General features: G+C 38.9%; 2 protein-coding genes and 1 long non-coding RNA gene across 3 annotated transcripts in view; 2 read left to right on the top strand and 1 right to left on the bottom strand.

The window, feature by feature from the left end:
• The first annotated feature begins 4418 nt into the window (after positions 1-4418).
• LOC142055433 (uncharacterized) lies at positions 4419-8964 on the top strand. Its single transcript, XR_012659926.1, has 4 exons — positions 4419-4689; positions 4873-4950; positions 5141-5251; positions 7619-8964. It is a non-coding gene; the product is annotated as an uncharacterized LOC142055433 (long non-coding RNA).
• Positions 8965-14572: 5608 nt separating this feature from the next.
• On the bottom strand, positions 14573-92089 carry WDR64 (WD repeat domain 64). Its single transcript, XM_075089805.1, has 28 exons — positions 91939-92089; positions 91114-91244; positions 83164-83266; positions 82605-82708; positions 78966-78995; positions 70691-70798; positions 68853-69067; positions 68168-68302; positions 65426-65505; positions 57795-57934; positions 41597-41723; positions 39208-39356; positions 37112-37235; positions 35651-35820; positions 33981-34157; positions 32959-33089; positions 31559-31651; positions 29771-29864; positions 27456-27498; positions 26050-26183; positions 24599-24704; positions 21747-21808; positions 21237-21346; positions 20256-20441; positions 17844-17943; positions 15614-15694; positions 15281-15433; positions 14573-14653 (listed from the first exon to the last, which is right to left on the bottom strand). The coding sequence occupies exons 1-28, from the start codon at positions 92087-92089 to the stop codon at positions 14573-14575; spliced, it is 3318 nt and encodes a 1105-aa protein (XP_074945906.1).
• Positions 92090-103582: 11493 nt separating this feature from the next.
• Positions 103583-103717, top strand: part of OPN3 (opsin 3) — a 25210-nt gene continuing 25075 nt past the window's right edge. The window contains exon 1 of the mRNA XM_075089895.1: positions 103583-103717. This exon is cut by the window's right edge and continues 270 nt beyond it. Coding sequence (XP_074945996.1) covers positions 103639-103717 — 79 coding nt within the window. The 5' untranslated portion in view covers positions 103583-103638.

Here is a 103717-nt window from a genome sequence, read left to right on the forward strand (position 1 = left end):
GAATGCTGTGGGAGACAGTGAATAGAATAGAATAGAATAGAATAGAATAGAATAGAATAGAATAGAATAGAATAGAATAGAATAGAATAGAATAATTTCAGTTGGAAGGGACCTACAACGATTGTCTAGTCCAACTGCCTGACCAATTCAGGGGTGACCAAGTTAGAGCATGTTAATGAGGGCATTGTCCAAATGCCTCTTAAACACTGACAGGCTTGGGGCATTAACCACCTCTCCAGGAAGCCTGTTCCAGTGTTTGACCACCCTCTCAGTAAAGAAATGCTTCCTAATGTCCAGTCTAAACCTCCTCTGGTGCAGCTTTGAATAATTCGCATGCATCCTATCACTGGATCCCAGGAAGAAGAGACCAACACCTCCCTCTCGGCATCCCCTCCTCAGGAAGCTGCAGAGGGCAATGAGGTCACCCCTCAGCCTCCTCCTCTCCAAACTAGACAAGCCCAAATTCCTCAGCCACTCCTCACAGGACATTCCTTGCATCTCTTTCCCCAGCTTTGTCGCCCTCCTCTGGACACATCCAAGGACCTTCTCATCCTTCTGAAATTGTGGGGCCCAGAACTGCACGCAGTACTCCAGGTGAGGCTGCACCAACACTGAATGCAGCGGACCATCACCTCTTTCGACCGGCTGGTGACGCTGTTTGATGCACCCCAGGATGCGGTTTGCCCCCTTGGCTGCCGGGGCACACGGCTGACGCATGCTGAGCCTGCTGTCGGCCAGCACCCCCAGACCCCTTTCTGCAGGGCTGCTCTCCAGCCACTCCTCTCCCAATTTATACTTGTTTCTAGCATTACTCTGTAGCAGCGTACAGAGCTTAACCTTGGTCCATGCTACGGAGTGCCCTAGGGTCTTGCTGCCCTGACCATACAGACATACAGACCACGATTTACAAATCACGATCAGTGCAGGCTTTCCTTTGCATGAAACCTGCAGAAAAGGGTGAGCCTGGGGCACTTTCTGGTCTCCTCTAGATGTGAAGTTGCCGTGTGGGCAAGGAATATACCTAGACCTGGAAAACGAGCTTTTTGGAAGTAGATTGTTGTCTATCTTTTCCGTACTAAAGGGAATGGATTCCCTCATCTGGAAATCAGGAAGATCGAGAGAGGGGGGCAGGAAATGAGGCTTCATTAACTCTGTTGCTAACAGAACTATTTTTCTCCTGCCCTTACTTGCCTGTTACATAAGCTCATTTTTCCCTCCAGTGGTACTTTGTCTACAGCTGCCACCTGTGATTAAATCAAACTGTGCCCAGTAAAGAACAGCCTTGGAGACCTCTAATGGAAACTCAGGTGTCTTTGGATGAAGCATGGGTGGCTCAGTAAGTGGCAGACCTTCCACCTGCTTATTAATCAATGAACACATAGTCTGAATTAAGAGAATAATGTTCTCATATCCAGGTAACAGGGTTTTTTTAAAGGTGAAGCATTAGCCTGAGCAGATTCCAAGTGGAATAATGGTGCTGTGACTAGTTACACCTTACTTAGTGATTTTCTTTTCGGAGGAAATAACATATAAGTGGTGGCAAGAAAAGAGGTTGTAAAATAATGTACTTCTATCTTGCACCTAATGAGTTTATTTTCAATAATCGTAAAGGCTATTTTCAGATGTTTCTGGTAATACATGTCATCTCTCCCTATAGGGCTACAAAGAGGCCTTTGAGCTACAGACCTGGGAGTCCGCAAGTTACCATTTAACTTGCCATGCTTAGCAGTTTGCTGCTTTTGCACAGGCTCCACAAATTCACAAATTTTCCACTTAGGGAGTAGTTTTACCCATTTATAAACAGATACTAATGACAGGATGTAGGTTTGGCAAAAGATTTGTATTACCTGGATTCATAAGTGGTTCCATGAGAAATATGCTGATGCATAAGAATGATGATAGCTAACAGAGTTAATTGCTGTCAGTTATTGAAAGTCTTTGTGAAGCTCGGCTTTATTAGCTGTATTTATCTGACAGTGTATACTGAGCGTGTTCCTTCTTCCTTACTAATCTGTAGCTTACAAAAACTCAGGTAGTCTAAACAGGGATCATACATTATGTCAAAGTTAAAGCAGATGACCAACTGTAACAGAATGAGACCAGCCATGGAAGCTCCAAATCAATACTGCAGATCACCACAATTATTCAGTAGCCAGTCGACCTTCCAGAGTGCTCAGGTGTATGTAACACATCCTTTTAGTTCTTGTTATTAACTAGCAGCTGGTTCACCAGCCACATTGTTCTCCTTCAGAGAACAATTTCCAGAAAAGCAGAAAAGCAAATGGCTGAGGCAGTCACTGCTTCAGCCATCTCAGTTGAGTGTATTGCTATGTTTGTCAGCAGCCTCAGATCCTCACACGAGCCCACTACAGTGCCTTGTCTAAATAGCTTGTGCTCTGTTATGGATGTACTGAAAACAGGGAAAAATCCAGTTTTCCTTGGTCTTCACAATACAGAAGAGGCATAAAGGAGTTATAGTTCAGATTGCTTTTTGCCTTTATAGAAAACTTCTCTTGTACACATTGTCAGTATGCAGATATACGAGCCACAGACATAACGCCCAGGCACGGCCTGTCTCTCTGAAACTTGAAATGTTTCTCTAGTCACCTAGCACTGACTGCATTCGAGTATCCATAAGAATCTGTCTTCTTATGTCTAGGAAAGTCTTCCTATGTTTAAGAGTATGGACATAACATTTGTATAATGCACTAATGCTGTGAAAGCTTCCCTGGCAGTCGTGTTACTCATCAAAGGTTCGTCGGTGCTCAGGTAGGGATGTACAGGAGAATTAAGCCAAGGAGGGGTGTTATTTGTAGAACAATCCCAAATCCAAGCAAAGCACCACTGAAGTTTGTGAGACTCTTGTCAAAGAAGACCAAGTAGCTCAGGGCCTAGTGGCAATTTCTGCTTCTTTTTTCAAAGCTCATCACATCTGTATCATCAACAAGCCTTTTCTTCAGTTCATATGCAAAGATCCAGGTATGTGTATTTGCAGCAACGGTTTGCAACTACAGCAACTGTATGACGACAAGTGGGTATGTGCATGCAGGAGTATTACCTGTAACATAGAATCCTGAAGGTTCAGTATGTTTCTAGAGGTACTAGAATGCTAACCCCTGTGTCTGCATGTAAGGTCCCAACAATTTTCCTGTTGGGGGTTTGTGTAAATGTTTTAATTTTTAGAAGGAATTTCCATTTACAAAAAACACATAGAAGTAATTATTTTTAATATTTTGCATAACTATCTGTAGAAGCTTAGTATGAACCTGGTTCATGATTTACTCTACGACAAGAAGCCTGAAAGAAAACATGGAAAAGAGGTGCATTTTTTAAATCAGCTGAATCAGTTTACAGTGATTAATCTACCCGTACATTACCTATTTGATCTTCAAGAAAATATTGAAAAGGTCAGACAGTACATCCGATTATCACAGCCAATAGATAATGAGTTAGGTGCCTGTTGTTCTGCCCTCTTTACTAAAAATAATGTGAAGTGATACATAATGAGAAGCAGAATGGGATCCTGTCAGTCACCAACATGTAACTGTGAGCTGCTGCACATCAGTACCAAAGTGAGACCACCAGGAAAAGAGGTCATGCTGTGCTGGGTCATGGACGCAAAACTGAATAAGCATCATGGAAGACCATGGATAGTGTTTGAATCTTGCATTTACCTCTACTTGGTTGATTCACTGGGAAAAAAACCCCAGTAGTCCGCCCCATCTTTTTCTACCTTTCTTTCATGCCTCTGTGCCTTCTTATTAGAAATTGCCATATTTCCTCCATTCTTCATGTTGAGATTCTTCACCTCCTTCCTGTATTCCAAAGGGCACCCCCATCCTGACCCTGCCAATCTGTCCTTTTGTCTTTATTTTTCAACTCAGAGGTCTTTCAGGCTGCCATCTCCAGTTGTTTCAGTCTTTTTCTCTGCCAGGCATATACCTTGGAGTGATTCTGAGGTGAGAGAGTGTATTTTCTCAGCCAGGAAGAGATAATGTAAGGCTTCAAATTCATAGATGAGTGTGCACACAAACAGATGTATCCTATCACCTTTCCTAGAATGAAGTCTCAGAAAAATTCCCAGACTTCCCCACACGACCCCAAAAACCAAAACTGGAATTAGGGCACTGATTTTTGCCATTAAACTACAAAACTCTCTGCATTACCAGTTTTGCTGCCTTTACTGGTTATATTAACTATTCTGAGCTTACCTTTGGTGCGGCTGTGCTGCTTGTGGCAAGTTTTTGATCTCTAGAAACATGTCAGTATAGAGAACAAAAGCATACTAAGCTTCTAGTATACAATGCATAGTTTTTTCCCTTTTTGTGATCCTTCGTTGTGCAATGATACAGGTGCAGATGAGTCTTCTGTGCCACGTAGCTGCATGGCTCAGCCTGGCCTCTAGAGGCCTCTGGGACAGAGGGAGCCCCAGCTGAAGCCAAATGCAATGGTCAGTTCAGTTTCACTTTCTTCAAAAGAGACAGGAACAACTCTCTCTCTCTTTCTTTATAGGTAAATCTTCAAACTAGTCCTGCAGCGATTACTACCAGCTTAAAATATTATGGATTTTTTTTTTTTCAACCTCAAAATACTGCAATTTTACCTATGATCAACAGAGAACTCGGGGCCTGTTACAGTTATTTTGTTCCTTATACACGTGGACCCCACACTTGTGCTGAAGACAAAGAGGTAAATACTCTAACATATTCCTCCCTAGCTGTAGGTGCTTCTGTGCTTCTCTGAACACCATCCCTTTGAGTTAAAATCCTTTGGAGAGGTGTGTGTTTTGCTATGATGTAGTCCATAATAGCAGTTCTAGCCTGTATTACTGTGACTTACCATTTTCCTCTGCATGCCCTGTATTTTTTCCAGAAAACTCTTTAAACCAGTCTGGGGTCATGAAGTTCCTCTAGACTCTCCAAGTCTGCCCAGAGCCTGAACTGTGCCGAGGTGACTTTCTTCCAGTTTGGGAATTACACAGAGCTCTCTCTCCATATAACTTTAAGGCATGATCTAGTAGGCTTACCAGCTTGATTCAATCATTAACAAGAAATTGTGAAAAGACAAGCAAACCATGGCAGATGACAAAAAGCAGTTTGGCAGGGGGTGGGAAAGGAACAACTGTGTCATTGTATTTAAGGTGAGACCCTGAGGCAAAGAAAACCTGAGTCCTTCTGAGGCAGGTGAGCTGCACCTGGGAGTTGTTGCTGTTGATTTATTTAACTTGGTGCTGGGCAACACTGCACCTGAGGTAAGATATTCCTCGACTTACATGCTCTGTATGTGCAGTGTATTTTTCTGAGAAAAGGGATTTTGAATAATACTTGAAAATATTCCTTTCCCCCATATTTCTGGTAATGCAGTGAACTAACAGGTGAAGGCTGGTGACTCAGGGAAATCTAGGGAAGCATGAACTATACATGGACTTGGATAAAAGCTTGTTTTAAGCCAGTAGCTCAAGTAAAAGGACCTTTTAACGGAAAGGTTAGAAAGAAACTAAAAAAGCTGTTAACCATGCTCTGCAGGAAAACTGTAGATTAGATTCTCAGGGTTCTGATTCTAGCTCACAGACTTCTATCGGACTTTCAGCCCAGAAAGAAGAGAGGAAGATAGGTGCTTGCTTTTCACATACAGGCTCCTCAGTGTGGACCAGCTCAGTAGGCAGTGGAGGTTTTCTCTAAAAAGCCAGCAGGATTTGCTCATAGTGGGAAGAGAATATTTACTGCATTATTTGGATGAAATTGCCTCCTCCTCACCTGGCATGCTGTGTGCAGTTCTGGTCCCCACTATACAAAAAGGATGTGGACAGGCTGGAAGGGGTCCAGAGAAGGGCCACCAAGATGATCAAAGCACTGGGAAGCTGCCATACGAGGATAGGCTGGGAGAGCTGGGTTTGTTCAGCCTTGGGAAAAGGAGGCTCAGAGAGGATCTCATCACCATGTACCAGTACTTAAAGGGTTGCTATAAAGAAGATGGAGACTCCCTTTTTACACGGAGTCCCATGGAGAGGACAAGGGGGAACGGACACAAGTTGCTCTTGGGGAGATTCCACTGGGACATGAGAGGGAAATTTTTCACAGTGAGGACAGTCAACCATTGGAATGATCTCCCCAGGGAAGTGGTTGACTCGGCCACATTGGACAGTTTCAAGAGTCGCCTGGACAGGGTGCTGGGCCCTCTTGTCTAGACTGTGCTCTTCCCAGAAAGGTTAGACTAGATGATCCCTGAGGTCCCTTCCAACCTGGGATTCTGGGATTCTGTGATCTCTGGAAAGATCAGAGTCTTGAGTGTAACTGTGTTGGAGGGGTGTAAAATGAGTGAGTAAAGTCAGTGAAGAGTGGAATAAAAAATTACTTTTCACTTCCGTGAATAAAAACCCCCTGGATACAGGCCAGATGAGGAGCATGTAAAAGGATGCATTTGCCGATGAGGCAGGCTGCCCTGTTGTCTGTCTTGCCCCTATCATTATGTCACCTGCGAAATGCAGAGGATAACAGGAACAGACAAAGGAGAGTAAGAAAGATGATCTGCAAGAGTCTGTCCACAACATCTGACCTGAAAAAATGTATGAGAGCAGCCAGTAATACTAAGAGGGCAGGGTGCAGTATGGAAGCACCTTCCCATCAGCCACCCAAGCGCTGAGTAGAGTGGGATAATGACTTCTTTCTCTCTGCTGGCGATGCCCTTTTTGATGCAACCCAGCATCCTGTTGGCCTTCTTGGCCGCAGCAGCACACTGTTCGCTCATGTCGAGCTTTCTGTCCACCAGGACCCCCAGGTCCCTTTCCACAGAGCTGCTCTCCAGCCAGGTGGATCCCAGTCTGTGCTGCACTCCCAGATTATGTTTTTCCCAGGTGCCTTCAAACACTGGGAAACACTGACAGCATCTTGCTCATTTCCAGCTTTCCAAAAAATGGCAGAGTTAGTGAGGGCTTAAAAATGACCTTAGATCCCTTGAAGAGAATGGACGCTTGAAAACTAAAGAGAATAGAGTCACTCCTTAATGCACTCACTGGTACCTATCTATAATGCTATCAAATTAACTCAGCCTGGAGCATAGCTAGAGATGGAGCTCAGTAGCACTTAATTTTTATCAGTCTGCTTATTTTAGGCAAGGCCAGTGCTAGTCTGAGCTGAAATAGCCTCTAGTTCCTCTAACCATGTGGATAACAGAAAGATATTTCACACAGGTCAATGAGATATAGAAGTTCTATCAAATTTTGTTATTCTCCTCTTACATTTCAGAGGTGAAAAAAGGGGAGGCTTTGGTGGGAAAAAAAATATTTCAAATATTTTGCTGGTGATTCCCTGGGATCAGATAGGATGATGACATAGTGTTTGTGCTTTCTGGGGAAACGAAGGAGGCCCAGTAACCTACCATTTCACTTGCCCCATTATTCTGGGAGAATCCTCTCTTTTGAAAACACTGCATCTGTTACATCTAGCCACATTAAGAGTCCTGTTCATTTTCGTTTCTCACATAAGTACTCTTCTTTGTGCTACGTGGAATAAAATTAAAATAGGTTAATCAGTAACTAACTATTCAAGCAGCAGCTGAACAGTCTCTCATGTGTTCCCAGCTGTAAGTAATCTAAAATCTGTCTTTTGCTTTCATGTAGGTACTGGTCTATTCCGTATTGCTGAGTGTTCCAGCAGCAAATGAAGAATATGTATCTGTTCCTCCTTTCCATTTTATATTTGCTTTTGAAAGCCACTGGCACCAAAGAGGTTATATTTGGTCATAATCATTTCACAGAATATCAAGTGGGCAACATGAACCTGATTCTTTCTGTCCCACATGGTGGGTCAATGGAACCCAAAGACATCCCTGATCGAGAGGCTGGCTGTTGGGATGCAAAGACATCCTCTTGTATTTTCTCTCATCAGTGTCCTCTGGGAAGCAATCAAAATTCTAAGAAATGCAAAGTGTCTATGAACCAAGACAGGTATACTATAGAGGTGGCTCAAGCTCTTGCTGAAGAAATCAACAGAAGTACCGATGGCTTCATCCCACATATCATTATAAATCACCTACAGAGGTTCAAGATGGATGCTAACAGGGAAAAGGAAGAAGCCTCCTTTGGAATTCCCCAAGCAGAACAGGCCTGGGAGGAGTATATGGGATTTCTGACCACTGCAAAATCACAGATGACAGGGGGCCTGATTCTGGATATCCATGGACAAGCGCATCCTGAACAGTGGATAGAACTAGGTTACACCCTTTCAAAAACTTCCCTTAACTCAGGTGTCTTTTCTGCATCAAGTTCCTCAATTAGCCATCTGGCCAGTCAGCTAGTCAATGTGTCTTCTGAGACTCTGGTTGCAGGGAACAGAAGTTTAGGTAAATATATTGAAGAACAAAATAACAGTTATGTTTCTGTGCCTTCTCCATCCAATCCTAGCCCAAATAATGGGAGCTATTACAGTGGTGGATACATAACAAAGACTTTTGGTTCCCGTAGTTCTGGCACTGTTGATGCCATTCAGCTTGAACTACCCCAGTGGGTGAGGGCAGCTGATGAACGTCCCAGATTTTGTAAAGCACTGGCAAGGGCTGTAATGAAATTCTGGCAAACTAACTACTGCAGCCAGTACAACCACAAATTTCTGCCATGCCGTAAGAGGCTGTCTTGTTAAGATAACTTTCCTTAATACATTAATGACTTGCAACAACAGAACAACTGATACACCTGGAACATTTAAGCCTGCAAAGTAATTGTGGATGATGGTGGAAAGAAACTAACCTGCAAAAGAATACAGAGACATCAACATAGAGAAAATCCACAGCTAATACCAATGAGTCTGTCAACACACAGCTTGGTACTAGATCCAGCATTGAAAAGACCGCTTGAATCTGAGTGGGTATATTTGGAAGTATCACTTGCCTGATATGCTTTTCTGTGCTTAATTTCTTTCTAGTAGCATCGTCTGATGTCTAGCACACAATAAACTACTATTCTTCTAATGAATCCTGTGCAGTGCATTAATAGATTATATTTGCAAAGAAATGAAGTGTCTCTGCTTTTCTTGTGGAACTTAAGAAAGATAATTGAATGATGTAACTGTAAAATATTTGGCTCTGGGACCAGTTTCCATTTGGTGTTTATAAAGTCTAAGAGCTGGAACTCTTCAGGTAAACAGTAACGCTGAGCAGTGACACGCAGTCTGAACTACTTCAGGTTTTGTTAATTTAATGAATTATGGGAAAAAAAAACTCTGAGAGCATTATGGCACTGTAATTTTGTCACAGTTTAAATAGCACACCAGTAAGGTAGTAATTGGATGGAAGGCTGCTAAAGATAACACATACATATCATCCTTTTTTTGACAGTTTTCCTTACAGCATGGTTCCATCCTGAGAGCTGGTCCATTGATTTCATTCAGCATAGTACTAAATGCTTGATTGTTACTGGGAATAGTATTACATTATGGGTGGGCTCTTCTGCACAGTGGAGAATATAGTGGCATGAATAGACATGAGTATAAATCAGCTCTTGGAAAACACGGGCAATTAATAAGGAAAGCCAAAGGGAGCTGGCAGCAAGGCTGAAAAGAGTAAAATTAAAAAATTAAGAACCTATGAAATCCTAGCAGTGCTAAAGGTTTGGTAAAAAGAAAAGAATGAGTAAATAATCAGTTCTGAGGAAGTAAATAGTCAGTTAATAAACTGAAGAGAAGTGGGATACCTGCATCTTGCAACCACAGTAAAAAATTTTAGATCTAACTATACATGGGGACAATACCAAAGATAAAATCTTACACAATTATTAAACATATTACATAAGAGCATCAAAAGAAATGCGTAATGAGCTCTCTGAATCTGAACTGTTAATTTTTAGTAATCTTTGAAGACTAGGCCATTTTCAAATAACTGGAAGACAACCGATGCAGCTTTCTTGCAAAGGCAAATAGTAAATGGCAGATTACACTTTATCTGGTGCCACTCAGTTTGTCAGACAAGCTTGATTTTAGTTTTAATTACAAGGCTGGTTAATGTGGTTGGTTGACCCTGGCAGACACTAAGCACCCACCCAGTTGCTTGCTTACTTCTCCCAATGAGATGGGGGAGAGATTTAGAAGAGCAAAAGCGAGAAAACTCATGGGTCAAGATAAAGACAGTTTAATAGGTGAAGCAAAGCTGCATGTGCAAGCAGAGCAAAACAAGGAATTCGTCCACTATTTCCCATCAGCAGGCAGATGTTTAGCCACTTCCTGGGAAGCAGGGCCTCAACATGCATAATGGTTACTTGGGAAGACAAACACCATAAGCTTGAACATCATGCTTTCCTCCCCCATTCCATGAGCTCTTATTGCTAAGCAGGGCATTATATGGTATGGAATATCTCTGGTCAGTTCAGGTCAGCTGTCCTGCCTGTGTCCCCTCCCAGCTTCTTCGCACCCCCAGGCTACTTGGCGAGGTTGGGAAAAAACCACCTTGATGCTGCACAGGCATTGCTCAGCAGTAGCCAAAACACTGGTGTGTTACCAACACTGTTTTAGTCACAAATCCAGAACACAGCACCATACAGGCTGCTATGAAGAAAATTAGGTTTATCCAATCAGACCCAGTACAGGGTCTGGCTCATAATATATTTAAATATACTCCCACAAGGTATTTTGCGGGGTGGGGGGTGGAAATAAAGGAAAAAAGCAAAAAACAAAAGCAGCATTACCCCAAAATCCATCATAGCCCTATAACAAGATGACAGGGAAATAATTGCAAGTCATTGTATATTCAGCTCATCAAACACCGTTCACAGAATCCCAGAATCCCAGGTGGGAAGGAACCTCAGGGATCATCTAGTCCAACTTTCTGGGAAGAGCACAGTCTAGACAAGAGGGCCCAGCACCCTGTCCAGACGACTCTTGAAAGCGTCCAACGTGGCTAAGTCAACCACTTCCCAGGGGAGATCATTCCAATGGTTGACTGTTTCCACTGTGAAAAAATCCCCTCTCATGTCCCAGTGGAATCTCCCCAAGAGCAACTTGTGTCCGTTCCCCCTTGTCCTCTCCATGGGACTCCGTGTAAAAAGGGAGCCTCCATCTTCTTTGTAGCTACCCCTTAAGTACTGGTACACGGTGATGAGATCCCCTCTGAGCCTCCTTTTCCCAAGGCTGAACAAACCCAGCTCTCCCAGCCTATCCTCGTATGGCAGCTTCCCATTGCTTTGATCATCTTGGTGGCCCTTCTCTGGACCCCTTCCAGCCTGTCCACATCCTTTTTGTATAGTGGGGACCAGAACTGCACACAGCACTCCAGGAGTGGCCTGACAAGCACTGAGTAGTTCATTGCCACTAATATGGAAAACCCACTATTTTCCCCAAATTAGTAGGTAATAATGGTATTACTTACATGGATTGTCCTAAGTACTCACTAAGGTGACACACTCGACAAAGATTTGTAACTTTAGCCAGACAAAGCGTGATAGAATATGTATTCTGTGACCTGTGGCATGTCCTGACACTGTCCTGGAATGTTGAAATGTCAGGAAGGATTCACGGAATCATGACAGATAATTAACTGAATATGAGCTCAGCGTGGACTCCTCTGGCTTAGAGGGTGAACATGCTCTTTGAAAGCATAAGCAAAGAACTAACAGGCAGAAACAGCAAAACATATTAACTTATTGTTGCGTATCTGATGCTCCTAAGATTGAGAGTATAAAATGGAGTTCTGAGGCAGACACTTAAAAAAGAAGAGAGAAAAGGGCTACAGAAATCTGCCTTGTAATGAGAGACTCGCAAAGCTCAAATTATAGTTAACTTTGCTATCGAGAGTAATTGGGAGGCTGATAGAACCTGGGTACAGAAGAACACCATTTGTGTTTTGCTTATGCCGTCAGAACAGTTCACAGAGCATAAGGTGTAATTTCTCTGTATCACACTCCCCTGAGTTTCTGTTCCATAGGGCCTTTTTGGGAGAACAGAACCAGAGGCCCTGGGGGGTATCTGCAGGGATATTGGACCAGACCTATGCAGGACCTATTGGAGCTGCCAGGGCTTGTTAGTTCAAACCAAATGCCATGTTAGTGTAACATACTGCTTCCAGACCTGAGCTGGCTCCTGAAGCTGCAGTGCACTGCCCCTCAGCTAAAATGCCCAGCCTGCTCCTTAGTCTCAGCTTGGACGAGTTGAGTGAATCATGGAGAGCAGACACTGACTTCTTTGATTAAGAAGAATCACCTCTGGAAAGGATTTTTGATGGCTGATGAAACTTAATCTGGCAGAAAAAAAGGCAGCGTAATCTCCAATATAGGAAAGTCCAAACTGGACAAATTTGAAGCAGAGAGGAAACCTGTGGTTTTGACATGGAGAATAACTGGCAGCAAATGTACATTAAGAACCCTAGGATGCTCCCTTTAATTGGAAATGAAAATAGGAACACAGACAGGCATTCGGCCACAGAAGGTATTCATGGCAGGTTCTCTGCCTTGTGCCACCCAGAAGGTTAGACTGGCTGAACAGCCAATCTCCTTTGGCACTAAAATTCATACATCTTTCTGTCAGAGTGTGAAACCAATTATATCCATTCCTGATTCTTGAAATTCCTGCAGCATCTTCCCTAAGGAGGCAGATGTCTAATGTGAGATCTCAGGCAAAGGCATTTTACGTAATATATACTACACTGGTCCTAGTTAAGATCTTTGTCTCAGGGCCATAATTAATTCTTAGATGCTGAATGGGCTATCCACTGATTGCAACAGGAATGATTTTTACATAAATCCAACTTCCCTTCCCTTTTTGCCGTGTGCTTTCCCAAGCAGAAGGGCAGCTCATTATGCAGCACAGGATGAAAGATGCTATTCAATATCATGCTGTTGTTACCTGTGGTAGTTAAAGATCTGGATTGCCTATTTAGATGAAAATAGAGAATAAAGCATGAGGAAAGCAAAGCTTTCTGACATTACTGTGCCACGGAAGAAGATGCAAACCTAGGTATTGGTTTCTTAAATGCTGGTGAGGAGATCAGTTTCCAACATTTTCCAGTTCTTTTCCAGTGCTATCCGAAGGTTCAGTTTTAGATTAAGGGTTCAGGGTCCTATCATAAAAATAGAGAAGATGTTAAGTAGGTTTTAGCATGTCCTAGAGGGGAATAGTTTAAGACTTTCAATTAACACAAAATCCACCAGAATGACCTTGTTACTAGCCTCTCATTAAGTAAACAGCCACTGGAACTGTTGAAAAGGAGTATGATTTCTGATCACCCTAAAATATGCTGAGTAACTTTTAAAAATTTTGGTCTTGTTTACAATAATTCAGTGTAAGGAGTTGATATTGAATCACAATAATGATAAAATAATGCTGTTATACTTTCACCTTCATTACACCCTGAATCATACATTGACCTTCCTTTAAACATACCTACCATGCCCTAGGCTTAGTTTGTACTATGCAATAAAAATTATGAAAATAATTAGGGTCAGTTGAGTTGTCCTATAATGATTTTAACTATTTTAAACCTGCATAACTAAGATTTAAACTGGTGCAACAAGGAATCAGGATTTTGCCCATAAACCTGAGCTGACAGGCAGTAAATTGATCAGAAAAAATAATTTAAAAAAATAATTTAATAAAATAATTTAAAAAATAATTAAAACCCCCCAGATTATTTAAAGCAGATAATTAAAAAAACCCAGATTTTCCCTACTGTGACACTTTAGTGCGTTTCTAAAACAAAAGTAGCATAAACCAGAAGGAATCTGAGCTGCTGAAAATTTTTTTTTTGGGTAATACGGCCATTTCATTTGGTTAACAGTTCTGGTCAAGGCATCTTCTGAACAAACGAAAATATTGGCACTAAAAGGTATTAGAATTATAGTTCTGAAGTCTTGTCTGCATAGCATTAACAAAACAATTGCAAGGAGCTTTGCTTTGTTTTTGCTTTTTCTGTTTCTGTAATTATGGTTAATTAATATAAAGTTAGCTCAGCTGAAAATAGTGCCATTAAAGATGGCATGTTCTATGATGCTGTGACCTAGTTCCAGGTATTTTTAAATAGGGCTGCTTCTCATTATTTGAACCTAGTTCATAGTCTTCCTTCTGTCTCACCGCAAACATGGTGAGGCACATGATTAACAGGAAATCTAAATGTTTCTGGAAGAAGACATTTGACTAGGATACTGAGGCATATGTATGCTACCCATGGAACATCCCATCAGCTCTGCCTATCCAAGGACACTAAATCTCCTTAAATGTGAGAGAAAGGTTAGAGCAGTACCTCTGGAATAACATTTCTTGGTCTTCAGAGAAGTCTGTATAGCTAGCAAAGAAGAAGTTTTGAAGATTTATGTCTCTGAATCTTTAAGCAGTTAATCATAGTAAGGTGCTTTTCCTTCTTAACCATCAAAAAAAGTGGAGTGAGATGGGTTTTTCTGTGAGTATCTTGTTATAATCATACACTGGCTTTATTAGAATCTTTTCTCTGCATGCGTGACTGGAATAAAAGTAAAGATTTTATTTCTAGATGTTCCACTTAATAATGAAATGTATTTTAAATAGAACAGAAAAAAAAAAAGAGTAAAAAAATTGAAATAAGGAACCTGTTAATCACTTTCCTGAGATGGACGCTGTGTTTATTTGTCTTGATCCTGTTCTCCGCGGAAACCTGTCTCCATTTTCCATCCAGTGGAACTGGACTTCTCAGCTTTGTTCCACTGAAGATGTTTAAAAACTAAATAGCAAAATTTCAAGAACTGATTAATATATTTAGGTGAACAGACCACTTTGACAGTGTTTTGTAACAGCACAGACAAAAAATTATTTGTTGTGCATGTAGCTCACAGACAAAGTCTCATCTCATTTTATTTTAAAGCCATTGCAGTGCCATTGGCTTCAGTGTAGTTGCTCCTAACTTGCCAAGGCACAAGACCCCTGTATTTTATTTTCTTCTTCCATAAGAAAACAAAGCATAGATTTCCAAAGTCAGAAGAATAGCATACGTGCCAACTATTTGAACATTGTGCTCCCAAGTTTTCTGTTTTCTGAGATACTCTGTAATGTGGCATGCATAAGCATTAAGTCATATGTATTTGAATGCAGAGTACCCTCTTCATCCCACCTAACTAGACATCTAGACGTTAGGAAACTCATCCAAGCTAGTTCTGTAGGTATCCTCTGTAGAAAAGAGGTCAGCACCTCTGCTAGGGGTGATTCTTTCCATCCTATGACATGTGGGATAGAAAAGGCTGTGGACATTCTGGTCTTTCTCCACAGTAGGAAGCCTTGTTAGACAGCTTGCAATAAATCAAATCAATAGTACCCATAAACCAGTATTAACTTACAGTAGCCAAAGCTTTGTGCCAATAAGAATCAATAGTTTCTGGGCTGGCTAACAGAGTTGAGTCTGAGCAGACAGTTAACGACATGAAGTTGAAGAGAAGTAAATGTCTGGAATACTCACTTTGCAGCATGCTCTCTTCATCTGGCTTCTCAAGCTTCCATCAGATGGAGAATGGAGTTGGACAGGTAGCAATGGAAACCATGTTAGAAAATTAAATCAAGAAGCAGACAGTTAACAATAGAACATCAGAGTACGTGATTATAATAATTTACTAGTGCAAATGACTTCTTCTCTATGAATGCCACCACAAGAGGCAGAAAACACTTGTGCTTACCTCATATATAGGAAGACACCCAATTACTGCACCAGCCTCTCTGTTCCCAGACTCAAAACTTTCCAAAGGTTTTCTATGGATCTGACCAAGAGAAGCCAAAGTCAGTGCATTACTAGCTGAAGAAGAAAGGTAATGAAAACATTACTGCTGTTATTGAATTGCATGGTAATATTCATGTTATCTGAAGAATGTTATCATTACCATGTAGAGACATTATGGTTTATGCACAGATTTTCTTTGTACCATGTAAAGGCTGCCTTGAACTTTTTTTTTATATCAGGAGAGGATCATTCTTCTACTATAGAAAATGCATAACCAGCAAAATTCCAGCTTCCCAAGGGAGACAGAATCAAGACAGGTAACAGCAGAATGCCTTTTATCATCTAAGTTAAAGTTAGTTTAAAACTCATACTTAGTTCTCTTGCATATTAACACCTTGGATAAGCTCAGTAAAGGAATAATTTTCAGGGTACTTATCACATTTGGTGGATGCATGCTGTCAGAGGACAGTGGCAGTCTAGCCAAGGGTTAATGGAGTAACAACTCCCTCCCATATGACAGCTTCATCACAGGGCTGCCAGTCTGGCTATCCTGTTGGGCTTTGCAAATCACAAACACTTCAGCAGCCAGTTGGGAAAGATGCAGATGAACAAGACATTTCTGCTGTTAACTGTTGAAAGCTTTGGATTTGTGAAAATACCTCATGTACCTTGACAGTTCATCCACACTCACATGAATCCCGACACTTGATATAGCCATGATTTCACCCTAGGAGGCCAATTTATGGTCCTCCAGAAAAGAATATAAATGCAGCTACAGCTTGAAATACTGCCAAGAACACTTGTTTCCATCAAATTTGAAAACAGGAGTTTATTTTGAAACGGTACGTTTTACAGAGATTTTCTGCTTACATTTTTTATGGTGTTACTAATACATTGCTGAGTGTGCTGCTGTAGTAATAGTTGAAGAGATATTACATCTTCAAAAATGTAACACATTCCTAAAGGAGTCGGTTCCAGTGTCTGTCCATTCTAAGCATTACTCATGTGCTTTAATTACTAGGCATCACCCATTTCAGAAAGACAGGACAACTGAATTATGGTGAGCTAATCATACAGTCTAGGTGTTTGCACAGCCACTGACTAATATGCCGCTAGTCTGAAGTGCAAACTGAAGTCCACTGGTTTGTTTTGCTCTAAGGCAAACAATAAGAAATCGACCCTTTTTCTCATCAAAAGCTCAGTCAGAAGGGGACTCCAGTGCTAACATGTATCAAGTATCTTCTGCTATGAGACCTCCAGTGAATCCTCTTTTCAAATGACTAGGTAAAACCCAAAGGTCCCATCCAACCCAAACTATTGTATGATTCTACGATTCTACGAACTGGCTGGCAAAGCAGGGCAATAAACAGCGGAGAAGCGTGTTCGACACAACTTGTCATCCTTTTACCCAAGGTACACAGAGAACATGGGGTAATGTTGTCTTTTACTGGCTACTGTTTGGACCTTAGCTGGCCATATTAGGATATCGGCTGTGGTACATAGGAGACTCACAGTACCAGAAATTTTAGGAGAGGATGTTAAGAGTTCATAACCCTCACTAGCTGTTGGCCACTAACCTTTGGGGAAGAGTGATCAGAAAGGTGTTAATGGAAGCTTTTTTGGCAAGTGGCGATAGGATTTGTATCTTTTTTCTTTTCTACTGCAGCTTGCAAGAGAAGTTTTATCTGTTCCCATGACTTTCAAGGGCTAGGCCAGGTGTAGATGGAGGAGCTCCACCATCATTCAATTAGAGTTGCAGGAAGTATTTGTAACGATATCTAAACTAACTCAGAACTCTCCTGGTTTCTGACTGCATGGGAATTCTGAAGGAACTATTGTGTATAAGCAGGGCTTCACTGTTGTTCTAGTATTTTCACACTTCCTTCAAGTAGAATTAAAACGTTTAGGATTTCAGTTGGAGCATGTGAAAATTCTAGGGTTTTTTAATGCTATTAAACCAAACAAGTGAATCAGTGTGCTCTACCTTCTAATTTGGAAGTGTGAAACAACAAGAATGAAAACCTGAGAGGTTTCTTCGATCCCTCTGTTTATGCATTTTAGTTCTAGCTTTTCCATTGAATGGGAAGGATATGTAGGATTATTTATGGCTAATTCCTAAATAAGAAATAGAATTCCATTTCCTATATGTTGCACAGAACAGAAACAAATTTGTCATATACATTAGCTACCTTTGGAGAAGCCAAAGCTTCGAAAAACTTCAAGTCTTGAATTATGTCCACATGTTTAGGCTTTTTTAAAACTGAAGGTGGTCTGGTCAGTGACTTCCACCTGTACAAAAAAGACAGAAGAAATCTGATGCTTCTATCAAAATGACAGTTTTGAATGCAACATTCTTAGCTGGCTCCAAAATAAAATTAATTTGAAGTATAAATTATTCCATGTATCTGAAATATAATTTATATTTGGACCTTCATAGGTGTCATGAAGTGCTTCACTAACACTTTGTCAATCCAGATACTGGCTTGTCATCTTTAGAAGGCTGGAAATATTAATGTAAAAACCACTAGTTACCACAACAGGGTGCTAACTTGCTGTCTGATAATGGCTTATCAGCATTTTTGTCAGTTCTGGCTACAGGTCTTATAAGCCACTTTCATAACAAAGAAGGTGTCCTCTGCTCATATATCTGGTTTCCAAGGTTAATCGTAGGAAGAAATGACCTAGTACAGAGTGTCCGTTAGTGTAGATTAACAGAGTTTCATTTATACTCAGAAAAAAATTAAGTCAGATCACACAAGCTGAGCAATTATAAACTACAGAGAGAAACAGACTATTCTTCTACCTGGGTGTCTCTACCTGCTGACATTTTTCAACAGATCACCTGAACCACTTGTTGGGTTTGTACCTTTTCAGGTACATGCATATTTGGAGGATATCTGTTAATATAATTTATAACTTGATTTGTTAGTTGAAATTCTAAAATATTTTCTTAGTGACATATATTTCGAGTTCTAAAATATGACTTAGTGACTTATATATCCAATAAGCATATTGTAGTAGCATCATGACTGTATCCGGTAAAGAACAAAACCTAGCATCCATAAGTAACACAGCCTTTTGGCTGGCAGTTGGCTAGCTATCCATTACATTATTTGGTACAACTAATCCAGAGGAATCGAGTTACTCTTCAGGTGACAGCATACAGCGTATATAGAATGATAAGACTGAAACTTTCTATTGCACAGTGTGCAATCATACAGCCATCTTTTAAGCAGGCTTCTCATTTGTTTCCAGTCTGTTTAATTAATGTGTTTTAAATACATAATAGCCATTCTCCTTTACTGAAGTATTTGAAAGGTCCTCAAAAAGTAGTCACTGTTTGACACAGGCATGTCATTTATGGAAAGTTTCTTTAGTTAGCTGGCTTAATTTTAGTTTCTTTGATTCCAGAGGTTTCAAACTAGCTTCTGAGTATTCAAAAGGACTACAGGGGTTAGTCCTTCAAACACAGCCAAGCACTGCTCTATGCTGATGAGTTACTGTTCTGACTTCAGTGGAGCTACTTACACTAGTAAGAACTCTGTGGAATAATAAGTATTAGCAGGATACTGACCTAGATGGGGTAACAGTAAAGCACCTTAAGAGATTTCCCACTGTCCCAAAGTGCTTTGGTTAAAAGGCAGCCTAAGAATGCACATGGTATATGAAAACTTACCACTAAAGCATGCATGGCTTTTTGAGCCCTGAAGTAATTTTTCCCGGATTTGGGCTGCTTTGTCCAAATGCACTAAAGGCGATGTGCGTGTTGTCTGTTGTCAGTATTTATGTTCATTTGGTTAACCCACCAATTTATGAACCAGGGAGCTCCAGGACTAGAAATATGACTTAAGCTAGAGAGCCAAAGCTCTCTGGCTTGACTTGTAACTAACCCATATCCTTTGAGGACTCTGTCTCGAAGGAGAGAGGTCCAACACCGCTGTTGAACCCACAACATTTATGCCAGTGTCAGAACGTTGTGATCAGAGGTATGCGAATGTATCCATAACATCCCAGCAAATTTCAGAAGAAAATTTTTTAAGCTGAAGGATTAAGTTGGGTTTATTCTTACAGAAAGATTTGGGTTGGGGTTGCAACTATTCACATTAAGCTTTTTCAATAGATTTTTGGGGATCATAGAATCATAGAGTGGTTTGTGTTGGAAGGGGCCTTTAGAGGTCATCTAGTCGAACCCCCTGCAGTGAGCAGGGACATCTTTAACTAGATCAGGTTGCTCAGAACCTGATCCAGATCCCAGAAGTATATCAGCTTGTGGACTGGAAAGGAAGCAGGCTGCTAGCCTGAACAGTGTGTGTAACATACAGACTCTAATTAGGCTAAAATCTGAGACAATTATCTACTCCTCACTATTACTGAATCCAGATCCTGAGCATCACCTAATCCTGACTGTCACCTACTCATAACAATTAAGAGATTTATCCATGCTGTGTAAAAACATTTTTAAAAGGGCTTTTTATAAATAACTCATATAGGAAATACTAATATTCTTTCTGACATTCAGGTGAAAGGTGCTTTTAAAAAATATTTTCAGAACTGTTTCCCCAATCATACATATATGTAAATGTAAATGTATGAGATCTTACTTGTCCCTGTCCAGTGTTAGAGGATATTCAAACTTCTTCTTTTCCATATGCTTGCTTTCCTCTTTAATTATAGTAGGAAAGTTATGAACATCACAAGGCAAAATCAACCGACTGGTATCTGATAATTCAAACTTCCTAGGTTGTCCGAAGTAACCAAGATAGTATCCGTTCATGGCATGCCAGAGCCTACAGACATAGTAGAAGCAGTGCCAAAGGACAGAAAGGAAAAATGGATACTTTTAGAAGTGGAACAAAAGTGACAAAATATCTGTCTACATTATCAAGTTCTGCAGCACTATTCTAGAGTTCAGTATTATAACCATTAAAAAAAAAAATCAATGAGATTGAAGTTGACTGTTTATAATGTAAGTAACTTGACTGTAAAAAAATCTCAGAAGTATGCTGCAAAAATTGGAAAACAGTTCATCTTTATAATTATGAAACTGAAGATTAAAGGCATCAATATGCCGGATTGCTCCTACAGTAAGGTGCTGCCACCATACCGGGATCTACACAAAATTTCCTCATTGATTCCCCACAAAACCCAAAAGAAACCCCTTCAAATGTACTTGTTAGCCAAGAAGGAATTACAATTGTCTATAAAGCATCCTCAGACTGCAATGGTTTAATTGCATAAGCGTCGGTTAGATGTAACGCTTAGGAACCATGTCAATTTAACAAGTATTGAAAGCTAAAACATGATTAGAACAGAAGGCTGTTTCTAAGATGGTGGGGCCATTACCTATGCATTCAAGGCCACCTTGCTGAAAGAATAGGACAGTCCGCAAAAGCTCTGAGTTCCTGAGAAAACTGAAAGTGTTACATTAAAAAATTAGTTCTTTCAGTTGCAGAACAGAAAATCTACCCAATGTTGTATTTTATTTAAGTTCTAGCCTATATACAACTCCAGCAAGAAGAGGAACTTTGGAGACAGTTCAACTGATTTGCCATAGCAGTAAGAAGTATTAATCATTTCTGTACCTGACTGAACCATCAATGGATGCTGTCACTACCACATTTTTCTCCTCTTCATGAAATAAGTCAACCACTTCATTAGAGTGTGCCCTCCAGAAGAGCTCCTCCTTTATTTGCTGAGGGAGAAAACCAACATAACCACATTTCAGTCAGTTCTGCAGGCCACCATGTTTGCTAGCTTAGTGGATTTATCAGCATGGGTTTCTGAAAATTAAGAGGTGAAAAAGTAATCCCTCCATGAAACAGCCTGCAAATGGCATATGGTAGACACATCACTCAGGGGACATGGATAAAATCCCTCCTAATGTAGCCTCTTTGAACACAATGGAATAATGCTAACAGCATTTTCTTACATTTTTCTTATTTTTCACAGCACCAAGTTATTATTTCAAGCAAAAGACATGACCTTTATGTACAGGAAACATTTTTAGTCCCCATAGAGCTCTGAATCAATTTTTCTTTGTCTTATCTTGATATACTGTTCAAGGCAAGAAAATCTGAAAGATTTTTTCTTACATTTTTACTACTTGGTGGATCTTCTAAGAATGAGGCAATGCTCCAGCACATGATATGTCCGTCTGTTTAAGAAAGGAAAAAGAAAAACATCAATGAATTTCATTAGTGCTACACATTCACTAGTTGCTACCATATACTCTTGGTAAAGACTGGGCAGAATGAAGCAGAGATCGCAGGTCAGTGAAAGTTATTTTAAGGTGAATGTCATTATCTCATTATCAAGCACAGAGTAGAAAATAATGGACCATTCATTCATATGCAAAGAATATTCTTTGTATACTCTTTGTGAGCAGCGTGTCATTAACTGGATAGGTTTGAAATGGAAAGAACAGAAAGTTTTTTCTCTAAATGACATGACGTTAAAAAAAAAGAGTCAGTGGACAGTGAAGTGGATTGATAACTGGCTCAACAACAGAGCTCAGAGGGTCGTGATCAATGGGGCAGAGTCTGGTTGGAGGCCTGTCACTAGTGGTGTTCCCCAGGGGTCTGTGCTGGGTCCAGTCCTGTTCAACATATTCATCAGTGACCTGGATGATGGGATAGAGCGTAACCTCAGCAAGTTCGCTGGTGATACCAAGCTGGGAGGGGTGGCTGATACACCAGAAGGCTGGGCTGCCATCCAGCGAGACCTGGACAGGCTGGAGAGCTGGGCCGAGGGGAACCTCATGAAATACAACAAGAGCAAGTTCAAGGTCCTGCCCCTGGGGAGGAACAACCTCATGCACCAGTACAGGCTGGGGGCTGAACTACTGGAAAGCAGCTCTGTTGAGAAGGACCTGGGAGTGCTGGTGGACAGCAAGGTGACCCTGAGCCAGCAATGTGCCCTTGTGGCCAAGAAGGCCAACGGTATCCTGGGATGCATTAAAAGGAGTGTGGCCAACAGATCAGAGATGTTATCCTGCCCCTGTCCTCTGCCCTAGTGAGACCATATTTGGAGTGCTGTGTCCAGTTTTGGGCCCCCCAGTTTAAGAAGGACAGGGAACTCCTTGAGCAAGTCCATCGGAGAGCTACGAAGATGATCAGGGGACTGGAGCATCTCCCTTATGAAGAAGGGCTGAGAGACTTGGGTTTGTTCAGCCTGGAGAAGAGAAGACTGAGGTGGATTTCATCGATACCTATAAATATCTAAAGGGTGGGTGTCAGGACGATGGGACCGGGCTCTTTTCAGTGGTGCCCAATGACAGGACTGGGGGCAATGGACACAAATTGGAACACAGGAAGTTCCACCCGAATATGAGACAAATCATCTTTCCTGTGCGGGTGCCAGAGCAGGGGCACAGGCTGCCCAGGGAGGCTGTGGAGTCCCTTCCCTGGAGACATTCACACCCCGCCTGGACGCGTTCCTGTGCCCCTGCTCTGGGTGTGCCTGCTCAAGCAGGGGGGTTGGACGAGATGATCTCAGAGGTCCCTTCCAACTCCTACCATTCTGTGATACTGTGATTCTTACCAAGGCAGTGATCTATTGTACAAACTAGGTATGAGAGCTTCCTGGGGATTAAACTGTTTTTCAATCCTGATAAAATGGACAATTTTTGATAAATTGTGTACATAATGAAGGCTTAATAAATAAATAAATAATGAATAATAAAAAGGTTTTACAACCTTTTAGTGCACTCGTGAATCTAGAATAAAAGAATAATTTTCCTTATGACCCACAACTGCTCAGATTCCTGCTTAGGCTTCCTCTTCCCTGAAGAAGTTGCCTCTTATCTCTTGTTTCTACTCCTAGACAGAGGAATCTTCTGTGTAATTCCAGCCTTCGTCCTGGTCACATCTGGTTTACAGGACTGTACATTTGCAAGTAAGCAAGGAGGCTGACAGAGAAGTTGACCTTTTATTAGCAAGAAAAACTCTGTAATGAGAACAAGAAAATGGTAGTAGCACTGCAGGTGAGAGAAGGGTGCGGAAAGGATGAAAAGCAAATACCCAGTGGCACAAACACAAAAGTACAAAGGGAGAGTATCAGATGAATAAGTAATAGGGTGGATACTTTTCTGCAACTAATTAAAATCCTCTTCAGTGCACGCTGCCTTCCTGAACTCATTTACTGATTTGAATCAATTTTGAGTGGAAACTCCTCTTAATTTTCAGAATTAACATCAAGCTACTGCTCAGTTTTGAAACAAATGGGAAAAAAAGCTTGCTCCATCCAACTTCTGACAGCATAAGAGCGGGAAGCTGGCAGGAAACAGTTCTAATCGCTATTTTAGAAGAAAAGTGACACATTAAAGAACAAAAATCTCATATGACAGATGCAGAAGAGGAAAATTGCCAGGGTGATTCTGAAGGTCTAGAGGAGAATCAGACAGCAGATAAACTCTTGGACTTTCTACCAAGTGAAAGCCAGATTTGCTGTGAAATTAACTCTAACAAGAGGTGCTAGCAGAGACCACAAGTACTTTCTTTCCTTACATAGCAGTGTACTCCTGAAGCCATTACTGTGCACTCCATCAGTGCCTGAGTCATTGCTTTTTGTACAGCCACAGCTGTGTTTTTTTATTTAGTTTTATTACCATGCATGTGAAATTTTTGCTTGCTTTTAGCAGTGATCTTTGCCCTTGGTATTAATACAGTAATTCGGATGAAAAGTTTATGTAGGGCTTGTGAATAAAGAAAACTGTAATGTCTTTTATGAAAACAATTCTACTGATATACTATTAATGCAATGCTAATCTTTAATCTACTATCCTTTCACACTAGAGAATACCTTTTTCAATTATTTAATTATAGCTTTGATGGAGAAAGTCTGGCAGCATTTGAACCTTCATTTCCACATTTCTGGCACATTTACAACATGATATTTTGTGGTCCTACAAACTGTCCTGAACAGAAAGACTAACATGTTTACTCACCCTTACTGCCTGCCGAAAGCATTTTCGTGGAGAAGTCTGTACATAGTGCTGTCAGAGGAACTGAAGGATATTTTGAAAATGGCAAAATTTCTTTCACCAAGTTTCCCTAAAATAAATAAACAAACACACACACACATATATTCATTTATAATTTCTAAATGAAAAATAAAAGTCAACGCGTCAGAAGTTGAGTGCCATTGATTTGATCTATTCAGCATTACTCAGCTCATATCTATTCAGAAGGCAGCTAAAAAGCTAGTTTCCTAATCTACTGAATGAGCAAGATAGATGGGATGTGTTCTTCTGGTTGCCATCTCTTCTACATCAAAAGGCAAAGCTATTTCACTCTTCATGCAATTCATAGTCTATCTGTACCTATCTCTACTTTACTATTTATCTCTCATTTGCTGTGGAATATCATCAGTATGCATCTCATTTGCTACTGAAATATCACTACTTGTTGTAAATGGACCCATGATGTCTCCTTCACCAACTTGTTATATTTTTCAAGCATTAGTAGACTTGCTCCCTTACTGTCTCTTCAGGTCTGGGAGGAGGTGAGGGAGAAAGTCTTGCTGATAAGTAGATTCTTGACTGTGACATCACCATCATCTGAACTTGGAGATTCCTACAGGAATCTAAGCACACTAATATATCAACCACGAAGACAACAAAACCCAAGAAAGACCACACCTACTGTACCTGGGGACATTAATATCATATTCTATTTTTGTGTAAAAAATCTGCAAAGATACTTCACCTTTCTGAAAAATCGTCACTATGACTTGCCTTGGCTAAGATTCCTGTTAAAGCTTTACATGGCTGATGTACTGTGATCACTGTCTGACAGAATGACCAATATTAGCCATTCGTATCACGGTACTCCCCCTTCTTTCTGCATTTACTTTTTATCGTCTGTTTAGAGTAACATGTTTTCTGGAATAGAGCCTCATAGGTCTGAGGGGCTATGACCACTAGGCCATTGGCATTCTGTTGTATGACTGGCTTTACAAGCTGATTATAGCTGTAGACACTATGTATTAGGATACTATTCTCTCCTGATTTGTAACCCTTCTAGTGCTAGCTGGCTTGTGCAATGTTCCAGACACATTTCTCCTCTTCTGAGAGTAGGACACACTGCCTTGCCTATCATCCTTACTTAGAAGGTAAATGATGTGGGTAACAGATCAACTTCTAGACTTTCACATAAATTTACAGTCAGTTTTTGTTATAATTATTTCAAATCATGTTTCTTCATTTTCCACTTGCCATGACTCTCTGCTACAGTCATTAAAGCAGAACTAATTTGTTCCCGTGGAAGAAACTATTAACCAAAAAGTGCAATAATACCTCTGCTGCTGCAACTGCTAGTTAAAAAGCATGCTTCCAAAGATTAGTCGAATTACCTTCTCAATGGTCCAGTCCCATCCCAAAGAAATCCAGATAGCTACCTGAATACTCCATAGGCAGATACAGCCATTTTCATGAGCAGAAGCTAGTATTGGTGAGTGTCCTGCTACAGCTTTGGATAACTGTACATTCATCTTCAAATATTGGATATTCTTAGACCTTGTTGTTTCTTCTGCTTTGGAACACAAATGATCATATATTTACTCAACAATTTTTAGTATTTCTTTTGAATGTACAATAATTACATTGCACTAGGAGAAAAGTAAATTTGAAAATAAACTCCATCATCAAGATGGCATTACTCTGAAAACATTTCAGATATGGATAAAAGAAAACTGAAACAAAATTAGAACAACCGTCATGATCTTATCTAAATCAGCCAGAACTATTGCTCCATGATATGGGGAACTTTATTTAGAGCACAGCAACTGATTTCACAGAAACTGCAAGCACAAGTGAGAGTGGAGGAGGAGTGCAAGACAGTGGTCATCAGAACAGCTGAGAGGCAGTTCTGCAGCCTCTGCATGAGGCTTCTAGAGATTACTATCAATTCAGCAATGAAATGAAGTTTAATATCTAAATGACACTTAATCCTGGAATCACAGATTTCTATACTTCTCAAGTTCAACACTTCTGCTAAATGCAAGGTGGTGGCCAGAGAACCTTTTTTGAGTTCCATCTCCAGAGCTGGAGATGCTGGGTGGTTCCATGAAGGTCCTCAGTGAAAAGGACATTCAGTGGATGCAGAACCTAACATGAGGTCTATTTCAGCAGCTACAAGGCTTAGGGATATTCTCATTTCAGGGCATGTTTTCTTTGCACAATAAATTCAGCTTAAGTCCACATTTTCAGATGATAAAATTTCTTGTTATTGGAAAGTCTGCTTCCCAGCAGAGGATGTCTAAAGGATTCAGAAGATTCGAGAGGATTTACTTCCTGCAAATTCACCAGTTCCATTTGTGCAGCTTTAACTCTTAAGCACTTGGCTGTCTCTTGTTTCTGTTGTTTTAAGGGTATATACTACAGGGAAGATTTTTCCTTCTAAAATTCTGTGTGCCTTTGAAGATTTTCTCTGTGAAGCCATTCACTCATACTTGAATCCAGTGGGCTCTTGCTATACCATTTCAATAATTCATTGCTTGAATATTTGTGTGGAAGAGAAGTGTGTATAGTTGACATTCCCAAATTCTGCAAGGTTTTCAGCATCACTTCTATTTAGAAAAATCAACAATTAAGCCCTTGCATATCCTGCATCCTGGCTTGGCTTTTGGGAAATAACTGCAAATCAGTGGTGAGCGAAAGACATTGAGATGTGTCATACACATGCCAATGGTATCCCAAATATTCTAAACAGTTTGCCAGACAAACTGGCAATCTCAGTTTCTGTGGTTATCTGGGCAGAACTTTTGGATCAACAACAAAGACAATGAGAAACATTTTTCCATACCTGTTGTTATTTGAGTTTTACTTTCATTACTTCTTATATTTTCCTAAAAGCAAAGAATAAAATGTAACAGAATTAGAAAATGGAACATGGGTATAACTACAGAACAGTTGTCTAGTTGAAATTATTTTAAGGACTTAATTTTTATAATTGAAGGATTCAAATATTACCCCAATTTGTATTCAATATGGGACAGTGCTGGGTGAGAACAAGAAATATTTGATCTGAAGAGAATCAAACTCAGTAAGTTTGCAGATGACACCAAGCTGGGTGGAAGCGTCGATCTGCTGGAGGGCAGGAAGGCCCTACAGAGGGACCTGGACAGGCTGGTTCGTTGGGCCGGAGCCAACGGTATGAGATTCAACAAGGCCAAGTGCCAGGTCCTGCACTTGGGTCACAACAACCCCATGCAACGCTACAGGCTGGGGGAGGAGTGGCTGGAGAGCTGCCTGGAGGAAAAGGACCTGGGGGTGTTGGTTGACAGCTGGCTGAACATGAGCCAGCATGTGCCCAGGCGGCCAAGAAGGCCAATGGCATCCTGGCTTGTACCAGGACTAGTGTGGCCAGCAGGAGCAGGGCAGGGATGGTGCCCCTGTGCTCGGCCCTGGTGAGGCCACACCTCGAGTACTGTGTGCAGTTTTGGGCCCTCACTACAAGGAGGACACTGAGGTGCTGGAGCGTGTCCAGAGAAGGGCAATGAGGTTGGTGAAGGGTCTAGAGAACAAGTGTTATGAGGAGGGGCTGAGGGAGCTGGGGTTGTTTAGCCTGGAGAAGAGGAGGCTGAGGGGAGACCTTATCGCTCTCTACAACTACCTGAAAGGAGGTTGCAGCGAGGCGGGGGTCGGTCTCTTCTCCCTAGTAACAAGTGATAGGATGAGAGGAAATGGCCTCAAGCTGCACCAGGGGAAGTTTAGGTTGGATATTAGGAAAAACTTCTTCACCGAAAGGGTTGTCAGGCATTGGAACAGGCTGCCCAGGGAGGAGGTTGAGTCTCCATCCCTGGAGGTATTTAAAAGAAGGGTAGACGTGGTGCTTGAGGATATGGTTTAGTGGTGGACTTGGCAGTGGTAGGTTAGCGGTTGGACTCGATGATCTTAAGGGTCTTTTCCAACCTTAACAATTCTACGATTCTATGAAAATCACAGATGAAGAAATCCCAGATGAAATTAATTGGAATTTAGGAGAAAGCTAAAGGTAAATTTGGCTGAATGGCATTAATTTCTTAGGACAAGCAAAGTCAATCACTTACAGTCATGTGAATGTAACCTAGACTTCTTACTTACAGAGTTTAATTCAGAACATGCATTTAGTCTTGTTACTGCCTTGAGCAAAGATGAACAAAGTGCATAAATAGCAGTAACATCTTCAGTATGAGAATTGTCACAGTCCTTCAAATGTGCCTTACTATAGGCTTCTGAGGATCCCCAAGGCTGACAGTAATCAGTATACTGGCCTCAAAAATTGCCAAGTCAAATAAGGCAGGAAAAACTATGCAGCCCTGAGTGTTTGAGGTATCTTAGAAGAGGAAAAACCACTTAAATCCCATTCTCCCTATTGATCTGTAATGCTTGATGTGTTGGGCTTTTAGGAATCTTTTTAAGAGCTGCAAATGACTGTCCATTTTCTTATATTAATGACTATATAGCACAAGATATTGTATACTTCTCTTTGTGGATGACAGTTAGGTCTGCTTGGGAAACTATGAAAGTGCCATGCTCTGCTGAAACAATATGCTGGAAAGAAAGGTAGCAGGATTTTCCTCTTTTTGCCTACTTGCTGTTTGTTGCTCTGCAGATATGGCATGTTCTTCTGGCATAAAAGGACAAAAAGTGTCATGAAAATCATAATGCTATCCTTAGCAAAAATACACAGATTGAGACACTGACATCTTGATGGTGAATTAAAAAAGTTTTCATACTGTCATTTGAAAGCAATGTATCCAAGCAAGTGTGTCCTCAATGTAGATGTAGTTCCACTTTTATTCAAGTACTTCATTTGTCTATTTTACCTTCCCCTTTGAGTTCCTGTATACCCCTGTTTGTAAGTCAGAATTGCTAGCGATAAGCATCTATCAAACACTGTGATAGTCAGCTATCCATATATATCTCAGAGCTAGCTGCCTGACAGAATGTATTCTTAATTCCCCACTTCATTCAGCTTAGGTGAGCAAAGTTCATTTTTCTGTAATTCTTGATATTTAGTTTTGTACATAGCTTTGTGGAGGGATTTTAGTAAGCTACAGGATTTTAAACCAAAACAAAAATGAAAACAGAAATTTGTTTTGAGTGCTATTGAATCCATGAAGCCTCTGTACATACCTCATGTAGGTTCAAAGAACTGCTCTTGTGCTCTGGAATGGCACTGACATCACTCCTCTCAGTAGCAGTAGTAGAGGGCAGGGAACTAATTTTTCTGTGTGAAAGAAATTATTGGAGATCACTGACATTCTTGAAGATACTGTTTGCTATTTGAAAATAAACATCACCCAGTGTAATAAAGAATAATAAAATAGTGCCTGAAGTGATTACGCTGATTAGACTAAGGGTTGCTGGTGTTTTAGAAATTTATCCAAGTAACTAGGCAATATTTGCATATTACACAGCCAGTCTCTGTTGCCAGGAGTTTTGAGCAAATGAAATCCATAGTAAATAAAAAATAGCACTGCTGTTCATCTTCAAGAAGTGAAGGGGAAAAATTCAGTGCATGCCAATGGCTTGTTCCCTTTCCTTTCGTACAGTGCTTTGTTCTGTAAATAGTTTTCAATTAATTTTAGAAGCTTATTTTTAATCTATTAAGATAATGATCAGAAATGGGATTCTGTGCAAGAAACTCCAGAAAAAAATTTGGAGGTGGTCTTCTGAGAAGTTCTGACTGTGCTAATGAGAGGTTCTGGCTACATAACTTACACCAATGTCACACTGCTTTGTTTTTTACAACAGTATCTGAATAACTGGGATAATGTAAAACACACATACAATGTGTGCAGCTGGGGTAGTCCCCTTAAATTTGGACAGGTGGTTATGGATTTGTAATTTTTCAGTGTTTGATTTTTTCAGACTTGCTACCATTCTTGAACATTGTGTGTGTCTATATTTTACCGCAGGCAAATTCATCCAGGTACCTTCCCAGTACGTACCAAACACCCTAAGCCTATATGGTTCAAAGACATTGTAGGATCTGCCTGCTTAAGCATAATTAGAACTTTTATTGATTTATACAAATTTCTATTTGTGAATTGTAATCACCATATTTTAATTTAGCTAGGATTTATTAAATTAATAATTAAACTATAACGTCAAAAAGCAAATTTATGTTCAATTAAGTGGCACTGGTACATTTTGGGGTGTAGTAAATGCATAAGCTACTTGGAGGTTTTAAAGCAACATAATAAACGATATCTATGATTCAGGTGAACAAAGAAGCTGCCTAATTGCTTAAGACCTTAAAGCCACATAAGTATTTAAATCATACTGAGTCCTTTTGGTGACCACTGCCTTTGCATATCCATTGGAAGACACGCACTTCTGAAGTTAGGTACATGTGAAATGCCTTTCTCTCAAAATGAGCATATTTGGCTAACGTTTTGTTTTCCATCCAACACTACCGACCTACGCCAGATTCTAGTTTGTTTTAAGATGAAACTTGAGACTGTACACTTCAATGAGCTTGCCTCTCTCTTTGTTTGCTGAGAGTATCTAATACCGTGATGATTGTATCAGGTTTGAAATAAAGTAAAAGCCTGCTGCCACACAGACTTATCTCACAGAGATAAGAATCAAAGACAGTACAGTACACAAGAGAACTAATACCTGACAAAAGCTGACTTCTGCTGAATTCTTCAAAAGAATTGAGACTTACGAAGTCATTTAGAGGACAAAAGGATAGCTTAGTGGACTGGTAAAAAAAGAACATATAATATGGATTGATAAGCATTACTTAAGTTTAAGGATGGGAAAACTAATTAACTGTTTGAACTTTAATTGATTAAATGCAAATAAAATCTCAATTTAAATCAGCTGCTTTGGACAAACATTACATCAGTTGACTACAACAAAATTCCAAGTAACTGTGCCTGCCCTGGGGAAAGATAACATGCACACAGTTACCTGGAGGAGAAAGCACTATGTACAAGGAATAACATGGCGTTGACTCCAGATGCTTGAAGAACTGAAGCCTGGCTGTCTTCATTAATTTTACACCTGAAAATAAAGACGTTCTTACAGGATGTGTCAGATAGGTTGCGTATTGTTCCCAGAAAAAGTTGCAGACATTTTTGTAATCTAAAAAATTTAACATTTCATTTCCCGGAGTCTGTGTCTCCTGAAAGTTTTAGGCACACTTTTTCACAATCAGTTAATCAGTTATGATGGACTAATGCCAGTGAAGAGTAGGTACAGAATGTGCCTGTGCCAGGAAAAACAGGAACCTGATGGAATGATGAACATTTCATTCAGCCAAGTATTTCCTTGAAAATTAGTATTTAAGAGAAAAGTAAAGTAACTTATGTTGAAGTTAGCTAGCTAAGTTAATGGTAGAAAAGTACCTGTTCCTGGCATTCAAACCAGTTATGTGAACCCTGGGTAAAATACTCTAGTTGCAAAGCATTGACTTTCCTATCTTCCATGCATCCACATGAATTGGGTCTTTCATATATGGGGAGGCAAAAGCAAAGGAAGAGCCAGAGCCAGAACTGTAGTTAAGTTTTGATTATTTCCTGTGGCACAGAAAAACTGAGCTCACTTTCTCACAAACATGGCAATTTTACACATGAACGATGCCGTGAAACTATTGGGTAGGAGAGTTAAATATTGACTTTGTATGGTCTTAAAAGGCATGTATTCCATCACCAACACAAAAGTACTGCCATGCTGCTCCACTCAGTCTAACCAGACTTGTTGTCATTGTTCACTTTCCTGATGTAGCAGCTTAATCCGCATGAGAATATCTGGAACCATCTGTTGCTCACTTTTTGTCACTTTCTGTGAAAGATTTTTACTCCCAAACCTCAAAAATCACTTAATATATCTCCGTGTTGAATGTGACTTCTAGTCTTCTAGGTGTAGACAATGGTACTGATACTGACAATATAGAACATCTGCCATTATCATCTGAAGTAGCATTATTTCCAGATGTCCTTCCAGACACAAAATTTCCAAAATAAATAAGTTTCTACAGCTCAGTAGCAGCCAATGACAAAGAGACTTAAATAGTGAGAGTTTCCTTCAGTGGTAGAGCTGAGTTATGTTAAAACATTTTTCTTAATTACATCATCCCTTCCCCACATGACTCTGTCTCTTGATCATTTCTCCTACCTGCAATGTCAGGATTAGCTAGCAAAGTAATTTGAAGTGGGAGGGAGGGGAGCCCACATAAATTGCTACTTTATCTCCTGCTTGTCCATCATGCTTTATAGTTGGGTACTTGGAATTGGAATTTCCAGTATGCCATTGGAAAAGTTTGTATGAAATACTGGAGATCAAAATACCTCCATGAAAGCAATACTTACAGGCATCTCACAGAGGCAGATTCAAAATCCCACAAAATTATTTCACCATTTGTACTTCCTGTAGCTATCAAACTGCATCCTTCTACGTTTAAAACATCAAAACACTTCATTTCCACAGAAGGTACAAAATTCTACAAAGAACATTAAAAAAAAATTTGAGTAGGAACCATGTGGACACTAGAGAGTGAAACGTTTTGACTGTTAATTTAACAGGATGCGTAAATTGACAGTGTCTACAACAACTGCATATTCAATGCTATGCTACTACTGTTATATTTGAGCTACACAGAAGCACCAGAAGAAAGCAGGGAATGAGAGTACTGATAATACTGCTGCAGAGGACAGCAGCCTCCATTTGCCAACCTGACCTGCCATCTACCACCAGTTGCAATTAGAGCATGTAAAAACAGCTGTAAGAACAGCAGTAGGTATCTACGGAGATTCTCTAATCAGATTAAAGGAATAAGTCAATGAACAAAGATATAATGACCTTTCCGTAAACATCATCCAGACCTGTTATGGAGTTAGTGAAATTATACAAAACAAAACTTAAGCTTCATGGACTATTCAAATTAAATTGGTCAACAGTTGAAACATAAACCTGACATCTTATTTTACCAAAGAATAATAAGAAAAAATGGAATAATTTTAACACCCAGCTTGATCTTTATGTGCCACTATTACTGAAGGTCAGTCTAGCTATAGTAATGAATGGCATTTCATTCCTAGAAGACCTTATACAAGAACCTCAGCTTACTGTTTTGTACAGGAATGTGAAGTGTATGTTCAGGGCAGCTGCTTAATCATGGCAATAACAATGTAATAGATTATTAGGCAGATATAGCCCTTAGAAAAAAATCACTTTCTTACATGATTTGTTTTAGACCTTCAATGTACTGAGAAGTTTGGAATACCTATTTGATTCTTATTCTGTTGCTAAAACATGAAATCCTTGAGGGCAGAGTAAACATTTTACTTTCTAATCTTATGTAAAAGATGTGGAACTTTGAAGTGTTTCTCACCTCTGTATCTTTCCTCAGAGAATTGGTGTCAGACAGCAGCTGAATATCCGGAAAAAAATAATTTGTTTGTAAAGTGTCAGGCTTCAGTGTCAGAGACACAACTGGATTTCTCCGTGGAAACGACACTGCTTCAGGAAGCACCCATGTGACATATAGACAGGTTTGAACCGAGTTACCCTATTAAAAAAACTGACTTAATGAAAAAGGAAGGAAAGGATTTCTCTAGTCATGAGAAAATTATCAGCAGGGCTGTGTCAAAAGATTGTTTTCTGTGCTAAATTGCAAAAACAATTACAGGTATCACCTAGCACATGCCTACACTGCAAACCAAAGCACAAGCCAGAGATATTCCAGCTTTAAATTACCTGCTGTTGTACCACTGTCCAGCTGTGCAGTTCAGAGCTTTTTATTTTATTCAGTTTAACTACCTACCCCCTTAAAGTAAGTTGTCTTTTCAGTTATAGCTGCTCGTTTTATTAACATTGCTAGGCTCCAGTTCATATTTACCATATTAAGAAAACTGGTGGTTCTTCCAGTTGTGTGAGAACAAGCCATTGTTCAGACGTGGCCTCAAGTCATTGATTCGTCCCCATTGTGCCTCGAGGCTACTGGGAGTTACCTTGATATTTTTTCCGACTATTACAAATTCACTTTAGTATCTAGTTTCTGCTTTAACTTTGCTATTTCTGTCCATTCTGGGAAGTGTTACTGAAATCAGCTCCTTAGGTTTTCTACTGTTTTCATAGATGTCTTGAACTCCGGAATGAAAAAATGATTAAGATTTTAGTAAATCTTACGATATTAAGTGTATCAAATAAGAAATACCTTGGGGGAAGGACTAAAAATTGAGAGATCTATAGAAGACTCCTGCAAAAGATGAACTGGTTCTGGGTGCTATTCAAGTTTACTTTGCTAACTGCTATATTCAGAGCCTCATAAAAGCTAATAATACTAACAACAACCTGTATTTCTCATTATCACTGAAGCATTTGTATAAAAAAAGTAGTTCTGCAATTATGTGAAACACTATTAATGTATTTAGATACATAAAGACTTGGAAGAGATTCAGCTCCTCACCAACCTGTTTGTCAAGGGATACATTTATGTTGCATGAATGATTTAACAATTTCAGTAATAACACTGGGGGGCAATTGGTGTGATATAGTATTTCAGAAAAATCTGAATATCGAAAGCAAACCCTGAATAAAACAGCTTTTTATTAGCAAGAGGTTCAAAAGTAATAAATTATTTACCAAGATCAGAGCTTGTGTGCTTTTTTCCCCTATATGTATCATCTGTCTAGTAAAAATGCTTCTTTGCATAACCTTTGTTCCCTTGCACATAGTGGATTTAAAGTTTGGGAAGGAGAATTTTGACCCAAGTAAAACATTCCAATTTGAGGAAGAAAATTCTACAGAAACATGGTTTGTCTGAGAAATTAAACCGCACTTATTTTGAGCTCCAATTGCATCCTGTTAATTTTAGCTGAAGGGAAAACAGCTTTTGAGAGAAGACTCTCTAAATCAAGCCAAGCAAGTCAGTCTGATTTATTACTGTCTTGTTTCTTTGTAAAGCAGCCGCTGTCTTAATCTGGTAATTTTAGACAACAACAGCAAAAATTCCTTTAGCCAAAGTCTTCCCCAATATTGAGGTTTTTTGTAGGATAATACCTGAACGATTTTCATCTTCCCATTCTGCTCCAAAACAAGAAGTGCATGATGACTCTCATTAGCCTTCAGATAAACTATCTTCAGCAGGTGACACTCATCTTTGTTGCGCTGGACAAAAGGCAAGGCTTTAACTTCCTTCCCACTTTCAAACTCCCAGATTTTCACTGTTCCTACATGTGGATGAGAAAGGTATACACAAGGGAGTGAACTTTCAGCAATAACCTGTGCTTCTAAGTCAGAAACTTGAACTGGGTCAAACAGGGAAAGGGAGAAGATAAAAGGAATCCAGCTGAAGTTTCAGAGCTAGGTCACTAGTCTTCCAAAAGCTGTAGCACTGTGTATTTCTTAGGAAAGCACTCTTAGGGACACAAAACTTACCAGGAACCATCTTCACCACAAGCCCCACCATTTTTCCATCTTTTTTCCATGTCTGTTTTATGCTGCAGCCCAAGATAAAAACCACCGCCTATCTTATTTCTGTTTCTGGACTAACATCATCAGAGAGCAAGTAGAGTGTGGGCTGTCAGGCAGACTTCAGGTTCTGAGCTACAGCAAGGAGCAGAGGGAGCCGGTTGCTGGATTTGTCCCACAGAGCTAGTGGGGAAAAGGAGTTACATCATTATCTTAAGTGAAGCAGTTATTACATACAACTTCACCTTTGTAAGACTTGGTAGCATTCACCTTCTGTCATGCTCTTAAGATCCATAAAGGGTGCAGTCTCTGCTCCCAAGTACAAAAAAGAAACATTAGCCAGTATGCTGTGTGCAAAAGGCCACCTCCTCTTTATGTGAGGTACCTTTCATATATTTAATGTATTTTAATACTTCGGGTGTGTAGTCTTGAACATTTGAATGTGAGAAGAAGTATTCCGTCATGTTAACAGATTATAAAATTACTAAAGTTTGCTGCAGAATTCAGTGTAACACTTGTTTTTTGGAGAGGTCTTGTCACATTACCTAAAACTGATGCACACTAAATAACACATGAAAAATTCAGGAAACATGTAGATACATAAATTCTAGTGTTCAGTGTCTGCAGACAATATAAAATTGAGCTTGAATACTATAAAATTGGAAAACTACCTTTCTCCATCTGCAGCCATTTAGTTACAGATCTAGGTCCTAAGTCTTATGAGGAAACATCTTTTCAGACCAAGAGCTTGGAAGACAGTCTTACAGACAGCAATAGGCTAGCAAAGTACCAAACCCCAAGCAGCCAAAAATCACCTTTCTATGAATCACCTATCAAATAACACCCAGCCAAGACACTCCCCCCCTGCCCCTTTTCCCCAGACCAATAGCTGTGCTTTCTTTTCTGTGCATAATTCTTCACACCTTGGAAGAAAGCCAAAATTCATTCTCCTGTCATTGAGACAGTAAAGGCAAAGAGTTCTGTCTGCTCATATAATATGTCTTTTTAGATAAAAGTAATAAAACTATGGTAATAATTTAATTGCTTTACCATCACATGCCCCAGTAGCAAGATAAAACCCATTTATTTCAATGGCTGCACAGGTCACTTCAATATTCAGCCCATGCGCATCTTCAATCTGATATATTTGATATCCTGTTTCTAGGTCCCAGACCTGAAAAAAAATTATATGGTAATTATTTGCACTACATCCTCTAAAACTCATCACACAATGTGTTCTAATGTAATTGGAGAAAGACACATACTTCCAGGATCAAATTTTCACATCCCGTGAAATAGGTTCTCTGTCACAATAGCAGACTACCATGTTCTTTTACTGAAATACTGGTGTAATTGCCCTGAAAATGTCCCTGTCCCCAGAGGAGCTATTCTGGCAAGGGGAGGCTCTATTCAGTACACTATAAGAAAGACCCTTGTTAAGTCAGAGAGACTATTGTTAAATATAATGAGTTTTTACAGTGCAAAACCAAATAAATCGATCAAGAAAGAATGGTTTGAGCTATAATTTCTATGATGAACATTAAAATGAGGCTTTTCATAAACATTTGGTCCAAAAATGTAGGAACAACTGTATCTGATCATTATCTAATCCTTTTGGGAATTTAAGCAATGCCTTATAATGAAGTAGCAGTACAAAGTTTGGTCACCGTAGTGGGATAGCTCAGATTCAACTGGATATAGGAAGTAGCCACTCATGTCATATGCACTGTCTGGATCTGATTTTCTGTAGCACCAAGTGCCCAAAACTATCTTGTAATTGTAATGGTGTAGCCATCGTGGTTTAAGGACGGTAGGGTTTACAGTGAGAAATAACATCTTTACCAAATGTATAAAATGAACAGACCTTTACACAAAGAAGCCTTTCTCCACACGAATGGCATGCATCACCAGCAGGCCCAATAAGAGGTGCTACCTCTCCCTACAAATCTTGCTATCTTACCCACCAACAGCTGATGAAAACTGCAGGTCTTCAGTACCTCTGATGATTATTGTCACATTGTTAATTACACCAGTAAAGATTCATTTTATTAATCTGTGGGTTTTCTGATACTTGTATGGCAACTATTTTTAGTGGTTCAAATGCAAATGGTAAAGATAATAAGCAAGTTTAATCTTTTCATTACTGTTTCAACAGAAACAGAGCTGTGATAAAAAGTGATAAAAGTAATCTCCATCACTTTATTTTCTTGTTAAATGGTTATTATATTCAACACTTCTCCCTCACTGTATGACTTGAAATCCTTAAGGCTCAGAACAACATGTTCTAGGAAACTACTTGAATGAGAAAAGGATCTACAGGTCAGCAAACTGGCTCCAGAATTGCCAGCCAAATAGAAGAAGGTCAGACAAAAGAATAAAAGCAAAATAGGAGGATAAAAAGTCAGGTTTTATAGTTTAGTCACATTGTATGTGTCAATGAAACTTCTCAATTTTAGTGAAGGAATCTTTTTGTCTGAGGGCAGCATCTTTTACAGTCCTGTTTTTACGAAGTGACTTTTTTCATGTTTTATACCGATCCATGGAATGTCTAATGTACACATTTCTATTGCACTAAGCTGACTGGAATTTGAGGACTTCCTAAACTTTAAACAGAAGTTTATCAGATATGCTTTCTGAATCGAATAATAATGTGTATTTGTGCTTGCATGAATTGTTGGTTGAATGCACAGTTTGACATCATGGCAGTTAAAATTTTCCTTTGTAGCTACTAAACAGCCAACAGACTTTCACTGCTGTGGCTATACTTGCAAAAATCCATTGCAGGAACAGGTGAAGTGTACCTGTTCAGCCAAAGTAAATAAAATTACAGCTAAATTGAGTACCTCCTAAGCCTTGCTCAATTTGCCTGGTCCTTGCAGTGCAATTATGTCAGGGAAGGTCAGTGCAGGTGCTTGCAGTACAGGTCAGGGAAGTGGTTATCTGAGAAAGGTAATGCTGCTGAACCTAAATAGTTTATTCATATGGCTACCACTTCCCTGGAGAATTTGAGCACAAAAATAGCCACAAAACCAACACTTTGAATAATAAACACTAATCACTTATCTAATTGCCTAGTAACTTATTTGTAATAAAAAAAACACTGGGACTTTTCTTTTTCCATTTAAATGGTGACAACTTACACTCACCTTCAGTATTGACTCAGAGCAGATAGTGAGAATCTGGTGAAAAGCTCTGTTGTAAACCAGAACATTGATGCGTTTCTCATGTGTCTGTGGCACTTGTCTTGTATCTTGTATCATATGAGTTAGGGGGTAAATATCAATGGCAGCTGAACCTGCACAGGGATAGAGGAGTGAGAATATTTGCATTTTGTGTATAGTACCAGATACTTTCCCTGGATATAAAAAGATTTTATGTAAACCACAGGGTTCGAGTTCTGATAATGAATATTGTCTGTTTCTTGATAATATTTGTTCTCTAAACCAGACAACACTCCCATATGCTCTCCAAAAGCACCAGTTAAACAATGGCTGAGTATTTACCTGCCTTAAACAATCACCTGCCCACCTTTGATGAGATTGATACCCTAACTCCAAATCATTAGGATCCATAAGTCCCCCAGTCCTGGAGCAGGTTGGCATGGAATAGAATGAACTCAAATAAATAAAACTCTAATTGGTGGATATATCACTAAAATAAATTCTGGTATCCGCTTTCTTAGAGATAAAGCTATTCTATCTGTAGGCAATGATGATGTCTTTCCAGTACCTTCCTTTACACGGCACTGCAGGTCTGAATGGTGTTTTCCAGAAACCTTCCAGTGCTCTCGGATCAGAAGGGTTGCAAAGACCTCTAGAGAGGTAGATGGGGATGACAAGACAAAAAGTACAAGGTTTTTACAACACAAGCTCACAAGCCGGACTACGCTCGCGGCCTCCTGTTGCAGCTCCAGCGTTACTACAGTTCTACCAGCAGGGGAGCAGCAGTCACCAGTGAGTATGCAGCAAAGGACGAAATTGCCTAATACTTGGCATAAGTCCAGGCAGAGAGGCCAGCAGCTTGGAAAAAGGCAGAGAAGGAAAGCAACGGCAATATTCAAATGAAGCGTGAAGGTGAGCCATGATTTATGGATGTTAGTGAACTAATAACTGAAAATCTCCTCTGTAAAGCCAGGTACATAGCAATGAGAATTAATTCACCGACATATAGCCTCAGTCTCTTGCCCTCTTCAGGGGCAAGGAGACATTCACTTAGCCTTTTAATGGAATCATTAACAGAGTCCATGACCAGATTTTTACAAATATTTAGGCACTGCTGCAATCATTGTTTATAAGGGCAAAGTTACTTCATTTTGTCAAGGATTTATCCATGTAAAAACCCTACCCACATTAATAAGCCTTGAAAATTTCACTAACTTAAATTTGAACTGAAGATCATATCTGTATCCTTTAGTGAGTACAAATCTTTAAAAACTAGACTGATTAATATTCTGGGCATTTTTTATATAAGACTTAGAAGGTAAAATTTCTTGAGCTTTGCAATGCTTACCAAATGCCGAAATACATATAACAATTTGCGGACCCTAGTCCAATGTGTATATTTAGGCATCTAAAACAAGTTTATTGGCACAAAGATTCAGCAGAAACTACCAGGTCACTGAAAACAAAATGTTTCGCATTTATCTTTTCAGGTTTGACAAGCTTTGCAAGCTTTGTGCTTTGCTCCTAATCCAAGGACAGAAAAAACTGTCTCCAAAGACAATGACCTTACTTGCCTGGTATGTCTCAGGCCTTTATAGCCCCAGAACAGGTTCAAAGCTTGTTTTTTTCAGTGACTATGTCTCTGAACACTGCTGGTTTCCAGAGTCTCTGCCTTGGATACAGAAGGCTACCATCCTTCATGACACCTACAAAACTCTGGTCCTCGGAGGTTCCAGGCTCCCTGCTACAGAGTCAGGAAATAGAACTCAGAAATCTTGGGATGTGTTCCCACAAAATTTCATTGACACCACAGATTATGAGGCTCTCTGTAGCTACGGATATAAATAAGAAATTTGAATATAGTTGTGAGGGCTCCACAGAGACTATATTTTGCTGCTTTGTTTTCCAAATGGGAGGAGGGTGCTAGAGGAATAGTTAGGGGAAGATCAGCAGCTTAGTAGCTTTCAAGAAATGACAAGGCTATAGAACAATATCTGAAGTTTAATTTTTCTGAGGAAGGCTCACCTTGCCTTCAGAGAAGCCTTTCTCATTTCCTCTGGTTCCTGCTGTTAATGCCCATGCTGCATATTTTCATGCATATTTCTATATTGAAATTAGCACCATGTATAACAAGACCTACTTTCATAGAATCATAGAATCATAGAATGTTTTGGGTTGGAAGGGACCTTAAAGATCATCTAGTTGCAACGCCCTGGTTTAAAATGGTCTTAATGTGCAAATACCCTTCCCTCCCAGTATTCTGTACATCTCATATACCTTATTGCTATACTCAACTTCAGTTGTATGTAATTATAAAGGAAATCGCATTCTAGGAGAAGGGGGATGCCCTCACATATCAATTGCAGTAACATACCGGTGATAAGTGTGCCATGAACATCGTCAAATACCATGGCAAAGGTGTCCATCTCTCCAGGACTCCCTTGATTATCATGGAAGACTTGCAGCAGTGAAAGGGTCTGTATATCCCACACTCTAAAAATCTAGAGGGGGAGAGATAGGAGAAAATCTAGTGCTGTATCAGGATTGGATTTTCAACCACTTTTTGTTTCTATGACAGCAATATTATAGCCTCTGAAGAAAAACACATTGTTAAGCACGGTACATCCCAAAATAAGCAAGACAAATATCAAAAGTATGTTTATAACCATTTTACTAAGGGCAAAAGGCACAGAAAGGCTGAGTTTTGTAATCTTGACCTGACAGATCTCCTGAGAACTGGTTCTACTCCTTAATGACAAGATGACTCCATTGTGTCATGCTTTTCAGTCATGTACGGCTAAATGCCAATAGTTTAAAAGCTTGTATTTGGACTGAAATATCAAGCACTGTGCAACAGTACAACGATAAATTTCAGAAGGTTCCAGGTAAAGGAATTCCTGAAATCTTTGACTGACAGCAGATGTTGGAGCAAACCAAGATCAGGACAGTACTAGAGGCTACTGTCTGATGCGTAACTCAAATTCAACACAGTCAGGATGCTACTGACCTAGAAATGTGGTGACTGGTAGAAGATGGGTTAAATTATCTTTAAAGGCATTAAAGACATTTGATTTGTAAAGTAATTGCTTTTAGCTCATCTTGCCTAACACCAAGCTAGAAATCCAACAGGAAGAACTCTGAGGAAAAAACAAGAACATGACATCTGTTAACCTCATAAATAAAACAGCTACAATCAAATTCACTGCTGAAAACTCAGAAAATTCAGTTCCATAATGTCACTCACCTTTTAATACAAAGATCTTTGAAAACCTGAAAGAGCCATGAGAAATACTTTCTCTGCAAATTTGGGATTAGGTATTTTTACTCCTGCAGTGTACCACTTGTATCTGACCATTTGATCACATAAAAGCTTAATTTTTTAAAAATATAACTACTTCAGGAAAAATTTTTATTTTACACCTATGAACAGAGAAGGTAAGTGGTTTTCCAAAAGACACACAGCAAATCATAGTCTGAAACATAACTCACAAGTGTTGACTACTTCAGCTTTCCTCACTATAGCCTATTCCCTTCTGCATTTTGAAACCTATTTATTTTTCTGTTGAACAGAGCATATGCCCATTATAATTCATAGGCAGTATGTCATGTCCTTAAAAATGATTTTGGTAATGAGGAAGACTTCACTTGTCCATATGTTCATGTTATGAAAAGTTCATTGCAATTGCCAGGAATTATTTCTTCCAAAGACACACACTGTACAATTGAGAATGAATGTTACTCTGGATGTTATAAAATGTTGAAGTATCTCTCTTTTTTTCACTTAAAAGAGGATCTCAGCATAGAAAAAAATACCATTGCTAAAACCAAACCCAAACCAAACCCAAACCCAAATCAACAAAAAACCCAATCAAAACCCAAACAAATAGGAGACTGTTCACTGTTTGCAAAATAAAAATAAGGGAGACAGTAATGGATGGAAGTCAGTCAGGTAGATACACAGATTTTGAGATTTTTGGAACTTCTATCCGTAACCTGATTTTAAAGGAAGTTACAGAGGATCCAGCAAAATTCGGAAAAGGAAGGGAAGAAAAGAAACAGATACATCAATCAGTGTTTCAACAGTTCACCTTTGGCACCAGGGGGAAGTTCATACATTAGTATTTCAGAATTTGAAGTAGAAAGAAAATTTCTCCTGAATATTTTGTTTGTTTTCAGAAAAATCAAAAGGAGAAGGCTCTAACGAACTTCTTACTGAGATTAAATTTTCTCTGAGACAGTACTGAGTCAGAAGAACCATGTCCACCATATTCCTCTGATAGACTTCTGATTACATTTCAGGAGTTTACCTAGACGTGCAATTTCTAAAGCATGCAAAAAGAGCTTTAGAGAGAAATAGGCAGCGAGAAGGCTTGAAAAAGGAAATCCAGTTGAATAGAAAAGATGATGATACTGTTCATCCAGCTGACAGTAGACCAGCAAAAGTAGAAAGAAGAATTGGTGATGGAAGTTAGGCCAATGTTGCAGGTTGATTTCCAAGCTCAATTCTGGCGCAGTCACAATTGGAGCATGTGAAAACAGCTGTAAGAACTGAAGATGAATCAGAAGTAGGTATCTATGAAATACTCTAGTCAGGTGAAAGGAATGTCATTGAATAGAGATATAATGACCTTTCCGTAAACATCACCCAGATCTGTTACAAAGCTAGTAAAATTATACAAAACAAAACAGAAGAGAGACGATTCCAATAATCTCATGGACTATGCAGATTAAATCGGTCAACAATTGAAACATAAATTTGACAGCTTATTTTATCAAAGCAATAAGAAAAGAAGATGATTTTACAGCTCAAGCGAATATGAGTAAGAGCCTCTTGCACTATTTCTTGCTGCTTTTTCAGCTGTTAACGCCAGTACCACATTAAAAAAATGCAGTCACTTAAAGTGACAGCAAAAACGTGGACACATCACAGCATTCATAAATCTCTTCCCTTCCTTCTGGCCTTCTTCCTTTCCCAGCCCTGGGCAGGGATGGGGAGATTACATAAACCCCTCTCCCACATCAGTAACTCCCACCCAAGGCATCACCAGCGTGGCCATGAGATGTAATGTTACTGCTGTTCATCTGCATCAGCACACACGACTGTGCATGAATGCATGCACAAAGAGCAGCAACGAAAGGCATGCTTATTTGGAAATTAGGAAGTGACATGGGGGAGTTGCCTTAGGATCATTTTGTTAATAGTAACTTTACTGTTTTGCTTATTTATTGAAGAACTTCCCACAGCAGCCTGACAAATACCAGGAACCCATGAAGCCCTCTGAAAACATATTCTTTAAGGCAAAATGCTTCTAGCCTATGTCTTCTGAAACCACAGAATACAGGCTATATTCAAGCAAACAAAACACAACGTTAGGCAGGAGGAGTTGCTTGCAGAGAAGGAGCTTCAACACTTTTTGGAAACATCTTCTTTTCTTTCTTCCTGCTGTTTCCGCCTTACAGGAAAAGCTGAGCTATACTAACAGCAACATTATATCTACAGAACTGGCTCACATTAAATGTGTATATTTGCATAAATAAACACTTTTCTGTCAAGCACCACCTTCCTTCAAGCCCTAAAACTCAGAATGTAGGAAAAAGCCTGAACTGTCTTTTCTGTCTGGTCTAAAGTCTATGTTTTATGAGCATGTAAAACCAGCAACACCCCTGGCTTCTCTTTTTCTTGACACACACAGAGAGACAGACAAAGAGCAAAGGATTCATCATGCCAACTAAAATGGGAACAGCAGAGGAAGAGAGAAGATAGAAAATAGGGCAAGACAAAATTGGGAAATAAATATTTTACATGCTCTCAATAGAGTAAAGTTCAGGCTCTGGAACACTTATCTCCTGCTGGGTTGTTATGAGGAGGATAATGTGGAAACATGCTTTGACTTTGGAAGATGTGAATCTTCCTGTCTGTAATTAAAGTCCAGGATTTTCTGACACCTCCCCCTGCCTCTACCCACCACTCTCCCCCGCCAAAAGACAATCCCTTCAAATTGCTGCTAGTTAAGAATAAGAAAGCGACCTTAAAACAGTGCCCTAAAGAAAATATCTCAAAAGCTCTCAAAAGAAGACAGTAACTTCCTTTTACTGCTTCCAAATTTTCACAACGGGCTGGTACATTTTGTAAGTGAAGGGAAATCTGTTTTTTGAAAAAGAGAGACAAGTTTCCTCATTTTTAGAGAATGGTGATGCTGCAAGTCTTTAAAACAACTTATGAAAAAACAGTTGTTCAGGAAAATCCAAAACCCAACCACTCTTGGGTCAGAAAGAATTTGCACTAGTCACAGCATTCACTGTAGGCGTAGACAGGAAGAGTAAGCAACAATTAGAGCTGATTTCCTGTTGAAATGTTTATTTTATCTGCCCCTATTTGCTACACTGTTCAACTATTTCAGGGGATCATTGAAGGTCCAAGTGAAAAAATTTACAAATTCATAAAGAACATCTAAACCCTCAAAGACAACAATCACCAGGCATGAAGCAGAGGTCGAACTACAGTTCTGCTTACTGTGTCATTTAATAAAGTTATCTGCACAGAGTGCAGTTGTGTGTCTTGTGATCCCTGAAGGTGATCCTGCAAAGTGCTACAACTCCCTGTAGTTATTAGAAGACTTAGGAACAAATGGATGTCAATAGGATTACTTATGAGGCTAAGGCAAGGAGGATTTAGCTCTAAGCACATTAATGCAATGTGGTGCAGCAGATGGTACTGGAACTAGTGCCTTATTGAGACAATAATTTGGTGAAGTTCAAAATCATGAACATTTCAAATCACTTCCTCAAATAGTATCATTAACCTGGTAATATATAAGGTTGCTTTCCCTTTCCCAAACATGGAGGAGTGCTGGAAAGAAATCAAACTGGGTTATAGGCAATAGTGACTTTAATTCTATAGTAATGAGCCTGCAGGACATTTACTGAGTGCTATGCAATGATTGAGAGTGTGTAAAGCCTCTGTATGTCTGTCTCTGTGCTCAGTGTGCTGACAATAGATCTACCTGACCCCTAATGCAAAGATGAAATAATCTTCAAAGCTTCTGGAGAACAGTTTCAGTGGACATTTAGATGGTGTGTGGGTCAGAAACAGGAAGTTAGAGGTGTAGGACAGAGGTGACTGCCATGAACACCTAGATCAGAAGAGCTCAAAAACCAGTCAGGTTCCTCCCGTCAATCTTGCCAATGTTAGAATGATGCTCTCACCTTAGACATAGTGTTTGAAGTAATATTCAGGTATGCGACACTCCGTTTACATTATGAAGATATCCTTTTTCTTCATTCCCCCACAGAAAAATAAGCAACCAGAAAAGTACAGGTCTGGAAATTTATTTTTAATATAGCTTAAACCCTAGGTCTCAATTTTCTGGTAGAAGAACTATAGAAATCAGCACACCCTCAATAAAGATCTCGCTTTGTTTCCATTTGCAGCAAATAAATATTATTTAACATTATAACCATCAAATATTTGCTCAGAAACAGAACATCTAATGCATCGTTTCCTTCAAGTATGCTGAGAACACATTAGGACAATCCATTAATGAAGAAAATATGTGCATTCTCAGATATACTGAGAAACAAAACATCATATTGCAAAGATACAACCATAGCCAGGACAGATATTTCCCTCAAACAGTCCAGCTGCATACTGCTGTAAGCGTGCATGTATGTTGTACACTATGTAAGTCTAAGAAATGGAGAAGGGAAATGTAGGTGTGACCCCAAAAAGTACATTTAAAATTAGTTCTAATCCCTTTTACTTTTTCACAGAATCACAGAATGGTTGTGGTTGGAAGTGACCTCTGGAGGTCATCTGCCTAACCCCATTGCTGAAGTGGGGCCACCCAGAGCCAGTTGCCCAGGGCCATGTCCAAATGGATTTTGAATATCTCCAAGGAGGGAGACTCCACAACCTCTTTGGGTACCCTGTGCCAGTGCTCGGTCTCCCTCACAGTAAAAGAAGTGTTTCCTGATGTTCAGAGGGAACCTCCTGTCTTTTAGTTTTCATTGCCTCTGGTCCTGTCACTGGGCACCACTGAAAAAAGCCTGGCTCCAGCTTCTTTACACCCTCCCTTCCAGTATTTATACACAATGATGAGATGTCCCTTGAGCCTTTTCTTCTGTAAGCTAATTTTGTAGGGTTTTTTTGCAGACTACCCAATAAACAAAGTAATGTGAATAATGGAAAATAGGACAGGAAATAACAGAAAATTGGGTAAGTTGTATGAAAAGTCCGAAGAAGACTATTCAGTTTTCTTGAAGGATTATTCAATATAAGAGAGGAATAAAATCCTTAATATCTGGGAGGAGCAAATATAATGAAGCGAAAAAAAGACAGCAGCAAGGGAAGGATTAACTTTGACTTTCAAAGCAGTATATGGAAAATGTATCTGATATAGATGCAGCCATATAATTTCTGTGAAGGATGACTGGAGCAGATTTCCCAAATGTCTCTTTTTCAAATTATTGAGATTACATTTAATACTGTTGATATACAGTACATTTCAGTAACAGCCGCAATCCACAATGGTTTGACATAAATTAAACATTGTGCTTCCAGCTCAGCTGCTCTCATTTTTAAGGAACACAAATGACTGTATTATAAATATATCCTTAAAACAATGTAATGTGCTTTCAAAATAGGTTAGATAAGCATCCACACTAACCTACACAGGCATTGATACAATCACCTGCTGAGTTCCAGACAGGCAAAAGACATGACTTCCCACTAGGATATCGCACAGCTAGTTTGCCATTAAGCAGATCTGGAGAGAGAGGACTGGAGACTGATAGCATTAAGGTTTGGGTAAATTTGCAAAAGTCAGAAAATACAAAAATTAATACCATATCTTACCTGTCTTTAGCCTTCCTCAAATACTAGAAATCTGCCCTTGGGTTCTGTAAGACTAAAACTAACATATATGGAAAGAGTTAATTTAGTGTGGGCAAATTTCAGCAAGGAAGTGTTTATGTGCCTGCAACAAGTTGGCTGCATCAGATTTTGAAGAAATTATGAATGGAATGAAACTGTGCATCTGAATGGAGATGTGATAAATCACCTTGTTTATTGCACTACTCTCCTGCCACATGTGAATATGTGCATTGTTCTTTCGGTCTTAGCTGCCGAAAATGGTTACTTTTAAAGCGAAAAAGACCAAAGAACCTTCGCTTCACTGATGTAAAACAAAGGTTTTGTGTTGATTACAGATGACACTAAAGGCTGGGAATGCACTCCTTACCCTAGCTCTACTGATCATCATACAAAACTGAGATTGTTTTTACACACTGAAGCCTGTAGGCTCAAATCTTGTTCACCTGACTCACGTAAGTGGTCTAATTCAACCAAACCCATCACTGGAGGTGTTCTTGTAAAATCAATAGAACAACTGCTGTAGCAAATTTTGGCTTACTGACTTCCATTGGCAACTCAAGTAAGCAAGACATGAAGTTGTAGCCTCCACTGTTCTAGTTGTGAATCCCCACTCTGCACTAAGTGAGAGAGAGTGGCTGTCACTGCTTCACAGCCTTTCAGTGCAATGGCTATGCAGTCTGGTCCCGTCTCTGCCATTGGCCTTAATCTTCTTGTTTCCAGAGTGTTATGAGTGTAAGGTCATCTTTCAGATAACAACCCGCTTCCTGCCACATCTCCAGGTTTAATAGCCCCTGCCCTATGAGTGGTTTTTTTTCCTCAATGCTTCCTGAATGCATTCAAAGAGTTCTGTAATATGAAAAAACAAAGCAGCAAATGCTTCAGTCTGCAGGATGAGAATAACAATGGGCAAACTAACTATAGAGAAGAAGGGGCTATGAAGGGCTGAATGACATGAAGGAGAGGAAAAAAATAAACACCACATAGATTTCCTATGCAACATTCTTCTATCTAGGCTGGAGTGTCATGTCAGTTTTCCATTATTTCTCTGCCCCACAGGTTGCTCTCATATTACCATACACTCTGTAGAACTAATTCTTCAGCTGACTGGGCCCATTTGAAAAAAAAAAAGGCTAGCAATCCCTATTAAGTTACAGTATTGATATTTGTAGACAAATGCTGTAGCACCAATGTAGTAATCAGGCAGATCAAGTACCCTTATCCAGTACAGTTTTGCCTTGCCTGACTTGAAACATCCAACTCATCTTATGGTTTGTTGTCTCTCTAGTGTATCCTGAAGCATCCGAGGATGCTGCTTAGCTGTAATTCCAAGTCCAAAGACAGCACTTTTTAAAGGACTTACATATTCTACCAGCATTTCTCTTCAATAAAAAAGATACTGCTTCAGTGCTTGAATAAGCCATATTATTTTACTTTCTGCTCCCTCAGACCTACAAGAAAAGGTGTAAAATTGTTGTAACAATGGGAAATACATTGCTCATTCCTCTTTTTATAACTCCCAAATGACATGTATCAATGAAATTACAGCCATAAATCAAGAGAATAGGCTGTTGCAGCCATTTTGGAAAAAATCTTCCTGAAAACTGAGTTAGTGGCTTCTGCAGAACAATTCCAATCGAAGAGTTACATGCATTTGTATTTACAGTGAAATACATACCCTTTCACTTTCATGCCAATAACCTAATCTATGACTGCAATATGGTGACACTTCAGCAAAGAGCCCATGTATTATGTGAAATCCTGAGCCTGTATTTTGGTGCAATGACACAAAGGACAAATTAATACCTTCAGACAAATTTAACAGTATTTCCTTTTTGGAAGTATTTTCAACCAAAACATAAGAAGTCAAGACAGACACGCTGTAGATGTAGTTGTGATGAGTGTGGTTCCTGTTGGCTTGTGATACATAATTTATCATAGAGAATAGCTTGTGTTTGTGGGAAATCTCAGCACAAGATTTGGAACATGTTCCTATGATTAGCAACAAATAGATCACATCGGTATTTCAGATCTCCTAGTAAATTCACTTTGCGTAACAGCTGAAGAAAAAGACATGGCTGTGGACTACAACTGTAATTGCACCTATGCACACTGTTACCTTTAAGGTCTTCACAACCTGGGAGATCAGGAACAAATATATTTCCAGGAATATTATTTTCTGAAGCAAGTCCAGCAGCACAGAATTACGAGAATCCCTGCTTGTGCCCTCCCCTCTTCCTCAGTGTTATTACTATAGAAATACTAATTCATATGACTATACATATGACATACAGAAACTATTCACAAATCTATGGCTCTGCCTAATTTGTAGGTATTCTTATGTTATAAAACCAAGAAAGTAAGTTTAACTTTTGTGGTAAGAGAATTCGACATATACATAATTGTTTAATAGCTGCCTGACAGCAGTTTACTAATAATTTGTTCCATCAAGAAATCCTTATAGTATTGGAGCAAAGAAGTGCTTATAGGCTGGACTAGTTTAAGGAATCTTAATTTTCTTAAATGGAACCATTATTTGAATTCAAATTCCAAAATAGTTTCTTAATTGTTGTCATAATAATAAGTTTGTTTTATTATTAGTGGCTCAAGGCAATCTGTTTTCAGTTAAATGAAATATCACAGAAGGTTTCTTCAATGTTTTCCAGAAAGCTGTATTGCACACTAGCCAAAATGCCCCGGTGTAAATAAAGAAGTCTGCTCAAAACAGTTCACATGAATTCCAGTCATAGAATAGAATCATAGACTCACAGGATCATTAAGGTTGGAAAAGACCCCTAAGATCATCAAGTCCAACACCACCATGTCTCCTAAACCATGTCCTGAATTGTCATGTCTACATGTTTTTTGAACCAAGTTTCAGTGCAATGTGTCCTGGGCTCATCTGCCACCAATACAGTACTGATTTTTGACACCCAAATAAGTGTGCTCTGTGCAGATCTATTGATGTCTACCACAAAAACCCTGAAGTGCTGCAAGAAGACAGCACTGCTCAGATACCAGGTGTTTCCCATGCTGACAAGCAGAACTGATCTAGGGAAGAATAAGGGAAACCTTTGATATTATTTTTCTTTCACTGGATATATTTGACTGGTGCTCATTTTACATCATCTCATGGTTCTAGAAAGGTGTGAGAGCTAGTGACTAATTCAGCACTGGCAGTGATTATTTTTCTCCTTGCAAACCAAGAAGCCATGCATATACATTTCAGATTTTGGCACCAGCTCGCCTTTTAGAAGAGAGTGTAGAAAGATCCAGACTTGTCTCCAGCTGTCTATGCATTAGATTGCAAAACACCACTTTGACTGGTTAAGAATGAAGGAGGGCCAAAGTGATCTTGTTTGTTGCTTCTTGAAGAATATCTATGTCAAGATCATCCAGATTAATTTTATGATAGTATAGCTGTACTTCTGATTTTTATACTTAATTTACAACACTACATAAATAGTTAGTATTTCCTTTAAGATTACCTTATATACAGGGGGACTGACAGAAACAAGACTACTTGATTTCAAACGTGTGAGCCTCTGATTTTTTTTGTTTTACCACAGGCGGTGCTGAGAGCACCGTGTCTATAGCTGATCTTGACCAGAGTACTAAGGTCAAGTGCCACAATGGTACACATAGATATTACCATTACATCTGAACTGTACAGTACACTGAAACAATAGTGTGTCGCAATTCATCCCAGAGTGTTTGCTCCCTGGTAATCTGTACAGGAACCCAGACAAACAGTGCTGGCAAACTCTGTTCTGTTCACGCCTAGGTTTATTTCAGTGGAAATAACTGTGCTGGGAAGTAGGGTGCAAGAGAATGGTGTGCACATTGGTCCTAACGCTAATGCTAAGTGGGGATGCAGCCAAGTTTTGCACCAGGAGGAGAGAGCTGGACAGAACTCTTGAAATTCAGTTTAGACACAACCTGAAATTCTGAGCTATCATAATGAAGACTGGTGCATAAGCATCTGATTTAAGGAAAATAATCCACATAGTGCTCACATTTTACTTTTCAGCAAAGTAATGTCAATGCACAGCGTAGCGAGGCCTATGTTAAAACAATTGCCAGTCAAATTCTCTGGTTCATTCAGGAGGTGGATTGCACATTTATCATAATAAATAAAAGCTGAACTATACTCTGCTGTCTGAATGTAACTCATGCAGTTTCTGCTGTACTTTTAATCCTTGTTGATGTGACTACTAGTTTACAGAATGAGAGACTTTCACCTTGTGTATCATTTAGTGGGATTGCGCGAGGGTTCACTGCAAATAGAGATTAGTTTTCTACTTAGAAAGGTGGGGTTTTTAAGTAGACTGCCTGAGACAGTAAGCCTCTTTATACTGGAGATCTGCATTTACTAAGGGCTAAACCTATAACACCCAATGCTTTCAGAGCTCTGCTTCACCCTTTTCCTCCCTCCCCCTGTCCCTCCCTCCCCTGCGACGCGAACATGGGACTTCCCTGTAGACACGAGTGTCCTGCTGAGTAGTCTGTACTTTTGGAAGCATCTGCCTAACTCACAAGGTTAAGACATGTGAACAGACTTGGGCAGTGTCAGAAGAGGTTGACTGAAATCCGGTCAGGCCATCCAGCAACAAATGAAAAACAAGCAGAACAGTCCTCTAAAATAAAGCACATGCATCTTAAAAATAACTTGAATAGAACAAGCATTGTGTAGGTCTAACTGACCCTTGGCTTATTCAACAATTGGACTTGCAGATAATCAGACTGCTTTTTTTTTTTTTTTAAATATTGCAAGTCATCACAAATCAAAGAAGTTGAACTGTTGTGTAGTCGTATTTCATAATGAAAAGACTAACTCCTGGAATTGTAATTGAAAGCAGACCTCAGAAGCAAATATTCCAGCTGCAGAAAACACCTGAAATACTTGCAGCGATCAAACCAATTGCTTGCACACAGTGCAAACAAAACATATGCTAAAAGGTCTTACACCAAAAAGACAACAATGTACTTCCTCATTTAAGTTTTGTCACTGGGACAATCTCCCTCAATGCATAATAGTGACCCTTGTGTTAAAAACCTTTCACTTATTTCTATTTACAATTTTTGACATATGGTTAAAGAGAAGGTCTTAAAAATGAGCATGATATAAAATAGTTTATTTATGTCTGCTTTCCTAAACTTCTTGGATAACTTCAATATTGCCTTTAATCTAGTATGCAGTTACAAGTAACTTACCAGTTCTGAAGAATGCTTGCACTTCAGAAACAAAGACAACCTTTTTACTTAACGGAGTTTTAGGTTTTGATTTTGGGTCTGCACGATCAGGCTGTTCTCTTCACAGAGATATTTGTTTTGTATCTAGGCCATTGTGTTGCATGTTTCTTTTGATACTTCCTTAACACACTGATGCCTCCCTCCCCTTCTGGGCTCCGGTCTTTGTTTTCAATGCTCTCGGATGCTAAGACTGTTAGAGCTAATAATCTTGTAAACTAGCTCTTCCACTCTAATACAAATCCGCTGTGATTTCTGGTTTTTTGCACTAGTGCTGTGAAACCATGGTTCATTGTTACATTTCTCTATAAACTATGGCATACATTAGTGTTCTGTAGTATGCAGCTAAGGCTAATACCATCAACTGAATCCCCCAGTACTCTTGTAAAAATGTGTAACATTTTTGGTATCTTTAAAACCATTCACTGGAGTTTTTGAGTCCCCTAACTCAGCCATTACTTTTTCAGACTGCAAACCTTTGCTGCAGCACAAGTCTGCAACTAAAAGACAATGTGATCCCTTACTTTTGACCTCTGTAGTATAAATCAATTAGATATGGGCTGTGGAGATATTCTTGTGAGTACATTTGTGTATGGCTTTTCAGTCTTAAAAATCCTTTGAGGTCATATGAGGGCAAACAAGGTAGTAAAATTATTTGTTTGAATTCTGGTTTCAAAACTTTTACATTTTGTTACTATATGAAGTTAAAACTATGTACAAAGCATACCAAAGAAAACTGACTACCAAAAGACTGACTATTTGATTTTCTGAAATACAGTCAGGGAGAATATGCTTTGTAGCTTTCTACCTCTATTGATATTGATCCCTGGGAATATAGCTCACATAATATCTTAAAAGCCATCTATCCAACATTAACTTTTATTGATCTTCATAAAGTAATACGTAACAGATCATACAAAATTACATGTTACAATTCTAGGGAGTGAAAGCCAGAGGTAAAGTGCAATATATGCAATCTAACAAACAAGAAAACGGTCTGGGAATTTTTTTGCTCTAAAAGGTTCCTAAATCCCCTGTCACTGATCCCCTATTCCCACTGTCCAGCCCATCCCATTGTCTGACCCATAACAAAGGCAAGGACATTTAACATATTACCCTAATCTCATAATATTTTGAGAATTTATTTTAACAGATATAATCTACCTCTTTAGCAATTAAAGTCTCTGCTTGCAGCAGAAAAGATGTGGGATGGCCACAGGATCCACTGAGCCCACAGTACTGAACATCATCGGCATGTGTCTGCTTACAAGAGGAGTGATGGAGCTAGAGAAGGACAGATACAAAATAGTTTCTTAATTCTGACATGCATATTATTACACAAAAATATAGTAGTGTCTTATGCCCAGGACAGGTCTCATGAGTACAATGTGCAAATGTAGTGAAAGTTTAATAAAGCATTTGCATATCATCTATTTCTCAAGTCCTTCAAAGAAAACTAAAAATAATAAGAAGTTTATCTATTGTAACATGTAAGTTTTTTGTATTCTTGTATGATGTATAAAAATTTCCCATCTTTCTTTGACTTCCCCTGGTTGTCTGATAGAAGCTATGATTGTCCACCTGTGAAAACATACCTTTCTCACAGCAGAGACTACAGTCTCACTATGTCAGAAAATAAGGACTATCTATGCCTGGCGAGAATTAAGAAACTCAACTCGACTGGGAAGATGATGCTGTTGTCATTCTCATCTCACTCCCCCAAGGAAATGGGTGCACAGAATATACAGAAGTTTACTGCATTTCTGATAGAGGCCTTGACTGTATAAAGAACACCCCAGTCTGTGAATACACATAAACATAGAGTTTAACCCAACAGTGACAGGAGAAATACTACAATCTTCTTTCAGGTTCTGTCATCAGAGGAAAATATTTCCCTAATGCATTAAATTTAGTTTACTTTTATGATGCTGTTTTGAAGCTCTGTAGTTTATATAGCATAAAAACATCTTTACAGTGAGACAAGAAAATTTTCAGTATACTTCAAGAAAAATAGCCATAAAGTAAAAAATCTATCTGAGCCTTCAAATATGGTAATGTAACAATTACAAATCTTAATTTTAAAAAATCCCTACTTTTTATCCTGTTCTGTATTTTTAGCTGAAAAATGGCATGATAACAATGACATGGTTTAGGTTGAATTGAATTTTGGGAATGTCCAGAAAAAGTATTAATTTGATTTTCCTAAGCTTTTCCCTAGTTCTGCTATTCTGTCAAACAGCTAATGTAAACTCTATTGAATATAAAGATATTTTGTTTCCCTTGGTTACAATGCTTCCATAAGAACATTGATATCTCTCTAACTTATTTTTCAGTGCCGATATGTAGGTTCTCCTTGTTTTGCTTCAGCAAAACCTATATCACCATCACTGAAAGATGAAAATAGAGAAAACTATTTTGATTTTTCTTATGCTAAGCAGATAGAAAAAAACCTGGTCTTTGTTGTTTTTTTTTTTTTTTTTTTGTGGAAACAAATTATGTGTTTAATGTAACATTAGAAGTTCCCTGGGAAGTTGCACACTTTTTTATAATACCTGGTTCTTGTCTATACAAACAAAAATGTGCTTTAAATGGGTTGGAAGCAATCCTGTTATGGATGACCTTCCTCTGCTATTGTGTATACCATGTATCATCTACAGGTCGTAAATTCTTTGAGGCACAGAGTGATTGTTACTTTATTTGTAAAGTCCTTTAGACTTCTCTTTGATGTAGTTCTCAACTATGACCACAAGATTTACCTTACTTTTGAAAGTCTAGGAATTTATCTCAGTTTCTTTTTAGTTTTGAGAAGTGTAATTTCTGCCTTATAATTTACAGTGCTGTTTTAAGACACAGAGCTTTTAATTAAAACATACTTTCACATATTCGTTTTCATGTACAAGTGATCTTACTGATGTCATTGGCACAACTCAGCTACATTTAGTTAAGTTCAGGTGTCCACATACTTGGAGACTTGTAAAATAGATTTTGCTTCCCTCTAAGTCATCATACTGAATCACAGAAAGGCCCACAAGGGAACTCAAGAGATCTTCTAGTCATTGACTGCCCCGGGGGCTTCATTCTTAGTTGCTTTTCAACAAATATCTTCACATACATTCATTCCCCTTGTCACGTTTTATGTCATATTCCATTTTTCCTACATGTGTAGCTTGCAGGCTATCTGTCAAAGCCCTCCTTAATTCGGCAGTAATGTATGCCTGTAGTAAATGTACAGAGTTACCTATAGAACAGCCAAGTAAAGATTTATAGAAGTGAGGAGGGGGAATGGTTATTGTGCCAGGATTATGTGAAGATGGGAGATTTCTGACAACTTATTTTCAGCTAATACTTTTAGAAGAGTGTGGGTTATTTTAAGAATAGGATTAAAAACATTAAAACGTGGTATTTATTGGCACCTCAATGAGCACTGGTGAGCAATTATGGCAGAGGAGCATCACAGACGGAATAAATAGCTCAGTAATATTTCCTACATAACCCAACAAAAAGCTGGAAACCTTTGAGGTAGATGGATATCTCAGTAGACTATTTTAGGTCCCCATTGCTTTATAGGAGGTATTTTCTACAGATCATACCTTCAATTTTAATGACCATTCTGGAATGTAATAATTCTGCCCAGGGCCTGCAGCCTTAACCTGTTGGGGGCAACTGATTAATTTAGTATGTATGCTCCCTATTCCATCATTGCAGATGTTAATGAAAATATTGCATAGGATAGCTCTTGAAAGAGCTCCATAGCTATTCATAACTACTCTTTCATGGGCTTCTCATTTATTTTTGCACATATTTTTAGATTTTTTATTCTGTCCTGAACAGTCTTATTTTGGCAAATGAGATAAAATACTGATGCCATGATTCCAATAACTTAAAGGAAACCTATCTATTTTCAGTAGAATCTTGCAGTATTTGGTTGAAAAAGTTTTATTATTGATTCTATTAGTATTCCTGTCCACAGACAATGTTTTGGATCAGTAAGCTTTGTAGAATACACTGTCCAGAAGGAGGTCAGTAGCTGAACACAAGGTATAGAGTCACCAGTGTAAGAAAAACTCCATTTATGGATTTAGTAGGCCGACAGGAGAGAGAAGGGTAAATGAAGCTGTAGGAAGTTTTTGCAGGTGGTCACTACTGAACGAAGCATTCAGGTACAGGTTATGTTATAATTCTCTCAGATGCCAAATACAGAAATTACCAGAATGTTAATATCTACTGTTACAACAGTATTCTTTTGTCACATTCAGAAAGAAAACGTGCCAAATAGTTCCATTTTGGTCTTCTCAATATAAAATAATTCGGAATTTTTAAGCTAAAACTCCACTTTTTAATTAAAACAAATGAACAGATAAGCAATGAGATTAGGACTAGATACTATCAGAAGCACTTACTCAAAAACAGATTCCTACTTGCATGTATAGCATTGATTTCTATTACGTTTTACCTTTGCAGAGGAAAGGCTGATGACATGTTGATCTTTTTCATTTGTCACAATTTCCACAACACTATGTTGGTGTCCTGATAGCTTCCCTGAAGGCCTGCTATTAACAGCGGGATGCCACAAACGAAGCAGTTTGTCATGACCTGAAAGAAAAAAAGATATATAGTCAGAAATACTGAATAGTCGCTGGTATTACAAATAAGCTTGTAATGGAGAGCTTGGTGTTGATAAGTCTCTGCTTTCACCATGTTGGCAACTCCCACATAAGGATGTGAATTTTTCATTTTAAGGGCTGGATTCCAGCTTGTCCCCAGACCTGTATTAAAACCACATAACTGATTTGCCTTTGAAAGCCTTTTCATTTTGCTAGAGGAATGTCAGGGACGCTGGATGTGACTACATGCATTAGTCCTGTAGGAGCAGAATACTTTGTTAGAAAAAAGAACTGGGGCTTACACTTTTTTTCTTCAAAGATCTAATGTACAAAAATGTCAAAACAATACTTGTGTCCACTTTGCCAGGAAATGAGGGGATGACCACCTCTATGAAGGAGGGTGGGCATGCAGAACAGGAAAGGGAGTAGACACGAAAGCTGAAGGCACATAGGAAATGATAAATGCTGTTGAGTGATTTTGTGTCTTAAAGTAAATGAGTATTATGTCTTTCATTATGTCTGTTCAAACATTAAATTTGCCTACAGTTTAGGGAATAATCCTTGATTGCATTATAGATTATATTTTTGGTACTATTTTCAGAATAGTTTAGATAAATATTTCAAAACAAAAAGATATTAAAAATGTATTACTAAACTGAGTTTACATACTGATGTAAACGCAACTGTACCGAGGCTCTGAAAGATGCCATACTTTTCATGAGTTTCAAGAGAATATGAGCCCAGTTTAAATTTGACATTAATTAATTTATATTTTAACTTTAATTTCCTGGCAAATATTGCAATTGCATTAATTGTGTGCCATTATCTGAACACTCTATTTTGACACACAATAAATGAAACAGTCACATTTTATCGACTTCAGTTTGAGTTTTAGTTTTCTCTCGGTTTAAAGTAAGTGCAGAAAGCCACAGAAACATAGACTAGGAAGTACACACCCCAAAAGAACGTTCACGAAACCTCAAGACTGTGAAGGTCGGCTCAGTTTTGTTAACAAAGAGAAGAGCTAAAGGTCAGCTCTTGCAGTCTGCTCTGCAGGGATCTTCCTTAGGCTTGTTCATCATACTGTCATTGGTCAGTCCCTCTGTCTCTCTACAGAGGTCTATTCCTTTCCTTCTTAATACAGCAATGTGTGATTCATTTAGGAGCACCCCACCTTCCTTTTCCTCCAGTAAACATTATTGTCCTCTCAAATAAATTGCTCGCATTGTTTATGTAGCCTCTTTAAATGAGAGAGGCTCATTGGAGAAATGATCTACTCTTAAAATAGCTACAGCAGAAAGTAATTTTGTTTTATGCCAGATCGTTTAGCAAGTGTGACTGAGAATGCAACCATGCAAACGGCTGTTCCGGCACAATGGAGGCATAACTGCTGCGTAGGAAAGGGGAGCCATGGATAAGTAGCTGACCAGCAGTACAGACACTGCTGACCAGCAGTGGGAACCAGTTTCTTTTCAGAGGCACTTTCAGGCAAAATTATTCTAGATTAGCTGTCTATGCTGTAAGCATGCCAGGAAGCAGCTTAAAAAGGCTGTCATTGCACAAGAGGTTTGTGAAGAGGTTTCCCCTTTTGGATGGGGAAAGTGCAGAATATGCTGTGCCTCTGCTCGCTTCCCCGGGTGGTGTGTCAGGCTGTTGTAGGCATGTCCGGTAAGTTAGCAGAGTCTTTGTGACCAGGCCAGCATACGTTACTGAGAAACAAGACCATGGGAGTAAAACTCAGCTTGCAGACCTTCCATGAGGTCAACAGGATGACACAAAATATGGTAGACAGGAGCCGTCAGTGACACTGATGAGATCAGTTACAATCAGAGGGAACAGACACTGCTTCAACAACACGCCCTTTTAGCTGCCCCGAATGGAAACTGTCATGTCTTAAAATGACAGTGAAGTAGGTAGAAGCTGCTGATAGTGTCTGACCGACTCAACTATCTATTTGCTGTGTTTTTGAGGAACAGGACCTTTCTTAGCCTTCCTAATTACTCAGTTCTGTATATTCCTGAGATGACTGCAGGTAAATAGAGGGGAGGATAGTGCCCTTTAATTGTAGCACAGAGACATTTTTTTAAGAATAGAATCGCTAATACATGTTCTTTACTGAAGATATTAACAGGAAGAACACGAGACATTAGGAAAGAAAACCTTTCCCTATATTAAGAATGCTGTTTGCTTCTTAAGTGAAATAGTGGATTACCTTTTGTCCCTTTTACTGATGTTGAGATAATGGTGGATTTGGTTATAATAGACATGTTCTCTCCTCTCTTTCTGGTCTAATGCCAGATTGGCCCTAGCATTCACTGCTTCACTTCTTCACTGGAACATTTGCTGGAACATTTATTCTCTCTGTGCTCCAAATATGCCTCCAGGATTCAGAGTCCTGACACAGAAGGCACGGGTACTAAACACATTCAACAAAAGATTGAAGAAGATGAATTATCTGTCTGCGTATCAGACAGCAAAGTTTTAAGATTCTGTGAAATCAACGATTTGAATCAGAATGGGCTCTGTTCGGTGTTCTCCATCCCAAAATAAATAATTATGAAATATGTGTTCAGGGTTTTTTAAAAAGTCAGATTCTATGACCACAGCTCTATTCTAGCTAGATGTTAGGGATTCCAATGCATTCTCTGAACATGTGATCCTTTGTCAAATTGTCTCCCTTGCTGACACAGTTTTGCAATTTGTGTGGTATTACAAGTCTGCTGAGACGTCTGCATTTCGGTGGTGTTGAAACCCCCTTGAGAACAATAGCATTTTTGAATGGAAAAAATGCTAGGCTTAGCTTGGCATCCTCTGGCAAACTAGAAAATTAAAATACAACTCCTTGTTTCTTTCTGTGCTGCTCCTTGCACACAGAAGGACCCTTTATTCTTTAAAACAGCTTGTCATTCCTTCAAGCCTGCCTTTTAAATAATCTTGGGTTATAATATCTGTAAAACCTCTTCAGAACTGTTAGAAATCTGGCAAACTAACACAAGTTCATATGTTTGTCATATTGACCAATGCCTTTTTTTTTTTCAGATGCTGCCTTGTCTCTCTTCATATGTTCTTCTTAAATTTAGGCTGCATCACAGAAAAGGGTCTGGTTATGCTTGTGAGGGAAAGTATTAGTGGAGTCCTGGGATATGATTTCTATAACTAGCATTCCTGGCAATTCTTGAAAATGTCAATATCAATGTATAGTGCCAGTTTAACAGGAAAAAAAAACCAAAAAAACCAACAACACAAAAGATATGTTACCAATTACTTCACTTATGCCAGGAATACACAAAGGGTACTGAGCAAGCGCAGAGGACTTCTTTTTGTCAGCCTTAAGCTTCTACTGCTAGATGTAGAAATCAATAATAGTTTTTCTTCTACTTTATTGCACACAGGAGAACAAGAGCTGGATTTGAAGATATAATAGGGTCAGAAGTTGATGTATCATATAATTTAAAACTGATCTTCTCCAGCTTTTATATGCATACATAATTTGATTTTAACTGTGGCTGATCCCTGAGGTGATGATTAAGACAGAGTTAGAATTGAAATGGGTACAGAATAAGAGGAAAATCTTACCACTTTACCATTCAACATAATATTAATGGAAGATATTACACATAAAAGTTATTCTAATTTACTATGGGCTCCATATTTTAGGCCACTGTCATGCTTTTATCATTTTTTTAGTTGAAGAAGTGTAGCTTTTAGCAGGTTTGCTAAAAGTACAGTCTAGCTCTGTACCAGGTTTGCTTGTATCTTTCTTATTCATTATTATAAATGTCAAATATCTAGAAGAAAAAATTAGGTTGTGTCACAGTACTGGCAAACTCATGAGCATATTCAAATACAGCAAATAAAATATGGAAAAGTAAGGATGTTAAAACATGACTTTTTTAATAGTCAATTCCTAGCGTAATACTACATTGTGGTATTTTACATACCATTTGTGCTATAAACACCAGGCTAAATAATAATAGTTTGGGATTTAGTAAACTGGTTAGCAGATTTATTCCCACTGAATACTTCGGAAGCTCGCCTGAAATCAAAGGTTGGATTTTTTTTTCTTCTAATTGCAGAATGTGACATATTAACATAGTTTTTACAAATGTTTGCACATCACCAAGAAATCTATATATTATGATTCCTTAATTATTTAACTGCTCTGGTATTTGCATTTTAGGGTATATTACAGGTAAAATTGCAGGCTTGCTAATCAACAACATTAGCCTACATTCATTGGAAAGAGTTTAATTCTGTCATTAACTGGATCATCAGCATGTGTTTCCCAGACAAGAACTGGCTTTTAAGGTACAGAGACAAATACAGTGTGCTCTAGTCTGACTGTGCCATTGTGAGCAGTGTATTTTATTAATAGAGCACTGAAGTCTAAAGCTCAACTTTTGAAGACTTTTGAAGATGCCTCTCTCAAGCGCTGAAGGATTATTCTTAATTCTGAGTACAGTTTCATAGTAGCCCCTGGCTGATCTAGACTTCACAGGGAAGTTGAAAGAGATGTTCCCTCCCTGTCCATGCATGTCCTTGCCCATGCATTCCCACTCTCTTCTGTGACTCTTAGTAATCCATCTCAGGAATAATTTCCTTTTGTGTTCAAGGGAAGCAGCAGGGCTGGGCACTGGGAATGAGGGTGAGAGGCAGGAGGACACCTTTTAATATCAAAATGAAGGCCAGTGGGTGAGCAAGCAAGACCGGATTCCAAATTAAGGGGATGTAAATGTTACGATCCAAAAATAGACTGGAAGATTGTTAGAAGTAAGTACAATTCTTATACTTTTTCAAAATCATCATTATAGAGTCCATGAACACAATATTATTAAACTTTTGTCATGTTGCCCATGTTTTTTGTACCTTTGTGCAGTGAAAGTTAAGACAAATTAAAATGCACTGTTGAGAAAGCTCATCTCCTTCTAAAAGAGGTAGTTCTTTAGATGGGATAGGAGGTCCTACGTTCCAAGTCTAGCCTCCACCATCACAGACAAATATGCAGTCCATCCTCTTCAAAAATTTCAAGCTCAATTTTAAACTGAGGAGGGTGTTACTTCCTGCAACTGCCACTATTCAGAAGACTCTCCCAGAACATCACTGGACTATTTTTTCCTCTAATATTTGTTTTCCTGATATTTTTATAGATAGCAATCCTATTCCTTGTTAATTGTAATTTTGCTAGGATATAGAAAATACACTTTTAAGTCTGTGTGATAGGTTTAGTCTCTATGTGATAGGTTACACCTATCTTTTTCCATATTCAACTAATCTTTCTCAAACATGGCTCATATCAACCACAGTTGGAACAGTGGATTCTGGTACAACATGAGGTTTTACTAGTGTCAAATTCAGAGAATTTAATGCTTTGTTACCTGCAGAACAGATATTTCAACTAACACAGGTACCTAGGGCAAGTATTGCTGCATGATTGCCTTATTCCTATACTCTGCCATAGGTGTTTATTTCTGGTCACACTCAGTGAGGGGATAATGGGCTAAGCAGACCCCAACGTAGCTATTCTTATTTTCTTAGGAAGTTTATCCAGATTTTTTGCTGCTTCTGCAAAACTTTGGAGTGTGTAACAGAAACTTTCATTAGTTCCGGTGTAATTGACCTTCTGTCCTATTCAGACACTTCACCCTGTTTTTATTACTACAGTAAAATCCTCCAGTTCTACCTGTAGGAAATACTAACAATGTTCTGTTATGTAGGACCGCCCTACTTTATGTCATCAGTAAATTTTTCCAGACTACTTTTTGCAACAAGGTAATCAATGTAAATAAGGTCTCCCAAAGGCTGAACTTCAGAATTTTCACTAATAACTTTCCTATAGCCCTATTACTTTCCCCTTAAATCTTGTGTCTAGAAAATCAATAGAACTGTCTGATATTTATTTTCATATTTGTCACAGTTTTCTCTTTGGTAAACTGCTACAATTCAACTTGAATTGCACTATTTCCTATGCCTAGGTCTTTTGTTTTGCAAATTAATTTTTCTGTCTTGCATGTTATCAAGGCTGGACAGCAGAGCCTTGGCCATTTTTTTCTTCTTGTTAAATATAGTCATAAGAATTGGTATGTGATACATTCTGAACAATTTTTAATAAAGTTTTAAGCAAGAGTCTCGCACTGAAGACGTGGAGATAGGCAGCACTGATGTCACTCTAGGGCACCACCCTGTCAGACAGAACATGCAAACAAAAATTATTGGATAAGGGGGGAGAAATGGATGTAAGAGTGCTGTTTCTGCAGTCTGCTTTGGGAGAAACAACTAACAGTAAAGCTTTGGGGAAATGTGATCAGAGAGAAGAGGAATAGAAAGTATTAAGATGGGTCAATGTGATTGCTTAAGACAGGAAAGGATGGCGGAAAAGTAATAGGAAAGGATGGGAGCCCTGATGATCAGAGAATCACAGTATCACAGAATGGTAGGGGTTGGAAGGGACCTCTGAGATCATCTTGTCCAACCCATGTGCTTGAGCAGGCACACCCAGAGCAGGGGGCACAGGAACGCATCCAGGTGGGGTTTGAATATCTCCAGAGAAGGGACTCCACAGCCTCCCTGGGCAGCCTGTGCCGCTGCTCTGGCACCCGCACAGGGAATATTTTTCTCATATTCGGGTGGAACTTCCTATGTTCCAACTTGTGCCCATTGCCCTTGTCCTGTCATTGGGCACCACTGAAAAGAGCCCGGTCCCATCGTCCTGACACCCACCCTTTAGATATTTATAGGTATTGATGAAATCCACCTCAGTCTTCTCTTCTCCAGGCTGAACAAACCCAAGTCTCTCAGCCTTTCCTCATAAGGGAGACGCTCCAATCCCCTGATCATCTTCGTAGCTCTCCGATGGACTTGCTCAAGGAGTTCCCTGTCCTTCTTAAACTGGGGGGCCCAAAACTGGACACAGCACTCCAAATATGGTCTCACTAGGGCAGAGGACAGGGGCAGGATAACCTCTCTTGATCTGTTGGCCACACTCCTTTTAATGCATCCCAGGATACCGTTGGCCTTCTTGGCCACAAGGGCACGTTGCTGGCTCAGGGTCAGCTTGCTGTCCACCAGCACTCCCAGGTCCTTCTCAACAGAGCTGCTAAGGTATCAACAGATACTGCAAGGAGTAATCATAGAATCATAGAATCGTTAAGGTTGGAAAAGACCTCTAGGATCATCTGTGTGTAACTTGGAGAAGACAGTCACCACCATGACTTGGAAAGGTGCTGTTTCTCCTGTTTTATTATATAAATAACATGAAACTTGAATCAAACCCAGAATGAGCCCTTGATAGATTCCTGTCAGGAACTGTATCTTTTTAGAATAAGGCTCCCAGCAATTAAAAGAAAGACCTCTGTTTCCCATAATTTAAGACATAAGCCGTTATTTAAATTCTTAAGACACTATATCAGTTTTATTTGATTTTATTTAACTGGAAAAAAAATTCACAACAGAACAATCTCTTGGAAAAAAATCCAGTACTCACCCCCAGTGACAATGACTTTTGCTTTTCCACAGTATGTGAAGGCATTGACACCTCTAGGGACAGAAAATTCCTTTACAGGTCTGTAATCATTAATAAAACAGCTAATCAGGTAAGAAATATTAGGAAAAAGTAGACTACAGTATTAAAAAGTAAACTGCCCCTTTACTTTTCTGCAGTGTGTAGAATAGCTGTTTGCATAATGTATACAATCTCTGTTAAAAGCAAATTGATTTATAACAGTGACATAGATACTAGCATCAATGAAATGGGAACAGAGTACACTTTCCATTAAAGTAGTAAACCTCTGATTTGAACACCTGAATCCTTTATCAGTCATACTCCAGACAGAATCCTAAAATGGTAGCTGTTGCCAGAGTAAGCCTTCACACATGCCTGTGTGCTTAATGCAGTTCATCACTAGGAAAAGTATCAAACTAACTGCTTTTGCCCTGTTTCAGACATGGAGGTATATCGCGGCCTCTATTCTGCATAAAGTAAGTGCAGTTACTTTTCTGCTGATTACATATAATGTATAATGCATAGTCTCTATTTTATCCATTTTGTGTTATGTACTAATATGAAGAGACTGCAGGTTTCTGAAACTCAACTGAATTATTCTGTTGCATTCACTGCAGAAGTACAGGAACTCAAAAAACCAACACAGACTGAGATTGACAGTGTCTTTTCTGAACCCATCCTTTGAGCAACTTCTTATCTCTCCATGTTTCATACATTGCTACTAACGAGTGGATATTTGCTTCATTTTTGGAGTCAGCAATAGTATGGCTAACACCCATCTCTCCCAGGAACAATAACTGTCAGTGCAATTAAGCTATACAGAATTAAATGACTACACATTTAAACTTTTTTCTTTGAAATCCAGACAAGTAGGTAATTAATTTATTCTAGGCTAGAAAGTAACTAAAGATATGGAAAAACATAACTGGGGATGACAGTAATATTGACAAAAGACTCCAGAAACATTGAGGATTAATGAAAGAGCTTGCTCTTTCTAGGCAGGTGTAAACAAAATGCTGTTCACTCCTTATTACTTAGAGGGAGCAAAGCTTTCTTTCCAGAGCTCTAACAGAGCAGTCTTAATTCTCTTGGTGGTATAAAATAGCAAGTAATTTATATAAATTGTGATTGTCAGATTTCCTCAGGATTTCTCATCTTTTTCCTTTATTTTTTAGATTTAATACTTCTGTATAACTGTCTATTGGCTCTTTAATGAACAGTCTTGATACTCTTCTATCATCAGTGCAAATAAGAGGTTTCAGCAGTATGAAGTGCTTCCCAAGTCACGGCCTTGCAACAGAAGTGCCTGGTGATCCCATCCACGCCTCCCTTTTTTAAGATATTTTATAAGAAAAGATTATAACTGCCCATCAGCCATTATCCACAAAGAAACTTAACAGTCACAAAGGAGACAAGATACATTGCATCCCTCTTCAAGAACAATAACAACTGCTTACTGCAAAGTTACTTGGCAAAATTTATTTTGCTAACACCAGTGAATAGCATATTTCAACCACAATTACTTATGGAATGGGCCTCTCAAAGTGACTTGATCCATAGCTATTTTAGGGCTATTAATTTCATTTTAACAGCTGTGTAATTTTTCAGTTGTCTAAATATAATTTTATTTAGCTGCTGCATGAAGCTGCTTAGAGAAATGTATTTATTGGAACTGGAAACACTATTATAGTCAGTGTTAAATAAAAAGACCTACCGAGATATTTGCAGTTAATGTTCTGTATAACAAACCGTGCACGGTGGTAGCATATACTCTTTGACTATACTGTTGGCTCTGCAGCCTTTTTTTGCTTTTTCCTCAAATTAATTCTATTTTTCCAAAACTCCCAGCAAAATCAAATAGGATTTCTCAGCTTTTCTCCTGACACTGTATGTGACTTTGGACACGCTGTACTTATTTTCTATTTAACTTTCCCCATCCACAACAGACATGTAATACTCATAAGCCTGAAGTTATTGGATTGATGCAAGAATTACTATATGAATATTTATGGCCTGTGTTATACAAGGATAAAAAGGATTATCAAATTGTTGCTACTAGTCTTAAAAATCTATTAATCTCTAGATGTACCTCACAGAGGAATTGTGAAGCTGATCTAACCTTTATAATTTATAATTTACAATAGCGATTGTACTATTTATTTTTCAGTTGGGCTATAAACTCTCTAAAATCACAGACTAGTAAGGCTTGGAATCAGCTATAGCACTGATGGGCACTATGAACGATATGGCACAAATAAGGAGGCCACAACCCCTTTCCTGCTGCACAGTAAATCCATTTCACAGCCCTCAGAATAAATTGCTTTCTTGGTCTAAGCTTGTTTAACTGAAACTGTAAATGAAACTTAATTGAATGCATTTCTGTGTGGATATAAATTTTAAATGAATGGATACATGATATACATGTAACAAAGCAATCAGTTTTCTAAGTAAAGTTTGCCTGCTGAGGAGAAATTGGAGCAGACAACACTGCCAACATAACTTATTTAAGGGTTGTGAATAATGAACATATATGGACAGTCCTCTCCTACATCAAAAGCTAACAAAAAAAAATGTTCAGGTATTCAAGTAGTTGTATTTTTTTTTGTATTAACAATGCTTATAAAACAGAAGGCTTCAATACAACAGGATGGCTTCTTGCAAGGCACTGATCTCATGCAGAGTTAAAAAGCAAAAAGTCTATTTTTTCAGATGTCATATACTTACAAGTTGTCCTCTAGTCGCTTTATGTCATCCAAAACAAATGAATGAATGCTGTCTGAAGAGCAGGATCCAAAACAATTTAGGTCAGAAATATACTTAACTTTCACAACCCAGTCATCATGTAGCTTGCGTTTAACACTAGGGATATAAATTGAGATGGTATTAGGATATACTAACATCTATTGTAACAAGCCCATAGGTGGATAGGGATTTTTTTGGTGAGATTATACACAGCCAATGCTAGGATTTAATATCCAGGGGAGATACAGAAACACTCTTCCAGCTCAAAAGCAAGCAGAGCTAAAGTTGGGGTTGAATCATGCACTTCTCTAGTAGCAATTCTGCTTCTACCTAATTGGGCACAATAAAGCTGTGCCTATGTCAAAGTGGATAACAGCAATTGTGAATTCTTCCCTGGAATTTTACTCTGCAAGATGTCTTGTAAGATCTCCTGCTGAAAATGATGGCATTTCCTTCACATGACAAGCAAATCATACTCACTGCAGTTTGAAAAATTTTCTTTGTTAGATGGGGTTAATTTGTACACAAAAGTTAATCCTCCATTTAGGCAAGAGAAAACCCAAATTAAAAACAAACAAACAAACAACAACAAAAAAACCCACAATAAACAAAAAACAACTTGCCAAACTGGTAGTATTTTATCATAAGCAACTTACACGCTACTTACATGTTGAAAGATTTGGAGTCCAAGACCTGAAGTTGTGATTCTTTTTTGCCTTTACGTTGTTTCAATCCGAAGTGATCACTGGTCACAGTAAGCAGGTGAACATTACCCTTATCATCTCCCATTAGGATGTTATCCTTAGCCAGGTGATCTGACATAGTCACCGTGCAAACACAGACCAGAGCATTTTCCATTGGTTTGATGATAAAGCAATTATTCTGTGAAATATGGTAGATAGTTTATTAGATATTGCACATGAGCCCTTAAGTTGACTGAACATATTATGCTTATCCACTCACATCAGCATTCAGTTCTTGAGTTTGTTTTTTCAAGCACCCCCTGCAATAGCTGCTTCCTGGTATTAGAAACTCAAGGAAGATCATCACCAAGTCAAGTTAAATACAAACTTTAAGGATTTCAGTGAGGCTTTATTTCATAGGTAGCCTTTTCCATTTCAGTGAGGAAATACTAATTACGAATTTTAGGGAAGATCTCACCATGCTAAGTGGGATGGTATATTTGCTAAGACTGTATATGGTTTCCTGTTCAAAAGTAAGACACTGCCTACAAGAAAATGGGAAATAGCCAAATTAAAGAATTATTCAAACCACAAAATGCTGCAGTAACACACAGAGAGAAATTATATCAGAGTCCTAATTATTAATGCAGCCTGGGACTACCAACTGTACCTATATGGGCAGGCGTCTGAAATTTCAGGAATTGAGGTAGTGGGAATGAATACAGCTGCAAGCTGTTGTGGTATTTTGCTAGACTGAGAAGTCCTGGGAATGGGATTTTGGGTCATCTGCATTATACGGTTTATTGGTTCTACTGCCTGACTCCATCTGTTATTTGATTAAAGCATCCTTGCCAACCTGAACTGGCAACTGTTCACATGCCATAGGAATTAACTGCTTCAATGTTGTCTGTGTAGCACAGAAACATTAAAGAGACATAACACAGATATAGAACTGTCTATCTATTCCTGTGGTCTCGAAAGAGAACTGCTCCTATTCAGACATAGGACAGTTTCAACACTCACTGCTGTAATGACTGGTGGAAACCTGGAGGATAATGACTGGAGAATACATTTTTGAGCCTTCCTTCCCAGGAGTCCAACATGGATTGACAGAAAGACTTCCATTGACCTGTCTGAGCTTGGGGAGAGGCCTTTTAATATTGAGTACAATAAAAAAAAATATCCTAAGGCTTGATCTTATCCTAAAGTATTTACTTCGCTTCCTCTAACCTTCTCAGCCAATTCAGAATTGCTGAGAAAAACCCCAGAAAACGGGAGGAAAAATCTAAGGTATGGGTCAGAAATCCTTGCAAAAATTGTAATCTGTAGTAAGTAATTAAAGAAAACTTTTAACTGTTTGGACATACACTGTCAACATCAAGATGCTTTTGCTCTTGGTCCTGAACAAAATGCAGGATATGAAGAAATATTTTCTTTAAACCAGGAAGTTATCTCAAAGGAGTCTATGTTAAATTCCTTGGGAAACCTGTCCATTGATTTTGAATAGATTTTGATATATTCACATGCACACACACACACATTAGCAATACATGTGCACATATATGTATTAGATATACACAGAAAACAAATTCTTTGGGGGTTTGCAACATAGCAAAAAGTTTTCATCTTTCTCCCAAGTTTTTAAGACAGTCTAATAATCCCATCTGGTGTGGAAAAGGTATTCCTTCTTTAGTATAAACTCACCGTTTCACTGAGTTCCTACAAAGACAAAAGTTAATGCCTTCATTCTGTTATACAAAAGCAATGTGAATGTACATTGCAAACAAAGACTAATACTTTTCAGGCCTCTTCTTTATACTACCTGACTCCCTTTTGATTTATAGTCCCAGACGATGACTTTCCTTTCAGTTACAGCCACGACACATTTCAGCTGAGGTAGGAAATCACACCCAGTGATCCAAGCAGTATCCTGATGAAAATAAAAAGGGTAGCTAAAGAAGGATTTTCTCTGTAAAAGATTTATAACCTTCTTTGTTATTTAAGTACCTATTTTAAACCATCTCCACATATTCCATATACTCTGCATTAGTGGCTGCTAGATCCATCCCCAGCTAACGGAACTGAGAGTTCTAACTCCAGGAATGGCTCATACATGAAGTTACAGAGGTGCCAGGCTCAACCTCTGTTTTTAGTGACTCATGTTAGATGCACAGATATTGCACCTGAGAGGACCCAATACATCCATACTGGTAGCTGAACTGTGATGTCACTCTGAAAAAAGCACTCTGAGCAGAGGAAATTTAAGCTACAACAACCATGGTAAAGCAGATTAAATTTTTTCTTGGATACAGTTTAGTTCAAAACAAGAGAAAGTAAAAAAGCAGTACAAATTTCAGGTGTAATAGCACAAACCCTACTGAATGAATGTTTATGGAAATAAGTAACTTGTATTAAACCATTTTAATTCTTCCAATACGTGGAGAAATTATTAACAAAGATTTACGGTACATATGTCCATATTAAGCCATCTTTCAAGAATACCTGCAATTATACAGGTCTTAATGTAAAACAATTTCTCTTCCAAAGTGTAAGATTAGAGACTCAAATTCTCTACTATACTGGCCAGAATTTGTTTGGGTTTTTTTGTTTGTTTGTTTGGTGTTTTTTTTGTTGTTGTTGTTGAAACATTAATAGCTGTTTGATTTTTTCCCCCAGAAAGTAATGGACATTCCTAAATGAGAGCTGGATTGAAATGAAATAGACTCCATTTCATTTCCATTTTGGCATTTTGAAATCTTATTTCAGCAATCTTATTTCACAGTTTATTATATAGATTTTTGTATTTATCTTACTTCTGTATTAAGGTTCATGTATTGAAATCGAGGGTGTTTTTTATTATGTCTGCAGTGGCACAGTTATCTATTATTTTAAAATAATTCAGAACATCTATAAAATAACACTGAAACATCTTACTTTCTTTTCCAGATTGAAGTGACAAAGAAACATTTGACACAGACTTAACACTTTTTTTGGCAGTTCTTCAAGTGAGCTATACCTACCTGTAACCTCTAAAAACCAGTTCCACTGGAAGTACTTGATAAACAGCTAAAACAGGGCCCTATGTTGCTAAAGATGCAGTTTACAGCCACAAAGTGAATTAGGAAACAAAAAGCACAAGACTAAACCCATGGTGAACTCAAGGCAGCTGCTGATGCTTCTACTTTTATTTCCATTATTGTACACGATATTGATTTTGCTGTTAGTGTAAAGGGTCCAAAATCCTGACAAAGAGATGTCAACACTCTTGCAGGAGAAAGCTTCTTTCCTTCCTAATGGCCTGTGGGCAAGTGATAATACATTTACAAGGATTTCTTGTGCTGCTTTCTACAGTAAACACATGGAAAATGTCAGCCCTGCAGGGGCCTTATGGATTGCTTGGCAATTCTTACAGAACTTTATTATCTGTGGCTTTTTGGAGTCCTTACAGTAGTGTCAGATAGCAACGACTAACTGGTATGAAAGAGCTGGTTTTACATCTGTAATTAAGCTACTATTTTGTAGTGCTGGTTTGTGATGATGCAGTTAATGTAACAGCTGCATCTTGCAAAGGTTTTGCACATTGTCACATGTAGTGAGATGGTGTAGAGGCAAAAGGAAGATCAAAAGCAAGAAGTAAGGAGATTCTTTGCACTTGACTGCTTACAGAGAAAGTCTAAGGGGTAGATGCGCCTTTGCTTTCTATTTCGGGTCATAGTTGAATTTTAGGCAATAAAACAAACCCTGATGAAAGAACTTAAAACATTGATACTAAAAACTTTATTTCATATACTTGCCTAGAAATACAACCAAGAATCTCTGATATTACTTTGAAACAATTAAACAAAACAAATCACATTACAGGACAGTGATCTGAGAAGGCATGACTAGTCCTTACTTACAGATCAAATGCCCTCCTCCCATGAAAAGCTCTATCCCCCATATATGCTGTCCTGGGAACTGAGTCTTTCCGAATCAGTCAGTATATGCCTTGAGAGGGGACCTATCCCAGTTGAACACCAAGTACTTCTTGCCTAGCTGGGCGAAACAACTCAGTTAATCTGTGAGGATAATCTTGGAAGACAGAAGAAGGTCAGATGTCTGATAACAGGTAAGGAAGAATGAGTGGGAAAGGCTAGAGATTAGCTTGGCAGCTCAAGGGAAACTTCATCATACTTAAATGCCTTTTAGGCATATTAGCTTAAGGCTACTATTCTGTTTTCCCATACTGATGGTCAAATTCAAATCCTCTGAGAACATAGGACAGAGTGAAAATGGCTGTTGTCATTTGGGCTGGCAGGGGACATTCTTCCTTCAGGGCACAATTTACTAATTCTAATAGAGGAATTAAGCAAAATATTAAAACAATGATGTTCACATGTCCAGCAGTGAGCTACAGTTTCCAGACAAGTTTCTTTAAATGTCTCAAAGAGTAAATATTTTCCTTTAACCTCTCTGCCTAAGGCCTACTGCCAAAGTCTACTCTCCTGAAGCCTTCTTCTAAAGGAGCTATAGGTTACCTCTTCAACATTCTGTTAAGTCTTGTCTTTTTCTTCTTCTCCCAATGTACACCTGCAGGTAAAAACGCACTGGATATTTACTGGGTGCCGGCACCTGACAACGAGACTTTTAAGTTTTTCTTTCAGCTGAGGTCAGAGCCCTTTCCACAGGATAGACTAACTGAAGAGAGAAAGCTACATCCTTTCTCATTTGTAATAGAAACAGATGCCAGGGACCCTTTGCCCCTTTCAAAATCTGATATAGTCTCTGGAGTCAATGAATTTATTTTAGATTTTCATACACACAGATAAATGAGATTCAACCTTTCACATCCAGGAAAAATGAGAAACATTTAACTTTCCACAATTAAGCAACTAAACTTTACAAAATTTAGTTAGTTTCTTAATTACATTGGATCCTTAATACTCTCTGCTTCCCACCAATCTACAGAATAACTTTGGTTCCAGTTTTATTAGGTAATTCTGAGTATTAGTTTCTCCCTCAGTATTCTCTCCATGTAGCTAATGATGCTGAGCCACCAAACAGGGTATGAGCATGGGCTTCAGGTTCCCTCTCTTGTCATAGTATCTGACTAGAAAATCGGACTGTCAAACAAGAACTTGGCAGCAGTTAGTCCCTAGACAAATGAAACGAGGAACACGCACTCATGGATTGCTATGTAAAGGCACCTTAATGCTTAGCATGTTCTCAGGGAAAATCATTCTCTCAAAGAGTTGAGGACTGTTACTCCCCTAAAGAATTAGCAGTGAAAGTGGAACAGATGTTGGAATAACATGTTCCTTCTGCTATGACTGTTTTTACTACAAATAGGAACAGCTCGATGCTCTAATTCATCGAGGGAAAGGTCTGCTTGCAGTTAAGCAAACACTTAAAAACCAGTCAAGTAAAATTGACCTTGATCTTCTACAGTGAGTCATCCTAGCCATTGTATTGTAGCATCCACTGGCTTAGAGACATGATTATCATGAAGATACTACTTCAGTAAAAAGGGGAGAAAAACTGACAGAAATTACAACCTAAGAAGCATTAAAACCACTTCAGGTTTGAAGGGTAAATAAGAACACGTGTTCATATGATGATTATTTTAGAAGATCTATATACATCAACTTATGTCTAATACACATACAAATAAAACCATATGGCGTACACATTCAAATTTTCCTCACAGCATCTGAACTGCAATGATCCTGAGTGAAAGGAGAAAGGTGCAGGAAGAGAAGCAATGAACACTCCAACAGGAGGAAAATGTTGGCCAAAAATTCCAACCAAGACAAAATTGCTCTTGCAAGATTCCCCTCTCAATAGAAGATAAATATTTCTAATTACTTACTGACAGTCTAGAAAGTATCCAAAAAAATCAGGTTTCAACACATGACATGCAATTTGTATATGCCAGCAGAAAGCAAGAATTAGTAAAACATACTCCAGATTTATCCTTTTCTTTTACATTATTTATAAGCACAATCATATTTGATAATATAACAGCAAAAGTAGAAAAAAAATGTGTTTATTGCACCAGTTTATTAGAAGTAGCCAGTAAGGGAAAGATCCAGCATAGAGAAGTTGAAGTTTCCTGGAACTGGCAGCAATAAAAGTGTTTTGATATATATATAACTGAAAGAGTCTCATCTTAAGAAAAATTGCACCAAATTTGTCTTTAATATTTCCAGTGAAATTACTTAAATTACACCAAAGATCAATGGATATAAAGGCCTGGAGACACCACTATAATAACCAAGTTTGTCTTCTTGCATACCATGGTCCAGAGAACGTCCACAGAGGAGTTTAGAGCCTAATAGAGACAGAGAGATTGTTCAAGTTAGCTAGCACTGCCTTCCAGGCCAGTTCTTGTTCAAGGACCCCAGCCTGTGGAATAAACAGGCTGTGTAAACAGCAGAGCATAGTCCTCTATCATTAAGATCCAAAATGAAAGTCCTTGACCAAAACAGGCTCCTAGTGTGGCTTGAGACTACACAGAAACTAATAGTATGAAAGTCCTGAAGAAATAAGTGCACAAATAAATAGATTAATCTGATACACTGAGAAGTGGCTGAGAGAAAACAGTCTGCCAGAGACTCTAAGCAAAAAGTTCCAGCTTTAGAGCAAAGGCTATAAAAATTTATCTTCTTAGCACTGCAGTAATTGACAGACAAACCAGGCAGCTGCACCAGATCAAACTTTTAATTATTTCCTTGTTCCATCCTGTCGCTCAAGAGTTCTATCTTCACTCCCTCATTTCCAATACAGTTTCTGTTTCAGCTTGTTTGGCTCATCCACTGGGTCTGTTTAAGCTTTTCTATGCTATATTTAAAAGTAATTTCATTTCCTTTCTTCAAGAGAAGTGACTTGTTCACTACCAGTGTTCCCAGCATCATTCAATGTTGATTCTATGCTGACTACTGTTTTTGGAACCTGTCAGCTGGATGTTTCTTAATCCATTTAACATGCACTCTAGTGGTTTTTTCAGTGGACATATTTTAAAACAGAAAATTGTATGCTACCAAGTCGAATACTATACAGAGTTTTAAGTGTATTATAGTTATGCCTCTATTCTTTTCACTCAGTCACGTAATCTCATCAAGAAATGAAATCAGGTTTTCTTGAAGTGACCTGTTCTCCATAACATCCCTGGAACAAAATAGTAAATGATCTGTACTTATAGTTCATGTTCCATTTATACCATCATGATGCTGGGAAAGTTCTGATGGCTGCAATCCATTGGATTTTATTCCTAGAACTACTGTTTCACAGCCTTTCTGGCTTAATATCCTGAGGGCCAAGACCTCTGTTGCTGTGGTTGAGCAAGTGTCTGTTGTGAAAGACCTTAAGAATGAGGACACTGAATGGTAGATGGTAGAGGAACCTAAGGATTATTCTGCAATTTGTTAGCCACCCTCAACACACATTGTTTATCAATGGATGGTAGGTTTGGAGCCTGATAACTTATCTCTGAATTCAGTATCTTACTTCATTTGCACAAAGATGCCTACAAATATATAGCTTAATTGACTATATAGTGAGAGTACTGATGTTGATGTCAAACAGATGAAAATGGCATAATAATTGCAGTGAGAAAAGAATGAACTGTTATTTCTGCAGATCTGAAAAAAAAGAAATGTAAGCCCTGTAAGGTAAAGGCAGCTTTCTCTCTTTAGCAATTCAGAAATTAATCATGAGGTATTTTTCATAGTTGTACATCATAACTATTTGGTGCTGAGGTTTTCAACTACTATAGTTGACCATATCTTTAATCATGCGTGATGATTTACACTCACGTAAGATATTGGCCTTTGATTTTTAATAAGTTTTTAGGTAAAAGCTATTAAAATGCTAAGCTTCAGTTTTAATAAGCATACTTTAATATAAAAACACCCAACCCAATTCTAGAGATGTCTCTTTCAAAGAATTCCCAAGTTAATTATTTAGCAGCATCATATATTTCAACTGTCTGGAAAGTGAAATTTATTCTCTCGAAATAATCCAGAATTTTATTTCATTGTGATTTGGGATAAGGGTATAGAATTTCCATTTTAACAAATAGCTTAAAATATTGTGTTCTGCAAACATGAAAATCTTTTAACAACCATCAAAAAGTTCAACCTCAAGCCCAGTATTAGCCATTTTAATTCTATTTTCAGTGCAGTAGTTAGAGGGAGGATGTGAAGAAAGTAAATTGGCTAAGGACAGGATTGTTCACTGCAAGCACTTAAATAAGAATGTTAAATAAGATCGCCTATTCCCTAAGACAAGGCAGAGCAGCAAGCAGAAGTGGGTCATTTTTAAGTACCACCTGAAAATTTCACAATCCTGATACCAAAAAAGTGAATATAACAACAACAACAGAGTAACACAACATCAACAAATATCATTAAATCTTTCAGACACAGAGCCAGAAGGATTTCATAAGGTTGTGAACATGGGTTTCTCTTATCTGTTCACTAACCGACAGCTCCCCAGTCAATAAATGTCCCTGGGAAGCCAAAGATTTTCCCCTGAAAGACTTTACACCCTGTATCAGAGACTGCCACGTTCAGCAGTAATAATCCCAACTGATCCAGTGATCCCCAGCAGCAGTGACCCTCCATCCCAAGGGAGAGGAATCCAAAGTATTTCTAACCCACTTCTTCCTTTTCTTAGAAAAGGCTGAAAAAGCGGCAACATCTCAGGTGAGAAAGGATGGGAGAGTGGCACATGACAACAGAGACAGCAGATCAGGCTAGGCCACACAGATCTGGTGCAGAGCTGAACAGGAGTGGGTGCTCACAGGTACTAAACAGTGTTATTCATAGATACTAAAACTATGAGTTTTGGTATTTTATCTGTTTGGAATCAATCCTAACAGTTTTGGTATTAGACCATAATACTGAGAGATACCTTTGGGTTAAACATAACCTCCTTTCACATTTTTTATGGCAGAGATACCCTTCAACAGGGCCTAATTCTGCCATTGCTGCCAACTATAGTCCTACTGCCGCAGGAAAAAGACCTCCACATCCACCTAGGAATCATTCTAAGATTAGTGCTTAGTGATCAGAGAGGAAGATGACCCTGCAGCCGCATACTGCCCACTGCAGCATCAGGCTGGTGCTCTAGCTTCTTCCCCTTGGCATCTCTGGGGACAAGCACCAAACATTGTTCTCATCCTACCTTGGCATATTTGGGCTGGGGAAGGAAGTTGTTCCTACAACTTCCTGCAAAAGCAGGAACAAACTACTAAAATCTACTCCTGTAACACAGCTGTAGGAGAAGCTCTAAGCTGATTCTAGTCAAAGTTTCCAAAAGTCAATAGGCCCCAAGAATGTTTTGCAAAATTTACCAGAGTAACCAGAAAAAAGAATACAGTTTACCAGAGTTTATCAATCTCTGCATTGACTCCACAGGTCAGATTAGTCCTTGCAACAAAGTAAATGGAACTTGGGCCCAGAGCTGTTTTCTGAGTTGGAGTAGTAGTGGTCTGGAGTATTTCTACTGCATTTTAGAACATCCACAATATGTGAGAGATAATTAACAAAATGCACTGCCCCCTGGCACAAGATACCTACATGGACTTTTAGGGCAAGGGGTCATGTCACTTTGTTAAGACTGATGGCAGTTCTCTTGTCTGCAGGTCATGTGAAGGAAGCTCATTTCCTAAAATCTGCAGTGATACTTCCAGGATAAAAATGATCTTTTAAAGTATATTCTGTGTAGCCAGCCAATCTACCTAGCAAGACGTAGGACTGTTTTTCACTAACAAGCTTATAATTTTTCTTATTTAAATTTTACAATAGTGATTAAAGTGTTGGAACTTAGAAGAAAAAATTCTGGAAAGGTAATGGGTAAAGGGTAGTTTGGTAGAAAAAGCAGCATTTATCTGAGGTTTCTTTTTATCAGAGGAAAGAAATCCAGTTACCCAATTGTTTCTATAATGGAAAGGAATTAATTGAATCTGTCTGACCTATGGGACCCTATGCCAAATTATGCAAAAGTCTCAAGGTTGGAAGTAGCATTAGAATAATGCTCAGTTTCTAATTATTTCACGTTAGTACCTGTTGATTTGTAATTCAAATGATTTAAGAGAAGGAGGGAAATTAACTTACTTGAACAGTTGTGGTTGCCAGAACCTTCATCTGAAAAAACCAAAAATATGCTGTCACAATAACAAGTTAGCAATTAAATTAAAAGTCTGAACACAGTTAGCTCTCCTATATCACAGGCAGAACAGAACTATAATACAATGGAAACAGTTCGTGGCTAAGGTCTTCTGAGAAAGACCTTTAATCTACTTACTGTCTGTTCCCCTATATATAGTGAGGAACTTAAACCTCCTCTTTCTCTCACAGTTTCTTCATGGTTTGTTTGTTTGTTTGTTTTGGGGTTTTGTTTTTTTGTTTGTTTGGTTTTGGAGGTTTTTTTTTTTTAATTGAGATGTCAGCATGAGCAAAGTAAGTGAAAAAATACCCATTTTTTACAGTGGAGTATGGAACAACTGTTCTTCTCAGGGAATTGTGCTTCTCATGGTCCTTCACAGCTGGGACAGCCTCAACTCCTGTATGAGGTAGGATGTGGCATACAGAAACCCAGGCTAATGCTGGCCCAGAAAAACGTGTCAGCTATTGCCAGCAAAATACCAACTAGAGGTAGCATGTTAGGCTGCAATTAGGAATACCCATATTGGTACAGCATCTTTCAGCAAAGTTAACTATTGGTGGACAGCATAGCACGTGACTCGAAACCTAAAGTGTTTACAGTCAGAGTGGTAGGCATACATATCACCATCATCCAGTAGAGACAGGGTAACCTTCTTTGTCCTTTACCAAAAATACTATTCAGTTTTCAAAAGCAGTTTCAACCTTTTCCCTTCTGAAACACCCACAGCTGCTCTCTCACTTCCTCTTGCCACTGTGCATCTTTAGTAATAAATCAGTCATGCCTCATTCCCATCCCAGCAAGTCCACATTTCATAAACCAAGAATCTAGGGTCAAAGTATTGTTTCCCATAGAAGTGTGATGCCCAGTGTCATCACATGGACAGTCTTTGAGCAGAGTTTAAAACTATTGTTAATCAAGCATCTAATATCCACGCACTGTTATCAGATTTGGCTTTATTTGCAGTACTATTACCTAGACCATGCACAGAGAATTTTCCTTAAGGCTGCCTACTCCTACAGGTCTTCTGTACTGATCAAGGCAGCAGCCATGTCTGAGATCCTGAAAAGGGTAACTATCTGTCTCATCTTCTAGAGTAAGCAAGAAATGGCTAATAATGCAGAGCTGCATACAGGTGTTGAAGCATATTAGGTCCACATCTGTTGCAGAAAGCAATGCTTAGCCCTCAAATAGAGAACCTGCTAGTCTACAAATGAGTATTTCTTTGCCTTCACTTCAGTTTCCGGTAGCTGTAGATACGTCAGAGAACATGGGATTTCTTATAACAGCAACCAGGGTTAACAAAACATCTCCAAGCCCTCTTTTAGACAATAATTAGATTCACTAGCAATTTATGTAGCGGATGATGGGAGCCTGTTACTGGTGAAATAGGAGATTATTTTGAAACTATCCTGTTGTATACAGACTAAATTAAGCATTCTTAATGCCATCTAACATGACTGACACTAATTATTTGCTGATAAAAAATCTGATTCATTCTTATTTAACTGAAGTTTAATATATCGACAAGATGTGTGATGGTTTGTGACCTCTTTAATGTTCCTATTCTTATTTGTAAATTAGAGTTGGTGTTTTTTTAAGTTTTAACTATTGTCAGATTCTACTCAGTATCAAATAAAAACTCATCTAGATTGTCAACTGACTCCAAGGACATAACACAACCATTAAGGAAATTGTCAATTTATATTTGCTTTCCAAACAGCAAAGAGGATAATACTAAGCTGATCTTGTGGAAAGCTTGGCTGCACTGGACATCAATTTACACCAGGGTGTATAAATAGAATATGGCCCCACCTCTTCCTCCACCTGTATGTTTCTTACTACTCAAATGCCCCAGAAATGGCACAGTTAAATTCTGTGTTATATTAGATTCACTAATTATATCAGACCAAATATTATTCATTCATGTACATGGAACATGCTGACCTCTGTGGGATGTATGTGCATCCAAGAACACCATATATTTAATAATCTGCACTTTAAAAATGCAACAATTATACAAAACCAAGCCCCTCTGTCTATTTGTCAATGCAGTGCTCATGAACTCATATTTTCGCCCCTTCACCCAGAGCACAAGTCCCACAAAGCAGCACCTTCAGGGCAAGCATCTTCATATTCCCTTACCAATATGTTGCAAAGCCAAACTAGACAAACCAACTCACTAGCTGAGATTTTAAGGCCAGGTTTCTTTAAATGCTTGCTCTTCAAGAGAAGAAGAATGATGCAAAAGGTTCCGACTGTATTTGCCTTTGTGATGTGAAGTGATATTCCAGCAGCAGAACTCAAACGACTGCAATGTTAAAGAATGAGTTTTCTCTTCCTTGCATCAAGATGCATCAGAGCGATTCTAATGAAGTCAAAATTCATTTGCTCAGATCAACTGAAATCATAGATCATATAATGAGTAAAAGACTGCTGTCATAATGCCTTAGTCATTTTCAGAACATACAGTTTTTTAAGCCAGGTTTGAGGTCTTTAACTCACTGCATTAAGCAGCTGGGTGTAAAATCACTTACACTGCAGTCCCTGATGTCAAAGTGACATCAGTCTAGTCTATGAGGAGGCAGCAATTCAACTTGAAAACAGCACGGGGAGGTGGGGGGTGAGCAAGAGAGCTATTTTTAACAATATACTCCATGAAATTATTTTTTGCAGGTATGTAAGAGGGATAATGCTCTGGAGGACAGAGGCTTTCAGAGAAATTATTTCCGTATTTACCAAAACTGCAGTACTGCTTTGTTGTTTATCATCCACAAGAGTCCTTTCTTGCTTTACATGCTCCTGTCATAAGCATTAAGCACTAATTAGCTGAAACCTCTAGAAAGCATTAGTGCTGCTTTACAGGCTTACTGCATCATCTGAAACAATTTTTAATAAACTGGTTGTATTAAACATGTACAAATATAAAGTGGCAATAAGCATAGATGTGTGATGTACATCATAGCATCTAGAAGTGCATACCTCCAAATAGTAATATAATCATCTGGGAGAGTAATTTAAAAAATCTACCCTAACAGCGTCTTGAGCCTGAAGTTCTACCTAAAATGGTACCGCTCTCCTTACACTTTCCTGATGAGGGGAGTAACTCTGAAGCAGTGTTACTGCTTCAGTTAGGCTTTCAAGCTTCTAAATGTTGCTGTATTGAATAACTCTTCTTTGCAAGCAACTGATAAATGTTTCTGTCCATTCTAGGTATTTTCAGCAGCTGTAGAAAATAGTTTATTCTCTGGTTTCCACTGTATATGCAAAAGTTAATTGCAATAGCATGTTTTGCATTAAGGGAAGCTTTTTCTAAAAAGAAATGCCGATTATCTTCTACTAAATCTACCTTCTGCTAAGAATGTATTTTATTAGCTATCTCTACTTTCTATCAGCTTCTGTGGACTGTTTATAACTGAAAATAACAATATATATTTTGTACTGTACTTAAAAATATAGAAAAAGTTAACTTTAATTAAAAAAGATATCTAGCTCTTTTTTATGGGTAAATTTGCATGCTAGATAACCATTCACTTGGTTCCCATATATACTGTGTAATGGAATAATAAAAAAGTTTGAGTCAGAAATACCTGATTGTTAAAAATTGTTAGCACTCCTTTCTGAGAGGATGTTACTGTGAAATCCAGATGGGGCACCTTCACTATACCCATAATCACATCTTGTCTCTTGACAACTGTCAATGACAAAATATTACGCTTCATCTTACACACACAGAAAATCTAAACAAATAGAACCATAATATCAAGAGCATTTTCTCTTCCTGAAATGCATATTTGTACCAACAACAAGGCACTAATGTATTATATCATAGATTATCCTATACTTGATTTAAATAGTCATGTTGCATTTCTAAATATCATTAATACATTACAGATGTGCTAGTTCTTTCTACATTATTTAAAAATACAGAAAGGCAAAGAATAACTGCATAAATAAATAGTCTGAGTCAGATAAATTCATAATTTCAAAGTAACATAGGAAAATGGAGAACTGGGCAAGGCAGCAGTGGAGACTTCAGACATAAATTTAGTAAAAAACCATATATTCTGGAACACATAAGAAGACGAAGCATGAATAATAAGCGAAGACAGACATGAAATCTTTTGCATACAAAATGAACTATGTCACCTCTATGAGTAATCTGCTGCTTTTCAGATATAAGGAAAATCGTGTTTTCTTCTTTCAGCTGGGAAGACATGGCATTATTTTCTTCTGTGAAATAGCCAAAAATCTAAACAAAACAAAATAGAACAAAAGAAGCAATCTATGACAAATCTACTTCTGGAGTATATGTTTATATGTATAAAGTAAAATATTTATCTGAAGTTTTCATCATTTAATATTCTTTGAAAAAGTTCCTGGTATTATTTGCCTTAGCCATTAGCTGTCAATATGACTTTAGATTGCTGAGACCTGCTACTGAGGCACAACCATTCTTCACTGTTTGGAAAGAAGCCAGCATACACAGGGCTTCGAGGAATAAAAACCACCTAATTGATAAAGCTGTTAGTACAACTTTGCCTTGTAACGAGTGTTTATAAATAGTCATCTTCAATTTCCTTTTTCCAGTGTTACCTACTTGTGCTTCCTCAGCTAGACGTCAGCTCGAAGAAAAAACAGTAAAAGGCAGACAGAACAGATTTCTCTATAAACTGAGAGATACAAAGTAGCATAGTGTTTAGCCTACAGAGAAGAGCTTTTCCATGAAGATATGTAGATTCCCATTTGCCTGAAAAAAACTGTATAGAAAGTCCACTTTTAAAAATCCTTTTTCAGCCATCTCCCAAAGCCTGGCAGTGTTCTATTTGTGCTGATCAGGCTGGAGATCCCCAGACAGGATATTCAGGTAAATATCTCACTTCTGTTCCAGGTTGTGACAATACTTCAGCTGAAATGCTCTCTAGACTGCAAGCTCTGTACCCAAGAGTAGGTTAGTCATTTCCACAGGAAATTAGTTCAGCCCCACGCAGCTGTACAGATGTTTTTTAATCTCCTTTCTCATGTTACAGACATTATATATACTCACTCTCTTTCATGAGTTCTAAAAGCAATGCCCCTTTGGATGCAGGATGAAACTTTGCACTTTTTTTCTAGTTCAACATTTTTCATGGTATACAACAGAACTCCCATTTTTATTCTTTGAGAGATTCAGATGTATATCTTAAAAAAAAAATTTCTTACACAACATTACTCTTAATCTTTCACGTCAGAGCTCCCTCCTTACCATGCAGACAATTATTACCTATCACACATCATCAGTCAATACATCACCAGTCTATTATAGGCCCTTACATTCCTCTTTCTAGTTTTGTGTAATATCACCTTGTCTTTCCATCCTGTATCCAACCAGGATATGAGACTTAGCATCCTATATCCCAGGTGTGCGTTCCTTCTGCAAAGTGTTAATAACATAATCTTCACAATATCCAGATGAATCAATAACTGGTAATACTAGCAATTCATACATATGGACTGGTTTTCATGTTACAGCAACTTCATAGCTGATTTTCACTGTTTTAAGTCCCCCAATTGTTTAGTATTAAATAGAATGGTTCTGAAAGAATTGGTGTAGTTAGAACATTATACTGGAGTGTTTCCCACCCAAAATTAAGGGTGTACTCTTTTGACTATGATCAATTAATATTCTTGTAGCAGGTTTCCATAATATGTATGTAGTTTCCATAATATGTATGAAGACAGTGTTACAGAATCACAAAATCACAGAGTCATGAGGTTGAACGGACCTCTCAGGATCATTTAGCTCAATCCCCCTTTCCAAGGGGGTCAGCTACATCAAGTTGCCCAGGACCATGTTCAGCTGGGTTTTGAATACTTCTAAGGATAGAGACTCCGCAGACTCTTTGGGCAACCTGCTGAGTGTCTGATCACCTTCATGATAAAAAATTGTTTTCTTGTGTTGAAATGGAATTTCATGTGTTTCAATTTGTGCCCATTGCCTCTTGTCCTGTCTGTGGGCACTGTGAAGAAGAGTCTGCCTCTCCTTCATTTTCCCCTGCCATTAGGTATTTACACACAAGTTAAGCATCTTCTTTTCTCCAGACTACACAGTCTGAGCTCTCCTAACCTTTCCTCATATGAGAGGTGCTCCAGCTCATTAATCATCTAAGTAGCCCTTCACTGGACTCGTTCCAGTAGCTCCATATCTCTTTTGTACTGGACACTGTACTCCAGATGTGGTCTCAAGTCCTGAACAGAAAGGAAGGATCACCACATTTGACCTGCTGGCAATTCTTTTCCTAAACCAGCCCAGGATGCTGATGGCCTTCTTTGCTACAAGGGCACATAGCTGGCTCACATTCAGAGCACCAAAGGTCTTTTGTGCAGAGTTGCTTCTCAACTGGTTTGTCACTAGTATATACTGGTGCATGGGATTATTCCTCCCCAGGTACAGGACTTCACACTTCTCTTGTTGAACCTCATGAGGTTCCTGTCAGCCCAATTGTCCACCCTGTTGAGGTCCCGCTGAGTGGCAGCAGCACAACCCTCTGGTCTACCAGCCACTCCTCCCAGTTCTGTATTTGCAAATTTGCTGAAGGTGCACTCTTTCCCATTGCCCAGGTCGTTAATGAAGACGTTAAATGGTACTGACTCCAGTACTGACCCCTGGCATATACCACTAGTGGCTTGACTCCAGCTGGGTTTTGTATCATTTAAGGGTTCAGCCGATATTCTTTGTACCTCACTGCCTGCTTATTTAACCCATACATTGTCAGCAAGTCTCCAAGTATGTTATGGGAGACAGCATCAAAAACATTAAATTTGAGGTAGACAACATCCACTGCTCTCCCCTTATGCACCTAGCTAGTCACCTCACTGTAGAATCCTATCAGGTTGGTTAAGCATGATTTCTATGATTGCCCCTTTGTAAATCCATGCTGACTAGTCCTGATCACCGTCTTGTCCTACATGTGTTTGGAAATGGTTTCCAGAATTAGTTGCTCCATCACCTTCACCAAGAATCGAGGCGAGGCTAGTTCTCCTGCACTTCTATGGACCCTTTCTCTCACCCTTAGTGAAGATAAGACTGATATTTTACTTTCTTAAGCATATGTTCCCACTTTCCAGACAGTGGAGAGCAGGCCATTTACTCTTCTGCGGACTAAGATTTTGGTGGGAGGACTTTTTAATGGTAGACTGACTTGGTATCAGGTCACTCCTGAGGATGCTGGATGCAGTTGTTGGCCTAGGCCAGTAGCTGCCCTAAAGCAAAGAGGTGGAAGTTGTCTGTGAGACATCCAGGTGTGTCCTGTCATGCTTCCTGTAGACATGAGGCAGTGCCACATCTGATCTTTTTCTTCTGTCTGGCTGGCAGAACACTGCCCAAAGAAAGGGCACCTTAGAAATCCCGTACAGCTGCATAAATGGCTTCTGCTGGTTCCAACACGGACACGGGGGATCCCAGAAAGCCCCACCCCATAATGTCTACCAGAGGTTGACAAAGAGTATAAAAGATGAAGCAAAATGCAATTTACACATCCTTCAGATATTTGCCGCTGAAAATAATTGAGCTTTCAAAAAGTAAACTACATTTGCGAAAGAGATGCGGAGGTCAGTTTCTCAAGTCACTGATAAATGACAACTGTTAGACTGTCCAGGATAGGTCTTTTAAATTTTGAAGCCAGTAAATGACTAAGGCTAGATCCTAATTTAACTAAAGAGAAGATTTAAAAGTACGATAATGTTTTTTTAAATAAAAAAATGTCCTTTGAGTATGGGTATATTGTTGAGGAGACTGCTGGAAACTTAGGAAACCCTTGAACATGGAGGTACTTGAAAGAGAGAAACATCAGGAAGACAAGGAAATAGGAACATTCACACAAGGCCATGACCTTTTAGGCCATGGAAATATATTTGGAAGATTTTGTCAAGGTAAAGAGAGGCCAGATATGGAGAGGTAAATTTGAAAACGTTAGATCTGTGAGAATAGGAAGAGAGGAACAAAGGGTCAGGGATAGAGTTTGGGGAAAGCAGGGCAGGGAGAGACAGATGTGATAAAAGAGAAATATCAAAGGAACCAAGTGACGTATATCCCTCCTCCTTGACTTTCAAGACTGAGGACATGCTCAACAGTGTCAAAAGCAGCAGGGGAACTCAGAAGAACAGGGATGAAATATAGTCCTTTTAGAAAAAAATCATTAGAAAACTGAAGCGCAGACAGCAGAAACCATGATGGTTATTTAGGAAGTTACAGAAAGTAACTGTTATCAATGATACATTTGAAAAATTAAGTGATATAAAGGAAGCTGGAGCAAGGTCAAGGCTACTTATATTCTTCACAGGGGATAATTAATGATATATCCAAGTTGCTGTTTATAAATGTGATTTGTCTAACATAACTCATAAGTTAATGAACATAACAAGAATTAATGTATCAGGTAAAGGAGGCATATCTGTCTCTTTCACCATCTTTCTCGAACAACAGCTGGTCTTAACTAGAATACCCAAAATATTTCCCAGTCTTAAATGGCCAATTATCATTTCAATAGAATTTTCAAGCATGTAAAGGAGCAGATTCACTTTTTTTTTTTCCTCCAGAAGAAGTCAAGTTTCACATAAAAGAAATGAAAAGGCTAAGGAGGATGAGAAAAGCAAGTGGGATGTAGGCTGGTCAAGTGTTAAATTGAGTCATCTTAAAAACACAAAAAAAAATTTTAAAAGAGGAAGAGCTACAGATATGGGAGGAAGAAAAAAAAAGGTCTATGATCCTCACCAGTAAGTAGATGTGTACATCTTTGAATGTCAAGAGGTGAAACAGAGATGAGGAGACTGTAGAGCTGTAGTGCAGCTACACTTATAAGCCTGTGGCATAGTCAGAACAACAAAGAACACTGGCTTAATTCCTGACATTAGTAACTCTCCAGGATTACCTGGACCATTTTGAAACTGTGGAATTAGTCAGAGAAAAAATTTAAAGAGATCACCACCTCATAATATGTAGGATACAAACCAATACCACTTTATTTTAGTAGAACTCATTCAAATAAGCCAGGAAATACCTGTTTTGATCCAGCCATCACAATAGGATGTTACCACAATTATAGTAGAACAAAAGCTGATGCTGAAGTTATGGTTGATGTAAATTGGGCTTAGACAACAATCAGATGATCAATGCAACAATTATTCTGTTTCAGTGTAAGCTAAAACTGGAGAATTCCAGGAGTCATCAGTTTTCTTAATTCAGTTTTCACCTCTTTCTCTATACCCAGCCTACCCATAAAATAAATCTTACCCTTTGTCCTGAAAGAAGCTTAGATTTATGTTCCATAGTATATAGATAGCTTGTAATACATATCACCATCAGATTTCCTGCTAAATGGAAATAACACCAAAAAAGTTAAAAACTCACTGCAGCTTTTCAATGCAGTATTATATTTCAAACTGTGCTGCTTAAGGCCATGTGAAGGTAAAGAAATCAATGTCAGACTGAAACTGATTCAAATAGCCTGATCTTTGCCTACTTCATAACTGAGTTACCACTTCCATCATGGATTAATTTCCATCTCATGATGTTCCAGTGTAATATAAAATGGAAATATGCTGATGAATTTATAGTTCATGCCACTTCGTAATACCTTGTCTTATGGCTTTAAGTACAGCAAGGGCTTGCCATATATGCACTGCTACCTATGCTGTCGCAGGAAAGTTACTGTGTGCTGGAAGTTATGTTCCATCTGTACAATTCTGTCTTCAGGTAGAAACCAAACAAACAAAATTTTGTAGTAACATATGATCATGGATGCTTTTGATACAGATTGGCTCTAACAATGTAAAAATCATTCAGTTTTATAGAACAGTTGCTTGAAACATTATCCATTGGAAATACCTTAATAAAGATACTTTTCTAGAGCAAGTATTCACAATTTCTCGTTACACAAAAAAAAAAAAAAGCACTGTGTTTAAAAGAAACAAGATAAAGTACTTTTTCACAAAATGTGTAAAACTGTGGATGCTATGGAAGTATCCTTTTTAGGTGAGTTCAGAAGTAATTTACAAATCAGTAGATTACAAGTCCATCAAGGGATACTAAACACAGAATGCAGTTGCAACTCTGGCATAGAAAATCCTTAAAACTATAGACAGAAGCAGGAGGGTAAAGCAGATCTATTTTATAGTTACCTCATTCTTACACAAAGACTTGCTATTTACCACCATTAGAGACAGAAAAATGGATTAAATTTCACCCATCTACAGACTCAAATAATACATACAGAATTCTCTGGTTAACATACTCTCTATTAAAACACTGGCATACCTCTAATGCTTCCAATTTAAAGTAATGGGCAGATTTATCCCTGTGAGAAGGGGAATGGGAAGGAGAGGAAAGGAGAGGAAAGCAGAGGAAAGAGAGAAAAGAGAAGAAAGAAAAGAGAGAGAGGAAGCATTTCTGATGGTTTAGCTAAAGATAAACTTATCCTCAGAGCACAATTTGTGTACTGTAGTCATAAAAGATTTTGCAGTTTGTCAAGAAGCCTGAGGCCAATGCATATCAGTGAAGTAGCTCAGGAGAAGACCTGGACGTACTCTGGCTCCATGCTCCAGATCCTACTGCCTTGTCAGGAACCTAGTATATCAAATTTTGCTTGAGGATACGAAGTTCTGGTAGACAACTCAGTCTCTTTCACAAAACAAGCAGGAAAAATGTTTTTATTTATTTAGGTTATACTTTAACATGCATTCATGTGCATCTACATAATAGGCTCAAGAATCTTGGTTCAGAGAGAACAGGAGCAAACTTCCTCAACTCATGTAAACCAGTGTGGCATAATTAATATTTAATAAGAATTTTGATTTGTAAGTTCAACTGATGTACCAAACGGATAGGGGTAGGAAAGTAGTTCACCTACAAAGAAAAATGTAACCTACCCAGGCTTTATTGAATTAATTCTAATTAACCTTTCTTATTAGACCTCCAGTGGCATGCCTTTATAAGGACAGACACCCTTCAGAGCTGAAAGAGTGGAATAAGAAAAATCATACATATTTGGAATAAAAATTAGTCTTGCTTGCTGAAATTACTGGACTGATTTTGTAACCAGCACAGTATGAGCAAGAATTTGCTAGAATTAGCAAATGGATTCTCCCATGTGTTAAGCTGGTTTGCATGATATATTTAGAAGTCTGAAATTAGCCAGAGATAGTCAGCAGAAAATCTGCAATCTTAGCAAAAAGCTTGTGGAGACAATGTTGTCATTTGCAAAATACCCACCTGTTTACCCACATGAAAAAGCGGGGAAAGGCAGGGCTCAGCAAAGGTTTTCCATACTTAATGTTTCACTGACATAATGGCCTGAAAGAACTAGTACTCACGCTGGTAAAATAGGTTAGGGATTTCTCTAGGGAATATTTTCATATTTACAACTTCTACTTACACTGAATACTGACCTTCTGGTGCTCAAGTTTCACATTCCAGGTTTTGGTGCTAGGGGCATAGGATTTTTCTTACTTAAACTAAAATCGTAATCGCATAGGGCACAGAATAACACAAGCTAGAAAGAGCTAAATTTTATAATAATACAAACTCCTTCAACCCTCAAGGCACATACCAGAATCGATATCACCACTCAAATTTCACAAGAGGAATTCCAAAGACAGATTTTACCCTCCCATCTTCAAATGTCTTCTCTGGAAACTTGCAACAAATTAACAAATTAATTAATCAACAAATGGACGCATGCAAATTTCTAAATTATTTACTATCAAGGTAAATATGGAGCCCCTTTCTCAACTTGCTAAAATTAAATGTCACTTCTTGGGTAGGATAACATAGCAATGAGTAAGGTATTCTAAGCCAGTTCTTCAATTTAGCTTTTGTCTAGATCAACGAGAACAATACATTTTATCTAATTTTCTAGCTTCTAAGGAATATCTGTTTTTCAAATATTTTTTTTTTAGGAAATCAGTGGTAGCCTGGATAAGTAATGCCATGGAAGTGCCCCATTATGCCATGGCCCTCATTAACAACAGACTCATGAACAACACATAATCAACAGCTTAATACCATTACTTTTTAAGATTCCAATTAATTGATTATATTTGATAAATTTTAGGAATCCTTACCTCACACCATTCTGTCCTGGCATCAAGGTTGTTGCTAATCTTCCTGAAAAAGGCCTTAATATTATGTTCCTTGACTTCTGGACCAAAAAGCGTCTGTGTGGTTGTACAGAACTTATCATAGTCTATCTCATCTGTATGGGAGGAACAACATCCACAGACTTAAAAACTGGCATGGTACAGCTTCCTTCCTTATTGTCCCTACCACCTGTTTTATTTCTCCTTCAATATCAATAGCATGCAAGTTCCAGCTTCTCACACTGTATTCACTAAAGCATTTTGCAAAAAACCAAAAAAGTTCAGTCTTAACGTTCAGTCTTCTCAAAACGACCTGATTTGCGTTACATGACAGGAAACAGATAGATGAAAGAATAGGTGAAAAATTCTCACCTCTTCTTTCTTCCTTTACTCTCATACCACAGTTCTGGTTTGTTGATCTGAACCTGAATGGTGCATTTCATGCAGCAGTAGCCACTTGCTTTGAGAAAAGCAATGCTTTGCCCTGGTTATTTACAATTAAGCAACTAGATTTACAAAATTCATTGGGTTCGTGCTCTTACAGATCACTAGAAACAGCATCCTGCTAACTTGTATATGTGGCAACTCTGCCAATTATATTTTGTGAGCAATCACCATAGCATTACAATTTGACCAGAACTCCTAACAGGAGGGGAAAAGCATTCTCATAACACAATCTGCCTATTTCATGTAAAAATCAAGAAGTCACAGCTTGAACATTAATTTGAATACTTTCTTATAGTCTTGTCTCTGTGACACCCCCTCTCCATAGGAAAATTACATTTTTCCATCAGAAAGAGTATCTCTTACCCTCATCTTCTATATACAGGCCTAATCTCTCCTTTGTCTTCTGGGTAACCGTTTTTTCTACTAGTTTCTGGAACTGCTCCAAAGCATTCTTGAAATCTTGCACTTCAAAAGCGGAGCAACTCTCCTCATCACAATCCTTCCTTTCAGTCATCCTTTATTAACAGAGGACAGGGTAAGAGGGAGAGCTCTTCTTACAGCCTGGTCCAAGCCTCGTTTTGTCCCTTAAATCTTAAACTCCCACGTGAGTTCATATGAGATGCAGCTGTATGACAGGTACACCAAGCACTACATAATAAAAGAGAGGCAACTGTGGCTTAGCATCTCAAGCTGGCAAACATACTAGTGAACTGTTGATGTCACAACCCCTATTACATCATAGAATCCTACTCACTGAGCAGCCCTATATCACAAACCAAGATCACTAATAACCTGGCACGTGAGATTATTTGATGGTATCTCATGCAATTGGTGTTTGAACTGGCATGAACTTTCTCACTTCCAAAGCCAGGCAAGGATTTCATCAGGGTCCAATTCTGCTACAGCTGGCACTGCTTCAGCAATATGAGATCATATTCTCCAGTAAGAATACACCTTTGAGACTAGCTGTTGCCAGTTTATCATATCTTTCAGACTTTTGTCCTGAGTGAGGAAGAAGGAAGATTATACCAGTTTCATATTGTCTTCTTACCCTTTGGGTTATTTTCAAATTTTCTGCCAAAGGCTGTACACCAGCTATCACAGATAGGAACAGCTGCAATTGTGGATTCCCTTGGATTCACACATCATTTGGAGAAGAATGACAGAGCCAGTTCTCCATTTATATTTGCTCTGTGACAGAAGGACTGAGACCAGCCTGATGACATTCTAGCATAGGCTACTGCTGCAAGGCTTGTCCAGGTCTTTCAGTCTAGGTGAGGATGCCTGGTTTTACATTAGGAATAACAGCATTTTACCAGGGATGTTAAGTTATGAATTGCTATTCACATAGTACAAAGAGGCCAAAGACATCCAGTTCAACCTGAAAACTAGAAAAGCACTTTTTGACAGTTAGTTCTTGGGAGTAACACTGAATGTTTGCTTCCTTAGTAAATCTCTCTCAATTTCTTGAATATATGCCTTGTTGTCCCTTTATTGTATTCAAAATCCCTACTCGGTGAACTAGAACTTCCAACTAGAAATCCAATTACCCTGCAGAAATATTTTTTAATTGCATATATAATTATGATTGAGATTGCAAGAAATCCCGTGATGGAGTAGTAGAGTCTTATTTTCAGCTGTCCAGTTGCCTCTCCCTTAAGCTCTTACAAACATTCAAACTCCCTTTACTTGTCTTACTTAACTTCCAGTCAAGTTACTGTTTCTTTCTTTCTCCTAACATACAACTAATGAGCCCAGAGATTAAGTGTTGGCTGTTACCATGTGCCTGGCCAAACTACACCTATATGTCTTAAATGGTTACTATTTTGAAAAGTGTCTGCATTTAATTGCACCTAAGTTCAGTCAGGATCTTAAATCAGACTATTACTATACCAAGGTACTACAAGGACCTTACTGTTTTTGTTCTAGGGACATACACAAAAGCAGGATGGAGCTATGCAGAAAGGAAAATTGCGGCTACCACTTTCTTTTGAAAGTGACAGCCCAGAGCACTCACTGACTAATCAAAATTGTTTGATGTGTTACCCAATGTCTTGAGATCAGACAGAATTTCTGCACTGCAAGAGCACCAGTCCTTGTATTACATCAATGTTGTCTTTCTATTCCGCCAGATCTTAAATTCTTTACTGAACAGTGGAACCCAAAGCTATCCCACTGGAGTGGTGGTGAAGTGAATTTATTTTTCCCCTAGCTGAAAAAGAATTAAATCCAAAACTATCCCCTGAATGAAGAACATAGTGACTACCGAAGAAAGGGCAAGTACCAGTTCTTGTGGGAATATCCTAAAGAGTCAAGTTTCATTCATTCTTTGGAAAGGAATGATGTAAAAAGCTGTCTTCAAAGAATGCTTCAGTGCAGTGAATTTTAAGAAAGAAGCATCTTCCTGAAAAACAAGGTGCTTAAAAAAGGAGTTTTATGATCTGCACCTGTGGTCATTAGTAGTCTTCTATTGACTAAACAGTCACTTTTTTTTTTTTTTAAAAAGGATATAGATATTGGTAATTAATATATTAATTTCTTTGGTTTTTGTTATAATCGCAGGTTCCCTGCATAAGAAAGCTATTTGTCTTGCTCAGAGTTCTGGATTCTGTGCTACACCTCTGATGATCAATTTTCAGTTCCTACAACCTTTTACTGAATTGGACCTTTTATGCTTGATAACATTTTGCAGATTTTAAAGGCTTACCATTTTTTGACACTGCCATGTGAGGTGGTGCATCCTACTGTGAAGTCAGAACAACGGTGTTCTTCTTGTTGCTCTGCCATTTTCTTCTTTCTTGGTAACCTTATCAGGTTGCTAAAATCTACCTGTAAAACAGGAACAACACAGAATCATAGAATCATTAAGGGTTGGATAAGGCCTCTAGAATCTTCAATTTCAACCATCAACCCAACACTACCATGTCTCCTAAACCATGCCCTGAAGTGCCACATCTACCCTTCTTTTAAATACCTCCAGGGATGGCGACTCCACCACCTCTCTGGGCAGCCTGTTCCAATGCCTGACCACTCTTTCAGTGAATAAATGTTTCCTGATACCCAATCTAAACCTCCCCTGATGCAGCTTGAAACTGTTTCCTCTCATTCTGTTGCTAGTAACTTGGGAGAACAACTTAACCCTGAGTTAGCTCCTTTCAGATATTGCTAATCTCTATAAATTAATGTCTACATTTTTTGTGTGCGATTTCTGTGGTTCCTTTTGTATTGCTACACCATGCTGACATTAAATTCTATCAGCTTTCTGTTTATCACACTACTCCCATGTCTGCTGCACATTTACATGAATATTATTAGCATATTAAGTATAACTGAAGTGTAATTGAAGGTGAACAAAACTGTTCATAGCATTAGCTAAGCTTAAGCAAACATGCATTTATATTCATTCACTGATCTTCCAGTTAGTGAAGTAATTAATTCACATTCATTAACCCAATCACATATTTCTGTGATGAATCAAATTCTAAAGTACTTCAGAGAAGCACACCAGTGATAATGAGTAGAGGCTGGTATCTTCACAGAATCAGAATGGTAGGGGTTGGAAAGGACCTCTGAGGTCATGTTGTTGAACCCCCCTGCTTGAGCAGGGACACCCAGAGCAGGGGGCACAGGAACGCGTCCAGGTGGGGTGTGAATGTCTCCAGGGAAGGGACTCCACAGCCTCCCTGGGCAGCCTGTGCCCCTGCTCTGGCACCCGCACAGGAAAGATGATTTTTCTCATATTCGGGTGGAACTTCCTGTGTTCCAACTTGTGCCCATTGCCCCCGGTCCTGTCATTGGGCACCACTGAAAAGAGCCCGGTCCCATCGTCCTGACACCCACCCTTTAGATATTTATAGGTATCGATGAAATCCACCTCAGTCTTCTCTTCTCCAGGCTGAACAAACCCAAGTCTCTCAGCCTTTCCTCATAAGGGAGATGCTCCAGTCCCCTGATCATCTTCGTAGCTCTCCGATGGACTTGCTCAAGGAGTTCCCTGTCCTTCTTAAACTGGGGGGCCCAAAACTGGACACAGCACTCCAAATATGGTCTCACTAGGGCAGAGGACAGGGGCAGGATAACCTCTCTGATCTGTTGGCCACACTCCTTTTAATGCATCCCAGGATACCGTTGGCCTTCTTGGCCACAAGGACACGTTGCTGGCTCAGGGTCACCTTGCTGTCCACCAGCACTCCCAGGTCCTTCTCAACAGAGCCGCTTCCCAGTAGTTCAGCCCCCGGCCTGTACTGGTGCATGGGGTTGTTCCTCCCCAGGGGCAGGACCTTGCACTTGCTCTTTTTGTATTTCATGAGGTTCCCCTGGGCCCAGCTCTCCAGCCTGTCCAGGTCTCGTTGGATGGCAGCCCAGCCTTCTGGTGTATCAGCCGCTCCTCCCAGCTTGGTATCACCAGCGAACTTGCTGAGGTTACGCTCTGTCCCATCATCCAGGTCACTGATGACTATGTTGAACAGGACTGGACCCAGCACAGACCCCTGGGGAACACCACTAGTGACAGGCCTCCATCCAGATTCTGCCCCATTGATCACGACCCTCTGAGTTCTGTTGTTGAGCCAGTTCTCCGTCCACCTCACTGTCCACTCATCCAACCCACACTTCCTTAGCCAGTCTATGAGGATGCTATTGGAGACAGTGTCGAATGCCTTACTGAGGTCGAGATCGACAATATCCACTGCTCTCCCTTCATCGACCCAGCCAGTCATGCCATCGTAGAAGGCTATCAGGTTGGTCAAGCATGATCTCCCATTGATGAATCCATGTTGACTACTTCTGATAACCTTCTTGTTCTCTACATGTCTGAAGATGACCTCCAGGATGAACTGCTCCATCACCTTTCCGGGGATGGAGGTGAGGCTGACTGGTCTGTAGGTCCCCAGGTCCTTCTTCTTGCCCTTTTTGAAGATGGGAGTGACATTGGCTACCCTCCAGTCCTCGGGCACCTCTCCTGTCCTCCACGTCCTTTCAAAGATGATGGAGAGTGGCTCAGCAAGAACATCCACCAGGTCCCTCAGCACTCGTGGGTGCATCACATTGGGGCTCCTGGATTTGCGATCTTCCGCCATTCAAAAAGAACAAAACCTGGAGATCATGAATAAATCATGAGAAACATTGTCGTCCCTCTTTTTATTTCCCTCACCAAGGTAATGACCTAGATTATTTTGGTTTTTATACCAGTGCAGATGTTACTGCTTTCTTAAGCAGATGATTAAGTTTTAGATGAGAAAATTCCACAAGAACAGGCAGGCCCTTTGACCTTAGCTAGTGTGTCCTTGCTCCCAGATTTAACAGAGGCATCATGAATTCATAAAGTTTAAATCCAGAAAAGACCTTGAGATCTTCTACTTTCACCTCCTCTATGTTACAGATCATTAAATATCGGCTATTTGTCACTGTAATGACCCCAACAACTTTGTTCTAAAGCATAACTTGTGGAAAAGTATCAAGTTTTAATCTGCAGACACTAAGAGATGAAGAATCCATCATGTTTGTTCCAAAGTTTAATTGCTCGCATTGTTAAAATTTAAGCCTCCTAATTGAATTTGTGTGGCTTTAGCTTCCATTCAGCAGTTGTTGGAATGTCTTCACTGATTTAGAGTAATAGTTGGTATATTCTCCTACTAAAGGCCTTGGTACATGAATTACTTCTCCATTTTTTCTTTTGTTAATTCAAGCTGATTGCACTCTCTGCCTCCTACTGCAACATTTTGCTTCAGGCCTCAAAATAATGTTTGTAATTCTTTTCCACATTTTTCAGCCCTTCAGTATTTTTAAAGAATGCTGATGCCATGTTGTTGTATTGTACTATAATAAGCAAATTGATACTCTGGTCAAATAATGAATTTCAGTCTATATGTTAACATTGCTTTTCACTAGACCATATTGATCAATTTCTTTGTATTGTTCTTTATCTATTGATCTCCAGATAAGCTTTTCTGTTTCTTTACCCAAGGCTGATGACAGGCTCATTCGTCAAGGCTTTCTTGAATTGCTGTGCGTGGAATCTCTGCTCTATGGAGACTCTGTAGTTGAAAGGAAAGGAGAAATTGTATTTTATATTTTTTGTGGCTATCTAAAGGATTTACATCAATCAGGTATGTTTCAAGAATATCAAAATCACTTCTTCAAAAAACAGATAAAGAGCATAATCGTCACACACACTTGGGAAAACAGCTGAATGACAGTTTTGAAACATATAGGGAAGACAACAATTTGGTATCAAATAAATTTACTGAAAATAATGCATGCAGGTGTCTCTGCAGGAAATTGCTAGTTCTTCAGGGAAAGTGGTGTTTTGAGACATGCTACCTAACTTTCTAACATGAGCAATGCAACTGCTTGAAGTTCTATCATTTCCTCTGGGAAGAGCATAAAAGTTTCTGGGTACTCCTGCTCAACAGCAATGAGTATGTCTTTCGACTAGAATAAGAGAGAGACTTTGGCAGAGAAAAGCAGCACTGATTCCTGGAAAAGGGAGGGATACCTTGAGGATGCTTTTTTGCTAGTTCCAACACTAATTCTCCTGGAAAAAGTTTCCCTTTTGTGTCATGGTACTCAGTGGCTGGTCAGACACTGTATCTTTGTCAGAGCTACAGTGTTTTTGATATATCGCTTCCAGCTGAATCCTTGTTAGGCAGTGTTTCCTGTTGATTAATTTTTCCAGTCTGTGTCATCTAAGCATGTATGACAATGAGGCTATTCTCATTTCCCAGTTAATAACAGTGGTTTAAGATTTATAAAATATGTTCACTTCCATCCTTGGAAGGGAAAGATTAAGAACAGAAAGCTATGTTTTATACTCTTGCAATCACCTATGAAGAAACTTCATGTTATAATAAAAATACATGGAAACCCCCCAAAAATAAACCATTGCTTTCAGTACAGGCTGATTCTGTTGTCTTTGATGTTTAAACTCAAAAAAAATGTACAGTGCCATTTTAAAAGAAGATGTGATGACTGAGTGGACTGACAAATCAAAGCAGAGAAGATAGGAACTGCATTGAAGATAAGCGAGGTCTAAAAGGGAAATTCAATATTAAACTGATGAGTAACAGAAAGTCCTTGCATTAGTAAGTCTACAGTAGCATTAACTGAATGAAAAGCATTTTCTTTTGTGTCTCCCTGACTGATACTGTGGAAAGCATTGGATATGGAATATGATAGAGGTAATGTTTATTCAGAAGTCAAACCTTCCAACTCTGTTCTTCCTACTACATAATCCTATTAGTCTCAATTCTTGGAAATCCTCAGACCAGTACAAAGTTAATGATACTCTGTACAGGTGTAAATAACAGCTACAGCAAGCTCATTGCAGGATTGGCAGCTCATTTGAAAAAACAACAATTTTCAACCTTAATCACAAGAACTGTCAGAATTTTATCGAATTCTATGCTAGTTTCAAAATTTGAACCATGTCATAACAAATAAGCCAAAGCTGCTGCAGAAGATGAGCCAGCAAAAGGTGACAGATCTTCTTTCCTGTCTCTACTGGGTTGCCAGTCACCCTTTCTGGTAGTCTTATTCAAAGACAAATTGTCCCCGAGTAAAATGATGGTTCAGAATAGCCCAAAGAAAACACAGTAGATCTAAAATGGCATTAGGAGTCCTTAAAGAGGCTCTGACACTTAAAAGACTTTGGTTCTGAGTCTGATTTCAGTCCACATCAAACCCAGGCATTAAATAAAACAAAAAGCAAAACAAAAAAAAAACAGTCCCTGAAGCTGCCTTCTTTTGATGAACTAAGCTACCTGTCCTTTGCTATTTCATCCTTTTAAACTTTCCCTTAATCCTGGTTGTGTTTGCAGGTGAATTAGGATAGAGCTGCTTGAGTTCAGAACAGCTGAACTCGTCTCTGACCGGTATGGGGTCGGGCAAGTCAACCCTTCATTAATTTTAGCAGTGTAAAAAAATTAAAGTTCTGCCATGAAACAGTGTTGAAGGGGTGTTATCAAGTTCACATTTACAAAAGCTCACTCTCTTTTCTACTGACTTCATTCTTCATTTTGCTTTTGTCATATTATCACCCCAGAAGTGGTATCACACTCCTTGCTATAAAGTGCATTTGCTCTTCTGTGTCACTAACAACAGCTGAAATGACCAAGAGATAATTTAAAAAATCATATTTCTATGCATTATTTATTGATATTTATTTTGGACTCTGGAAAATGGCAACAGGCCAGTGAGTTTGTAATCACTTTCACTTCACTAGTGTGTCATGCTAACAAGAAGCTGTAACACAGAGATTAACTCATATGGAAGGTTATTCCTTCAAAATAAACAGTTTATATCACAACTGAATGTCACAGTGTTATTGTTGCAAACCCTGGTGTTACTGGTCTTGCATTGGCTTTACAGTGCTAGTGTTTAGGATTCAAGCTGCCCTAAAAGCTGTATTTATACATCCAAGGGAGGTATGATGTCAGCAGGTATAAGTGTACATCACCATTTGTTTTAATCTACTTAGCAAGAAACAGGTGCTACAGAGGCATCAATATATGTCTGCCACCTGAGCATGTACCCCAGTCCCACACAGGTTTGTACAGCCAAGACGAAGTTCATCTCACCTAACTTAGGCATCTAAAAGTTAATCATTCAAGTCACCTTATAGGCCAGTCAATAATAATAAACACTTTCAGAGAGTGATTCATCTTAGTGGTCTTAGGTGCTTAACATTTAAATACGTTATTTAGGTGAGATGAATCACACCTGCAGCTAGAACAGCTATTTGTACACATGCCAGATATACTAGAGCTCAGATGTCACGGTATGTGCTGCAGCCAACTTCCAACTGTAGCACAGATGTTCTGACAGGATCTCGTCGCCTCCCAGGATTGTCCATTTGGGTCCCATCCCTGCTGCAGACACTTGTGCTTGCTTCAGTGAACCATGTTTGAGCCACTTTTCTCAGTCTAGAATATTCTCAGATTACTGCAATTTTTCCATTTAGCCCGGTTTATGATATAAAGTTCACATCCCAATATGGACTAGATTATATAGCTAGGGTTACAAATTCTGCAATATCAAGCCCTAATTTTGAACTTTTGCCATTAAACTTGTGCATTTTTTTTACTTACTATTGCATTACCAACAGATTTAGATCTATATTAAGAGCCTTGTTTTAATGCCAAGTGGTTGGGAAAAGATGAAAGGTTTCTTCTGTCCATAAACTCTCCCTTGCTCTATAGATATACACTGCAGCTATATATAGATACAATGAATAATCACTTGGCTTTCATCTGCCTTTAAGGCTAAAGAATAGCAAAGAGAACATGTAAGAAAATAAATGACAGAAGGCTGTAAAAATCCAAATTAAAAAGCTGAAGCTGGGTAGCCAGAGTTTTTTTGGGTTTTTGTTTTATTTTATTTTGTTTTGGGTTTTTTTATTTCTTTCAGAGTACTGCAGTCTGGCTGTCTACCATGCCCTTTGAAAGAATAAGTTTTACAAAGTTCAAAACAGGTAGCAAAACCCCAGCATCATCTGATTGCTGAAACAAACGTATTGAGTGCGGACAAAAGCTTCTCTTTTCTTTTTGCTCACTCTCTGCTTGTCAGGAAAGATGGGAAAGAGCCTGTGACTTGAAAGGCATGCCAGCAGAAGATAAAGAGGAAAGAAGAAAGAAAATGGGTGAAATCAACATGTAAGTGAATGAACAACTGGGAAATAAATAACTGGGAAATGAATAACTGGGAAATAAAATAGGTCTCTTAAATGCCTTAAAACACTCTTCTTCCACCCCACAATGTTCTCACTGCAAAAGCCATGATATTTTTGGTGGTATGGTTAGAACTGGGAGCCAGGGTTTGTGGTTTGTATCTCTATACAAGGTTAGAGAGCAGCAGAGACTTTGGCACTTTCTTTACCCTGCTTTAGATTCCTCAGCTTTAACATGTGAGTAACACTCGATGCTCTGATACGCTGACACATTTCAAATTACTAAATACAGCAAAGGCAGGGAACCTTTGAAGACAGTCCCACACATCTGCACACTCTCCAGTTGTGAATTATTATTTCCATAGATGGCTTTTAAGGTTTTCCTTATACATAGGTAAGCATATATCTACACACACATACATGTCATCCGCCTGAAAATTTACAGCAAATTAATTCTTCCATCCCACGTAAATTGTGCATAACAGACAACACATTAAAAGGACAGTTGCAGAAGTGATCTAGGAAGTCCTAGGGAGTTTCAAGGGCTGCTTTTATTGTACAGGACTGGGGACTTTGTATTCCAGCTTCTTGTTCTACTGTTTTAATCCCATGAGCTCAGCTATGTATATATTTAGTACCTGGAGTAGAGATTCTACTTCCAGTAAGCCACACACCCACACTTCCAGAAATGCAAATACTGTGTTGTAGTTTCTCCTTTCATGCAACTGTAAAAGTAAAGGTAAATTAATATGCATGAATGAGCAAGGTCTGGTCCAAACACAAAATAGTGCAAACATGAAGCATTGCAAAGTAGACGTCCAGTTTTCTTAAATGTTTCAGCTTTTTAATTGCATTAAAGGTTAGAAAAAGATTGGCTAATGAATTAATTAGATTATCAAACCCTTAATTCCATTGGCTGTAGACTGTGTTAGGTAAAACAGGTGCTGGATTAGAATTAGGAGTTAGGGTTCTGTTTCCAGCTTTGCCTTTGACCTGATGATACAATAACACAGCATTTCTTTTTGTTGTGCCTCATAAGAATAGTGACACTGCATGAAAAACAAATGGAACTCTGCTCATGAAGTATTCAAGATCTCTTGAATATTGTTATCAATTTGACAATATTAATAATGTGACCACTATCAAATCAAGCATTGAAGAGACTGCATATTTATGTATCTAATTTTGCTATGACAAATCCCTAACCAGGAATGATCTTTGTAAAATGTAATTTATGGGTTCTCTTTCTCTTATTTTCCAGAAATCCAAAAGATATCTGGAGACAGTATTTTTGACAGCTGCTCTAGTGAAAAAATACTTAGAAACACTGAATATATAATGGAATCCGCTGATGAACAGTATGTTGTCTAACACGTACTACTCACTAAACTACATTTCTCTCCTGTTCGTCATTACCAGCTTTTTACTCCTTTCATGTTGCGGGGATAAAAAAGCTACAAAATTTAAGATTTTCCTTTAAAGGCAGGAAATAGAGATGTCATCTTCTCAAAGAGGTGTGCCATTGATTTGGCCCAGCCATGTCTTATTGTTAGACTTTCACCATGCAGCAACTGGTACTAAACCAACCCACGACTGCGTATTGACATAATATTTTTGCACACAGTATGTCATACACAGGTAAATCTCTTTCATTGACAAGGAAAGCTAAAAAACTATGCCTTCCCTAAAACCCATGCTGAAGTACTAGTGGTCTGTTACTGGAAATTTTGGAAGGTCATGTGGTCTATTAATCCAGCTTTTAGGGGGAAAAAATATGATTGATTTGAGAAAGGCAGCTGCTTCTGCTCCCTTTGTAATGAGGAAAAAAAAAAAAAAGATGATGAAGAAACAGACTGAACTAGCTTTTTAAAGTAGGTTTCAGTCATGTCAGTCGTGATGCTGTCAGTTGCTTTATGAGGGTGCAGCTACTAGAGCATCTCTGTGCTCTGTGGGGAAGCACTTTAGAAGAAACTGTCACCGTAAGAGGGGTTCTCACTGGCAGGGTATCTGGAGAAGAAGTCCAAACAGCGGGTCAGCAGTTCCCACCTCTTCCCCGGGCAGAGCTCTGAGGCGGCCTGCCCGAGCGCGGCTCCGCGAAGGCAGCGCTACCCGGCCAAAGCGCACGGAGGATTTTAATGAGAAGGAGGAGACAGCGCATCCCAACGAGGACCAGGCTGCTCACCGCAGCAGGGGAGAGGGCGAGGTGAGGCGTTTGTTGGGAGGGAGCCGTGCGCAGGGCAGGCCAGGCGGGGGCGAAGCCACCCGAGGGCGCGTCCCCCGTGGGTGGGAAGGAGAGAGCCGGTCCTCCCTCTCCTGACCTCATTAGCGGACTGCGAGGGGGTGGGTAGTGGGGGAGAGTGTTGGCTCTCCTCAGCCCCGCTCTGGCCGGGCTCCGAGCCATGCACCCGGGGAACAGCACGGGCACGCCGAGCCGCCCGGAGCCCGCGGCGGAGCAGGAGGTGCCGGGCGAGCGGCCCC

This window comes from Phalacrocorax aristotelis, chromosome 3 (genome assembly GCF_949628215.1).
Source record: "Phalacrocorax aristotelis chromosome 3, bGulAri2.1, whole genome shotgun sequence".
NCBI classification, from domain to species: domain Eukaryota; kingdom Metazoa; phylum Chordata; class Aves; order Suliformes; family Phalacrocoracidae; genus Phalacrocorax; species Phalacrocorax aristotelis.

Bases quoted from the DNA above. Each gene is read 5' to 3' on its own strand.
- WDR64 (XM_075089805.1), bottom strand. From the start codon at position 92,089: ATGACTGAAAGGAAGGATTGTGATGAGGAGAGTTGCTCCGCTTTTGAA. The intron at 33,090-33,980 runs GTGAGAAACACT...TGTTCTTTGTAG, and splicing joins CTCTGAGGAAAGATACAGAG to AATTTTGTACCTTCTGTGGA. The intron at 17,944-20,255 runs GTAAGATCTCAT...TTTTTTGTACAG, and splicing joins CTAACACTGGACAGGGACAA to GTGGAAGTCACTGACCAGAC.